The sequence below is a fragment of the Cnephaeus nilssonii genome (assembly GCF_951640355.1).
Source record: "Cnephaeus nilssonii genome assembly, chromosome: X".
NCBI classification, from domain to species: Eukaryota; Metazoa; Chordata; class Mammalia; order Chiroptera; family Vespertilionidae; genus Cnephaeus; species Cnephaeus nilssonii.
In genome coordinates, this window is record NC_137071.1 from 81,934,800 (window position 1) to 82,078,978 (window position 144,179).

At 41.0% G+C, this 144,179-nt stretch overlaps 2 pseudogenes across 2 annotated transcripts; both read right to left on the bottom strand.

Moving 5' to 3' along the window:
- Positions 1-30,250: 30,250 nt before the first annotated feature.
- On the bottom strand, positions 30,251-57,126 carry LOC307096024 (actin-binding protein WASF3-like; annotated as a pseudogene). The gene is made up of 3 exons: positions 56,981-57,126; positions 30,996-31,564; positions 30,251-30,959 (listed from the first exon to the last, which is right to left on the bottom strand). The product of its transcript is annotated as an actin-binding protein WASF3-like (transcript).
- A 2,178-nt stretch (positions 57,127-59,304) lies between these two features.
- Positions 59,305-82,680, bottom strand: LOC307096025 (alpha/beta hydrolase domain-containing protein 17A-like; annotated as a pseudogene). The gene is made up of 3 exons: positions 82,270-82,680; positions 65,935-66,762; positions 59,305-59,343 (listed from the first exon to the last, which is right to left on the bottom strand). The product of its transcript is annotated as an alpha/beta hydrolase domain-containing protein 17A-like (transcript).
- Between the last annotated feature and the right edge of the window lie 61,499 nt (positions 82,681-144,179).

Here is a 144,179-nt window from a genome sequence, read left to right on the forward strand (position 1 = left end):
TTGTTACAGCCACTGTGAAAACAGGATGGTGGTTCCTTAAAAAAAATTAAAAATATAAAACCATCTGACCCAGCAATCCCACTTTTGGTTATTTATCCAACTGAATTGAAATCAGGATCTCAAAGATTATCCCATACTTCCATGTTCATTATTTACCATAGCCAAAATATGGCAACAACCTAAATGTCCATAAACCAATGAATGGATAAAGATAATTGCTAGAATTCTTGGTATAAGAATGGCTTGCAAGTACATTTCTACAGCTTACATACTAACTTTCCTTGCATTGACAGAACATTTTAAGGATAAAGATCATGTTATGATATGAAGGTGTCCTATGGTAAACAGCCCAGAAAATGGGTGTTGTAGAGAATATAGCTTTGAAATATATAGAACCAGAACCTGGTTTTGGAAAATTCTCCCAAATGTTATATATTATATATGAAATTTAATAAAAGTTTTAACAAATTTGCAAATTTACATAGAAATTCTGATAGCAATTTGTGAAACTGAAAAACCTTTTTAGTAATAAAAATTGTAAATTTGATTATTTTTACCCTTTTCTTTATTTGTATCATTAATTTGAGAAATTTAAAAATATCAATACTTAATGTTATAAATTTCATCTAAGCAGTGCTTTAAAAAAAACATCCCTCAAAGCTTAATATGTCATTTGTTCATTTTCAGTCGATTCTTTTTCTTTTATTAAATTTACTAGAGGCCCGGTGCACGAAATCCGTGCACGGAGGGGGTTGTCCCTCAGCCCAGCCTGTACCCTCGCCAATATGGGACCCTTCAAGGGATGTCCGACTGCCCGTTTAGGCCTTTTTTCTTGAATTTATAAGGAGGCTAGGTAAGTATTATGAAGTCAGATAGAAAAAACGGGCAGTCGGACATCCCTCTCACAATCCAGGACTGCTGGCTCCCAACTGCTTGCCTGCCTGCCTTCCTGATTGCCCCTAACTGCTTCTGCCTGCCAGCCTGATCACCCCCTAACCACTCCGCTGCCAGCCTGATTGCCCCTAACTTTCCTCCTCTGCCGGCCTGGTCACCCCTAACTGCCCTCTCCTACAGGGTTGATCACCTCCAACTGCCCTCCCTTGCAGCCTTGGTCCCTCTCAACTGCCCTCCCTTGCAGGCCGGGTGCCTCCCAATTGCCCTCTCATGCTGGCCATCTTCTGGTGGCCATCTTGTGTCCACATGGGGGCAGGATCTTTGACCACATGGGGACAGCGATATTGTGTGTTGCAGTGATGATCAATCTGCAGATTACTCTTTTATTAGATAGGATAGAGGCCTGGTACAGGGGTGGGGGCCAGCTGGTTTGCCCTGAAGGGTGTCCCTGATCAGGGTGGGGTTCCCTTGGGGCGTGGGGCAGCCTGAGCGAGGGGCCTGTGGTGGTTTGCAGGCCGGCCACGCCCCCTGGCAACCCAAGTGGAGCCCCTGGTATCTGGAATTTATTTTCCTTCTACAATTGAAACTTTGTAGCCTGGAGCGGAGCCAAGCCTGGGGCTCCCTCCGAGGCCCCAGCCATTTGTGTTGGGGTTATAATTGAAACTTTGTTGCCTTAAGCGGGTGGGCCCGGCCAGGGTGTGCGGAAAGCTTTGCTTCCCCTGTTGCCGGCAGCAACCCTGGCCTGCTCTCTCAAGCTCCATTCTGACGCTATTTGTTTGAATTTGTTTACCTTCTATAATTGAAACTTTGTAGCTTGAGTGGAGGCTTAGGCCTGGCCAGGGCAAGCGGAAAGCTTGGCTTCCTCTGTTACCTAGGAAACCTTGCTCTCTGTGGCTGTAGCCATCTTGGTATGGGTTAATTTGCATGCTCTCTCTGATTGGATGGTGGGCGTGGCTTGTGGGCATGGCTTGTGGGTGTGTCGGAGGTATGGTCAATTTGCATATTTGTCTATTATTAGATAGGATTGGGGTGGCCTTGGTGAATAACATTATATAGGTTTCACATTACATTTCTACGATTTATTACCTTCATATTGCATTGTGTGACCACCACCTAAAGTCAAATCATCTTCAGTCACAAGCACCCTTCACTCTGATATTGTTGTCTGTGTCTGTGAGTTTGTTTGTATGTTCATTTTTGCTTTCAATTTTATATCCCACATATGAGTTAAATTATATGATTCTTAACTTTTTCTATCTGACTTATTTCACTTAGCATAATAATCTCAAGGTCCTTATGTGCTGTTGCAAAGGGCAGTATTTCATCTTTCTTATGGCTGAATAATATTCCATTGAATATATGTACTGCTACTTTGTCCAATAATCTATCAAAGGATTCTTCAGTTGTTTCCATGTCTTGGCCATCGTGAATAATGCTACAATGAACATAAGGGTGCATATATCTTTGCAGATAAATGTTTCCAAATTTTTCAAGTAGATACCATATGCTGGGTCATATGGTCAATCTATTCTTAATTTTTTAAGGAACCTGCATACAGTTTTCCATGGTGGATGTGCCAATTTACATTCCCACTAGCAGTGAATGAGGGTTCTTTTTTTTACATAACCTCCTCAACACTTATTATTACTTGTATTGTTGATAATTTATGGACCTTGGTCTTAGAGAGGTCTTTATAAATTTTACCACAAATACAAGGGAATTAATGGCAAAAATCAATGAATGGGACCATATCAAACTAAAAAGCTTCTGCACAGAAAAGAAACTGCTAACACAAGAAAAAGGTGACCAACCAAATGGGAGAAGATATTTGCAAACAACAGCTCTGCCAAGGGGTTAATATCCAAAATATATAAAGAACTCATACAATTCAACACCAAACAAAAATACCATTAAAAAATGGGCAGAGGACCTGATCAGACACCTCTCCCAAGAAGACACACAAATGATCAACTTCACTAGTTTTTAAGAAAATGCAAATCAAAACTGTAATTACCCCTTACTGGTCTGACTTGGTGGATAGAGAGCATCTGCCTGTGGACTGAAGAGTCCTGGGTTAGATTCTGGTCAAGGGCACATGCCTGGGTTGTGGGCTCAATCCCAAGTAAGGAGTATGCAGGAGGCATCCAATCAATGATTCTTTCTCATCATGTATATTTCTTATCACTCTCTCCCTTTCCCTTTCTCTCTGAAATCAATAAAAATATATTTTTAAAAAACTGTAATGGGATAACACTTCACATGTTAGAATGGCTATTATCATTTGATTCTTAATTTTCTATCTCTAATTCCCCTTGTGATTTACACTTGACCCATAGATTATTTTCAAGTATATTATGTAATTCTACATATTTAAATTTTTCCTCTTGATATAAGTTCCTTCTTTATTCCTGGTAACATTTTTTCTTGTTTACTATGTATGATCTATATCCTCTCTAATAAAATGGTAATATGCAAATTAACCATCACTCCACTACATAAGCCACGCCCAGAAACCAAGCCACGCCCACCAACCAATCAGGGTGAGTATGCAAATTAACCCAAACCAAGATGGCTACAGCCACAGAGAGCAATGTTTCCCAGGTAACAGAGCAAGCCAAGCTTTCCATAGCCGTTGCAGGCCTAAGCCTCCACTCAAGCTACAAAGTTTCAATTATAGAAGGTAAACAAATTCAAACAAATGGCAGCAGAATGGAGCTTGAGAGAGCAGGCCAGGGTTGCCGGCTGCAACAGGGGAAGCAAAGCTTTCCGCACACCCTGGCTGGGCTCACCCGCTTAAGGCAACAAAGTTTCAATTGTAGAAGGTGAATTAACTGCCACAGAAATGGCTGCCGCCCCGGAGGAAGGAGCAGGCTTGGCTCCACTCCAGGCTACAAAGTTTCAATTGTAGAAGGAAAATAAATCCCAGATACCAGGGCCTCTGCTTGGGTTTCCAGGGGGCGTGGTCAGCCTACAAACCACCACAGACCCCTTGCTCAGGCCGCCCCACGCCCCAAGGGAACCCCACCCTGATCAGGGACACCCTTCAGGGCAAACCAGCTGGCCCCCACCCGTGCACCAGGCCTCTATCTTATCTAATAAAAGAGTAATATACAGATTGATCATCACTGCAACACACAATATAGCTGCCCCCATGTGGTCAAAGATCCTGCCCCCATGTGGACACAAGATGGCCACCACAAGATGACCAGCAGGGGAGGGCAGTTGGGAGGCACCCGGCCTGCAAGGGAGGGCAGTTGAGAGGGACCAGGCTTGCAAGGGAGGGCAGTTGGAGGTGATCAACCCTGCAGGAGAGGGCAGTTAGAGGTGACCAGACCAGCAGAGGAGGGCAGTTGGAGGTGATCAACCCTGCAGGAGAGGGCAGTTAGGGGTGACCAGGCCGGCAGAGGAGGGAAGTTGGGGGCAAACAGGCTGGCAGGGGAGCAGTTAAGCATCAACCAGGCTGGCAGCGGAGTGGTTAGGGGTGATCAGGCTGGCAGGCAGAAGCGGTTAGGGGCAATCAGGAAGGCAGGCAGGCAAGCAGTTGGGAGCCAGCAGTCCTGGATTGTGATAGGGATGTCTGACTGCCCGTTTAGGCCTGATCCCACCAGGATCGGGCCTAAACGGGCCATCGGACATCCCTCCAGGAGTCCCAGATTGGAGAGGGTACAGGCTGGGCTGAGGGATAACCCCCCGCCGTGCACGAATTTCGTGCACCAGGCTTCTAGTTATAATAGAGGAATATGCAAATTATTTGGGATGCCGTCACATCATGACTGTTCACAGGGTAAGTGGGGCTGCGAGGCCATAGGGCTGGACTCTGGGCCTAGCACAATTTTGTCCCTCCCAGGCAGACTCCCCTGCAGCCTCGCAGCCAAATCCTGAGCTGACTTAGGGATTACTAAACTTTACTGGAGCTGCTCCCCACACCCACACCTCCACCCTCTGCCCCAGGACCACACTTCCCATAGCAGGGCACCCTGGCAGCCTCCTGACAGGCAGGTGTTTGGGGAGATCTGAGTGGGGCAGGGGCTGCAGGGAGCCACAGAGGGGTGGGTGGCCAGAGTCAAGTTCCCGGGGGTATAAGGAGAGTGCCTGACAGGAGTCTGGACTGCAAAGAAGGAAGAGGAAGTGGCCATGGGGAGCTCTTCCAATCCCCCTGCACAGACACGCTACCCCAGCCCCCAGACCTCGAGGGGGACTGGGAGGCTGACCGGAAGGGGAGAAGACCCAGCCTTGGAGGTAGCCCCAGCCTGCACCTCCAACTCCTGATCTCTTCCCCCACCACCTCTGCCAGGGAACAACAATAGCACGCCAGCGATGACCCATCAGTGCCCTCAAGGCACCCGGGGCCCATGGCCCACCACTGCCATGCCCCCTCTGCTGGGGCCAGGCACACCTCTCCTCCCTACAACTCCAGACCTGAGTGGCCCCCCAGTGTCAGACCCATCCCCTCCGACAGCAGTGGCACCTTCTCTGAAGCGGAAGTGCACTGAACCTTGCCAGGGGCTGCAGCTAAACCTGCCCTCCTAGCCCTCCTGGCCCTGCCCCCACCCCACTCCAGGAGATTGGAGCCCTGCCCTGAGTATGTACAGCTGCAAAATGGCCACATACAATTTAAAGAATGGCACCAAGCAAGGAGGTTGGACAGTTATTCCCCCTTCGGCCTTGCCACACCCCTAGTGCCTCCTTTGCACCACCCCCCACCAGCACCTCCAGGGACAAACACTGCTACAGGGCTGCTGTCAAGAGCCTGCCCCTCCAAGGCCTGCAGAACCCTCGGCAAAGCTTTGATATCTATAGTTCCAGGAAACAATCATACCCTGCTCCCCTAATCAGCACCTGCTACCTGCGAGGGTACCCGTGGGCTTAAAATAACAATCCCTTCCTGTTTAGACATCACTTACTTGATGAAATATTTCTAGGTTTATTAGCTCAAAACCTCTTTATAACAACCCAGTGAGGTAGGCGGAGAAGAGATTACAATTTCCATGGTATATGCGTATGTATTCAGAAATGAAGCTCAGAGAGGAAAAGTGTCAAGCCCAGTGGTTCCCAAGGTGCAGCACATGCCCCACAGGAAGGCAATTTGATTTTAAGTGGAGACCATTTAAGAATGAGTAAACAGTGAATTTTTTGCATTTCTTATGGTTCTAGGGGGCCTCATCTACAGTGTATCCTATATAATAAAAGGCTAATATGCAAATGACCAAATGGTGAAATGACCGGTCACTATGATGCACACTGACCACCAGGGGGCAGACACTCAATGCAGGAGCTGCCCCCTGGTGGTCAGTGTGCTCTCACAGGGAGAGTGCTGCTTAGCCAGAAGCTGGGCTCACGGCTAATGAGCAGAGTGGCAGTGGTGGGAGCCTCTCCTGCCTCCGTGGCAATGCTAAGGATGTCTGAGTGACGGCTTAGGCCCACTAAGCCATCATTCAGACATCCCCCCCAGGGCTCCCAGACTGCAAGAGGGCACAGGCCAGGCTGAGGGACCTCCCCAAGTGCACGAATTCCGTGCAGCGGGCCTCTAGTATTGATATAAAACTTCAGCTCTTTTGATTAGTATTTGCATGGCATAACTTTTTTCAGTCTTTTACTATTCATATGTCTGTCTTTATATTTAAAGTGAGGTTCTTATAGATAGCATATAGTTGGGTCTTACTTTTAAATCAATTCTGATGATATCTGTCTTTTTATTGATGTGTTTAGATTATTTACATTTTATGCAATGATCAATATGTTTGAATTGAAATCTGTCATATTGATAGTTGTTCTCTATTTGTTCACTTTCTGCCTGCTTTTGAAATGAGTATCATTTATTCCATTTGCTTACACAATTGGCTTATTATTTTTACTTTATTTAAAAAAAATCTTCATTATTGGTGTGCAACCCTCTCGCCAAGCCCACCATTTCAGCCACAGGCCCTGAACTACTTGGTGCCTGAACCCATCAGTGAGAGCAAAAATGGGGAGAGAAAGAAACAACCCCCCAAGGAAAGAAAAGGAGGAATTCCCAGAAAAAGAAGTAATTGAAAGAGAGGCATGCAATATATCAGAAAAAGAATTCCAAGTAAGGGTCATACAGTTCCTAAACCGGCTAGATGAGAAAATCAACAACTTATGTAAGAATCAACAGGAAATGAGGAATGATATAGCTACAATTAAAACAAACAAACAAACAAACAGTGGAGGGTTTCAACAATAGACTAGAAGAAGTGGACGACCAAATTAGTGAGTTTGAAGATAAGGAAGAAAAACACCCCAATCTGAACAGCAATTGAAGAAAAAAATTAGAAAGCAGGAGAGACTAAGGGAGCTTTGGGACAATATTAAATGAAGTAACATATGTATAATAGGGTGCTAGAAGGACAAGAAGAGGAGCAAGGATTAGAAAACTTATTTGAAGAAATAATGACAGAAAACTTTCCTCAATGTCACTAATCATCTGAGAGATGCAAATCAAAACGACAATGAGGTACCATCTCACACCTATCAGAATGGCTATCATCAACAAATCAACAAACAACAAGTGCCGGCAAGGATGTGGAGAAAAAGGAACGCTCCTGCACTGCTGGTGGGCATGCAGACTGGTGCAGCCACTGTGGAAAACAGTATGGTGTTTCCTCAAAAAATTAAACATGGAACTCCCATTTGACCCAGTGATCCCACTTCTAGGAATATATCCCAAGAAATCAGAAACACCAATCAGAATGGATATATGCACCCCTTTGTTCATAGAAGCACAATTTACAATAGCTAAGATTTGGAAACAGCCTAAGTGCCTATCAGCGGATGTGTGGATTAAAAAATAGTGGTACATCTACACAATCAAATACTATGTTGCTATAAAAAAGAAATAACTCTTACCATTCACAACATTCAAACCTCAGAGGGAATGCAGGGATGGGTTGAGGGGGTGGGGTAAGAGATCAACCAAAGGACTTTTATGCATGCATATAAACATAACCAATGGACAACTGACACTGTGGAAGATGGGGACATGTACTGGGGGGTGGGAGTGGCTGGGGAGAGGTGGATGGGGGAAAAAGGATACATGTAATACTTTAAACTTTAAAGAATTTTAAAAAATATTTATTATTGAAATTATTACAGATGGCCCCCTTTTATTTTGATTCCTTCATGGAGTGGTTTTTCTAGCTTTACTTTTTATATTTTTAGTTTATCACAGCCTACCTCCAAATATTTTTTGGAGCTTCAGACTTATTTTAAGCACTATATAAATGTACTAGAGGCCTGGTGCATGAAAATTCATGCACTGGAAGGGGGGTCCCTCAGCCTGGCCTGCCCCCTCTCACAGTCCAGGAGCCCTCAGGGGCGGGAGGTAACCCAGCGATCAGGGGAAGGTGACGCCCCATCAGACCTCTGCTGCTGCCAATGGTGCAGCGCAAGCCTCGGCCGGCCCTAGTTACCTGAGCCTCAGGCGGCCCTGGGTGGCTGGGCAGCTGCCATCCAAGGCTTGCCTGTGCCTCGGGCCGGCCCTGGGTGGCTGGGGGGGCTAAGGGGACTGGGGGCTTTGAAGGCAGGTGAGTGGAGCAGTTGCTGCCCTGGCGGGGCTGAGGGGACTGGGCGCCACCATCTTGTGGCAATGGGCGCTGCCATCTTTGAGGGCAGGGCAGTCAATTAGCATATTCCCTCCTTATTGGCTGTGGGCACTGCCATCTTTGAGGGCAGGGCAGTCAATTAGCATATTCCCTCCTTATTAGCTGTGGGCACCACCATCATTGTGATGGTGTGAGGGTCAATAAGCATATCCCCTCTTCATTAGATAGGATGCTTCAATTCTTCTTTCTCTTTTGTGCTATTGCTGTGTACTTTATTTCAATATATATTAAAAAACACCCAATATATTGTTACTATATTTCTTTTATACAGCCAATTATATTTTAGAGTGACTAAAATAAAAATGTACATTATATTTATCTTCATTTTAATTATATGTACAATTTTTTATTCTTCTTTATATAGGTGTATATATCCAAGCTATTGTCTCATATATTTCTTTTTTTTTTTTATTCAGCTGCCTCTTGCACACCCCCCACTGGGGATGTGCCCGCAACCAAGGCACATGCCCCTGACCGGAATCGAACCTGGGACCCTTCAGTCCGCAGGCCGACGCTCCATCCACTGAGCCAAACCGGTTTCGGCTCATATATTTCTTTTGCCTAGAGGACTTACTTTAACATTTTTTTCTTGTAATGAATTCATCCTTTAACTATTTTTTTGTTGTATACAAAATTCTGTAAGCTTTTATTTCTGGTATGAAAAAGTATTTAGTTTTTCTTTATTTTGGAAAGATAATTTTGGTAGTGATTTTTCTTTCATTATTCTATAGATGCCATCAAATTATCTTCTTAGTTGCATAGTATCTGATGATATATCTAATCTAATTCTTTTCTTTGTTCTTTAGTATAGAATGAATCCTTTTTTTCTGGCTGCCATCAAGATTTTCTCTTAAATCATTAGGCTTAAGCACTTTGAATAAGATGATAAAATGATTCTAAGCTTGTTCTTTTTTATCTTGCTTATGCTTCTCTGAATTTCTTAGACTTAGGGTATGATAACCTTATTTTGGTATACTTTTCTACCATTATATCTTCAAATATTCTTTCCTTCCTATTCTTTCTCTCCTCCTAATATGATTCTGACCACTCAAATGTTAGACTTTGATATTGTTCCAAAGCTCTAAGATGCTTTATTATTTCATTCCTCCTTTCTTTCTCTTAGTATATCAATTTGGGTAATTTTTACTAACTTATATTCTAACTTGTTGACTTATTTTCCTCAGCTAATTTTCGTATATTTAATGAACCATCAAAATCATTCTTCATTTCTATTATCATGTTTTTTAGGTCAATGATTTAAATTTGATATAATTTCTTCCTGCTGAAATTCTGCATGTATTCATATTGTCTGCCTTTTCCACTAGAGCCTTTAATATAATTAATCACACATTTTTGAAATGTCTATTTTATAATGCCATCATCAAGTTCATCCATAAAACTGGATTTGCTTATTGCTTTGAAATTTGTTATTAATCTCCTTTTTATATGGTGTCTTACCATTTTTCACTAAATACTGAATATCATGTGTACAATACAGACTGATGTAGATAGCAGTTATTCCTGGAAATGAATATACTTCTTCCTCTGCTAGTCCTATATTATGTAGTGTTGACTCAATCTTGTCAGGAGTAGAGCTGGGTTTTGTGTTTGTTGTTGCTATGGAGACAGAAGACAAATTGTTGCTAGGTACTGGGAGTGAGAGGAGGTTTTAACTACACAAGGCAGGCTGTGGTCTGAATGTTTGAGTCCCCCAAAATTCAAATATTGAAATCCTGACCCTCAAGGTGATGGTATTAGGAGGGCCTTTGGAAGGTGATTAGGTCATGAGGATGGAACCCTCGTGAGTGGAATTTGTGTCCTCATAAAAAAGTTTCCCAAAGCTTTCTTGCCTCTTCTGCCATGTGAGGTTACAGTAAAAAGACAGCATACTAGATAGCAAGATTTCACCAAACATTGAATTGCCAGCACTTTGATCTTGGACTCCCCAGCCTCCAGAGCTGTGAGAAATGTATTTTTGTGGTTTATAAACCACCTAGTCTGTGATATTGCCTGAACAGATTAAGATAGAACATGAGGGAACTTTTTGAGCTGAGAGAACTGTTCCATATCTTGATTTTGATTAAGTTTACACAACAGTAAGCAGTTGTCCAAATGCTTAGAATTGTATGCTAAAAGAAGTGACTTATACTTCCATAAACATATTTTTAAGGTATGTTTATGGAAAACACTTGAAAAACATTGTTAGGTTGATAGATGTTATAAGAAGCATAAAAGAGTGATTAGGGAGTTTTCAACCAAAAGCATAATAATAAAAATACATAATAATAAATTAAGAATAAAAAAGTCAACAGAAGTTATAAGTAATAAAAATCTGACTATATTAGTCAGGGTTCTCCAGAAAAATAGGACCAATATGATATAGATTGATATATATAAGAGGAGATTTATAATAGAAATTGGCTCACACAACTATGAAAGCCAAAAAGTCCTACAATCTGCCGTGTGTCAAGCAGTTAATTAATATAAATATTTTAATATTTCATTTTTTTGTATTATTTGTCAATGTGATGGTTACTATTATGCTTCATCCTTACTGGGTTAAGTGATGCCCAGGTAGCTGATAATACATTATGTCTGGGTGTGTCTGTGATAGTGTTTCTGAAAAAGATTAGTATGTGATTTGGTAGACTGAGTAAATGTCACCAATATGGGTAGGTATCTTCCAATCTGTTGAAGGACTGAATAGAGCAAAAAGGTGGTTTAAGGGTAAATTCCCTATCTCTAATCCTTATCTCTATTCAGGACATCTATCTTCTTTTGCCTTTAGACATCAGATTTACCAATTATCAGGCCTTCAGATTCTGGAATTTACACCAACACACCCCTTCTCCAGATTATCAAGCCTTCAGCTTTGGACTGAAAATCATAACATCAGCTACTCTGGTTCTCAGACCTTCAGACTTTGACTGAATTATACTACCAACTTTCCTGGTTCTCCATCTTGCACATGGAAAATTATAGGAACTTTTGGCTTCCATAGCTCTGATAGCCAATTTCTGTAACAAATCTCCTGTTATATATATCAATCTATATTATATTTGTCCTATTTTTCTGCCATAGAGCTAGACTATATTTTACAACCTCCCTTGAATTTAGATGGACATGTGCCTGAGTTTTAGCCAACAGAGTATAAGTAAAATTAAGTGTGATACCTTGAAGTCTGGTCTAAAAAATTACTCATTTGTGCTCTCCCAAGTTGCTTTCTCCTTTAGCTACCTGAAGGCAAAGAAAGTAACACTCTATGGGATTACAAATCAACAAGATAAAAAGGTGTCATTGAATAGAAATGAAATATAAACAGCTGCATGGGATTGCTAGGTGAGCAAGAAATAAAATTCTATTAACACATGCAGACGGGTCACGAGAATTCTCGCTTCATATTACACAGTGTTTTACAAAGTATCATACTTTAAAAAGATATTAGCTTGTAAGAACATGTAATAAATAACTTCAAAATGCAATGGGTATTTAATTTTAAAGCGTGCCTTTAATATTTATGTAGAACGTTTTTTGAATTTGTTCAATAGAAACTTATCTGGCCACTGGGTAAAGCTAGCAATAAAACTAATGGTCTGCAGTGTGTTAAGACATCACATATTTGAATCTATTTTATGTCAGCTTATTCTTAACTACCATAGGGAGAGATACAATAAACAAATATATAATGTGGAATATCAACATGTGCTATGAAAAAGACAAGACAAATTAAGGGGAGGTTGGCTATAGAAGACCTCTAATGAGAAGGTGACATTTGATCAGAAACCTCAGTGAAATCAGGGAGCTGATCATACAACTATCCAGAATAAGAGTATTCTAAGAGTGAACTGCAAATATAAATACTCTCAGATGGATCTTGGGATGTAGTTTATAGAACAGCAAGAACCATATGGCCAAAGCAAAGTAAGCAAAGGAAAGAGTGTCAGGAAAGGAAGATGGGAAGACATATAAGCAGGAGATATGTGAAATTTCATAAACCAGTGTAAGATATTTATGTTTTATTGTAAATATTATTACAAAACACAAATCAAGATATTCTCTAATTTACATTCATATATATGTATATTGCTAATACTTTACTGGGGTAAAATTTACAGAGTGGAATACACCAATATTAAGTGTTATCCTCTCTAATAAAAGAGTAATATGCAAATTAACCATCACTCCACTACATAAACCACGCCCACCAGCCAATCAGGGTGGGTATGCAAATTAACCCCAACCAAGATGGCTACCAGAAGGGAGGCTTGGGTTTCCCCGGCAACAGAGGAAGCCAAGCTTTCCACACACCCTGGCTAGCTCAGGCCTCCACTCAAGGATACAAAGTTTCAATTATAGAAGGTAAACAAATCCAAACAGAAATGGCAGCAGCCATGATGGAGCAGGAGGCTTGGCTCCGCTCCAGGCTACAAAGTTTCAATTGTAGAAGGTAAATAAATTCCAGATACCAGGGCCTCTGCTTGGGTCACCAGGGGCGTGGCTGGCCTGCAAACCACCACAGGTCCCTCGCCCAGGCCTCCCCACACCCCAAGGGAACCCCACCCTAATCCAGGACACCCTTCAGGGAAAACCAGCTGGCCCCCACCCATGCACCAGGCTTCTATCCTATCTAATAAAAGAGTAATATGCAGATTGACCACCACTCCAATACACAAGATCAATATAGCTGTCCTTATGTGGTCAAAGATCCTGCCCCCATGTGGACACAATATGGCCACCACAAGATGGCCAGCAAGGGAATGCAGTTGAGAGGGACCTGGCCTGAAAGGGAGGGCAGTTGGAGGCAATCAACCCTGTAGAGGAGGACAGTTAGGGGTGACCTGGCTGGCAGAGGAGGGAAGTTAGGGGCAAACAGGCTGGCATGGGAGCAGTTAGACATCAATCAGGCTGGCATGGGAGTGGTTAGGGGGTGATCAAGCTGGCAGGCAGAAGCGGTTAGGGGCAATCAAAAAGGCAGACAGGCGAGCAGTTGGGAGCCAACAGTCCTGGATTGTCAGAGGGATGTCCGGTGGGATTGGGCCTAAACGGGCAGTTGGACATCCCTCGAGGGGTCCCAGATTGGAGAGGGTGCAAGCTGGGCTGAGGGACACCCCCCCACCCCCATGCACAAATTTCATGCACCAGGCCTCTGTGTGTGTGTGTGTGTGTGTGTGTGTGTGTATCCTATATAATAAAGAGGTAATATGCAAATTGGCCGTTACTCCAACACACAAGATGGTTGCCCCCATGTGGTCAAAGATGGCCGCCACAAGATGGCCAGCAAGAGATAGCAGTTGGGAGGGACCAGGCCTGAAAGGGAGGACAGTTAGGGGTGACCAGACTGGCAGGGGAGGGCAGTTGGGGGGGGACCCAGGCCTGCAGGGGAGGGCAGTTGGGGGTGATCAGGCTGGCAGGAGAGGGAAGTTAGGGATGACTGGGCTGGTAGAGGAGGGCAGTTGGGGGGGACCCAGGCTTGTAGGGAAGGGCAGTTGCGGGGGACCCAGGCCTGCAGGGGAGGGCAGTTAGGGGTGACCGGGCCAGCAGGGGAGGGCAGTTGGGGGCGACCAGGCCTGCAGGGGAGGACAGTTTTGGGCAACCAGGCCTGCAGGGGAGGGCAGTTGGGGGTGACTGGGCCAGCAGGGGAGGGTAGTTGGGGGGAGGGCCAGGCCTGCATGGGAGGGGAGTTGGGAGGGATCAGGCCTGAAAGGGAGGGAGGGCAGTTTGGGGCAATCAGGCTGACAAGGGAGCGCAGTTAGGGGTGACTGGGCCAGCAAGGGAGGGGAATTGGGGTGACCAGGCCTGCAGGGGAGGACAGTTGGGGGTGACCAGGCCAGCAGGGGAGGGCAGTTAGGGGTGACCAAGCTGGCAGGGGAGGGCAGTTTTTGGCAACCAGGCCTGCAGGGAGGGCAGTTGGGTGGAATCAGGCCTGCAGGGGAGGGCAGTTGGGGGTGACCAGGCCAGCAGGGGAGGGAGTTGTGGGGGGACCAGGCCTGCAGGGGAGGGCAGTTGGGATGGATCAGGCCTGAAAGGGAGGGAGGGCAGTTGGGGGCCATCAAGCTGGCAAGGGAGGGCAATTAGGGGCAACCAGGCCTGCAGGGGAGGGCAGTTGGTGGCGACCAGGCCTGCAGGGGAGGGCAGTTAGGGGTGACCAGGCCAGCAGGGGAGCAGTTAGACATCGATCAGGTTGGCAGGGGAGTGGTTAGGGGATGATCAGGCTGGCAGGCAGAAGCAGTTAGGGGCAATCAGGAAGCCTGGCAGGCTAGTGGTTGGGAGCCAGTAGTCCTGGATTGTGCGAGGGATGTCCGACTGCCCGTTTAGACCCGATCCACTGTGATCAGCCCTAAATGGGCAGTCGGACATCCCTCAAGGGGTCCCAGATTGGAAAGGGTGCAGGCTGGGCTGAGGGACACACACCCCCTCAGTGCACAAATTTCGTGCACCGGGCCTCTATATATAACTATATATATAACTATCACCCAGATCAATTTAAAACAATATATATATATATAACTATCACCCAGATCAATTTAAAACAATTAAACAATTTCCATTATCCTAGAAATTTCCCTAATAATTATTTCCAGTCAATTGCCTTGCCTTGCTAACCTCTATCATCATTCATACAAATACTATTCTGATTTCTATTAGTAAAGATTGATTTTTAAAGTCAACATGATCCATTGACAAGTTTCAAGTTATAAGGTAGATGTTTTTTATTGATATTTGGAGTTTTCAAAAGAATGGCACTTTATTTTACTCTATGAAAAAAAATAAAATAAAACAGCCGAAACCGGTTTGGCTCAGTGGATAGAGCGTCGGCCTGCGGACTCAAGGGCCCCAGGTTTGATTCCGGTCAAGGGCATGTACCTTGGTTGCGGGCACATCCCCAGTAGGGGGTGTGCAAGAGGCAGCTGATCGATGTTTCTAACTCTCTATCCCTCTCTCTTCCTCTCTGTAAAAAATCAATAAAATATATTTAAAAAACAAAAACAAAAACCCAATATCAGAAGTAACAATCTTCTATATAATATAAAAGCCTAATATGCAAAGTGTCACCTCGGGAGTTTGACCCACCAGGAGTTCGATTGCTCACTATGTTGTGTGCTGATCACCAGGGTGTGGCACAGAACAAAGGAAGGCTCTGGCTGGCAGCTGACAGCTGGCAGCCCACAGCTGGGGATGGGAGGCCCTGGCCGGCAGCCAGCAGCCACTAGGGACCCTACCCATGCATGATTTTGTGCACTGGACCTCTAGTATTAGAAATATTTTATTAAACCAGGTAGGATTTTGTAAATGTCAAGGCCCATCTTCAGGTTTTGAAAATGATTATTCCACAGAAATAAGAGGAGAAAAATCATGAATTATTTTCTACCTTAACCTTTTGTACTCGGATGTTGAGTGACTCGACACGGTTAGCATTAGAATAAAGGAATCGAGAAAAAAGCAAGTGAGTGCAAAGGGTTAAGATTTGCCTTACTACAGTAATATAAATATGAGAGAAAGGATTAAATACCAGGCATATTAGCAGAATGTAGTGGAATTTAGAGAAGTGCCTTTAGAGGTTATTTTTCTAATATTATATTCCATAGTATCTCTGAATCACCAAAGTTATTTATTCAAGACTGGCTTTTAGGAGATTTTTTCTTGCATAACATTTCTTTTAAACTTGTTTAAAGCTCACTGTGAAAAAATAATAAGTGATTCTTAACAAGGGGTGGTAAATATTAGTGCAAATATTTAGAAATACCTTGAAACACACAGAGAAAACATGAGCATATTAAATAAATACGAATTTTACTTAGCATCTATGTAGCTGGATTCTTAGCAGTTCTGGTTCAGTGACTTTGTGATAATAAGATATTATCCTTCATCATAAAGGGAGTAATCTCAAAAAAATTTCCATTTTATGTCAGAATGAAAAGGAAAAATGACACTGGTTACACTGTGTTCCACACATAGCTAATGTGTGGAACACAGTGTAACCAGTGTCATCTTCCTTTTCAACTAGGAAGCAACAGCTCATGCATAGTAATTGCAAGCATCTCTTGGAGAATAGGCCTAAGAGATTAACATATTAGCTAAAGGAAGGTGAATCAAAGTCAATTTAGAATGAACTCATAAATTATTTTCTTAATTTTGCAGTATTCTTTTTAAATGTGGATTTGACAATAAACAGCATCCACCAAACATTAGGACATTTGAAATGAACACTGTATAATTTCAGGCATTAAATTATATACTGATTTATTTGTATTTTAGTATGAAATACAAGAAATATTGTATTACTGATAACTTATGAAAAAAATTTTGAAAAAGCAACATGTACCAAACAGATGGTATACAAAATACAAAATGTCCCTCTCCTTAATCATATCTTCCTTCCTCCTCCCTCTCAGAGGGAACTGCTGTCCTAAATATTGTTTATCATGCCTTTGCTATTTATTTTAATTTAAACACAGGAGTAAATATCCCCAAACATACTTTCTAATTTTATGTGTATAGAGATTGTAGAAATAGGATCAAACCATAAGTATTTTTCTACAACTTGCCTTTTTCATTTAACTTTGATTCATTCACATTGAAATATATGGCTGTAGGTTTTTAAATTTTACTCCATCCTTTCTTCTTTCCTTCCTTCCTTCCTTCCCTCCTTCCTTCCCTCCTTCCTTTCTTTTTTTACTTAGAAATAGTAAATTCTATATAATAAAACCCTAATATGCAAATTGACCGAACAGTGGAACAACAGGCAGAACCACTGGTCACTATGATGCACACTGATCACCAGGGGGAAGATGCTCTATGCAGGAGCTGCCCCCTAGTAGTCAGTGCGCTCCCACAGGGGGCACACTGCTCAGCCAGAAGCTGTGCTCATGGCTGGCGAGTGCAGTGGTAGTGTTGGGAGCCTATCCTGCCTCCGCGGCAGTGCTAAGGAACAGCAAGCTGAATGGTAAGGAGCAGTGAGCAGGCAGGTGGTAAGGAGCGAGGGGTCCCGGACTGTGAGAGGGATCCCAGACTGCAAGAGGGCACAGGCTGGGCTGAGGGGACCCCCCAGTTCACAAATTTCATGCACCAGGCCTCTAGTTTAATACAAAGGTCATGGAATACTATTCAGCCATAAAAAAAGGAAATCTTAACTTCTGCGACAGCATGGATTGGAAGAATGGCTAATTAAAATGTCCATGTTAACCAAAGAAATATACAGATTTAATGCAACCTCTATCAAAATCCCAATGTCATTTTATGCACCCCTATGTTCATAGCAGCATTATTTATAATAGCTAAGATCTGGAAACAGCCCAAGTGCCCATCAGTATTTTAGTGGATAAAAAAGTTGTTCATTTATATAATGGGATATTATGTGAGCATAAAAAAAAGGAGGAAACCTTACCTTTTGTGACAGCATGGATGGATCTGGAAATTATTATGCTAAGTGAAATGAGCCAGTCAGTAAAAGACAAATACCATATGATCTCACTTATATGTGGAATCTAATGAACAAAATAATCTGATGTACAAAAGAAACAGAGACATGGATACAAGAAATAGACTGACTGCTGTCAGAAGGGAAGTGGGGATGGGGAAACTGGATGAATGAAGGTGAAGGGATTAGCTAAAGAATAATAACAAAAAAGAAAACACATAGTCATAAAGTAGATGAAAGCTGACCATAGGAAGGCAGCCTGCATCACAATGCTACATGTTTTTTTAAAAATAAAATAATATAAAATAGCCAGAAATCAGTAACAAAATAACTATAATACACACATAATTATATACATATTCATATGTTAGACTGACTACAGGTAATACTATATATCAAAACTTGAGATATGCAGCTTAAGTAATTAATAGAGATAAAAAGAAGAGAGGCTAAAATTAATTATCTAAGTATACAACTTAAGAACTTAGAAAAGGATCAACATTATACATCCAAATTAAATAAAATCAGTTAAATAACAGATAAGAACAGAAATTAATGATATGAAATTTTAATAAAGAACAATAAAGCCAAATTTTTAAATATTCTAATAACATTAAGAAACCTCTTCCAAGTTGATGGGGGGAAAAGCAGAGAACACAGGCCCATAGACAGATCCACACACAACTAAATAACTATATAGGGGACTGAAAAATAGGTCTAGAATGCACAATTCCTAGTAGATTACACACAAAGAGAAAGGGAAAAGTTTTTCAAAAGATAAATTTTATAAAATGTTAAAAATATGAGTTTGGATACCAAAATATGCCTTACAGAAGCCACAAAAGTTAAAAATGAAACAGGTTGCAAAATTTAAACTGCATTGAAATTAAGAGCTACTGCTTATCCTTTTACCCATCAATGGACACTTGGGTTGCTTTCATATTTTAGCTGTTGTGAATAATTCTGCTATGAACATGGGTTTGTAAATATCTGTTCAAGTCACTGGGTTCAGTTCTTTTGGATATATACCTGGAAGTAGATTTGCTGGATAATATGATAATTCTATGTTTAAGTTTTTGAGGAACTGCCAAACTGTTTTCTGCAGTGGCTGCACCATTTTACAATGCGCAAATGTCCCAACTTCTCCACATCCTTGATAACAGTTGTTATTTCCTGAGTTTTAAAAAGTAATAACCATCCTAATGGCTGTGAAATCGTATAATTCATTGTGATTTTGATCTGCATTTCCCTAATGATTATACATTATTTTAAATACATCCTATAATCTTCTAAATACCTTATGATATTTTTTTTTAATTGTTGACACTATTACGTATGTTTCCATTCTTCCCCTCGCCCTTCTGCCCACCTCCACCCAGCTCCCGCATCCCCTTCCTTCTGACCATCACTGCACTGTTGTCTGTGTCTTTGGATTATGCATATATATTCTTTAGCTAATCCCTTCACCTTCTTTCATCCAGTACCTGATTGTAATGAGGCCATTTCTTGACACGTGGAATCACTTCAGCTAATTAAAATGTAGCCACAAAATTTAGCCCTTGAAATAAAGGCTACTATAAACATAATTGCCCAATGTAAAATATTTGAACATGACAAAACAAATGCCTTATTTTCCTGCCTTTTGTCTCAATTTCAAATATTATGACCTCCCTACAAAAGATTCAAATTGAGTGTTGTGGAGGACTTGTTGTTTTTCCTCTCCTCTCTTCTCTGCTTTCCTCTCCTCTCACCTTAGCTCTCTTATTATAATTCACAGACTTCAGCATTCATCTATTCATTCTTTAATGTAGAAATATTTATTGAGATTGCTGCTGGGCACTAGGGATACAAAGATTTACAAAATATGTTAATATAACTCAAACTAGTCATAGAGCAAGACATATAAGTAAACATAAGCAGTAGGGCATTAAGTGCTAAAATAAAAATATATATACGGTATTAGCAGACACTAAAGAAGAAGTGACTGCCTCTAATTGGTATAATTAGGAAAGGCTTCACAGAGAAAGCATGCTTACGCTGAATCTACATGGATGAATAGTTTTCCAGGCTGACATAATGAGAAATGTTTTGTTTTTTAAAGCTGGTGCTTTTTATTTTTTTGTTCATCCTCACCTGAGGATATTTTTCCATCGGGTTTTAGAGAGAATGGAAGAGAGAGGGAGAGACAGAGAGAAACATCGATGTGAGAGAGGCACATCTATTGGTTGCCTCCTGCACGTACTCTGACCAGGGACAGGGTATGTGCCCTTGACCGGAATCGAATCTGGGACCCTTCAGTCCACAGGCCAACGCTGTATCCACTGAACCAAACCAGCTAGGGCAATGGGAAATGTGTTACAGATAGCAGAACTATTACTATTAGTGGACGTTATTGAGGGCATGGACTTAGTCTCATCTATCTTTTTATTATATACATAGCACCTACCTCAGTGTCTGGCATATTGTAGGCAATCAATAAATGCTTGTTGTCCCAGGTCCGGGTGAGACCGCGCCCCTGGGTCCGGGAGAGGCCACATGCCCCTGGGTCTGGGTGTAGCTGAATCCCGGGTCCAGGTGAGGCTGTGCGCCCCTGGATCTGGGTAAGGCTGGGTCCCGGGTCCGAGTGAGGCCATGCGCCCCTGGATCCGGGTGAGGCTGGGCCCCTGGACCCGGGTGAAGCTGGGTCCCGGGTCCAGGTGAGGCTGCGCCCCTGGGTCCGGGAGAGGCCACGCGCCCCTGGGTCCGGGTGAGGCTGGATCCCGGAACCGGGTGAGGCCACACACACCTGGGTCCAGGTGAGGCCACGCGCCCCGGGGCCTGGATGATGCTGGGTCCCAGGTCCGGGTGAGGCCGCGCACCCCTGAGTCCGGGTGAGGCCGCGCCCCTGGGTCCGGGTGAGATCAAACCAGAGGGAGTCGGACCTGCATTACCACCATTTGTCCACCATCCAGAGCTGAAAAGTCAGTGCCGACATGTATACATAAGGAACTGGTGGACATTGAAATTGGGTCTCAAAAGAACTGTTGGTCCAGAAAGAAACTTACTACAGACTGATTCATTTGCCTGTCAGCATAACTATTATTGCTCGTCACACATTCGGTTCTTATAAGTATATTTCTAGTGACACGTGATCTCACTCATCTAGGGGAAATGATGAACAACATAGACTGATGAACAAGAACAGACCCAGAAACAAGGAGGCATCGACCGGACTGTCGCGCCTCAGAGGGAAGGTAGGGGAGGGTGGGGGTAGGGGGGAGAGATCAACCAAGGGACTTGTGTGCATGCATACGAGCCTAACCAATGGTTAAGGACAACAGGGGGGTGGGGGCATCCGTGGGGAGGGGTGTGGGATGGGAATTGGGGGATGAGGACAAATATGTGACACCTTAATCAATAAAGAAATTAAAAAAAAATGCTTGTTGTAAAACAATATTGTTTATGGGGAGCTACAAATAACCTTGGTTTGATTAAAGCATAAGCTTCATATGAAGGAATGGTGAGGATGAGGTTAGAAAATTATGTTGATGATAGGTCATAAAAGAGCATTAATACCAAGCAGAGGAGTTTGACCTTTATATAATGATCAGATGAAAGACATGAACAGGTTATAATATAATGTTGGCTGATTTGAGCAGATCAATACTGGGACTGAAAAGACAAATGAGGAGGCTCTACAAGTCATCTTAGTAAGAGACAAGATGGCTTGATGAAGAGAAGAATTTGAGAGTAGCAATGTGAAGGACAATGGATGGGGGCAAAATTGTTGGCAGTAAAACCAGTTAGGTATCTCTTACAATAGTCCATGGAGAAGATAAGCACCTGAATTATGATAGTCAGGACTGAAAGAAGAGAGATTTAAAAAATATTTTAAAGGTATATTCTCCAGATTATGTTGTCTGAAAGATGATTGTGCAACAAAAAAGAAAGAAATCAAGAATGATAGTCACATTCTGGTTTGAGCACATGGTTGGACAATGACTTCGTTTACCTAGTAGGAGATAAAAAACAAGTTTTGAGTGGAGTTCTGAAAATAACAGATTTGTTTGGAAGATAATAGATTTAAAGTAGCATAGAATAAGTAAAACCTACAGTTAAAAGGATTGATTTGGAGCTTCAAAATAAGCATTTTGGTGGGGGGAGAGGTGGACATTTTTCAGTTTTTCTCTCCTCAAATTCCTCCTCTACCCAGCTCTTGCCCAGGGGGCTGAGTTTTATGGACTGTATCATTCGAGTCTCCTGTCCCTATCTTACCCTTGAATTTAGCCTATGAGAGAAATCACCAGGAGTTAGGAAGGCAAAGGAAACGTATGTTTGGGTATTTAATTCCCTGCTCCCTCCCTGTAAGGCCATGATCTGGCTCTTTTCCTTTATTCAAGTACATCCTCCCCTCCCCCCGCCCCAGTGAACTATCCTGGAAAGTTACAGCTCCCTCTGGATTTTGCTAACTCTGTTCTCTCTCCCCTTTTCCTTTCTGTCTATGAGTTTCAAAAGCTTTCTTCTGTTGCTATTGCAGGATATTGCATCATCTCTAGTTGGTTCCCTTTAAATATTGCCCAAGTCCCTGTAAATAATCCCTTTGTTAAATTCTCCTTATTCTCTGCTTAGCTATGGATATTCTCTGTTGGAATCCTAACTAAAACAATTGACAATGCATGTTTTTTGTTATAAACCTTGTACAGAGTAAGTTTGAAAATGAAAATCTATTAGAAAGTCAATATAATAAAGGAATATAGTAGCACACTTGAAATAAGAGTCATTAATGTGATCACAAAATTGTGATCATGAGCCAATTTACTGTCTTAATTCATTTCATCGTATATAACAAAATACCATATATTGGGTGGATTATAAACAACAGAAATGTATTGTTCTTTGTCCTAGAGGCTGGGAAGTCCAAGATCAAGACACTGGCATCTTGGTGTCTGGTGAGAGTCCTGTTCCTAGTTCATAGACAGCCGACTTCTGCTGTGTCTTCACATGGCAGAAGGTGTGACGGAGTTCTCTGGGGCCTTTTATAAGGCTCCACTCTCAGTCATGATGGCTCCACTCTCATGACCTAATCAACTCCCAAACACCTCTAAATCCCATCACTTTGGAGATTAGATTTCAACATATCAAGTTGTAGGGGACACAATCACTCAATCTATAGCAAGGACTTTTAATAAGAATGGGGTATGATTATAGCTCAGATGAAATTCTAAATAAGCAAGTTAAAAAGGAAATAATTTATTTTTTATATTAGAAGAAAATTTGAATGCACAGGATAACATTAGATTTAAATTGAAAAATAAATAGCAGCTCATAATCATAAAAATGAGAATAATTTCAATCTCTGCCACTATAGGTGTTATCCCGCCCAACACCAGTGCATGTCGAAAACTATCTCATTTGTAAATAACTGATCAAACTTTGGTCTCAAATACAGTTTTCCATTATAAGTAATGAAGAATGTTGCTGGTTTTATGTCTTGAATAATGGAAAAATAAGTATGGTTCTGCACATATTTTTTATTCCAAAAAGCGAGAATGATTTAAGTGTCTTAGGTAGGTCTGAAAAGGCAAAAGACCCATATTAATATCCCTTGAATGGGCTACTTGTGATCATTTGAGTATCTAAAAAGAAAGTAAAAATTATTAATAACTGAGTCAAGTATAATCTTGAAAAATATTGAATGTATGAAAGTCCAAATTTTTAATATAATGTATATAAAAAGTCAATATAAACAAAATTAAAGAAGGATTAAATAATGCATAATGTAGACTTATATGGCTGATAAAATTCCATTTTTGTATCTCTCTTCTCATATAGTGAGAATGGTGGTTTCCAACAACTTAAGTATATTTTCTTAGTTGAAAAATTATTCTCTAATACCACTATTAATAACTAGAGGCCCAGTGCATGATTGAATCATGCACGTCAGGGTCCCGATGGACTCACCATCATGTATCCCAGCAGGCCAGGCGGCACCTCCACCTCCTCGCCCCTCAGACTGCGGCCCTTCGAGTCCATCGGGACCCTGACGGATGGCCGGGGTGAAAAAGCGCCCCACAGGGGCGGGCCGGTTAACCTGGACTTCACAGGGCAGGAGGTGCAGCGTGTGCGCAGAGCTACGGGGCGTAGGTGGATGCGGTGCTTCTCCATGTCTTCCTCGTCGCTGCTCTCCATCCTCTGCCGGGTTTCTGTGGCTAGCTGACTGAGGCCAGAGCTCACTCCCCCACTTTTGATGATCCGTGGCCTCTGAGGGGGTCTCCCCTGCTGTTGAGAGTCGCAGGGGGTGGGACCCCCTCAGCGGCCTGGATCTGGCCGTTGAGAGGCACAGGGGACGGGAGTCCCGCCCCCTGTGCCTCTCAACAGCAGCGTAGCCCCACTCAGTGGCAGCGGATCCGTGCCTCTCAATGGCCGGATAGGCCACCCTGAGTCCCGCCCCCCAGCCTCCGCCGCCCAATCGTGGGCGTAGCGGAGTGATGGTAATTTACATGGTACGCTATTATTAGATAGGATAAGGTACTAAAAAGTCCAAGATTTCTTTAGAGTTTTTTGGTGCTTAAAATATATGCTCTTATAAATGCACAGAGTACTGTTTCAAAAGTTAAAAGTTTTATTGTTTTTTTTCTCTGTGGTTATAAATTTTATATACAGGGTTTCCCAAAAATATGTATACACATTTTAACAGCTGGTAGCTCAATTTTGAAAATGATATATATATATATTTTAAATATGTTTTATTTTATATTTTTATTGATTTCAGAGAGGAAGGAAGAGGGAGAGAGAGATAGGAACATCAATGATGAGAGAGAGAGTCATTGATCAGCTGCCTCCTGCATGCCCCACACTGAGGATTGAGCCTGCAACCTAGGCATGTGCCCTGACTTGGAATCGACCCGTGACCTCTTCGTTTTTAGGTCGATGGTCATTCACTGAGCCATGCCAGCAGGGTGAGAATGTTGGTTTTATCTTTTCTTCATGAATTGTATTGAGACTTTCTTTGATATATGGCTAATTTTGAAGATGTAACTATGATATTTGAGAAGATTTACTCTCTATTATTATGGTATAAATTTCAATATACATTTATATGTATTATGTTTTTAAGTCTTTTACATTCTTAGCTATTTGTCTACATTTGACATCTCTTTGAGTTACATGTTAAAGAATTCTATTACTAATAGCACAGTAGGGCCTCACTTAATGTAATCAATAGGTTCCTGGAAAAAACTGTGACTTTAGGCAAAATTACATAAGAAAAACAATCTTACCATAGGCTAATGGATATAAACAAGAGTTAAGTTTCTATCATATATTTCTGCTTGCAAAAGCATTACCAAACTTCTAAATAAAGGCCCAAACATATCTAATATTAAATATTGTCATAAATATGAGCTATTCATATGATTAAGAAAGATTAATAAAAACAAGGAAGATAATTATTTTCCAAACCACTTATTTACGGTGCCTGATGGGACCCCACCCTGAACAGGGTGCCTACCAACACAGAGAACACTCATATCCACACTCACTCAAATTGGGATAATTTAGACACGCCAACTCACTTCACAGGCACAGCTTTGGGATTTGGTAGGAAATCCAAGTACCTAGAGAAAACCCTTGCAGAGATGGGGTGAACATGCAAACTCCACACAGCCAGTGGCACCAGCTGGGAATTGATTTCTTTTCTCATCGACATAAGTAAATGATGTTGAACAAAATAACATTATTTGAGGACTGCTGTACTCTATTTCACCATCTTGTCTTTCAAGAGATTTCTGCTTTATGAATGTGTTTCCTATATCATTTGATACATGTTTATTTTTGTTATATTTTCATCGTGAATTGTGGACTTTATAAGACTTCCATTTCTAATTTAATGTATTTGAGGATGAATTCACTTTTTGTAATAGGATTGTAACACCTAATTACTCTTTACGTTTCCCTTGTATACATTTGTTCATTATTTTATATTTTGCTTTTGTAAGTTACTTTGATTAAGATATGTCTTTTAATAAGCCAAGTGTGGGCTTTGCTTTATGAGCCAATCTGAAATTCTTCTTTTAAATATGGGAGTTAAGTCCATTAACTTATATAAGGGAATTATTTGGGTATCATTAATTCATACTATTTATGCTATATTATATTATTTTTATTTTCTAGATTTCTTCTCTATAGGGTCTGTTTATTTGAATATCAATTATTTCATACTCGTTATGTTGTATTAATATGTGTTTTATATTTTCTAGATCTCTTCTATATGTGGTCTGTTTTCCTTGCTCTTCTTTTATTCTCTTACTATTTAGGAATATATATTTTTTCATGATTACTTTCAATCTAATATTTTATAATGTATACCACTTCACCTTTTAAAATGTGGTTTTGGACATTTTTAAATCATCCTATATAATAAGAGCCCAGCGACCATAACGGCAGAATGACCAGAATGACCGGTCAACCAGTTGCATCACTGACCACCAGGGGCTCAACACAGGAGGAGGGAGAGGAGGGTGCAGTGAGGCCTGGAGGTGCATGCTATGGCCCAGGGATCCCAGGAACCACAAGCCCAGAGCTTGCTTTCCAATGAAAATAATAAATAAATAAATAAATAAACAAACAAACAAACAAACAAATAAATAAATAAAAGCAGCCGATGCCACCACCCTGGAAAGAACAACTCCAGGAGGGAAAGGCCTCCCCAGACTATGCCTGGCCTGACTGGTGCACCAGTGGCTCGCAGGGACTCACCAGTGATGTGCAGGAAGTGCAGCCCCTCTGACTCCAAAGCTGGTCTCACCAACAGCTGCTCCCCATCCAGCTCCATGGGGGATGCAGTGCTTCCAGCCACCTCAGCTCCGACTTCCAACTTCTGGCTTCCTGCCCGCCCCTTCATATACTAAGTGCATTTAGGGGTGTGGCTTTGGCCTCCCCAGCCAATAGCGCCGCAGCACAGCCAGAGAGTGGCAGGACACAGCCACCAGGGCTGGCTGGGCATTGATTTGGCTGCTGACTGATGTCCATGTGCAGTTACTCTGTGTGTTTACATTTGTAGGGAAGCAGGACAGCCCACTCCTGCCACCTACCTCACCTTCTAGGCTAAGAAAGGCCTGCTGATCTCCGTGTTTCTCCTCCCGTCTGGAATCAAAACGTCTTGGGGATGAATGATTCCAGCGATGGCCCTAACACACACTCAGTGTCACTGTCACAGACATTCCCAGTCATTACAGCCCGTTTCTCAGCCTGCAGTGCCCTGTTCCACCCACTGCCACTCCTCACCTGTCACCCCCTGAGGACCACCTTATGTTATCCTATTTGAAATGTGAGCAAGATCTCAAATGCCCCCCTGTCAATAGCTCCCTTGCCCTACCTTTATTCCTCTAAAAACCTTGCATTTTAATATATATTTGATTTCAGAGAGGGAAATAGAGATAGAGACATCAATGATGATAGAGAATAATTGATTGGCTGCCTCCTGCACATTCAAACTGGGGATTGAAACCTCCCTCGGCCCCTCCTCCTTCCCCTCCCCTGGCCAGCAGGCCCCAGGTGGTGGTGCAGCACCGAGGGAAGGAGGAGGTGGGGAGGCAGGGAACTATGGGGTGGTGGTGCACCGAGGGTAACATAGGCGTCTGGCGTCTGTTCCTTCTGCACCTGGCCCGGTGACTGTCACCTCCTCTCCCGACCCTGCAGGGGCCTTCAGGCCCCGATCGTCCTGGCCCTGATCAGCCCTGATAGCCTGCCAGGCTTAGGAACCCCACCCATGCATGAATTTCATGCACCGAGCATCTAGTCTATAATAATAAAAGGGTAATATGCTAATTAGACCAGATGTCATTCCGGACGTCCTTCTGGATGAAGCCAGGGCCAGAGGGAAACCTGGGTCCTGGGTGCCAGAGGGAAGCCAGTACCTGCAGCCAGGGGAAGGAAGGCCTACTCTTGCATGAATTTTGTGCATCGGGCCTCTAGTCTTTAAATAAGATCCTTTGACTCCTGCTTATTACTTATGTAACACTCAATGAGATTTATCCATTTTTATTTCTCCTATTTATTCCCACTTTTAGATGTTATGTCTACTTTGTCAGAACATATAACGTTTATGTGCTTATCTTCCATGTTTGTTTACTTATTAATCTTAGTTCTATAATTGAAAATATAAAATACTCACCATTCGTCCTTTTACCTAAGTATCCTCAGTCATATCTTGATTGGATAAAGCTAATCTAATAGTCTTAATAGATTCATCTGAAAAGTTACATTAAAGCAATATTATCTGAGTACTTCAATGATTGATAAATATTTTTCTATATCCTTTCTTTTATTTATTTTTTAGGGTTAAAGCTAATTTTATTTAGATGTTAGTTGTACGTAATTTATAGTAAGATATACAAACAGATAAAAATTGTTTAACAGGAGTTATTTAATACCACTTTAAATTTAATTTACAATAGTGTTGGTAATACTGCAGGATTACAGATACTCTGAATAGAAAACAAAAAGTAACTGTTACTATGGCTGATAGTCCAACTGGTGTTTAATAGATGAAAATGTATCATGTATTTCAGTTGCAAATTATTACAAAACGTTCACAACCTAGCCACTTGATGCTTAGAAAATATTCTGATATTCTAAAAATTTACTGAAATGAAAATGTTAATTTTCTAACAGTATACTTTTACTAAAGAAAAATGTAAGGACACCAATTCTTATGGTTTGGTTTTGGACTAATAATAGGAAATCAACCATATCATGTTTGTATTGCTAATGAGTCATCTTCTCATCCCCTCTGTCATATGAAAGAAAGCTTGTAGGACAAGGGACAATTTAAAATAACCTTATAATAATATATAAGTACTTTAAAATGTAAAATTCATAGGTATGAAATACGCTTTTAAATGTTCTCCATTTGTTTTGGTAAAATACTCTTTGAAAATGAAAACTGAAAGTTCAAAATATTGCCTTTTCCCTTTTCATGTAATACCATATTAGAAAATGTCTAAGTTAAATGTTAGAATCACATTTGCTGAGAAAAATACTGCAAAATAATCTAAATTGATTTCTATTCCTTTTCCATTCTTTGAAAGGTTACACCTCGGGGCAAAGGCTTTTTCACTAGTCACAAAATCAAGTGGAAAATAACTTGTTGATTAAACTACAGGAAGGCAACTAATAACTAATAGACTTATGAATATTTATGAATAAACTGCCACTGATTTCATGGTAATAAGCTATAAACAGAAGAAATCCTTAAGTAGATAGTAGCTTTATGTGTCCTCTCCATCCTGAAAACAGAAGGGACATGAGAAACAAATCTAACTCCTAATCCAAAGTGCCGCATACAAAAAAAAACAAACCCTACAAAATACTGTAATAAACACAAAACATTGTTATAAAGACAAAATAAGACTAAAAATGATTAAAGCCCCAAGAATAATTTCAAGAGACTAGGGCTCTACATTGAAAAAACAGGAAATTAAAAGTTCATTAACAACTATTATATTGAATAAAATTATAGGGTAGTTAAATGGTGACTAGCTCTGATAAACTCAAGAAGCATGTGCGGAAACAGCTAGTACAGCTGTAAAGACTCGACAACCTGGCAGAAGCATGGTATTGGAAAGAGGATTCAGACATGAGGCTTTTCAGAGTTTCAAAATCTTTGTGACTAAAACCCAAAGCACATGCTTCCTACAATGACTGGGTACAAACCAAGCAGATGTCTACTCAGGGACACACAGACATTCTTTGGGGGGCAGGGGGTGGCTGATTTCCTCCGGTGAACTCATTAACACAACTCTATTTGCTACAGTCGTTACATTTCATACCATCAACCCAAACAGTTCTTTAGCTAAAGATTCCTTTGCCATGTCTGAGCGTCACTAGTACCTGAATGCTGGGTCTTGGTGCGAATTCCTTAGTAAATAAAGTGTCTTATTTTTTGCGTGCAGTCCTATTTATAATCAAAGCCTGCGGTGTTTGCTTATCATAGACAAGCAGTTATGATAGAGTGAATGCTCCTGTGAGGGATCCCTAATCTGGCCACAGCACTCACCTTCGCCACCCCCACCACAGACCACAGAGAAAAGCAAAGAGCTCTCAATACCTATACTTAGGCTTTTAAAGTTCAGACCAAGTGGAGTGAGGTTCCATCAGGAGCACGCAGAAGAGCTCACTTAGGCCCGGGCTCCCCGGGAAGTGAAAGATGCATGTCTCTTCAAACCCACAGCCCACACTCAGCCACTCTGCTCAGTCCTTGTCAGAATCACTGTTGTACTCCATGGCAACGTGTCTGGACAGGATCATGGCCATGTCATCCCCACCCCCACCCCACTCACGCCCTGCCCTCATGCTCACAAGGCTCTTGTACTTTTTTTTCCCAGCTGAATTCCTATTTGAATAGCCTCGAGGAGATCACTGAGAACATCACTTATGGGTGCTTGTGCAGTTTCTTGTCGCTTTGTCTCAGCTACTGGAGGGCCATCCACGGGGGAGGATGAGAGAGAAGAGCCGCGCCAAGAGGGCCGGGTGGGGGAGGTAAGGGGCCCCCCCTAAGAAGTCGGGGCTGTGACTACCAGCCCAGTGGAGGGCTGGTGAGGAGGCGCTGGGTAGGAGGACTCACCTGCTACTGGGAAGGAAGGCTGCATGGGAATCTGGAGAGAGCTGACAGAAAGCAGTTTGTGCTGAAGGGATCATGGCTGGTGTTGGGGCGGAGGCGGTGCCAAGGGGTTGTAATATTCTATGATCTGGGCTGGGAGCATCCCAGCTGGAGCCCTGGGTACTGAGGACTGGGACCCCTCTGTGGCCTGTGGTGGGGGTACCGAAAGTGAGTGCTGAGGTCTGTTCAGGTCCATGTTCCTTGCGGAGGCGGGGGGCAGCGGGGGGGTGGGGGGGTGAGTAGTCTTGCTCAGGGCCAGCGACAGGCTGCGGGTGCAGAGAATGGTTGGGAGTGGCTGGATAAGATTAATCTGTGACATCCAATGCCAGTATCTGGGGACCGGGATTCCTCAGAAGACGCTCCGTGGCACACACTCAGAGACAACCTGTTGTCGGGTCTGAGCTCTTTGTCATACTAGTACGCCATCATATTCCACTCCTGGCGCCTGTTTCTGGCTTTTCCAACCTTTTTCACCCATGTATATGCTTTTGTTTACTTCGGTGCCTTTTCCTTTTTCTTTTGTCTTCTGTGTCCTGTAGCATTTTTTTCTTTCCAGAGGTCAAAGAAATAGGAAGGAACAGTATAAAATTTCACCCTGTCCTTTTAATCATCGCTGTAACGGTCAGAATTTTCAGAGGAGGTGGTTTATCACTCTGGTTGTAGGTGACGGCAAAAGGGTTAGGAATGGTGCTCTTCGAAACCGCCTGTGGGTCTCGAGCTGTGGAACTTTTGAAAGCTTTTTTCATGTTGATATCCTGTAATAATACCTCTTCCACTGTTGAGTCCAGCTGGGTAATTTTGACAGCAAGGCGATCAATTCTGTCTGGAAGAGAATTTGCACTGATGTAAAAGTTGTTAACCTCATTAAAAAACTCACCAAATATGTCCTCAGCGCGTTTGTTTAGGCAGCTTAGCTGGCTTGTGATAGCAGCGAGGGTACTATTGGTTGCACCTTCAAGTTCACTGGTAATCCCTTCGGGCAGAGTGCCCCTCCAGGTGCGATATGCTTACTGTCATTTCCTGTAAGTGTTGATTTAGGGATTGCAAAACTTCCCTCAGGTTGCATCACCACTTTGGCTCAGATAGCAATACTAACAGCAACCAAATTAACACAGTCGGAGGCGCCAGGGCTGGCTGTGCCTGGGGCTGCAGTCAGAGCCCCATGGTTTTCGAGGCTGTGTGGTGCCCCCTTGCTGCACTAAACACCATTTAAATCCTTCATAGATTGGCAATAGATTAGGGAGCTGGGAGACAGCAAAGCAGGGAAACCTCTGGGGTTGGATAAAAAGTAAAATGATAGACACATGCTTCTTTTATATCCATTAGTTAACAGTCAATAATTAACATAACAATAACAATGAGGGAATCTGTGGTCTCAGCTCTGGTGCCCTGTCAAGTTGGTTGTGCCCTGAGGGGTCCAGAAAAAGGAAAATTACAAGTTATCCCCACATTCCAAAAGTATGTTATCTTAGATGCAAAAAGATAATAGTAGTAGGCTCAGTTAAGATCAAAGTTGATCCTTGTCACAGAATATACCAGCCTAGCACATTATTACCCATCACAGACGGCTTTTTAATTAAAAAGTTTACTTTCAGACCATCCTTTGTGGTTGCTTTAGGTCTCTGAGTTTGCAAGGCCATCATGTAGGCCTTCCCTGAGCTTGCCAGGTTATCAAGTGGCCCTTTTCCCCCTACAGGACCCATCTCTACAGACCAGAGGGAGCATTCAGCCATCTTAAAATCCACACCAACATTATCTCATTATGTGTGTGTCTAGGGGAAAAGGGTCACAAAAAATGCTGTGATTTCCATGACAGAAATAAAAATCACTCTGATCCTCAGATATAAATGCAACAAATGTTTATATTTTTGTGTTTTTCCTAATATTTGTCCACAGGCAGACATATTTTTTATATGGTTTTAGTCTTCACCATATAGATGCACTTTTAAACGAATAACCTGTTTTTAAAATAAATAATAATGAAGTATGGTAGCAACCATACTTAGATAAAAACTGAGTAATGAATCTAAGGTTTAGATTCATTCCCAAAAGACCAGTAGGGAATGAAATAAGGCTTTAAGGACATTCATACATTCATCTCAGGTAAAAACTGCTGTTTAAATTTTAACCCTGCTATTCTGGCGGCTGCACGCACTTACTTGCTTAAACAATAGGGTAGTTACCTCAGCTTCCAGACTGAGACCTGGAAACTCACCCCACATCACAAAGGTTATTCTCCTGTGCCTGTGGACCAGAACCACAGGAGATTGATTCCCATTGACTTAGTAGCTCCAGGAGTAGAAACTGTAGATAACCTTTAGAGATTATTAACTTTGCTCAGTTCAGCTTCTTCATTCCAATGTCCAGCAGGATGTGGCTGGGAACCCCCCTGCAGGCTGTTCCCAGAATTTAGAACAAAGGAAAATTCTTGTGGTTTAGACCTTTAAAAGGATTGCCTACACCTGGGACGGGGCGGTCGTGAGGGTGGCCACCTGTGTGTGGTGCCTTCACGGCCGTCCTGGCCAGTTCAATAAATCCTTGCCTGCTTTTTTAATCAATTAGCAGCCTCCGGTGGTCTTATTTTTGACTCCAGGGTTCGACCCCACAACAAATAAAAGTTAAAATTTCTCATTAGGTATGTACTTATTGTAGAACATTTTAAAAATATAGAAAATTATTATATCATTGCTCCTAGACAATGCCTGTTAACATTTTAGTGTTATTTCTTCAAACTTTCACACATGCATTTCTTTTCTTCCTACATAATTTGATTGACTCATATATATAATTTTGCTTTCTGCTTTTTTATTTCATATGATTTTATGCATTTAATTACTGTAAAGGTTTGATAAATATGCTTTATCAGGTTATAATTTGCTTTAGCATTCTTTTTTTTTTAATTTAAATTCTTTATTTTTTAAAGTATTACATAAGTCTCCTTTTTCCCCCATTGTCCTCTATCTGGCCGCCCCCATCCCCCAGCACATGCCCTCACCCTGCCCCACTCCCCAGCCATCTGTGTCCATTGGTTATACTCATATGCATGCATACAAGTCCTTTGGTTGATCTCTTACCCCTTCACCCCCTGCCTTCCCTCATAGGTTCCACACTCTGTTTGATGCTTTTATGACTCTGGTTCTATTTTTGTTCATCAGTTTATGTTGTTCCACATAAATATTTATTATATTCCACAAATGAGTGAGATCATGTTGTTTTGATTTGCATCTCTCGGATGTTTAGTGACTTTGAGCATGTTTTCATATGTCTCTCTGCCTTCTGTGTGTCCTCTTTCACAAAGTGTCTATTTAGGTGCTTTGCCCATTTTTTGATTGGATTGCTTATCTTCCTTTTGTTAAGCTGTATGAGTTCCCTATAAATTTTGGAGATTAAACCCTTATTGGAGATAACATTGGCAAATATGTTCGTTCTCCCATGCAGTGGGTTTTCTTGTTGTTTTGTTGACGGTTTCTTTAGCTGTGCAAAAGCTTTTTATTTTGATGTAGTCCCATTTGTTTATTTTCTCCTTTGTTCCCATTGCCCTAGGAGCTGTATCGGTAAAGATATTGCTATGACAAAAGTGACAAATGTCTGCTATTTTGCTACCTATGTCTTCTTTTAGGATTTTTATGATTTCCTGTCTTACATTTAAGTCCTTTATCCATTTTGAGTTTATTTTTGTGTATGGTGTAAGTTGGTGGTCTAATTTATTTATTTTTGCATGTATCTGTCCAATTTTCCCAATAACATTTATTGAAGAGACTATCTTGACTCCATTGTATGCTCCTGCCTCCTTTGTCAAATATTAATTGAGCATAATGGCTTGGGCCGATCTCTGGGGTCTCTGTTCTGTTCCATTGGTCTATGTGTCTATTCTTGTGCCAGTACCAGGCAGTTTTGAAAACGGTGGCTTTGTAATATAGCTTGATATCTGGTATTGTGATTCCTCCAACTTTGTTCTTCTTTCTCAAGATTGCTGCAGCTATTCAGAGTCTTTTTTTTTTTATTATTTCAGATGAATTTTTGGAGAGTTTGTTCTAGGTCTTTGAAGTATGCCATTGGTATTTTAATGGGGATTGCATTGAATCTATAGATTGATTTGAGTAGTATGGACATTTTAATGATGTTGATTCTACCAATTCATAAACATGATATATTCGTCCATTTGTTCATGTCTTCCTCTATCTCTTTTTTCAATGTCCTGTAATTTTCTGAGTACAGGCATTTACCTCCTTAATTAAGTTTATTTCTAGGTATCTTAATATTTTTTTTTGCAATGGTACATGCAATTTTTTTTAGTTTCTCTTTATGTGAGCTCATTATTGGTGTATAAAAAGCCATATATTTCTGGGTGTTAATTTTGTATCCTGCTATATTGCTGAATTCATTTATTAGTTCTAGTAGTTTTTTTGATAGAGTCTTCAGGGTTTTCTATGTACAGTATCATGTCATCTGTGAATAATGACAGTTTTATGTCTTCTTTTCCAATTTTGATACCTTTAATTTCTTCTTCTTGTCTAATTGCTATGGCTAGCACTTCCAGTACTATGTTAGACAGGAGTAGTGAAAGTGCACATCCCTGTCTTGTTCCTGTTCTTAGGGGAAATGGTTTTAGTTTTTGCCCATTGAGTACGATGTTGGCTATAGGTTTGTCAGATAAGGCTATTTTATTATGTTGAGGTATGATCGTTCTATTCCCACGTTGCTGAGAGTTTTTATCAGGAAAGGGTGTTGGATTTTTGTCAAATGCCTTTTTTGCATCAATTGATATGATTATGTGATTTTTGTCTCTTAATTTGTTTATGTGATATATCATGTTTATTGATTTGCAGATATTGTACCAGCCTTGCATCCCTGGAATAAATCCCACTTGGTCATGGTGTATGATCATTCTAATGTAATGCTGCATCCGATTGCTTTGGCATTTTCTTTTTAGAATATAATGCTCCCTATTTCTTGGTATTATAATGCTGCATATGGGTATGAAAATTGTAAATTCAGATTTTTTTCTGTGTTCAGCATAATTGGCTTACTATAGATTTCTAAAGATAAAATTGTGTGATCAAAGGAAATGAAAGAATTTAAAGCTCTTGATAATATCAAATGGCTTTCCAAAGTATTATATTAATTTATAGTCTTGGATAGCCCTCTAAATGTTTATTATTTTGATGGAAAATGGCCAATAGGGAAAAAAAAGGGAACACATAATACTTTAAAAAATAAAGATACATTTTTTAAAAAAATGCATATATTTTTTAAAATCTTTATTGTTGAAAGTATTACATATATCCCCTTTCACCCCACACACCACCCCAGGCCTTCACCACCCTATTGTCTGTGTCTATAGGATATGCATATATGCATATGAGTCATTGGTTGATCTCTTCCCCCTCACCCCCCATCCCCTACTCTCCCTCTGAGATTTCAGTCTGTTCTATGTCTCTGTATCTATTCTTTCTTTTTTACAACTGTGTAGTATTCCATTGTATAGATATACCACAAAAAGAGGGTTCTCTGGGTCATGTGGTAACTCTATTCTTATTTTTTGAGGAACCTCTATACTATTTTCCATAGTGGCTTTACCAGTTTACATTCCCAAAACAGCAAATGATCATTTTTTTTTTCTCCAGGACCTCTCCAGCACTTATTACTTGTCTTGTTGATGATAGCTATTCTAACAGGTATAAGGTGATATCTAATTGTAGTTTTGATTTGCAGTTCCCTAATAGCTGGTGAAGTTGAGCATCTTTTCATATATCTGTTGGCCATTTGTATGTCTTTTTGGGAGAAGTGTCATCAAATTATTTCCCTTAAGTGAGGCTGGTTAAATCACTTAACAAGTTATCTCTTCTGTACAAACAGGCCTATTTTGACACAGTGGATAACTGTATATGTAAAAGTACATGAATGCCATTTTAAAATACTAGATTTTCTACTCATACACACTGAGTTGAGTTCATTGACATGTGATATTCTTCTGAGAGCAGTATTACCCCATAAAAGTAGGGACAGATCCCTAGGAATGTATGTCCTGAAATGGAAAGGCACTTTGGGGCAGAATTTACATGAGTGTTATTTGAATACAGTTTTGCCTGAGAAGATGAACCATAATAGGAAAGCTTGTAGTTTACTTTCCTTGTAGAAAGTGAGTTCTTTTACCTGAGTAGGGAGAAGTGTACAGCACATATTAACAATGAATGCTCTTTTTTAAAAATATATTTTTATTGATTTCAGATAGAAAGGGAGATGAAGAGAGACATAGAAACATCAATGAGAGAGAATCATTGATTGGCTGCCTCCTCCTGCATGCCCCCTACTGGGGATCGAGCCCACAAACCGGGCATGTGCTCTTGACCGGAATCGAACCCAGGACCCTTCAGTCTGCAGGCTGATGCTCTATCCATTGAGCCAAACCAGCTAGGGCAAGAATGCTATTTTAAAAAGTATTTTAATTGATTTTAGTGAGTGAGGAAGGGAGAGGCAGAGAGAGAGAAAGAAATATCTATGAGAGAGAAACATCAATCAGCTGCCTCCTTCATGCACTCTACCAGGGATCTAGCCCACAACTTGAGCCTGTTCTCTGACTGGGAATCAAACCTGTGACCTCTTGGTGCACAGAACAATGTTCAACCACTGAGTTACAGTGACCGGGCCTGCTGCAACATTTTAAATTTTAAAAAATTCATGTCTATATCCAGCGAGGTTTTAAAAAAGATTTAAATATATTCCTACTGCAATAAATTATGCTATTTAAGTAATTCAAGGCCCCACACATCTAGTCTCATGCTTTAGAAATGTAAAGCTTTCAGTCCTGTTTCTTTTAAAATCATATAGTACTTTCATTTAAATATATGTTGATTTAGTTCAAAGAATAAAAATTTTAAATCATGTCACAACTATTTTGACTGATATACAAACCATGATAAAATGATTTTGGACATGTATTCAGAATTCTATAAGCAGAGGGAAAAACAAGAAATATAAATGTCTCTTAATTAACAATGGTTGCTATTTACAAGAGATTCGTTTGTAAGCAGTTATTTTATAAGATCTTTATATATCATATACTAAAATAAGCATAATATAAATATGTTGAACTTCCTATTAAGTTTAGTTATATCCAAATTTTGTATAAAAAGATGCTACCCTTGATTTACATAGTAATAAAAGGCAATGAGATTGTTAAATTAGAAGACTGGGTTCTGAATCATAAAATTCAGTTAGTGAGTTCCTAAAACTGTATATTCTAAAGGATTACAAGTATTTGAAATGAAAGTAAATAATTCCCTTGATCTTGATAAGTTTTAGGTGCTGTAACCACACTGAAAGCTTTTTACACAGTAGTCAACTTGATCGACAGGCTTGTAAACCAAAGTTATTTTTCTTGTAACCTTACATTATTTATCTTTCAAGGTTATCTCAACCCTGTAGGCTCACTGACACTTGGGGAAATAGTAGTTATAATTATTGAATTTTGAACAGTTTGGCTTTTTGACCATTGCCACTTGATAAGACCTCAAGGTAAATTTGACCTTACACTGCAGTACAATACGCAGTTGGGATATAAAGATTAGACTCTCCTAATCTCTGTGTGTTCTCCTTCTCTCTTTGAGACACCTTACAGTGAAATTCCCACCAATAAGGAATTCTCCTTTATGAGCAGTTGATTTAAAAAATACTCTGGGAGAGAAAATGGATTAATCTGACACTATATTGACAATTTACCAGTTCCCTTTCCTTCAAGACTGGGAAAATCCAGGCCATGAGGAAGGCACTGGACACCTGGGGCTGAGGCATTACACAGGGGCCAAATATCACTCAAAATTATGGTAGAACAACTCTAATAATTAACATTGCATTGCCTCCTTCACAGTTTGACTAAGGGCTGACCCCTGAACAGAATAATCTCTTTAATAAACAGCTGTGTCCATAGGGTATACCTCTGTAGGATTGCTTTGGGTAGTATGGACAATTTAATGATATTGATTCTACCAATCCATGAACATGATATATTCATCCACTTGTTTATGTCTTCCTCTATCTCTTTTTTCAATGTCCTGTAGTTTTCAGAGTTATAGACCTTTTACCTCCTTAATTAACTTTATTCCTAGGTATCTTAATTTTTTTGTTGCAATAGTAAATGGGATTTTTTTTTAGTTTCTCTTTATGTGAGTTTATTATTGGTGAATAAAAAAGCCATAGATTTCTGGGTGTTAATTTTGTATTCTGCTACATTGCCGAATTCATTTTTTAAGTCTAGTAGTTTTTTGATGGAGTCTTTAGGGTTTTCTATGTACAGTATCATGTCATCTGTGAATAAGGACAGTTTTACTTCTTCTTTTCCCATTTGGATGCCTTTTATTTCTTCTTCTTTTCTGATCACTGTGGATAGCACTTCCAGTACTATGTCAAACAGGAGTGATGAAAGTGGGCATCCCTGTCTTGTTCCTGTTGTTGGGGAAAATTGTTTTAGTTTTTGCCCATTGAGTATGATGTTGGCTGTAGGTTTGTCATATAAGGCTCTTTTATTGTGTTGAGGTATGGTCCCTCTATTCCCACTTTGCTGAGAGTTTTTATCAGGAAAGTTTATTTGATTTTGTCAAATGCCTTTTCTGCATCAATTGATATGATTATGTGATTTTTGTCTCTCAATTTGTTTAAGTGATGTATTATGTTTATTGATTTGCAGATATTGTACCAGCCTTCCATCTCTGGAATAAATCCCACTTGGTCATGGTGTATGTATGATCTTTCTCATGTAATAATAAAACAGATTTGCTAGATTTTGTTGAGGATTTTAGCATATATTTTTATCAGGGCTACTCTCTTTCTTTGTAGAGTCTTTATCTGGTTTTGGGATTAGGGTAATGCTGGCTTCATAGAAACAGTTTGAAAGTGTTCCTTTGTTTTGAATTTTTTTTTTTAATTGTCTGAGGAGGATCAGGTTGGTTCTTTGAATGTTTGGTAAAACCTCCCTGTGAAGCCATCCAGAACAGGACATTTGGTTGCTGGAAGGTTTTTTTTTATTATTATTACTACTTCAATTTCATTGGTAGCTATCGGCCTAATCAGTTTTTCTTATTCTTCCTGATTGAGTTTTGGAAGATTGGATTTTTCTAGAAATACGTCCATTTAGTTTAGGTTATTCAGTTTGTTGGAATAGAGTTGTTCTTAGTACTTTTTTAAAAAATAATCCTTTGCATGTCTGTCGGGTCAGTTGTTACTTCACATCTTTCATTTCTGATTTTGTTTATTTCGGCCCTCTCTCTTTGCTTCTTGGTGAGGCTAACTAAAAATTTAACAATCTTGTTTATCCTTTCAAAGAACCAGCTCTTTTTCTACTGTTCTTTTGTATTTTATTTTTGGTCTCTATGTCATTTATTACCCCTCTGACCTTTCTAATTTCCTTCCTTCTACTTACTCTGGGCTTTTCTTGTTGTTCTTTCTAGTTCTTTTAGTTGTAGGTTAGATAACTTATTACTATTTTTTGTTGTTTTTTTAGGTAGTACTATGAACTTTCCTCTCAGGACTGCTTTCACTGTGTCACATCAATTTTGGATTGTTGTGTTTTCATTTTCATTTGTTTCCAGAATGTTTTTATTTATTCTTAGATCTCTTTGGTAACCTATTGATTTTGAATAGCATTCTATTTAGCCTCCATTTATTTGATTGATTTTTATTGTTTTTTATTGTATTTGATTGCTCATTAAATGTCATTGTGATCTGGGAAGATACTTGATATAATTTCAATCTTCTTGAATTTAGGGAGACTTTGCTTGTGACCCAGTATGTGATCTATTTTTTAAAATGTCCCATGTGCACTTGAGAAGAATGTATATTCTGTAGCTTTGGGGTGAAATGTTCTGTATATGTCAATTAAGTCCATCTGATCTGGTGAGTCATTTAGGATTGCTGTTTCATTGCTGATTTTTTTTCTAGAATATTTATCCAGTGATGTCAATGGGGTATTAAAGTCCCCTACTATGACTGTGTAACTGTCGATCTCTCCCTTGCTATATTCCAGATGCTTTTTTATGTATTTTGGTGTTCCTGCATTGGGTGCATATATGTTTGCCAGAGTTATATCTTCTTGTTGATTCAATAACTTTAGTATTAAGAAGTGGCCTTCCCTATCTCTTATTATGGCCTCCACTTGGAGGTTTATTTTGTCAGATATAAGTATTGCTACCTCAGCTTTTTAAAAAAATTTCCATTTGCCTGAAGAATTTTTTTCCACACCCTCACTTTCTGTCTGGGTGAGTCCCTTGTTATGAGGTGGGTCTCTTGTAGACAGCATATACACTGAGTGGCCAGATTATTATGATCTCTGAATGCATAATAATCTGGCCACTCAGTGTATATCCTATATAATAAAAGGCTAATATGCAAATTGTCCACTTGACCAGGAGTTCTATCAGCAGGCAGGCCAGCCAACTGCCCATGTCCCCTCCCCCTGGCCAGGCTGGCCAGACCCTACCCATGCACGAATTCATGCAATGGGCCTCTAATATAAATATACACACTGAGTGGCCAGATTATTATGTGTTCAGAGATGATAATAATCTGGCCACTCAGTGTGTATGGGTCATGTTTTCTTATCCATTCAGCCACTCTGTGTCTTTTGATCGGAGCATTTAGTCCATTTACCTGTAAGGTTATTATTGATAGGCACTTATTTGTTGCAATTTTTATTCTTTATGCCTGTGCTCCTTTGTCTCTTTCCATTTCTTCTTTTTAAAGCAGTCCCTTTAGCATTTCTTACATTGCTGGCTTCATGATAATAAACTCCCTTAGCTTTTTTTTTGTCTGTGAAGCTCCTGAATCCACCTTCAATTTTGAATGTTAGCCTTGTTGGATAGATTATTCTTGGATTCATTCCCTTGCTTTGCATCACTTTGTATAATTAATTCCATTCCCTTCTGGCATGATGTGTTTCTGTTGATAAATCAGTTGATAGTCTAATGGGAGATCCCTTATAGGTAACTTTCTGTCTCTCTCTGGCAGCCTTTGAGATTCTTACTTTATTGTTGACATTTGCCTATTTAATTGCAATGTGTCTTGGTGTCTGTTTTTTTGAGTTTATCTTGTTTGGGACTCTGTGTGCTTCCTGGACTTGTGTGACTTTTTTCTTCCCAAAGTCAAGGAAGTTTTCTGTCATTATTTCTTCATACAAGTTTTCCATTCCTTGTTCAGCTCCCTCTCATTCTGGTACTTCTATTATGCAGATGTTGTTTTGTTTTGTGTTATCCCAAAGCTCCCTTAGACTCTCCTCCTGCTTTTTAATTCTTTTCCAGTTTCTGCTCTGCTTGGGTTTTTTTGCTACCTTGTCTTCTAATTCATTGTTTCAGTCCTCAGCTTCTTCTGGTCTACTTTTGAAATCTTCCACTATGTTTTATATTGCATCTATGTCATTGTTCATTTCCTATTGATTCATATTCATGTTGGTGAAATTCTCATTCAGCTCCTTGTTATTCTCATTGAGTTGCGTGTATTTGTCATCCTGAGGTTTGAGCATCCTTATAACCATTACTCTGATTTTTTTTCCTCTGATATATATTACTTGCCTCCATTTCATTTAGTTTCTGTCAATTCCTCTTTCTTTCCTTTGGAAATTGTTTCTTTGACTCCCCAGTTTTGCTGTCCCTTTGTATTTGTTTCTATTTTTTAGATCAAACTGCGATGCTGCCCCTATATTTTGAGGCTGGTCTTAATAAGTAGGTGATTTGTTGGACCCAGTGGTGCAGTGTCTCAGATCTCCTGAGCTGAGTGGTTTCTAGGAAAGCCCCTTACTTGAGTTATTTGGGTTCTCCTGATGTAGTTGGGTCTTGAATGTTAGTGCACTGCTTATGGATGGTGTTTCCTTTCAGGTTGTCTGATTATGTGACTCACCCCCAAATTCATTGTGCAAGCTGTTGTAGGTGTGCTCAGGGTCCTGGCTCCTGTGGAAAGGGTCGCCTGAGGTCTCACTGGAGTGTTACTTACTGCAGGGTCCCAGAGCCCAGGGCAGGGTGGTATGAACTCTCCAGCTCACTGCGAGCATCCCAGAGTCAACATCCTGTGTTACGGGGATCCTGGAGGGCGTGGCTGTGTTAGCAAGATTCTGGCCAGTGTGGCGCAACTCTGGCTGATGTGCATCATTCTGTGAATCACTGTGGGGATTCCGGAACCCCCAGCCAGGGAGGTGAGGTTCCTGGAGTCTGTGGCTGAGTTTGTGTAATACTGGCCAGGGTGGCATCACCTTACAAATCACTGAGCCATGGTTTTGAGATTTGCAAGAGATAAGCAATCTTCCTTTGGGTTCCTCTTTGGAAAAGGGATGGTTCCTCAGACTACTAGCCAGCTGTCTCTCTTGGCTGCTTTCTTCTCCAATCTTTATTGAGGTACTAGAGGTCCCGTGCACAAATTTGTGCACTGGTGGGGTCCAGCAGCCTGTCTTGCTCCCACTCTCAACCTGGGACCCTGAGGGATGTAGTAGTGGGGCTGCACTGCTCCTGCTTATTCAGGCCCTGATGTGCCTACTGCTGCCACCGCTCTGTAGTGCACTGCCGTGGAGGCTGGAGAGGCTAGCACCACCACAGCTGCGCTCCCCAGCTCTGAACCCGGCATCTGGCGCCTGTCAGTCAGCTGTGCAGCACTCCCACTGTGGGAGTGCACTGACCACCAGGGGGCAGCTCCTGTGTTGAGTGTCTGCCCCCTGGTGGTCAGTGCACGTCATAGCGACCGGTTGACCAGTCGTTCGGTTGTTCGGTTGCTCAGGCTTTTATATATATACTAGAGGACTGGTGCACAAAATGCGTGCACTGGGGGGGGGGTGTCTCTCAGCATGGCCTGTGCCCTCTCACTTTCTGGGGCCGTTTGGTTGATTTGCATATTAGCCTTTTATTATATAGGATAGATAATTTACATGAAACAAAGCATAAAATATGTTATACTATTTTTAGGTATACAGTTCTATATAATTATATGATGACCGGTGACCATAATGAAAATGTAAAATATTGCTATCATACCATAAAATTACATCATTTATATTTGTATTAAATCCCCAAATCACAGTCCCAAGCGTCAAATAATATGCTTTCTAACACTATATTTTTACCTTCTGTAGAATTCCTTGCAAATGGATATATATTTTTTCCTCAGAATTTTTTAAGATTCACCTCATATTGTTCTGTGTGTCAAATGTTTGGATATTATGAATAATGCAGTCTTAATTTACAAAAAGTTTATAGACAAATGCATTCATTTTTCTTAGGGTAAATTCCTAGGAGTCGTATTGCTCAGTTATATAGTAAATATACATTTAACTTCATAAAGGACTACCAAACTGTTTTCTAATGATGTTTTACATTTGCAGTCCCAGCATCAGTTCCTTTATGTCTTTATCAACACTAAGTTTTGTCAACTTTTAAATTTTAACATTTCTAGTACTTTAACATTATGCTGTTTATTTCTATTTCCCTGATGCTTGGTGGTGGCATCTGTGCTCATTAACCCATTCATATATCTTCCTGGATGAAGTGTCTCTTAAAATATTTTCTAATTTCAATTGGTTTATTTCTCTTCTTAACATTTTCTCTATATTCTATTTACAAACCTTTGTCAGAGATATGTTTGCAATTATTTTCTCCCAACATGTGGCTAACCTTTTCATTTTCTTCAAAGAACAAAAATATTTAAATTCAATGGAGGCTATACTTGCCTTGTATCCTGTGACTTTGCTAATTTAAATTATTACTTCTAGTAGCTCTATTGTAATTTCTTTAAGAATTTTCAGTTCATATGACCATTTCTTGTATATTCTTCAGATATTTCTCTGTAAAAAATTGTCTTTTATGAATAGAAATAATTTTATTCCTCTTTACCAATGTCTTTTACTTCTTTTTCTGATATTACAGTATTTCAGTTACTGGAACACTTAAGGTAAGAGCCAGCAGTTTTTTGTTTTTTTTTATCATTGAGTATGATAGCTATAGGTGATTTTTCTGTGACCTTTATCAATTTGAGGATGTGCATTTCTTTTTCTAATTTCCTAAGAGATTTTTACCATTAGTGGCTGTTGGATTTTGTATAATGTTTGCCTGCATCTACTGAAAATATCATCTGTTTTCTTGTCTTTTATTTATTAATATGGTGACTTGCATTGACTTATTTTTTTAATGAAAATTAAGTTTGAAGTCCTAGGGCCAAACCTCTTGTGTTTGCAAGATTTGGTTTGGCAATATTTTCTGAAAAAAATTGTGTTTGCATTTATTGGAAAACTGATTTGTAATTTTCTTGTTTTTGTGGTGTCTGCATGTGGTTATGGTATTAATGGAGTAATGATCTTTTTCTTTTACATTCTGAAATTATTTGTGTAAGATTGCTATTATTTTTCTTTAAATGTTTGATGACATGCACCAATGAAACCACCTGGGCCTGAAATTTCTTTTAGGGAATGGTTTTAATTGTGAATTCAATTCCTTTAATTAACATATGGCAATGCATTATTTTATTTTTGTGTCAGTTTTGGTAATTTGTGTTTTTCAAGGAGTTGAAAGATACATAAAATGTCAAATTTCTGGGCATGACATTTTTTGTAATATCCCCTTTTTATTCTTTCAGTGTCTTTAGTACTTTAATTATTTCCCCTTTTTTATTTCTGATACTAGTAATTAGTGTGTCTTGTCTTTTTATCTTGAAGAAATATGATTTGTTTTCTGAGCATCATCTTTCAGTGTCATTAATTTTCTCTAATTTTTGTTTATTTTTCTGTTCAGTTGATATCTGCCCTTATCATTATTATTTCTTTCCTTATATTTATTCTGGTTTAATTTTGTTCTTCTTTGTCTAGATTCTTTAAGTAAATCCTTAAATTATTGGTTTTGGATCTTTTTTACTTCTAATATATTCATTTAAAGCTATAAGGTTTCCAGTAAGGACTTCTTTAGATGCATTTCACAGGTTTCCATATGCTATATGTTTATGTACAGCTTAAAATGTTTTCTAATTATTTTTATTTCTTCTTTGCCCCAGTTTTATTTAGAACTGTGTTTTTTAATTTATAAAAATTTGGAGTTTCTGTATAAAGATATCATTTATATTAATTCCTAATTTAATTTTACTCTGATCAGAAAGCATAATGGTTTTATGTCCTTATACTTCATTTAGATGGATAATTACATTGTGTGCACAACAAAGGAATATATATCTTGCAGTTGTTGGTTATCATTAGTTGATAGTGTTTTCCAGATTTTCTTTGAGTTGCTTATTTTATCTAGTTCTAGAAATTGCTGAGAGAGTCGGTTTGGCATTTGTTGGGGAAGCAACTATTCTGTGACCTGAAGTAGCTATGGCCACATGAGTGCCCAATCTGCCAGCAGTAGAGAGCAACACAGAATCCCCAATATTGCACAATTTATCGGCGTGATCAGCCAGCTACCTGATTGAAGGTTGATTACAGTGGACTGGTTCTATCATAAAAGGGGCAGCTTTTTGTTCTTATTAGAATAGATACTTTGTGTTGAAGCAACCACCGCTTGACCTGCCACCCTTCTCTGGGATTGTCCAATCAGTGCCCTGGACCAGAAACATCCCCTGTATGGAAAATCCTCTGTCCTAGGTATATGGTGAACTTCCTTATATTGCTTTAGCATATGTGTCATATGGTACCTGACCAGCCCCACTCTCATTGGAAGAGGATGAGGTGTTTGCCTGCAACATGAAGAGGGGTGGTGTGTGCTGTCTTATCTCCTAGTAGTGTATTTGGAAGGACAAGCTTGCCATGGCAGTCCAGCACATACTATAGATATTGATTTTGCTGTGACCCTTCTCCTTTCTGTGAATAACTGTTGTTCCAACCAGTGTCTTATGTGTTGAATCTTCTTTGGAAAATCTGAACTTACAGAAGATTAAATGAGCTGAGGTCTTTCAGCTCCTACTGGGTACTGGGATTATTATGATCTCTGATGTCCTCCATGTGGTAGGAAACCTCACTTGAGATTAGCAGCTGCATCTTCCTACTCTTGACAACATCTCCTATTATGAATGTGGAATTATCTATTTCTCTCTTTAGTTCTATCAATTTTTGCTTTATTTATTCCATAGCACTGTTAATAAGCACATGCATATTTTTAATAGTTAAGTCCTAGTGATGATCCCCTTAATCATTAGGAAATGTCCCATTTTATTTTTTAATACTCATTGTCATGAATATATTTATATTAAGTAGTTGCTTCAGCCTTTTTATGCTTACTGCTTTCATAGTATACATTTAAAATCTATTTACTTTCATCTTATCTGTGTTTTTATATGTAAGATGTGACTTTTGTACACTGAATATAGTTTAGTCTTGATTTTTAATGCATTTTATAATATCTGTCTTTTTATTGTATGTGTAGTTTAATATAATTATTGATATTGTTTCATGTTTACTATTTTTGTCTTTCTAATATTTGCATTTAATTTATCAATTCTGAATTTTATCCTTCTGTTTCTTTTCCCTGCCTTTTTTGTATTATTTGACTAAATTTATTATTCCATTTTTTAAAACGTTTTCTATACTTCTTTGCTTCCTTTATTCCAGTGACTTACCTAGAGAATGATTTTAAGCATATTACCTTGGATCTGGTATGTGAAGGCCAGATACAGATCAAGAAAAAGAAAGCAGAAGGAGTTTTACATTTTAGTATACTTACAGTTCCCTGGGGAAACAGTACACTACCCAGAACAACTCAGGGGAAGCACTAGAGGCAGAAGGAGAGAGAGAAACTATAGGCAAACACCTTTATTATGGTTTCCCTGGGAAGGAAACGTATAAGCCAGACAAGCAGGTTTAGGATTGGCTAGTTTGAATAATTTCAGTGGGCTCTGGGGCATAGAGGCTGTCCCAAGTTGTCTGATATCTGGCTTTGGGACAATTAGGACAAACATAATGTGGTAAGGTGTGTGAGAGCCCAATAAGGGAGGGAGTTGGTTGGGAATGTGGACTTCATTGACTGCCCAGAAAGGGGAACTGAACTGCCTCTAACCAGTGCCACAAAACTAGGCCAAGAATTTTAAAAACTGTATTACATGGTTAGATATATCCTTAACATTTCACAATCTACTTAGATTTTATGTTGCATGACTTTAAATAAAATGTAGAAACCTTGGAACCATAAAGGTCCTTTTATCCCCTTCCCATCTTTTATGCTATAGTTATTATATGTATTGTTTCACCATAGATGACATACCCATAAAGTTTGCTTTAAACTTTCTTATGTATTTTAAAGGAGTTTAAAGGAAAAAATTGTCTTTTTGTATTTTCCATTTCCAGTGCTCTTTATTCTATTTTGAGGATCCAACTTTCCATCTTGTGTCAAATTTCTTCTAACTGAATAACTTCCTTGACTACTCCCTGTAATATAGGACTGATGGTAACACATTCCTTTATTTTTCTTTTATTATTTGAAAATGTCTTTATTTTTACTTCATCAGTGAAGGATATTTTCTTTGGAAAAAGAAAATATGGTTGGCAGGATTGTTTGTTTGTTTTATTCTGCATTTTAAAGATGTTTCATTCTCTTCTGACATCCTTACTCCTTCATGAGTAGCCAGCTATTAATTGTACGGGTTCTCGTGTACATTATATACCATTTTCCATTGGCAAGGTCTAAGTCATAGAGATGGTCCCTAGTTTCCTGGAACCTGACCCTGGGATGATTAAGGCAGAGCAATATTGCCTCCTGAAGTGTACAGTCCAGATAAAAGAGGTATGCCTCTGGGTTGGTTAGTCTTCATTACAAAGTCATGCTCCTGATTGAGCCTTTCACTATCTCTAAGAATTGACCAGCCCAGGGAGTGGTGTCTCTCCACAGGGAGAAAGTTTATTAAGATTTCAAAACATCGAGACACGCAGAAATTTTTGAAAAGAAGTAGTACACTAACTACCAACATCCCAAATCAGAGTGATACATTTGATACAATCAATGACCCTACATTGACAAATAATTATCATCCAAAGTTCTTTGATTACCTCAGGGTTCATTCTTGGTATTGTACATTACATGGATTTAGACACATGTATAACCATATGTATCTACCAATACGGTATCATACAGAATACTTTTATTGCCATAAAAGTCCTCTGTGCCTTGCCTACCCTCCAAAGCCCTGACAACTACTGATCTTTTTACTTTCTCTGTGATTTTACCTCTTCCAGAATGCCACGTATTTGGAATCATATAGTATGTAGCCTTTCAGATTGGCTTTTTTCACTTGATAATGTGCATCTAAGGTTCCTTCATATTATTTTCATGGATTGGTAGCTCATTTATTTTTTGCACTGACTAATTTTCCATTGTCTGGATGGAGTACAGTTTATTTATTAATTAATCTACTGAAAGACATCTTGAATGCTCCTAAATTTGGGCAATTATGAATAAAGCTGCTATAAACATCCATGTACAGATTTTTGTGTGGACATAAATTTTAGACTCCTTTGTGTAAACACCAAGGAGTGTAATTGCTGGATTTTAAGGTAAGGGCATATTTTGTTTTTTAATAAACTGCCAACCTGTCTTCCAAGTGTCTGTACCATTTTGCATTCCCTTCAGCTGTGAATGAGAGTTCCTGTTGCTCCATATCTTCATCAGCATTTGGTATTGTAAGTATTTTGGATTTTTGGCATTTTAATAGAAGTGTAGTAGTAGCTCATTATTCTGTAATTTGCGTTTCCCTGATGACATATTATGTGGACCATTTTTTCATATGCCCATTTGCAATGTGTATAACTTATTTGGTGAGGTGTTGGTTATGGTCTTTGGCCCATTTTTTATTTGGGTTGTTTCTTTTTTATTGTTGAGTTTTAAGAGTTCTTGGTATAGTTTGAATAACAATTCTTTATCAGATGTATTTTAATTAATATTTCCTCCCAGTCTGTATTTATCTTCTCATTTCTTGTGTTAATTAAAAAAAAATCTCTTCCCCCATTCTTCAGAATATGTCATTTCTATTGATATATGTTCAAGATCACAGATTCTTTCTTTTGTCTCTTCCATTCTCCTGGTATGTACAGTGAATATGCTTGCTAATCTCTAATATTGGCATTTTATCTATTTTTAATAGAAGAAAGGATTTTTTTAAAAAATATATTTTTATTGATATCAGAGAGGAAGAGAGAGGGAGAGAGAGAGAGAGAAACATCAATGATGAGAGAGAATCATTGATCGGCTGCCTCCTGCACACCCCACACTGGGGATCGAGCCCACAACCCGGGCATGTGCCCTTGACCAGAATCCAACCCAGGAACCTTTAGTCCACAGGCCAACATCTATCCACTGAGCCAAACCAGCTAGGGCTCTAATCCTGGCATTTTTTTTCACATCTAAAATTTCTATGCTTTTCTATTTGTCTATTGAGATTTACTAACTTTTCATTATTTATGAGTATGAAGTTTTACATTATTATTTTTTAAATGTTTCTTAATCACTCAGGCTTCTATTTTTTTAAAATATACTTTATTGATTTTTTACAGAGAGGAAGGGAGATGGATAAAGAGTTAGAAACATCGATGACAGAGAAACATCAACCAGCTGCCTCCTGCACACCTCCTACTGGGGATATGCCCACAACTAAGGTACATGCCCTTGACCGGAATCAAACCTGGGACCTTTCAGTCCACAGGCCAAAGCTCTATCCACTGAGCCAAACCAGTTAGGGCACTGAGTATAATTATTGCTAGCTGGTTCAAAATCTTTGTGTACTAATTCCATCATCGGGTTTGTGCGACTTATTGTCTCTTTTGCTTGAGAAAGAATTACATTTTCCTAGTCTCCTTATCTGATATTATGTTGAATTTTATCCAAGGTATTATGAATGCTATATTGTAGAGACTTTGAATGCCTTCCCCCGCCCCAATGAGTGTTTTGTTTTGCGGAATTAAGTTTGTTAAGTTCAAACTGAAAACTCTGTTTCTTACATAACACATTAATTCATATATTTGTTCTTGGCTGAGCTGCTTTGAGTGTGCTCTACACATGTGTGGTTGCAACATCAGCTAGAGATAATAGGAAATATAATTTATGGAACTGTTCTCTGGCTTTTTGCCTTCTTGTTTCCCTTCTCTCTCTTTCCAATGCTTATGGTTGCTCCAGACAAAATCTTTTTCCCCAGGCCATAAAATCTGTAGTTTTTCTTATGGAAGCACCAGTTATGCAAACTTGCATGCTAAAAATAGTGGTGGGCAGAAGGATTTCAAAATGGCCGTGGTGTAAGTGGAAGCTACACTGACACTCTCCCAGGACCAAACTGGAAATACAACTAAAATACAGTAAAACCACCTTGAAAAATCAATTGAAGACTAGCAGCAGAGAACCCTGATAACCAAAGACAGAAAGTGGAGTCCACAGAGAGATTGGTAGGAAGTGCAGAGGCAGGAAAGGGCTGGCCAGGCTCCCACAGACAGTAGCTGAAGATCTGGAGGGCTATCTCAGCTGTGTGGGTTCCCACTGACAATTCTGGTGACTAAACCCTGATCTGGGCTCCCCAGTCCAGAGAGCCATTACTGAGAAAGGTGCCCACATAACATCTGGCTGTGAAAAGCAGAAGGGTTGATATCTGCCAATGAGAGACAACTGAAAATGCAGGCACCCTCAAAGGGCCAACACACAAATTTTGTGTGCAGCCACTCACCACGGGCTCCTGCAGAGGGAGGGAAGATTGGACTGGAGCTGTATGAGCAGAAGCCAGGGTTGGGGGCTATGGGGTTAAAGCTCAGAATGCAGATACCCTGGTTTCCTGTGCTGAGTCATTACCTCATGCTGCAGGAGGACATCTTTATCAGGCAGACCTTTGCTATACAGGAGTTTTTTGCCTGGGGAAAACAATTGACCCACACTATTGAAAAACCCCTTGCCACCCTGTGGAGTTTTTCAGGCCCATTAAGAGACTAAAAATGACAATTAGCCTCCAGGCAGAAGCAATTGCCCCACCCTGTTGGAAAACTCACACCTCATTTGTGGATAATTGCCTAAAGGCTACTCAAGACTGAATCCAATCAGTCTGCTGGCAGAGGTGGGTCTCTGGAGGCTTTGAGGCTTTGCCTGATCTAATTAGTCAGAAACAACCTTTGACATTGTCCTACAGTAGAGATTGGGAGGCATAACAGACCTACCTAATGCACAGTCACAAACACAAATAGGTAGCCAAAATGGGGAGACAAAAAACAAACCCCAAATAAAAGAACAAGAGAATTCTCCAGAAGAAGAGATAAATGAAATGGAGATAAGAAATTTATCAGACATAGAAATCAGAATAATGATGGCAAAAATGCTCAACAGCATGAGAAAATATATAGTAACTATGAAGAATGGCACAGCACTTAACAAAGAACGCATTAAAAGAAATACACAGCAGATTATGGGAAGCCAAGGATCACATCAGTGAATTATAAGATAGGGCAGAAAAAATCAGAGAACAAAAAAGAAAAAAAAAATTAACACATTAAGCCCCATGTCAGTCACTGCTGACTGACATTATACTTTCCATCTGGAAGACAAAACAGGCTGGGCACTTAACGTGTTAAAAAACAGGAGGACAACTTAAAGAAGCTGTGAGACAACATGAAATGTTACAAGTTTGCATAATAGGAGTGCAAAAAGGGGAAGAAAATGAGCAAGGAATAGAGAACACTTTTGAAGAAATAATGGCAGAAAACTTCCCTAATATGGTGAAGGAAAAAGTCACACAAGTTCAGGAGACTCAAAAAGTCCCAAGCAAGAAGAACCCAAATAGGCTCATGCCCAGATACATCATATGAAAATGCCAAAAATTAAAGACAAATAGAGAGCCCGGCTGGTGTGGATGAAATGGACAAATTCCTAAAAAAAATACAAGCTTCCAAAACTTAATAATGAATAATCAGAAAACCTAAATAGGGCAATGACAACTGATGAAATAGAAGCAGTAATAATAATAATGATGATAATAATCTTACCTTATAATAGAGAAACATGCAAATTGACCGCACCTCCGCTATGCCCCCGATTGGGCCAGCGGAGGCTGAGGGCGGGACTCCGGGTGGCCTGTCAACCGTTGATAAAATTAAGATGGCGGCGCCCATGCCGCTGCTCCCCGGGGTGCCTGGGGCGATCGGCACCCCGGGGGGCGTGGCCGGGCCCATGCCCCCGCTCCCCGGGGTGCCTGGGGCGATCGGCACCCCGGGGGGGCATGGCCGGGCCCATGCCGCCGCTCCCCGGGGTGCCTGGGGTGATCGCCACCCTGGGGGGGGGCGTGGCCGGGCCCATGGCGCCGCTCCCCGGGATGCCTGGGGCGATCGCCACCCCGGGGGGGCGTGGCCGGGCCCATGGCTCCGCTCCCCGGGGTGCCTGGGGCGATCGCCACCCCGGGGGGGCGTGGCCGGGCCCATGCCGCCGCTCCCCGGGGTGCCTGGGGCGATCGGCACCCAGGGGGGGGGGCGTGACCGGGCTGGGAGGTGCTGGGGACCCCATGCTACCATCCCCTCCCAGAAGCAGCCCCCGGTGTCAGGCTGGGAGGTGTCTGTCCCCCACACCGCCATCCCCTCCCAGAGGCAGCCCGGGGTGTCCAGCTGGGAGGCGCCCGTGAACCCACACCGCCAACCCCTCCCAGAAGCAGCCCGGGGTGTCCGGCTGGGAGGCATCCGCGGGGTGTCCGGCTGTATGGCAGGCGCCCGAGCTCCCACGCCGCCAACCCCTCCCAGAGGCAGCCCGGGGTGTCTGGATAGGAGGCGCCCAGGACCCCACGCCGCCATCCCCTCCCAGAGGCAGCCCGGGTGTCTGGATAGGAGGCGCCCAGGACCCCACGCCGCCATCCCCTCCCAGAGGCAGCCCGGGGTGTCTGGCTGGGAGGCCCCCGTGACCCCACGCCGCCAACCCCTCCCAGAGGCAGCCCGGGGTGTCCAGCTGGGAGGCGCCCGTGAACCCACACCGCCAACCCCTCCCAGAGGCAGCCCGGGGTGTCAGGCTGGGAGGCATCCGCGACCCCACACTGCCAACCGCTCCCAGAGGCCGCACGGGGTGTCTGTATGGCAGGCGCCCGAGCTCCCACGCCGCCAACCCCTCCCAGAGGCAGCCCGGGGTGTCTGGATGGGAGGCATCCGCGCCCCCACGCCGCCATCCCCTCCCAGAGGCAGCCCGGGGTGTCTGGATAGGAGGCGCCCAGGACCCCACGCCGCCAACCCCTCCCAGAGGCAGCCCGGGGTGTCTGGATAGGAGGCGCCCAGGACCCCACACTGCCATCCCCTCCCAGAGGCAGCCCGGGGTGTCTGGATGGGAGGCCCCCGTGACCCCACGCCGCCAACCCCTCCCAGAGGCAGCCCGGGGTGTCCAGCTGGGAGGCGCCCGTGAACCCACACCGCCAACCCCTCCCAGAGGCAGCCCGGGGTGTCAGGCTGGGAGGCATCCGCGACCCCACGCTGCCAACCGCTCCCAGAGGCCGCACGGGGTGTCTGGATGGGAGGCACCCTCAACCCCACGCTGCCATCCCCTCTGAGAGGCGGCCGGGGGTGTCTGGATGGGAGGCATCTGCGCCCCCACGCCGCCATCCCCTCCCAGAGGCAGCCTGGGGTGTCTGGATAGGAGGCGCCCGCGCCCCCAGGGAGCGAGTCAAGTACTGATGATTCTACCAAAGGTAAAGTTTAGAGAAAGAGAGGATAGAAAAGGAATAGAAGGAGAAAAGTAAGAAAGGACAAAAGATGAAACATCAAGAAAAAGAAAGAGAAGAAAAAAAGGAAGAAACAACCACAGGATATCACCTTTCCAAGTCTCATGAAATTCCTGTTTAAGGAGTTTATTTTATGACTCTTTTAGTTTGGGTTTACATTTTTACTGTTTTGTCAAGACCACAGCAGGTACACTGTCCAATATGTTTTTTTTAAATAAATTTTATTGATTTTTTTACAGAGAGGAAGGGGAAAGGATAGAGGCTAGAAACATCTATGAGAGAGAAACATCGATCAGCTGCCTCCTGCAGTATGTGCCCCCAACCAAGGTACATGCCCTTGACTGGAATCGAACCCGGGACCCTGAGTCTGCAGGCCAACACTCCATCCACTGAGCCAAACCAGTTAGAGCTGTCCAATATGTTAAAGAAAAAACCCTATCTAATAAAGAGAGAATATGCAGGGGAGGGCATTTGGGGGTGACCGGGCTGTCAGGGGAGACCAGTTGGAGATGATCTGGCTGGCAGGGGAGCAGTTAGGCGTCGATCAGGCTGGCAGGGGAGTGGTTAGGGCAGTGATGGCGAACCTATGACACGCGTGTCAGCACTGACACGCGTAGCCATTTCTGATGACACGCGGCAGCATGCCGAGGATGAAACATTTGCTGCTCCTGAGGATGAAACATTTGCGACTAGAGTCTTGGAGTTAGTTTTTTCCTCAAAGTGACACACTACCCGAGTTATGCTCAGCTTTTTGGCGAAGTTTGACACACCAAGCTCAAAAGGTTGCCCATCACTGGGTTAGGGGGTGATCAGGCTGGCAGGCAGAAGTGGTTAAGGGCAATCAGGCAGGCAGGCGAGCAGTTGGGAGCCAGCAGTCCCAGATTGTGAAAGGGATGTCTGACTGCCTCTTTAGGCCCGACAGGGATCGGGCCTAAAGAGGCAGTCAGACATCCCCCGAGGGGTCCCAGATTGGAGACTGTGCAGGTTGGGCTGAGGGACACCCTCCCCCAGTGCACGAATTTCGTGCACCGGGCCTCTAGTAATAATAATAATAAACTACCAGCAAACAAAAGCCCTGATCTGGACAGCTTCACAAGGGAGTTTTACAAATATTTCAGAGTCCAGAGTGCTAACCATTACACTATGGAACCTCTCCTCGGTTTTACAAATATTTCAAAGAACACCTAACACCTATCCTCCTCAAAATATTCAAAAAAATCCAAGAGGAAGGAACACTTCCAAGGTCTTTTTATGAGGCCAACAGCATGCTAATTCTAAAACCAGGTAAAGACACTACAAAGAAAGAGAATTACAGACCAATGTTCCTGATGAACAGATATGCTAAAATCTATTAGCAAATTGGATCCAGCAATTTATTAAAAAGATCATAACCCATGACCAAGTGGGATTTATTACAAGGATTCAAGGCTAATACAGTATTTCCAAATCAATAAATGTGATACATCACAGAAACAAATTGAAAGATAAAAATCGTATGATCATATCTATCAATGCAGAAAAAGCGTTTGACAAAATCCAACACCCATCTTTGATAAAAATTCTCATCAAAGTGGGAATAAAGGGATCACATTTCAACATAATAAAGGCCATATATAACAAACCTACAGCCAACATCATACTCAATGAGCAAAAATTAAAACCATTTCCCCTAAGAATGGGAAGAAGACAGGGATGTCTGCTTTCAACACTCTTATTCCAGGAATATATCCTAAGAATCTTGAAACACTGATCAGAAAGAATACATGAGCCCATATGTTCATAGCAGTGTTATTTACAATAGATAAGGTCTGGAAACAACCCAATTACCCATTAGTAGATGAGTGGAGAAAAATGTTGGGATACATTTATGCCATGGGATACTATGCAGCAGTAAAAAAGAAGGATCTTTTTTTTTAAAGAAATATATATTTGTATTGATTTCAGAGAGGAAGAAGAGGGAGAGAAGGACAGAAACATCAGTGATGAGAGAGAATCATTGATTGGCTGCCTCCTGCACACCCCACACTGAGGATCAAGCCCTGGAATGGAACCATGACTTCCTGGTTCATAGGTCTACGTTTAATCACTGAGCCACGCTGTCAGGTCCTATAAAAAGGACCTCTTACCTTAGAGACACCATGTAGGGACCTGGTGGGTATTATGGTACGCATAATAAGTCAGTGAGAGAAAAATAGTATCACATGATCTCACTCATATGTGGAATCAAATGAATAAAATAAACCAATGAATAAAATAGATCCAGAGACATAGAAGCATGGAACAAAGTGCGGAATCTCAGAGCCAAGGCAGGGGAGTGTGGGTGGGTAAGAAAAGATCAACCAAAGAACTTGTATGCATATATGCATAACCCAAGGACACAGACAATGTGGTGGTGAAGGCCTGGAGTAGAGGGGTGGAGGCAGGCTAGAGGAAGTCAAGGGATCAAAAAAGGGGACATATGTGATTCTCCAACAATAATGATTTAGCAAAATTAAAATAGTGGTAGGCGTGGCGGGGTTTTTCAAGATGGGGCCTGCATTGTCTGCCCCGCGGGGGTGGAGCGCTTCTGCTGCAACACCTCTTCACTGTATGTCTGCGCCTGCACAAGGGCAATCAGCCCAACCTGCGCAGCATGCAGCCAGAGCCCGCAGTTGGCATGTGAACTTGCTCAAGCACCAGCGGTTACTCTCGGCCTAGAATCTTTACCTCTGCCTTCCATTTGGCCAGGACATCAGCCTCAGCTCCCACCTGCTTTGCCACCAGCACGCCCACAAGGCAGCCAGCTGCTTGGAGTTCGCGGGATGCTCCGACCTGGCAAACCACCAGCGCATCACACTTGCCAGAAGCCTCCTGGCTGCCACGGCAAATGCTTCTGTGGCATTGCCTGTGCACATGGACGAAAAGCAATGTGCAGCCCTGGCCGGTTTGGCTCAGTGGATAGAGCGTTGGCCTTCGGAATCAAGGATCCCAGGTTCCATTCCAATCAAGGGCGTGTACCTTGGTTGCGGACACATACCCAATAGGGAGTGTGCAGGAGGCAGCTGATCGATGTTTCTAACTCTCTATCTCTCTTCCTTCCTCTCTGTAAAAAATCAATAAAATATATTTTTAAAAAAGAAAAGCAATATGCACATCTTTAAATAAAACTAGCCTGGTAAGTCTTAGAAGGGACCATGTTGGAATGATCTGATTCCAATACTCCAGGGAAATCCAAAGCTTATCAGATACGGAAGGAAAGATTTTAAGAAATCAGTTAAAGAGGCATTTTCTTTCTTTCTTTCTTTCTTTCTTTCTTTCTTTCTTTCTTTCTTTCTTTCTTTCTTCCTTCCTTTCTTTCTTTCTTTCTTTTTTTATGAGGAAATATCTTTAAATTTTTCAGTAAGGTTTCAGCAGACCCTGGAGTGTCTAAAGTCAGGGATCAACTGACAGTAGAATTGACAATAGAATTTAAGAGGCTAAATATTTCCAAATCACCATCATAGAATGCAGCAAGGGCCTTCCATCAATAGAAAAAGCTGTTATTTTCAGAGCTTCCACTTCCTGCAAGAAAGCAATGATTTTTTTTCAAAGTAACAGTCTTTTCAGCATCTAGGAATAGTAGTTTTATAACTGCTTTATAACTCTGTATTTGGAGGGGTAACAAAATAAGGTATACAAGACAGTGTTTTTATAAATGAACTTCAATTTATAAAAATAACTAACTGATCATGGATTGTGATGGTTCTGTTTACGAATAATACACCATAATTTATCCAACCAAATTCACTTTTCAGCCTATAAAGGCCTGTGAAACTATTCTAAAAGGTAGTGCATTTAACCCACTTACAGTGGAGAGCCATCAAAGGATTTTGAAAAATAAAATCTCAAGATTACCTTGGAAGCTCTGTGTTAATGGGATTAGAATATTAATGCAAAAGTCACAGCAAGTGATGATAGCTGGGTAGCATCAATTAATAAATAAATTCAAAAGTGAATTTTGTGGTAAAATTGGCAGGTGTTAGTAACTGATTAAGTGTAAGAGGCTGATCATCACATGAAAACACTTTTTCTATTAAGCAGAGAACTTTGGAGCAAGGGTCAAAAGATCATCAGGCCACTAGAGGAAACATTTAGAGCTAGAATCTGTGGACCAGAGTCTTAATTTTACAAATTTCCTAATCATTCATGGTTAGAAAGATCAGACAAACTAAGGAACTGAAAAGACATTCGTCACATGGCCTGAAAGTCATAGTTCTTTCCAAAAGAGGGAATTAGCATTTAATGAGTCTCCTCAGAATCTCTGACCCAGCAGTTCAGTTTGGTTAAACAAATTAATGTGTTGAGCACCAGTCATGTATTAGGTGACAAAGACATAACAATAACTAAGACCAGTTATCTTGTCCTCACAGAGTTAACAGTTCAAAAGCATCATGATTATGGGTCCAGTTGGTCTTTGTTGCTGTCTTCAGTCTGGACACCCCTGACATGCTGCAGGCCAGGATAGATGGTTTTCTCTGTATTCTCAAAGCCATTCGACATATATCTTGGACTCCATATGACCCCTCAAAAAAGCTTAGCATACACACATTTGCCTCCAGCTCAAAACATCAATGATGAGAGAGAACCACCGATTGGCTGCCCGCTGCATGATCCGGGATCAAGCTCACAATCGATCTGGAATCAAACCGCATCACCTCCACCCTCCCACCCTGTTCATAGGTCTATGTTCAACCACTGAGCCACCACAGCTGGGCCTCAGTTGTATTTCAGCTCCAGGTCCAGAAAAGCAGCAAAATCAGACAAGTGTCCCCATGGCTAACCTCAGGACCAGCTGCCAATTAATCAGTGGAGACAACAACGCTGAATCAGAAGAGGCATTTTCTAATTAAAATATGTATATTAGGAGGTCCCCAGTATGGAACACTCAAAAAGAGCCCCATACGCAGAGGACTGACGCTTTTTATGGACCTTATGTTTACCATTTTTCTGGACCTTATGTTTCTTCCTCAATAAACATTTGTAGGGAACAGAAATCTTGGATAGTGAGCAAGGAGAAGGTGGATTAGAAAATAGAGAAATGTTCTGTGCCCATCCTACCCAACACCAGACTTCTTCTGTGGATCAGGCTTCACCTGGGAGAAAAGCAAAACGCTAAATTAAATTAGAATTTAATTATTACACTGGACTGAATTGAAATAATGTGGCTGCTGTATTGAATTAGACCCGTAGTGTTAAAACAAAGGGAATATTTGCTTATGATCTAAGAGTAACAACAACAAAAACTATCTAATGTGTGAGTTTCCAGCCAGGAGAGAAAAAAATGAAATATTCCCAGAGACGGTTTTAAAGTCCAATAAAAACATTTTAAAAAGTTAGTTTCTTCTTATAGTGTTATATTAAGTCCTGGTCATTCCGTATACCAGTTAAGAAAAAAATCAGAATAAATGATCTGACAAATGGTTGTTAGGTATTTCTTAGGTATTTGCTTTTTGACTTATAAATTAAGATGTATGAAAACTCTACCCTAAAACCTATTTAATTTCTGTATTTTTCTTTTGAAAAAAAATTTTAATGCATTTTAATGTTCACAGTAATATATTTTCATCAAAAGTAATTTGAGGTGGAGAGATCAACCAAAGGACTTGTATGCATGCATATAAGCATAACCAATGGACACAGACACCAGGGGGGTGAGGCCATGAGTGGAGGTGGGATGCAAGGGGGGATAAGGACACATATGTAATAGCTTAATCAATAAAGAAAATTAAAATATTTTTTAAAAGTAATTTGAATTCATAGAAAGGGAGAAAAGAAAAAGACACCCATGGTTCAATCTCTTGTTAATATTTTGACGTATTTCCTTTCAGTTATTTTATGTACATTTTTTTACTTGTTTCTAACATATTTGTGAACACACTTTTTCAACATTTTTATTACTTTTTATTATGATGATTTATGCATAGATCCTAATTACACAGTTCATTGAGTTTTAATAATATTAACTCATATAACTATCACCCAAAAAATAAGATAATGAACATTTCCATTACCTTGAAAATTCCCTTGTGTTTTTAAAAATTTTATTTTTATTGAAAATATTACAGATGTCCCTTTTTTCCCCTTGACCCCTTCTAGCCTGTACCCACCCTTGCCCCAGGACTTCACCACACAATTGTTTGTGTCCATGGGTTATGCATGTATGCATATAAATTCTTTGGTTAATTACTTTCCACCCACCTACCTACCCCCGCCTTCCCTCTGAAGTTCCACAGTCTAGTCCATGCTTCTATGCCTCTGGATCTATTTTGTTCATCAGTTCATTTTGTTCTTTAGATTCCACATATGAATGAGATCATGTGATCCCTTGTGTCTTTATAAATTAAAAACTCTGACCCATAGTCAACCACTATTCAGAAATTTTTCTACCATAGATTAAGTTTAGTTTGCCTTCAGTTTTATATAAATGTAATTATGCCTTTTATGCTCCACTAGAGGCCCGGTGCATGAAATTTGTGCACGGGGGAGGGGTTGGTCTCCTCAGCCCAGCCTGCACCCTCTCCAATCCGGGACCCCTTGGGGATGTCCGACTGCCAGTTTAGGCCTGATCCTCTCACAATCCAGGACCACTGGCTCCTAACTGCTCACCTGCCTGCCTGCCTGATCGCACCTAACTGCCCCCCCTGCTGGCCTGGTCACCCCCAACTCCCCCCCCCTGCAGGCATAGTCGCCCCCAACTGCCTCCCCAGCCTAGTTTCTCCCAACTGCTGGCCTGGTTGCCCCTTAGTGCCCCCCTGCCAGCCTGGTCGCCCCTCACTGCTCCCCTCTGCTGGCCTGGTCACCCCTCACTCCCCCCCTGCCAGTCTGGTCACCCCCAACTGCCCCCCTGTGGGCCTGGTAGCCCCATGCAGCCTTCTGCTCGGTCGTTTGGTCACCCCTCACAAACGCCCCCTGCTGGCCTGGTTGCCCCATGCAGCCTGCTGCTCAGTCTTTGGTCGTCCCTCACTAACCCCCCTGCCAGCCTGTTCACCCCACACACTCCACCCCACACAGGTCATCCGTTCGGTTGTTTCAGGTGTGATGGTCGCTTAGCTATATATATATATATATATATATATATATATATATATATATATATATATATTGTGCCTGGCTTTTTTTTTAATGTATTTTTATTTATTTCAGAGAGGAAGGGAGAGGTAGAGAGAGAGAGATAGAAAAATCAATGATGAGAGAGAATCATTGATCGGCTTCCTTCTGCATGCCCCCTACTGGGGATCGAGTCTGCAACCCAGGCATGTGCCCTTAACCGGACTCGAACTCGGGACCCATCAGTCTGCTGCCTGATGCTCTATCCACTGAACCAAACCGCCTAAGGCTGTGTCTGGCCTTTTGTGGTCAACATATTATGGAGATTAATCGATGTGTGTATCAGTAGTTTATTTCTTTTAATTCTGGAATAGTAATTACTATTTGGTTATGTATTCTTCTGTTGATGTACAGTTGGGTTGTTTCTAATTTTGGGTTGTCTATTAAGAATAAGGCTGCTTTGAACGTCATTGTAAACATCCATTTTTGTATATATGTTTTTATTTCTCTTTGAGTAGAATTACTATGTTCAAGGTAGTTGCTTATTTAACTTTTTTAGAAACTGCCAATTTTATTCAAGTATGTTTTTCTTTTTTGTATCCTTACCAGCATTTGGTATTATATTATTTTTTGTTTGATTTGGCTTTACTTTAGCCGTTGTAATAGGTAATGCTGAACATTTTTCATATGCTTATTTGCCATTCATATATTTTCTCTGGTGAAATGTCTTTTCACATATTTTGTACATTTTATTATTGCAACTTTTTGGTTGTTTTATTTTTGAGCTTTGAGAATTCTTTATGTATTCTAGATCTAGTTACAAATCTTTTGTTGGATATGTAGTTTGCAGGTATTTTCCCTGAATGTGTAGCTTGTCTATTTTATCCTCTCATAACAATCATTTTCAGATAAAAAGTTTTTAATTTTGATACAGTTCAACTTATCATTTTCCATTTTCATATCATGTTTTTGGTATCAGATCTAAGAACTCATCAACTAACCTTAGATTCAAAGGATTTTCTTTTATGAATTATTCTTAATGTTTTATAGTTTTTCTACTCTACATTTAAATCCATAATCAATTTAAAATAATTTATTTTTAATGAGAGTTTTATTTTAAGTTTCATTTTTTTGTCTCTGGATATGTAATTGCTCCAGCAGCATTTGTTGAAAAGACTATGTTTCCTCCTTTGGATTGCTTTTGAAACTTAGTCAAAAATCAGCTGGGAGTATTTTATAGGTCTATTTGATTTGTATGTCTGTCCTTCATCCTATTAATAACACTTCTCTTCTGTAGCTATAGACTAAGTTTTAACATCAGATAGAGTGATTCATCCCAATGTATTTTCTTTTTCAAATTTGCTTTAGCTCTACTAATTTTTCTCCCTTTCAATATAAATTTTAGATTAAACTTGTCAATATCTGCCCCAAATATTGCTGGAATTTTGATAGGCATTATATTAAACCCATGTATCAATTTGGGGAAAACTGGAATCTTAAATATGTTGAGTCTTCCAATCCAGGGAAATGGTATGTATCTCCATTTATTTAAATCTTCTTTGATTTCTTTCATCAGCATTTTGTTACTTATAGCATACAGCTTTCATAATGTTGTTAGATATATACCAAAGTACTTAATTTTTAGATAAATTATAAATGTTATTGTGCTTCTAATTTTAGTTTACATGTTTATTGCAAGAGTATAAGAATGAGATAACTTTTTGACAATTGATCTTGTTATCTTGAGACTTTACCAAACACATTTATTAGTTCTAAAAGTTTTCTGTCATTTCCATGGGTTTTTTTCAGACACTTGTGTTATCTGTATATAAGAACATCTTTATTTTGCCCTTCCCAATGCGTATGTTTTTTCTTACATTATTGCTATGGCAAGGATTTTCAGTACTATACTATATAATAAAAGCCTAATATGCTAAGTGTCCGGTAGACCAGTTGACCGATCAACCTATAAAAGAATAATCTACACTAATGAAAGAGTAAGATGCAAATTGACTGTACCTTCACAACACCCACCAGCCAATCAGGAGTGGGTATGCAAATTAACCCAACAAAAATGGTGGGTTAATTTGCATACATAGGTGTTGAGTGGCCGGGGGGTGGGGTGGGATGCTTGCATCATTGCCATGTCCTCTGGGCAGCATGGGAAGGTGGAAAGGCGGCTCTGGGCTGGAGCAAAAAGGTGGCTCCGGCTGGAGCGAAGGCAGTGCTGGCAGCCAGGGGAAGGAAGGCCCATTCTTGCATGAATCTTCATGCATTGGGCCTCTAGTATGCTAATAATATGCTAAGGCCGCTCAACTGCTCGCTGTGATGTGCACTGACCACCAGGGGGCAGACAGTTGACCGGTCAACCAGTTACTATGACTTGCACTGATCACCAGAGGACAGACACTCCGACTGGTAGGTTAGCTTGCTGCTGAGGTCCGGCCGATCGGGACTGAGAGAGATGGGCTGGACACACCCTGGAGTCCTCCTGTGGTACCTCCCTGGCTGGCCAACCTCCTGCGTCTCTCCTCGGCCCCGATCATACACTGGTGGGGTCCCTTGGCCTGGCCTGCACCCTCTCACAATCCAGGACCCCTTGGGGGATGTCGGAGAGCTGGTTTCAGCCCGACCCTGCAGGCCAGGCCAAGGGACCTCACTGGTGCACAAATTTGTGCACCGGGCCTCTAGTATTGAATAAAAGTAGTGAGCGTGAACATGCTTACCTTGCTCAGTCTTTTTAACTTTTAAAATTTTAGTATGAGTTGTGGCATCTCATTTTATTTTAATTTGCATTTCCTTGATGGATAATGATGCTGACTACCTAAGGTACTTTCTGGCGTATAAGACGACTTTTTAACCCAGGAAAATCTTCTCAAAAGTCGGGGGTCTTATACACCAGAAAATACGGTAGGTTAGAAAAATCTCTGACAATGTATATCAGATTGCTTAAAACCCAAATACCGTATTTTCTGGCATATAATACCCCCGACTTTTGAGATTTTCCTGGGTTAAAAAGTCATCTTATACGCCGGAAAATATGGTACTTAATCTACATTCTTATGTTTTCTGTTATACAGCTTTTTTCCTACGATCTATTCTACAAGCATTTAAGTATTAAATTTTTACATTAAAGTGTATAGTACTAGGCCTCAAAATAATTTTGGTATATAGTACAAGATAACATCCCTTTTTCTTCTATGTGGATGTCCTCTTACAGCATAACTTGTTGCAAAACATTTTATTTCCCAATTGAATTCAATTGGCAAGGTTATTGAAAATCAGGTAATATATACAAATTTATTTCTGACCTTCTATTTTATTCCTTTGCTCCAAGAGTCTACAATTATGCAAATTCCACAAAGCTGTAATTATTGTAGCTTTATAGGTATCTTGAAATCAAATAGTGCTAAGTCATCAAACTCTGCACTTCTTCTACAATATTTTTCTAGTCGTTTACATTTCTGTATAACCCTTATGGTCACTTTGTCAATTTTGTACAAAAACAATCCTGCATAAATTTTTTTTGGGGGGGTCGGATATTGTGAATCTACAGCTATATGTAGGAAGAATATCTTAAAAATGTTAATTTTCCTATCCATGAAAATATATATCTTCATTTATTTGTCTCCTTAAATTTAATTTTAATTATTCCACTGATTTTCAGTGATAACTATTTTTATGGTTGCTTTAATGATTATAATATTCGTCATCAACTCACTTCAGTATATATTAAATCCTTATTCTATTTCATTTAGAATATTTAAACTTATAAGAGTATAGCACCATTTATTCCTCTCTAAATAATTGTGCTAGTGTTGTGTAATATCTCAATTTTACTTGTTATTAATTTGAAAATATAGACTATTTTTAGTTGATTATTGCTTATTTACACTTGGTTTTCCTATTATGTACATCAAAGCAAAATTTCTTTGTCTAGTATTAAATCATTCTTGAGTAAATAGCTAGGAGAAAATGGCTAAGATTTATGGTAAGTGTATATTCAAATATTTAAAGAACTACCAAATTATTATGCAAAGTTTGACATTTTACATCCCCACCAGCATTTTAAAAGTGTTCTAGTTGCTCTATATCTTCGCTTACCCATGCTATAGTCAAGCTTTTAAATATAAGCTACTCATATTTTGGCATAATGTTCCCTCTTTGTGGTTTTAATTTGTGTTTCCTAAATGACAAATGACATTAAATATCTTTTTATGAGCTTATTTGCCACTTGTATATTTTCTCTGATTAAGTGCCTGTTAAAATAGCCTATTTTTAATTAGGTTGTTTGTCTTCTGAGTTGGAGTTCTTCATATATTCCAGATACTTGTCCTTTGTCAGATATAGTAAGCTTTGCAAATATTTATCCTACTTCGAAATTTTTTTCTAACAGTTTCTTACATTTTCTAATTTTGAAAATGTTCAAATTGTTGATCTCTTCTTTTATAGTTTGTGGTGTTGTTTTTTTTTTTTGTTATTGTTGTGTATATATTTTTTAAAATTGTTGTTTTAGAGAGAAACGAAGGGAAAGGGGGAGAGAGATAGAAACATTGATGAGAGAGAAACAAAGATCAGCTGCCTCCTGCTTGCCCCCTACTGGGGATTGAACCTGCAACCAGCACAAGTGCCCTCACTGGGAGTCCAACCATGACCTCCTGGTGCCTGTCGCCATCCACCCACAGTGGCTCCATGGCCTTGGGGCAGCGCTCACAGAGCGAAAGCCCATGCAAGAGGTTGATCACCTCCTAGTCTTTCGTGCCCTGGATAAGCCCCAGTGATGTGATCTTGGACAACTTCTCGATGTTGGGGAAAGCATCGAAGCAATAGGTCTTCCTGGTGTCTGGGAAGGCAATGCGCATGCCCGATGTGAGTAGGGCCTGCGGAGCCACCGTGGCGCCACTCTGCACACTTGTAGCAGGACGCCAGGTCCAGGGTGGGCGCTGTGCTCATGCTCTGCCCCTCCAGGAGGATGCTATCTAGACTGATGGCATGCCGGGTGCGCAAGGCCTGCCAGGCAGCGTGGATGTCCACAAAGAGGTCCTTCTCAGAAAGTCCAGCCGAGCTAACGCCATAGCCCGAGTAGTCATAGGGGAAGACACTACAGTTGATGCATGTGCCCAGGACAATGTAGAAGCTGCCCAGGTCCACTGCGTTGCCATGTGAGAAAAGGACTGTGTACCTGGCTCCTGGTATACGCAGCACACATACATGCAGGCAATGCGGTTGCTAGGAGCTCTTGGTCAGGAAGACCTCAATAGTGTCCAGCTCGCGCTGGCTGGACTGGAAATCAGAGCGTTCCATCAGGTGGAGCTTCTAGTGGAGGCCCGCAGGGTCCCCAAGGAGGCGGCCCCGGCCCCACCAAGCCTGGGCTCAGGCTCAAGCACCAGCGAGTAGGTGGGCTCCGGCAGCAAGAAGGCGAGCTTGGCAGCAATGTGGCCAGGGCAGGGCGGGCAACAGAAGAGGCATCAGAGCTCAGTCACTGACAGGCGTTCATGGTGGGCACTGGGCCCCAGGGCGGGCCTCGCTCAGTAGCCTAGGGGTAGAAGTGCTCTGAGATGCGGGCGGGGCGGGGAGGACAACCCCCCAGACAATGCCCCAGTCAAGAGCCCTGTTAGTAGGCAGCAGACCAGCCCCTTCTCGGTCTGAGCCAAGCCCTGGGGAGCCTTGCAGCCTCAGGTCTCCATGTCCTGCACAGGAAAGCCCTCCATGGACCGTGCACCCCAGTCCTAGGGCCACACTACATGGCTTCTGGCCACCGCCTGTGCACCTGTCGGTCCCTTGGTGACGCTGCCCTGCCTCCTATTCCTGCACCGCTGCTGCCGCCAGGTATTTCTTCCTTAATCTGCTTTTTTTTATATATATATATATTTGTGGTGTGATCCAAAACTGTGCTGCACTGCACAAACTTTCCCAGAATTCTCTGTATAGATTTTTTTAAAAAAATTTACTTTAAAAAGTCATGCATTTGAAATGTTTAAATGCATTAAGATATATTGTAGCCTTATAATCATTTAAATAATGCCTTTTTTGTATGTCTTTACATATACTGATAATGGGGAAGCTATTAATCTAATTTATGTGTATTTTACTCTGAATCTGACAAGTATTCCCATTCTGCTCACAAGTCAATCTGCACATAGTCCAAAAATGGTGCTAATGCCAGCATGATGCATGAGTTGTTGTAATAACCAACTATTTTATACTTATGCAGTGATGATTGAAATAGAGGTCTGATATAGAATAAGTTTTTGAGTCTGATATCTTGTAGGTTGGACTATACAATATTTATAAACTTGTAGAGTTTGAGGTTCCCCTTTTATACTACAAAAAGAAAAAAAGAGCCAGTTACTTGCCTGAGTTCTAGTGTAACTAGAAATAAGATCAAGATTATTTTTTAAAAATATATTTTATTGATTTTTTTACAGAGAGGAAGGGAGAGGGATAGAGAGTTAGAAACATCGATCAGCTGCCTCCTGCACACCTCCTACTGGGGATGTGCCCACAACCAAGGTACATGCCGTTGACCGGAATCAAACCTGGGACCTTTCAGTCCACAGGCCGATGACGCTCTATCCACTGAGCCAAACCGGTTAGGGCTAAGATCAAGATTCTTGTTTCCAAATTTGAAATAGTTTCCATCATATTGGGAGAAAAAAAAGAAACATAACTGTATCTCTATCTGTCCTTATCCCCAGAGAGTATATTTCACATTAAAAAATTATATGTGCTTTTCTCTTTTGGGATCTGTAATTTTATCTTATAAATTCTGGTTTCTGTTGAGATCTCTATATATTGTTAATTTTTCCTAGGAAACATTTTTCTGGCTAATGCAGTAACTCAGTCAGTTTACAGAGCCTTAAAATATTACATATGTGATTTTTCTATTCCTCACCATTTGAAAATACGGGCTATCACACACAAAAAACAAATTCTAGCAATAGAAATATAGAATATAATTGCCGAAGTTATATTACATATCACCTAATCAAAGTTTCTCAAGTAACCAATGAATAAAGCCAAGTCAAAGGTGTGGTAACTGTAATATGGACTAAAAGTCAGTCTTTCTTAAGCTCAGCCAGTGATTATTTCAGCTACTTTAGGCCCCTTCTCCCTTCACATACTAACATCCCATTGAGATGTCTCAACTTGTGCTTTACCTCTCAAAACTTTGCTTCAAATACATCTGTTGGAATTTTTTGGACCACACCGGTAACTCCCTTTATAATGTATGTATTTTAGATAGCTATTGAACATAATCAAACAAGCAAGAAGCCTATCCAAAATGCAATAGAAATTTAATCTCCTTACAGCCTGCTTACCATTGATTTCACCTTTAAACGCTTCTTATGTGATTGCTCTAACAGGTTTGCATCTATCAGGATGCAAAGTAAATGGTATATTAAATTTTATGTCTAGAGAGTCAATTATTACTGTAGTATAATATAAAACCAAAAGAAATTTACCTTCTGATAAGAATGTAGACTTAATCTTACTTCTCCGATGTGTTTATGCTCACAAGAATAAGTATTGATATTTTCTTAAATATCAAAAAGCAAATGATTATTCATTTGCAACAGCAAGGAAATTACTGTCATTTTTCAAACTCAATATTCCACCATGAAAAATCTGCAATAAATTTTAAAAACCAGCCAATATAAATACAAGTACATTTTCTGATAGGTGCTATCAACCAGTGAACCAACTTATGTCAAATTATAATTATCCCCAATAACAGGTTATTCCCCCATCTGTTGATAGGTAGCTACTCAATCATAATTTGGACCATTAGTCTACCAGGCAGTGTATAATATTGATGCAAGATAATTTTTCAAAGGACACATTAAAACTAGAATTTCCAAAGGGACCATTTGTTTTTCTTCCATGCTTTGGCATTCGATATAGTTACGTTTTGTGCAAAACAGATTGTAGCTATTTTGTTTCTGTCCTTGCCTGACACATGTCAATATTAGTATATGAGCAAATAACTATTTGGAATATGTTCCTTGATGATGGTGATAAATTATATTGGAAATTTCCAAAGGATAATTAAACATTATAATATCATTGTGTTGAAAAGATTTTGAAAGATCATTTATATTTATATTTATTCACCAGCCGTTGAACTCAAACCCAACCACGTTAATCTGTCTCTAAATTTAAATTGCTGCTTAAGTTTTTACTTCTATTATTACTAGTAGTGAAATTTTAGGTAATGCTAGCTAAAGAACCAAGGGATATACACATGAATTTAAAGAATGCATATTTGGGGGTTATAATGTTTAAGAAATCCTGAATATTAGAATTATCTCAAGAGGAAAACAAAAATTTCCTCTTCTAGACTAAAAACATTAAATTTAGGAATCTCTAGCAATATAAATATTATCCTCAGTTTCTGGAAGAGACAGAAGGTTAGAGTGATATGTGTCTCACTCAAACTCATGGTAAAAAAGCAATAGAAATATAGCTCTTGCGAACTAGTTTTGATGCTTAGAGATACTACATACATAAAGCATCTAGCATTTGAACTGAATCTCACATACCATTCCTCTTTTCATTAAACTATGCTGCTTCTCTGGAATGCTTCTCCAAAGAGACTGATTAAGTCCTGTGACTATGTCTGTGTGGGGCTACAGGTCTGATTGTTACGTTGACTGAAGTATCTCGTCAATTCCTTCAAATAAATGGATTTTCCTCATCAAATTTAACATTATTCAGATCTCGGTTTAGACCCTTATTCATTGAAAGGCATGTTTTATACTCCAATAGTGGTCATTTTCCTCATTACCAGTCACACTTTATATACTCTTAACTTAACTTTATTATTTTCCAACAGTTGTAATTGCTCTGTTGTTTGTTATTAGCTCAACTACATTGTGTGCAACCTAAAGGTAGGCAGGCATCTTTTGTTTCACTTGATCATCCCATAGATCTAATACCTAATTTTATTCTTGGTACATAGTAGATGCTATATTAAAAAAAAAAACCCTATGCTTAATGAATGAATGAAATTAATTAACTTTTGGCAATGTTTTTGTGTAGGAATGGTTCTAAAGTGTTGGTGTGGCTAATCTGTATCAAGAGTTATGGAACTGAATTAATACAGATTTCCTAATAAATGAATAAACTGTTCTGCTCCTACTGCTATGTCCTGCCCATAGTTGGAAGCATAGATACAGTGGGTGAATAACATTGTCCTGTCAGTTGCACATATGTTCACTCAGTATTAAGGAATTCCAAATGTAAGATCTGATCAATTGTGAAATCTAAGTAAACAATTCTATTGTAGTCTGATTATGTTTTCTGGTAATTAATTTTTTTAAATCTGCCATAACAGAAGGCTAGCTACACTTTCTTGTAGGGTCACTAATTCCACTGTAACCATAGCTAGCTGTCTGGAATAATTTGGACAAAGTCTGTGGCAGATTCTGAATAAAAATTAATCCTAATCATTTAATATATAGCTCAAAGCACCTGCTAATGTTGAGTGGCTAATTAATTATTATAGACTAGAAGCCCAGTGCACGAAATCGCGTGAGACCGAGACCTGGCGCAACTGCAGGACCGAGAGTCAAGTCCCTCCTTGTGACCTGTCTTTGGTTGTTAAGGCATTACAACCACTGGGTTTTTATTATATAAATGGGGGCTACAGACTCTAATTAGGGTGTATCTCTGAAATTATAAGAGTTAAAAAAGAATCTTCCTTCAAACCTTACACTGAGTAGGGTCAACATGAAACAGATTAGATTGGTCATACACAGAAGCCTTCTATCATGTGAGATGAACTGTAAATATAATTTTGATTGTTTTTTCCCCCAAAACTTGATTTTAGCCAATGTCATTCTACCTCATAAAGGGGACTAAAACATAAATATCCATCAAGTTATGACACACACTGTTGCAAAACTTTGGTGGTAGAGATTTTTACAGAGTTTAGGAAAAAAGCATCCAAAGAATAAGACTGAATTACTGTATATCCAGCCCTGTCCAGGAGAGTAAGTGGCTCTATTCAGCAGATGTGATTTTTCTGTCCACACATCCACAGAAAGTGTTCTTTAAAGTGGAAATAGGGAGAAAATGTGGGTTTTCCACCAGCAGTAGTAACTATTCATAGAAGATCCTTCAATCTCTTGGTTCATTAAAAGGCCTCCTGTTGACTTATGTATTTGACACCAAAAGAAAGGTATAGCATGGACCAAGAAATTAATGTCTGCCTATTGTCTTTTTTTTTCTTTTAAAAACTTTTACTTTCCAATTACAGTTTACATTCAATATTACTTTGTATTAGTTTTGGGTGTACAGCATCATGGTCATACAATCATACACTTCACAAAGTGCTCCCCCCACTATTTCCAGCCCACCGTCATTTTTTTAAACATACTTTTTGAGTGTATCAATCCATTTTAAGGAGTATATAAGATCAAAGGAGAGATTTTAAAAAGTCTTTCTATCAGCCAACATATTTGTGGAACAGTTTAGATAATAATGTACTTGGATAGTTTGGTCTCAGGTGGCTATAACTTTTTTATTTTCCTTCGCACTTCCCAAATAATACTTTGAAAAGAACTTGAAAAAATATTTGCTATTGATTAAAAATCTTTTATAGAAATGTCACTTTTTGGGTGTTCATTTATTCTTTTCCTTGCTCAAATCCCATTTTTCCTCATAGAAAAAATTATTAACTGCTACCAGTTCTGCTTAATAATGTATGTTATGGCTAACTTTCTTCCCTCTCCCTTGGTCTCTGCATCCAGAGAGCTCAACAAAATCCAAGTAGGGTAAATGTAAAGAGGTCCACAAACAGATACATTATATAAAATTGCTGAAAGTTAAAGAAAAACATCTTGAGGGCGGCGGAGTTGAACGGCTGATCGGTTGCCTCTCATGGCAGTTTCAGAAATACAACTAAAAGATGGACTGGTGAGCGCGGCAACTCCTGCTTGCGTCTCCCCAGGCCGGGCGGCTGCTCCTCTCAGTCAGCATCTCAGCCGGGGCCATGGGCTCGTAGGCAGCCACGGCAGCTGCTGTGGCGGTGGCCGCGGACTCGGCGCAGTGGCTCTCGGTGAAGGAAGAGACCATCTTTCTGCAGGAGGGGCTCATCCGCGTCACTGACCTGGCCGAGCTGCCCATTGAGATCCTCGGGGCCCCGGAGGCTGCCGACACCGACTTGGAGGATTTTTATGATTTCCCATCTTACATTCAAGTCCTTTAGCCATTTTGAGAGAGGAGAACCAAGAAGGCGGCAAAGTTAAACAAATGAACTGCGCCGCGCACAGCAATTTCAAAAATACAACTGGAAGACAGAGCGTCTGCCACCTAGATCCACAGGAGAGCTGGCTGAATGGTGGATTTACAACTAAGAGGGAAGAGGAAAGAGCGAACTCAGAAGGGATGAGGTGCGGAGGCGCGTGGGTCGGGCTGGTGGCGGGGGAAGAGACGTGCAGCTTTTTTTCCAAACCTAGGGGAGATTAGCTCCCCATCACCCTGAAATCCAGCTTCTGGGGACGCGCGGGAGACCCAGACGCCTGCGGGGAGAGGCTGGACTCTCGGCCTTCGTGTCGGAGAGTGGGAGTAACTTCCTTGCGGAGGTGCGCCCAGCAATCAGTGTTTGCTGTGCTGTGGAAAGCAGAAAAAGCAGACTTGCAGCCATTGCGGTTCGCCACACCATGGCCTGGTGGCGCCCTGAGACCCCGCCCCGCCCTGAGACCCGCCCCGTCCTGGGACCCGCCCCGCACGTTTTGCAGGCCCACCCAGGCTCCAAGCAGCGGCTTTTGCATGTGGGTGGCCTGCCCTGTGGCAGCTTGACCAGATGAACTGTGGTTCCAGTCGGACTGATCCAGGGCCGCTCAGGCAGGAGGAGGAAACTGCAGTTTTTGCTGTAACTCCTGCTGAGTGGTCTCAGACAGTAGCTGACCTACACTCCATAGGAAACCCAGAAACGAGGGCATCTAGTGGTCGGTGTGAGTTGACACCAGATTTCAACCACTCGCATAAGGGATACATTCAAGAGGCAGACTCAGTGAGCACCAAAGCCTTGCTGCAACAAGACCCGGCCCATAAACGTGTCTCCTGCACAGCAACTCTTCCTTTATAGACACAGAGGGTCCTCACAGCCAATTGGCCTGGAGGACAATTCCTCCCAGTGACACCAACAACAATCAAGACTTAACTACACAAAGGAGGACCAAGATGGAGGCATAGGGCGGACGCCTGATTGTTGCCTACCACAACAATTTTGAAACTACAACGGGAAAACAGAGCAGACACCATCCAGAACCACCGGAGGGCTGGCTGAGCAGATGCTCTACAACTAGAATAAAAGAGAGGGGTACGCAGGATGATGCTGATGCCGGTGAGCCAAAGATCACACTTTAAGAACTACGGCTCAGGTGACACAATGGCGGCCTGGAACGTGCTCGGCGTGGTTCCCCCAGCGGTCTCCGGCTAAGGGGAAGGCTCCACTCGCTGCTGAGCACGGACAGACGAGCCCCTGGGAGACATGGGGTGGGAGACTACGCGCTTGCTGACCTCCGAGTCCTTCAAGAATCTCAACGCCCCGGAAGCGGCCAAGTGTGCACGCTTGGCGACTGGCCACCGCTGCAGACCCAAGTGCCGACACAGCGACCCCGGACCAGCCCGCCGCCGCGCACCGGGCACACCAGAGCTTCGCAGAGCCCGCTGCCCAACGAGTCCTGCGGCAGCTGCCCCGGAGCTCTGAGAAAATGGCCGAAGGAATTGCTGAGAGGGAATTGACCAACAGGAATTGGGATCAAGAAGACGAAGCCCCGCTGGGTCCCGGGTCCGGGTGAGGCCGCGCGCCCCTGGATCCGGGTGAGGCTGGGACCTGGGTCAGGGTGAGGCTGGGTCCCGGGTCCGGGCGAGGCCACATGCCCCTGGATCTTGGTAAGGCCACACGCCCCTGGGTACGGGTGAGGCTGGGTCCCGGGTCTGGGCGAGGCTGCACTCCCCTGGGCTCGGTTGTGGTCACACGCCCCTGGGTCTAGGTGATGCCTCACACCCCTGGGTCTGGGTGAGGCTGGGTCCCAGGTCTGGGTGAGGCCACGCCCCTGGGGCCGGGTGAGGCTGGATCCCGGGTCCAGGTGAGGCCATGCGCCCCTGGGTCCGGGTGAAGCTGGATCCTGGGTCCAGGCGAGGCTGCGCACCCCTGGGCTCAGGTGTGGACACACGCCCCTGGATCCGGGTGAGGCCACACGCCCCTGGGTCTGGGTGAGGCCATGCGCCCCTGGGTCCGGGTGAAGCTGGATCCCAGGTCCGGGTGAGGCCGTGCGCCCCTGGGTCCAGGTGAGGCCACGCCCCTGGGTCCGGAAGAGGCCATGCGCCCCTGGGTCCGGGTGAAGCCGGATCCTGGGTCCGGGTGAGGCCGTGTGCCTCTGGATCCGGGTGAGGCCGGGTCCCGGGCCCAGGTGAGGCCATGCGCCCCTGGGTCTGGGAGAGGCCACGCGCCCCTGGGTCCGGGTGAGGCCACGCGCCCCTGGGTCCAGGTGAAGCTGGATCCCGGGTCCGGGTGAGGCCGTGTGCCCCTGGATCCGGGTGAGGCCACGCGCCCCTGGGTATGGGTGAAGCTAGATCCCAGGTCCGGGTGAGGCCATGCGCCCCTGGGTCCGGGTGAAGCTGGATCCTGGGTCCAGGCGAGGCTGCGCACCCCTGGGCTCGGGTGTGGACACACGCCCCTGGATCCAGGTGAGGCCACACGCCCCTGGGTCTGGGTGAGGCCACGCGCCCCTGGGTCCGGGTGAAGCCGGATCCTGGGTCCGGGTGAGGTCGTGTGCCTCTGGATCCGGGTGAGGCCGGGTCCCGGGCCCAGGTGAGGCCATGCGCCCCTGGGTCTGGGAGAGGCCACGCGCCCCTGGGTCCGGGTGAGGCCACGCGCCCCTGGGTCCGGGTGAAGCTGGATCCCGGGTCCGGGTGAGGCCGTGTGCCCCTGGATCCGGGTGAGGCCACGCGCCCCTGGGTATGGGTGAAGCTAGATCCCAGGTCCGGGTGAGGCTGTGTGCCCCTGGATCCAGGTGAGGCCGGGTCCCGGGCCCGGGTGAGGCCAAGCGCCCCTGGGTCTGGGAGAGGCCACGCGCCCCTGGGTATGGGTGAGGCCACGTGCCCCTGGGTCCGGGTGAAGCTGGATCCCGGGTCCGGGTGAGGCCGTGTGACCCTGGATCCGGGTGAGGCTGGGTCCCGGGCCCAGGTGAGGCCACACGCCCCTGGGTCTGGGAGAGGCCACGCACTCCTGGGTCTGGGTGAGGCCACGCGCCCCTGGATCTGGGTGAAGCTGAATCCTGAGTCCAAGTGAGGCCGTGCGCACCTGGGTCCGGGTGAGGCCACACGCCCCTGCGTCCGGGTGAGGCCACGTGCCCCTGAGTCTGGGTGAAGCCATGCCTCTGGGTCCGGCCGAGACCAAACCAGAGAGAGTCGGACCTGCATTACCACCATTTGTCCACCATCCAGAGCTGAAAGTCAGTGCCGACATGTACACATAAGGAACTGGTGGACATTGAAATTGGGTCTCAAAAGAACTGTTGGTCCAGAAAGAAACTCACTACAGACTGATTCACTTGCCTGACAGCATAACTATTATTGCTCGTCTTACATTCAGTTCTTATAAGTATATTTCTAGTGACACATGATCTCGCTCATCTAGGGGAAATGATGAACAACATAAACTGATGAACAAGAACAGAACCAGAAACAAGGAGGCATCGATCGGACTATCGGGCCTCAGAGGGAGGGTAGGGGAGGGTGGGGAGAGGGGGGAGAGATCAACCAAAGGACTTGTGTGCATGCATACGAGCCTAACCAATGGTTAAGATCAACAGGGGGTTGGGGCATCCGTGGGGAGGGGTGTGGGATGGGAATGGGGGGATGAGGACAAATATGTGACACCTTAATCAGTAAAGAAATTTAAAAAATAAATAAAATAAAATGGTCAGAAAAAAAATAATGTATGTTATGTATATCTAATGAGCCTCTATGTGTAATACAAACATTAAAATATAAATTAGACAAAAATCATAAAATAAGCTGTTTCCTTCCTGTCTGAGCTTTATTCCTATAGTCCATATGTATAGATTTTCATGTCTCTTTGTTTCCTAATGATGTAGGGATTTTTAATATCAAAATTGAAAAGCTACTCCAAATATTTTATCCTCCAAAGGCACATGCATAACATTTAAATAAGAGGTAATTGTGCAGTGTTTTCTATAGAAAAAATTACCCCCAATTTGCACATTGTATATTTTGTGGTGCTTGACTTGTATGAAGCTGGCTTCACAGATGGACAAAAGCTACCAGGTGGTCAAATTTGAGGATCTCAGGTTCTTGAGAATATGTACACAAACACATACACACACACACACACACACACACACACACACACACACACACTTGTTATGTTTATTTAACATTATACATTAGCTATCTATTCCTTTGGATTTTAAAAATATTTCTGTCTTCTAGGTTCTCCTATTTAAATAAATAATATATTTGGGTAGAGGAACTTAAAACCCAAATATTTCCCATTTCTATTTTTTGTGAAACTTAATGTAACCTTATATGTGAACATTTGTTCATTGAAATTTTGGTAGTATACCTTTAGACATTTAGTAGAATATTGGAGCGAGAAGAAGATTTAGAGATCCCTAATTCAAATCCTTCATATTATAAAGGATGAAGTCACAATAAGGAGTAACTTGAGTCCTAGGTCAGTATTTCTTCCTCTAATTCAAACTGAACTTATCATTGTGTTATAAAGTGTTGGTACAAACTTACTGATAAAAATTTTATTAATAATAAAATCTGACAGAAAGTATAGATCACTTCCTCTTAATAACATAAGCCATATGCTATGACATGGTCTTCTAGGCTTCTAAAACATAGAGTAGGCAGAAGTGCCTAGACAAGATATACAGTTTACCACATAAGTTCAGAAAACTTCAATGCCTTACTTGTTAACACACATTGAAAACTCATTTACACTAAAAATTGTGTTCAAGGTAAAAGGTTAGGCATTATGCACAGATGGTAAATGTTTCTACAATATCTCATTCACCAATCCCATTTTTCCTGAGTTTTATTGAGGTGTAATTGAAAGATACAATTTTATATATTTAAAGTATACAATGTGATGATCTGATGTGTATACTAGTACATTGTGAAATTAGTACCACAATCAAGTGAATTAACACAACCATCACCTCACATCCATCACCCTACATCTTTTTGTGAGTGTGGTAAGAATGCTTAAGATCTCTCAGCCAATTTCATCTATATAATACAGTATTATTAACTACTAGAGGCCTGGTACATGAAATTTGTGCACTCGGGGGGTTGGGGGGTGGGTCCCTCAGCCCAGTCTGCACCCTCTCGCAGTCCGGGAGCCCTCGGTGGATATCGGCTGATGCGGGGAGTGGGCCTAAGCCATCAGCCAGATATCCTTAGCGCTGCCATGGAGGTGGCAGAGGCTCCTGCCACTGCCTCTGTGCTCGCCACCCATGAGCCTGGCTTCTGGCTGAGTGGCGCTCCCCCTGTGGGAGTGCACTGACCACCAGGGGGCAGCTCCTGCGTTGAGTGGGATCAGGCCAAAACCGGCTCTCCAACATCCCACGAGAGGTCCTGGATTGTGAGAGGGCGCAGGCCAAGCTGAGGGACTCCACCGGTGCACGATCGGGATTGGGGAGGGGCGTGGAAGGTTGACCAGCTAGGGAGGGTCTGCAGGAGGGCTCCAGGGCATGTCCAGACTGTCTCGCTCAGTCCTGATTGGCTGGACCCCAGCAACAAGCCAACCTACCGGTTGGAGAGTCTGCCCCCTGGTGGTCAGTGCAAGTCATAGTGAGCGGTTGAGCAGCCTTAGCATATCATTAGCATATTACGCTTTGATTGGTTGAACAGGTGACCGGACGACCGGACACTTAACATATTAGGCTTTTATTATGTAGGGTAGTAACCATGATGTACATTACTAGTAGATACCCAGAACTTATTATTCATCTTACAGGTGAAAGTTTGTGCCCTAAGACAAACATCTGCTATTTTCCTCAACCCCCAGCCACTAGCAACCACTATTCTACTCTATTTCGATGAGTTTGACCTAATTTTTTTAATTTTTCTATTCCACATATAAGTGAGACCATACAGTAGTTGTATTTCTCTGGCTTATTTAATTTAGCATAATGGTTCATCTGTAAGCTTCCCTTCTCTTTATGGCTAAATAATATTCCATTGTATATTCTTTTTCATCCACCTTGGGGGAGAAGTGACATGAGCAAATTAAAACTGTTCCTTTTACCCTCTTCAATGTGTCCAATCTCAGATTTTTTTCTCTAACAGTGTGCTGGAACCTGTGCTTTCACTAAGACATTCTCATTCATGGGTGATGGTCAAAATTGATGTGTGGGAGAATAACAGTAGAAAAACCATTTTATTATCTTGCTGGTTTTACTCTGCCTCAATCTTTCCCATTATATTGAAATTCCACTATCAGGAAAAACATTTCTTTGTGTTTCTATAAGTTCTCAGTTTAAAAAGTATTTACTTGTAAAAAAAAAATGGAGGGGTGTTAATTTGTCAGATTGCTTCCTAGGGGTCCAGCTAGGTGATGGCAGGTCCCATGGGAATGGATAACCAAAGAGGTAAAGTTTGATGGATAAAGAAATCACTGTGCCGAGCATGAGGCACTGTTTATGAGGGAAATACCAAACATTGCATTAGAGCACTCCAGGTAGCATTTAGGCAGCTGTAAGGTTGCATAATTATGGATGTGCATGTGATATGTGGTGGTGATGAAGATGTACTGAAAACTCATCACATTTTGCTATGAGCCAGCTATGGTTTTTCAAAAGTTCTTGCAGGAAAGACAGAATTGATTCAAACAGATGATGACTGGCACTTATCGGGTGTTTTCTATGTGGAGGGCTTTGTGCTAGGCTCCATGTTGTGCCAGCTCTCTCATAGTATTTGGTACTTGCAGGTAAACAATGCATGCTTCTTGAATTTTAAGGACAAATAGCTTTAAAACTTGTTACTTAAAGTGATTTTCTTCATACAATAGCTCTGATTTTTGAAGGTAGCATCTCTCTCTGTTCAGATATGCATTGTAGTTCCTGTTTATAAAAGTTCCAAAGTCGGTTCAAACTTAGAAATAAAGTGAAAGATTTCTTAACTAGTACCAGTTCTCTTGGTTTATTGTTTCACAGGCAAGTGGTTGCAAATCATTAAGAAACTAATGGTGTAAAATGGGGAAATGTTTCAACTCACTGAATGTCTGTTATATAATTGTCGGTGTAATACAGTACCCTGAGGATTTCAAGTCTAGTCTTGATACAAATTATGCTAATTTCAGTTATGTGCTGGACAACTCCTTGGACTGGCAGCTTCAAAAATTAAATTGGCCTAAAGTGATCCCTAGCCAGTTTGGCTCAGTGGATAGTGTCAGCCTTCGGACCAAAGGGTCCCAGGTTCAATTTTGGCCAAGGGCACTTACCTCATTTGCAGTTTCCTCCCTCTCTCTTCCACTCTTTCTAAAAATCAATAGAAAAAATATCCTTGGGTGAGGATTAAAAACAAAACAAAAAACAAATAATTAATTGACCTAAAGTCAATAATACCTTATACTTTTTTCCTTTCTTCTTTATAAATGTTTTATCTTTTCTTTCACCTGCCATATCTTCAGCTCAGATTTTGACTCTAAACCAGAACTTGATATTCTGTCATGCTACATTGATGGACAAAGGATAGACTTATTCTCATGAATGTTTCCTGTATTGAAGTATTTCAACTGCCCATTGAGAGCCTAGAATGTAAAACCAATGCCTCCTTTCTCTTACACTATCCTTTGGCTCCATGATATGGATGAAACCAAACCATCCCACGTGTTCAATAGCATTTATTGAGAACTACAGAAATCTCGTATCTTAGTATGAGTGATCTATACATACCAGTGTGGATCTCTTTGTTTTGGAAATCCTTATGTATTGAACTTGAGAGGAGTTCAGGGTCCCTCACTCAGGTAAGAACTATTATAAAATCAACACTTAGGGAGTATAGTGTGATATTTAAGTGCCCAGGCTGTGGAGTCAGACTTCCTGGGTTCAAATATTTCCTCCACTTCTTGCAGTTTGACCACAGGGTATATGTAATTTAATATCGCCATGTCTCAGTTTCCTTATTAGGAAGATTGAGATCGTAATAGTACCTACTGCATGTGGTTTTCATGAGGGTTTAGTAACACATGCAACATGCTTAGAACACATAAACATTACCAATGTTATTTATTATTACTGTGATTGTTAGTTTTATTAGATGTGAGGCCCTTTACTAGGAGATGAAAGTACAGAGATGAAAATATTTTTAAGTAGGGGAAATAAAGAGTTAATCATATCATGTGATCACTGAGGTAACTAGCCAGCTCTCAGAGGAATCAGTGGAGGTTTCTTTGGAAATATTAATCTAAACGTAGACATGGAAGATTGGGAAACTAACTAGTCATGTTGCTGGTTATAAGAAATTTTTCATTGGGCCCTACTTCACCCTCTATAGAATAAAATAATTAACAGTTATTTTTCATTTTGGATATAAATACACAGCTGTGGCTTCATACCAAGAGGAGGTTTATAATGAAGATGACAAATAAAGCCTTAAGGCAGATGACTTAGCCATAGTGAAATGAGGTCCATCCCAAGTGACCCAGATAGATCAACTTTATAATTCAAGAAAATGATTCTTGAGTACTCTGGATTACAAAGATAACTCCAAGCCCTATAACATTATAAAATCCACATTTAGAGAGTATAGTGCAGTAGCAAGTTCCAAGGATGTGGAATTAAATATAAATATATATAGTTAGGTAAAAACACCTGTGATTAAATTCTGATTCTGGTTTATTAATTTATTTATTAATAGTTCTTGTGGACCTGCTAAGTTATGACTATATATTGATGAATAAGACAAATATTGTACTGAGTTTATGGAGTTTACATTCTGGTAGGAGAGAGAGAAAATAAATAATCAAATAATTGTACAATTAAAAGCAATAAGTTCTGTGAAAAAATTTAATACATATAAGCAATGGAGTATAGTGAAGTCCCTGTGATAGGTATGACATATCAGGGAAGGTTTGTCTGAGGAGTTAGGATTTAAGGTGAGTTCTAAAGAATGATAATGACCCACTCATGTAAGAGAGAGAAGAATATTCTAGATGGAAGAATGAGCATCTATGAAAGTACTGAATTGAGGAAGAGCCTATTATGTTCAATGAACTGAAAGAAAACCCATATGACTGGAGAGAAGTGAGCAATGGGGAGAGTGGTTAAAATTGAGTTAGAGCAGTGGTCGGCAAACTCATTAGTCAACAGAGCCAAATATCAACAGTACAACGATTGAAATTTCTTTTGAGAGCCAAATTTTTTAAACTTAAACTTCTTCTAACACCACTTCTTCAAAATAGACTTGCCCAGGCCGTGGTATTTTGTGGAAGAGCCACACTCAAGGGGCCAAAGAGCCGCATGTGGCTCAAGAGCCGCTGTTTGCCGACCACGGAGTTAGAGAGATAGTTAGGGGACATACTATTTAAAGCCTTTAGGCCAGTGGTTCTCAACCTTCCTAATGCAACGACCCTTTAATACAGTTCCTCATGTTGTGGTGAACCCCAACCATAAAATTGTTTTCGTTGCTACTTCATAACTGTAATTTTGCTACTGTTATGAATCATAATGTAAATATCTGATATGCAGGATGTATTTTCATTGTTACAAATGAACATAATTAAAGCATAGTGATTAATCACAAAAACAATATGTAATTATATATTGTGAAATATTTATTTCTAATTACAAATAAATGAAATTTTGTCTTGAAGCATGGTATAGCATGGGTAACAGTCTTAATATAACAACAGTATACTACATTGCTACATTTTGCGACAGTATGCGTAAAAAGTGCGAAGGTTGAGATTACTTCTTTCTCACCAGATCAGAAATTCTCGGGGCAGTCTTTGCAAGAGCACAACAAAGATCATCTTCCACAACAAGTCTACTTCTGTATTTAGACTTGATAACCAACAAGCTGGAAAACCCTGTTTCACAAAGATATGTTGTTGGAAATGGAAGAAGAAGGAGCAACACAGTCTCAGACAGAACAGGATATGACTGCAAACACTTGATCCAGAATTTTGTAACTGGCATTGTAGAGAAATCAGTTCTCGCTGCATCACTGTTAATAAGTTCAATGAACTCCTCTTGTGCTGTCTCAGGAACATCTTCAACTTTGACTGTGAATGGGCTTCTGGCAAGTGCAAATGGGGTGTCAGGTAGATTTGGAAAGTACGATGAAATTTCGTCTGCAAGCATGTGCAAGTGTTCTTTCACAGAAATTATCATCGTAATCCTTTTGTCTGGTTCAATGTCACGTTCCTCAAAGAAAGCAGATAAGGTAGGCAACATGTAAATTTTATTTTCATCCATTTTTTTTTTGCCAAAGCTGAAGTTTCATTTGCAATAATCGTATCTTTTCAGACAAATTGAGGCATGTTGCATTTGGTCCTTGCAGTGATAAATTTAACTCATTCAAGATGGCAAAGATGTCAACCAAGTAAGCTATTTTCTGCAGTTCACTTTTATCCCTGAAAAGTGCTTCAAACTGCGGTCTTGCTTTCTGATTAAAAAACGTCTTGAGTTCATCATGAAGCTCAAAAACATGTTTTAAAATTTTTCCTCTCGACAACCATCTCACTTCAGTGTGAAATAGCAGAGCATTGTTCGGTGCATCCAACTCGTTGCACAGTTGCGAAAACAGTCGACTGTTTAAAGTGCTCGCCTTTACAAAATTGACAGAACTTATGACGCTTTTCATTACTTCTTGTAACTCTTGTGGCAGCGTCTTCATTGCTAAAATTTGCCAATGAATCATACAGTGAGTTCCAATGACTTTTGGTGACTCATTCAGTACCAAACATTGAAATCCAGATCGACATCCTAGCATAGCTGGAGCACCATCTGTGCAAACACCACAAACCTTTTCCCAAGAGATCTTATGCTCTTTCAGAAATGAACCAACTGTGTCAAATACATCACGTGCAGTAGTTGTCATTTCAAGAGGTTTGCAAAAAAGAAACTCATCTTTAAAGTCGCCATCATTAATATACCTCATGCAAACCAGTAACTGTGAACAGTTTGCAACGTCTGTAGATTCATCAAGCTGGATACTAAATATTGGAAGTGGAGCAAATTTAATTTCCTGGATTACCTGATCAAGAATATCAGCAGACATGTCATCTATTCTGTGGACAATGTCATTAGATAAGGAAATTGCACTCAATTTTGTAACAAATTCGTCTCCATCATAACTCGAACAATGTCTTTGGCTGCTGGCAACAGTAAATCCTCAGCAATGGTGTGAGGTTTCATAGCTCTGGCGATTCTGAGTGCCACCAAATATGAAGCTTCAATGGCTGCTACGTTTTGTTTGTGGTACTTGCCACCAGTGTCAAGTCTGGCTTTCTTGAGTCCATCAGCTTTGCTTCTAAAATAGTTGGTATCCTTGCCGGCAAAGCTTGGATGCTTGCTATCAAAATGGCGTTTTAATTTGTTCGGCTTCATAAATTCAGCTGATAGAACTTCACAACAAATAACACATTGCGGTTTCTCAATTCCTGCTGTAATTATTGAGGTAAAACCATACTTTAAAAAATCCTCACTATATTTTCTTTTCTTAACATTCTTCTCTACACGATCCATTGTCATGGGATGATTTGCTAATGAAAATAATATATAACAATAGCTTTAATAATACAAAAGATGATACATGGTATAGTTCAGTCAACACAGTTCATTAAAGTTTTCTATGATTTACCATTCTCTGTGTTGTTGTTTTTTACATACCTGTTACTATCACAAGAGGGCAGTATTCACATCAACCACAGTTGAATATAAAAAGACCAATCAGCATCCAGATTAAGTTCCCATGGTACAGATTTTTTTTTTTTTGCAGTAGTTGATGATTTTACAGTACATGATTTTACATTTACCCAGTAATTATAATTCATAAAGTGCCGTTTTACCTCCAATACTGCTGCTTTCAACACAGTAGCTGCTTTTAACAGAGTAGCTGCTTTCAAACAGCTGCTGCTTTCTACACAGTAGCTGCTCTCTACACATGTGTGATGGTCCGCATAAGTACTTTATGGCGCCAACCCTGTCACATACACCTGTATTTGTACGGGGTGTATGTGATGGGGCTGGTGCGATGATGTCATCACATCGGGTACTCGTATGTGGGCGTATCTGCATGTGGGCGGACCCGCCTGGAGATGGATAGAGGAGCGATGTCTCAGTTCCTAAGACCATCGGAAATATGTGTTTTCTGATGGTCTTAGGCGACCCCTGTGAAAGGGTCGTTCGACCCCCAAAGAGGTTGCGACCCACAGGTTGAGAAACGCTGCTTTAGGCCATGAGTTTAATTTGCATTTTATTCTAACTGTGAAGAAAAGCCAGGAAAGGGTTTTAATAGAGTCTTATCTAATTATTATAGTTAATATATATATATACATAATTAGATAAAACTTTATATATTATATATAAAACTATATTATATATGTATGTATATAATCAATATGTATTAATTATATATATGTAATTTTTTAATCCTCACCCAAGGATATTTTTCCATTGGCTTTTAGAGAGAGAGGAAGAGAAAGGGAAAGGCAAAGAGAAATATCGATGTGAATGAGCCTCGACCAGGCCTGGTATGTGCCATTGACCGTAATTGAACCCAAGACCCCTTGGTCTGCAGGCTTATGCTATATCCACTGAGCCAAACTGGATATGGCTAATTTTATATGAAAGGAGGCAAAAGAAGTACCAAGGCGATTTATGAGGCTCTTGCAGTGCCCTCTGAGACACATGATGGTATTCTAAACTATGTTGGTGATAATAGAAATGAAGAAAAATGAACACGTTTGATACATATTTTGAAATTATAAATAGTGCATACTGATGGATTATGCATGTGAATTAGTGGAGAAGAAAATATTAAGGACAAAACTAAAGGTTCTGGCTTGAAAAACTAGGTAGATTTTACTGCCATTTACTGAGATATGAAAGACTGAAACAGAAAAGGAGGGTCAAGATGCCCATGAGACATCCAAGTAGAGATGTCAGATAAGCAGAAGAAATGTAAATATTGAAATTCCAGGGATATATGAGAAATGAATATATTAATTTGGGAAATTTGGGCTACAGATAGCATTTGTGCCCATAAGACCGAGAGCTCCCAGGGAAAGAGTATAGATAGAAGAGAGATGGCAGAACTGAGCACTGTGATGTTCCAGCATTCAGTGGTCAGGAAGGAGAGGAGGAACCAACAAAGGGGATTGAAAGCAGCCTGTCTCCAGAATCTCCATAACCTGTTTTTGTTTGTTTTGTTTTGTTGTTGTTGTTTTTTGTTTTTGACTACTGCCATCATCTTAGTTCTGGCCACCATTACAGCTCTATTATATTAAAAGGATGAGATTTTATAAAATGTGACAATTATCTTGGATTTTTCTTTTCTTGCATCTGTAGTTTATATACCCTCTGAAACCATCTGTGAGAAAGAAACTAAAAAATATTGAAATATTCTGCCTTATCTAAACCACTCTGTACTTCTGTTACTATATGAAGGAGTGTCTTCATAAAGGTCCTGACATTTTTAAGGGAAATAGTGTCTATTCGTTGCCTCAAGGTATAATTCTGCATGCAGGATACAAGATTAAACAACCCCATTATTATATTAAAAGGATGAGATTTTATAAAATGTGACAATTATCTTGGATTTTTCTTTTCTTACATTTTACTTCTGTAGAGAATTCCCCCATTTGGACACATTTTCCAGGCTGATAAAAGTACAAATTGAAGTGACATGGAATAAAGTGCTAAACTATTCCATTATTTTTATTGTTAGGCCTCTGGAAATTTTCTAGAAGTAAAAATATCGGAAGTGTAGGGGTGAGTGCTTTTTGTTGAGTTCAGTGTTCATAAAATGGATTAAGGTGACAGGAGATTAACATTCCAATCCAGTCATCCAATCACCAGTAGTATATGAGTTTCTATTCACTTAAATACCTAAGAATTTTAACACAGGTTTGTTTTACAGGTTGGGGATTATCTCTAGAATTAGCCCTTCACTTGAGATATGCTATTAAAAGTTATCCTTATTTTTTAGCATGGGATTTCAAAGTAGGTTTGAAATAGGTGCTCTTTTAACTTCTGCTATACTATTTAATTTGTGTTGGAAGATTTTTTTTATAACATACTTTGTTCAGAGGTACATTGCAATACATTGCAAAGGGACATTTTACTAATTACAAAAATAAATACTTGGCACTAGCCAAGCAAGTAATGGGATACCTCTCCTCCCCAGAACTCACAAACTCAGTTATCTGCTTTAGAGAACAATTGCATTACCAGTAAACAAGGTGGGAAGATATACAAACTTGAAAAGCTGAGGCTCAGTTATGTCTACTATTTGCATGCCTTGAACCAAAATTCCCTAAATTTTCTGTTGTCGTGTGCACAAATGTTTGGGACAGATTTTCTAAAACACCTAAAAAAAAAATCTCTGCCAAATTTCAGTGGTGTCTATTACTCCTTGAAAATACAAATAAAAATAATTAGAAAAAAGTATGTATATATTTGTTTATACCTCCTATGTCTTAACTACATATCATACTTCAGTTAATGATTACAATGAGAAGAGGTGATGTCAAGATTTGGTTTCCTTTTAGAGGAGGCATAAAACTCATGTTAGCCCAGCTAGGGTGGTTTAATGATTAAGTATCGACCTATGAACCAGGAGGTCACAGTTCAATTCCTGATCAGGGCACATACCCAGGTTGCAGGCTCCATCTCCAGTGAGGCAGCTGATCAATGATTCTTTCTCATCATACACACACACACACACACACACACACTCACACACACACACACACACACACATGCACACACACAGACATATATATACTAGTAGCCCTGAACACAAATCCATGCACCAGTAGCTCTCTGAAGGGCCTGGCTGCTCTGTGCCCACTTCCCAGAGGCTCTCCATGGCCCAGAGGCCCATCTGTGGCCAGGCGCGAAGCACTTGCCTCGTCGCCGCAGCGATGAAGCAAGCATTCAGCCAGGCCGCTCACGCTGCCCGCTCTCAGCGGCTGCCCCCCCCCCCCCCCCAGGACTCAGGGACTCCAGCAGGGCTGAGAGGACTGGGCACTGCCATCTTGTGGCTATGGGCACTGCCATCTTTGTGACGGAGTGACAGTTAATTTGCATATTGCCCTTATCTTATATAGGATATATATACACTGAGTGGCCAGATTACTATGATCTCTGAACAGATAATAAACTGGCCACTCAGTGTATATCCTATATAATAAAAAGCTAATATGCAAATTGTCCCCTCGACTAGGAGTTCGACCAGCAGGCAGGCCGGCCAACTGCCCATGTCCCCTCCTCCTGGCCAGGCTGGCCGGACCCCACCCATGCACGAATTCATGCACCAGGCCTCTAATATATATATATATATATATATATATATATATATATATATATATATATATATACTGAGTGGCCAAATTATTATGCATTTAGAGATCATAATAATATGGCCACTCAGTTATATATATATATATAATAAATTAGATATCATTATAGCCTAATTTATGAGGCACTGGGCAATAAAAGGTCCCATTAGGTATCCTTAATGTACTAGTTGACTGCCCTTTGAAATAGAAAATGTAGCTCATTTCTTTCACTGTTTACTTGTGTCTCATTGATAATGTTTTTGTCATTTCCACAATACCTAATGGTTTTAGATGAAATTATTTTGGTGCGCCTTTATATTTTGTGTCATATATACCCTCTGTTCATAGAGTAGACTGTTATACAGTCAGTATAAAGTTCATAAAACACAAACTCCAATGTGCAAAATTGTTTTTTCCTGAAACAGAATTTAATTAGTTTCTTGAGGCCCCATTCTCTCTGTGGTTGAATACTTCACATCATAGATGATTCAAAGTAAACTCAATGAATACAAACTTTACTCAGCCAAATTATGTTTCTTCCTTATACCTTGCATTCTTCACAGGGTAACATCAAAGCTCCAAGTGTTCATGTAATGCCATGGCATTGTTGGGAAAGAAGTGTCTGTTTATCGATCCTTGGCAAATATTCCTTTTGGCATCTGCTGCAATCCATATAATATCCAGTTAGTGGTCCATGCCAGATGCTATATCCTCCTAATCCTGTCACCTTTAGGTCTGTCAACCCTTTTTCTACTACTGTGTTCTCTATTCATGGGAAATAGGAAATGTTTGAGTTTTCTCTCATCCCTCTCTTGAGCCACAGGAAATTATTAGGATAGTTTCAGCACCTCTGTTTTATACCTAGCATATCGCCATTTCTCTGGTCCTGCTGCTGAACCATGGTGACACCAGAGAAATTTTCAAGGTCTTTGACCTACTTGGGCTTCATCTGAAGTATAAAGCATCAGTCCTGTCTTCTCTAAGACCACTGCACCTATAAGCAGTTTCTATTCTCTCCAGCCCATTCCAGAGACACACAGCTTGGGAAAAGGAATGCTTAAAATCACATTTCATAGGTACTAAATAGGCCTTCATTATCTTGCTTCTCCATCATATATTTTCTGTCCTCTAATTCAGAAGGTCTTTTATTTCCTTTGGTTGGGAGAATTTATTTGTTTATCATTATATGTTACTAGAGGCCCGGTGCATGAAATTCATGCACGGGGGGTCCCTCAGCCAGACCTGTACCCTCTCCAATCCGAGAGCCCTCAGGGCATGTCCTGCTGATGGCTTATTCCCGCTCCCTGTGGTTCTCTGCTCTCTGCGGGGCTTGCCTGCTCCACACCATAGCGATGGGCAAGCAAGCCCTGCTGGGTGCTGCCTGCAGCTGCGCTTGTCTGCTCCAGGGTCGCCACGGCAACAGCCAAGCAGGCCCTGCTGGGTGCTGCCTGAAGGCCCACTTGCCTGTTGTGGGTCGCTGGCAGCTACCACCAAACAGGCCCTGCTGTCTGCTGTCAAGCTGCACCACTGGACCCACCCCCAGGCTCACCCTGAGGTTGCCTGTCCAGCCCTGCCTGGCTCCTCGGCCCCGCAGCAGCTGCGGCTGCTGAGGTCTGGCCCTGCTTCCCTCTTTGGCCCTTGAAGCAGCCTCGGCAGCTGCTGACCAGGCCCTCCCCCAGTGCAGGTGCATGGAGGCGGGTCCGGGCGCCTCCGCCGCCTCCGCCCCAGACCCGCAAACGCTGATGGGGGCAGGTCCGGGTGCCACCGCCGCTGCCACCCCAGGAGAGACCCCGCCCCCGCCGCCGCCACCGCCCCTGGAGAGACCCCGCCCCCATCCGCTGCCACCGCTCAGACCCGCGAACGCTGAGGGGTCTCCCCTCAGCGGCAATGGATCCGGCCATTGAGAGGCCCGCCCCCCAGCCTCCCGCTGCCCAATCGTGGGCGTAGCGGAGTGATGTTTATTTGCATAGTACTCTATTATTAGATAGGATTCTGAAATTTTTATGGATTTCGCTTCTAATTCTCAGTGCCTGGGCTTTTGGAAGTAAAATATAGCTTTCTCTTTAAACAGTTAATCCTTCACTAGTTCCAAAATAGACTTTAAGTCGCTTTTTTTGCTCTGCTTTTCTTCCATAACTTTTATGTACTGAGGCAAGGAATGTCAAGGTCTCATTGAAATGGAGGGAGCTTCAAGGTAAAAGGACATTCTAACAAATTAGAAAACATATTGGTTAATACTTCTAAATGTAACAATAAAAATTCCAAAAAATGCTGCAGTCAGCATTTGGAAATATGTCCTTGGATTAGCAGTTGGAGAACAGAGGAACCGAAACAAATATTTTCTTTTAGTCTCAACAAGTTACAACTATGCATATTCTCTTAAATCAGTTACTTGTCAACAACATAACTCTTCTTTGTGCATTTAAATGGAAAAGACCCACTCTAGAGAGAGTGGGGCCAAATGTGGTGAAAATCTGCCCCTCTGTGCAAGTCAATATGTTGTTTCTAGCTTAGGAGTGAGAAGAAAAATAGAATGGGTGGTTTCCACTCTAATCTTAGAAACTTAAACCCTTGAGCAGGGATAGTCTTTTTCAAATAACCAGTAAGAACAACTGAATTTCTTTTCTGGTTCCAATTTGTTTACTGAGATACACAGGATATAGAAATTTCACCCAGATGTATAGGATTTTTCTAAAGTTTAGGGTTTGCTGCCTTCCCTTATTTCTTCTCTTGATCTTAAAACTTTTTTGTTACTTGAAATTGCCTCCACCTGTCATGTATGCTAAGTTAAATAAGCCTTGGCATGATAGTATACTAGGATGTCACCAACACCAATGGAATTATTTATGGTAACAAGTACCACAACACTCCCCCCGCACACACTTAATTGAATGCTGCCTCTCTATAGTGGCCATGTTGTTTTATTATGGTGTATCTCAGCTCCCAGAAATCCCTGTACTCTTATTCCAGGTCTCTCTGACTACTATTATTGCTTCTCTTTATGCTTATAGAAAAAAAATCCATCATTACCTACTTCTAAATACGTATGCTATTTTGTTTACTTTTATCTCTGCATCCACCACCTTCATAAAATCTCTTATACCATACAGAGGAGTTTCTCAGAACCTCATTTCCCAGAATTCCCATTCCACTTGTTTCATGGCTGAAATTTGTCAGTGAAAGATACACAAGGCTTGGAAAGCAGAAGAGAAGGAGAAGTCGTTACTCTGAAAGCAGCTGCTGGCAGGTACGTGGACAGACATGAGATCTGAGGAAACTTGCAAGAGAACTAATTAAGAATTACCTAAATCCATGCTATATATATATATATAAAAATTTGTGAGAATCCTGCAGACATTCCAGGCATTCACGGAAGTTGCAATGAGCATTCTTGAGAACCACTCATTTCACTGCTACAGATTAACATACATGGGAATCTTATAAAAGTTCTGAGGACTTCCTGTAGTTTGGGCATGAACTTAGCAGAACCACCTGCTTCAGTACTGAAGGCTGGGTAATCTGTCCTAACTTACCTTGTTCTATCGTAAATCAGCGAGATAGAGAGGAGATGCCTTAATGAGCCAATTAATTAGGAGTCTTTATTTGTTCGGGCCCAGAAGGAGGTATTTCCCAAATCTCTGAGCAAACACATACAGGAAGTTTCCCGTATTTATACTTTTTGAGCTTCTTTGTCTGCAGATTTCACAAAAAGCTCTGTGTAGGTTATTGTTACAGACAGTTTGTAACCTTAAATACATAATGAACCAATACTCGGTATAAGAATATGGGAATTATTATTGACTAGAGGCCCGGTGCATGAAATTCATGCACGGGGGGTCCCTCAGCCCGACCTGTACCCTCTCCAATCCGAGAGCCCTCAGGGCATGTCCTGCTGACGGCTTAGGCCTGCTCCCTATGGTTCTCTGCTCTCTGAGGGGCTTGCCTGGTCCACACCGTAGTGATGGGCAAGCAAGCCCTGCTGGGTGCTGCCTGCAGCTGGGCTTGTCTGCTCTCAGGTTGCCGTGGCAACAGCCAAGCAGGCCCTGCTGTCTGCTGTCAAGCTGTGCTGCTAGACCCACTCCCAAGCCCACCCTGAGGTTGCCTGTCGAGCCCTGCCTGGCTCCCCAGGCCCCACAGCAGCTATGGCCGCTGGGGTCTGGCCCTGCCTCCCTCTTTGGCCCTTGAAGCAGCCTCGGCGGCTGCTGACCAGGAACTCCCCCAGTGCAGGTGCATGGAGGTGGGTCCTGCGAATGCTGATGGGGGCGAGTCCAGGCACCGCCGCCATCGCCGCCGCCACCCCTGGGCCACCCCGACCCACGAACTCTGATGGGTCTCCCCTCAGGGGCGACCCATCTGGCCATTGAGAGGCGCAAGGGGCGGGACTCAATGGCTGGATAGGCCCCCCCATTCCCACCCCCTAGCCTCCCACCGCCCAATCGTGGGCGTAGCGGAGTGATGGTTATTTGCATGTTACTCTATTATTAGATAGGATATCAGTATTAGCCTGTTACGTCAGATGGCTAGCTTGCAAGCTGAGACAGCTAACTTTTTTTTTTAATAAATCTTTATTGTTTAGATTATTACAATTGTTTCTCCTTTTTTCCCCCCATATCTCCCCATCACCCGGTTCCCTCCCCCCGGTTGTCCTTATCCATAGGTGTATGATTTTTGTCCAGTCTCTTCCCATACCCCCCACACAGACACCCCTTTCCCCCTGAGAATTATCAATCCACTCCCATTCTATGCCTCTGATACTATTATGTTCACCAGTTTATTCTGTTCCTCAGATTTTTAATGCACTTGATTTTTAGGATCACTTGTTGATAGATATGTATTTGTTGTTCATAATTTTTATCTTTACTTTTTTTCTTCTTTTTCCTCTTTTTAAAGAATACCTTTCAGCATTTCATATAATACTGGTTTGGTGGTGATGAACTCCTTTAGCTTTTTCTTATCTGTGAAGCTCTTTATCTGCCCTTAAATTCTGAATGATAACTTTGCTGGGTAGAGTAGTCTTGGTTGTAGGTTCTTGCTATTCATCACTTTGAATATTTCTTGCCATTCCCATCTGGCCTGCATAGTTTCTGTTGAGAAATAAGCTGACAGTCGTATGGGTACTCCCTTGTAGGTAACTAACTGTTTTTCTCTTGCTTCTTGTAAGATTCTCTCTTTGTCTTTTGCCCTTGGCATTTTAATTATGATGTGTCTTGGTGTGGTCCTCTTTGGATTCCTCTTGTTTCGGGTTCTGTGCGCTTCCTGAACTTGTAAGTCTATTTCTTTCACCAGGTGGGGGAAGTTTTCTGTCATTATTTCTTCAAATAGGTTTTTAGTATCTTGCTCTCTCTCTTCTGGCACCCCAAAAATTCGGATATTGGTACGCTTAAAGCCATCCCAGAGGCTCCTTACTCTATCCTCACACTTTTGGATTCTTCTTTCTTTCCACCTCTCTGGTTGGGTGTTTTTTTCTTCCTCATATTCCAGATCTTTAGTTTGACTCTTCGGGGTCTGTGGTCTACTCTGTATATTCTTTATTTCAGACAGTGTATGCATAATTTCTGACTGGTCCTTTTCCATTTTTTTGGTATTCTCATTTAGGTCCTTGAAGGTCTCTTCAAGTTTCTCAGCGGTTTTTAGAAGATTCTTGAGTAACCTTATAAATATGGTTCAGAACACTGTGTCGTCCATTAGTTTGCTTTCATCTATCTCTCCTACCTGTGACATACTTCAATGTCTCCACATTTTGGCTGCCTCCCTGTGTTGATGAATTGGCTTTGTGTGGTCGGTGACCTATAGGGGCTGGTAGCTCAGCTTCCCCAATCACCGTAGGTGGTCGCTCTTGGTACTCCCCTTTGTGGGCTGAGTGGAAAGTCTTGGTGTAGTTAAAAGCCCTGATTGCTGTTGGTACACTGGGAGGAATTGACCTCCGGTCCAATTGGATGTGAGGACCTGCTGTGTCTATAACGGAAAAATTGCTGTGCTGGAAACTTTGGTGCTCACTGAGTCTGCCTCTTGAATGTGTCCCTTATAAGAGTGGTTGAAATCTGGTGTCGTCCACACCGACAGAAAAGTCACTCTCACTCTCCGACCGATGGCCGAGAGTCCCGTAGGCATCTGGGTCACCCGGGTGTCCCCAGAAACTGGAGTTCAGAGTGGTTGGGATTGTTGGTATCAATGGCGGGAGTTGATCTCCAAGCCAGTTGGCTGTGAGGATCAGCAGTGAATCCGCTGGGAGAGCTTCTGTGCTCAGCTTGGATGGGTCGGAGTCTCAGGGTGGCACAGACAAACTTGGTTTCCGTCCGCGCCGCCCTAAGAGGGCTGGTTTCTCCGTGCCCTAATCAATGGCTGCGCGCCTCTGAGAGAAGGCAGCTTTCGAGCCTCTCCCGCTGCCTAACAGAGCAGTTTCTCCCCAGCTGGGGCTGGATTTCAGTGCAGACCGGAGGTTTTGTTTTTCTCCCGAACGAGAAATCCAGTCACTGGGAGGGCTGTGCTCAGCTTGGATGGGGCGGGGTCTCAGAATGGCGCAGACAAACTTGGTTTCCGTCCACGCCACCCTAAGAGGGCTGGTTTCTCCGTGCCCTAATCAATGGCTGCACGCCTCTGAGAGAAGGCAGCTTTTGAGCCTTGCCTGCTGCCAAACAGACCAGTTTCTCCCTGACCGCAGCTGGATTTCAGTGCAGTCAGGAGGTTTTGTTTTTCTCCCAAATGAGAAAGCTAACCACGCAGCGTCTGCTGCCCTCCCTCTCCATGAGCTGCGAGCAAGACAGCCGTGTATTCAGCCACCCGCCCTTTCCGCACTCACGGATCTCCGCACCTCCACAGCTCCTGAGGCTCAGCTTCCCCCTCTCTTTTTTTCTCTAGTTGTAGGTTTTCCACTCTGCCAGCTTTCTGGTGGTTCTGGATGGTGTGCGCTCTGTTTTACAGTTGTAGTTTCAAAATTGTTGTGGTAGGCAACCATTAGGTGTTTACCTTATGCCGCCATCTTGGTTTCTCTCGACAGCTAAGTTTTTATCTTTTTTCTACTGGAGGCCCGGTGCATGAAATTCCTGCACAGGGGTGTGTCCCTCAGCCCAGCCTGCACCCTCTCCAATCTGGGATTCCTCTCACAATCCAGGACTACTGGCTCCCAACCACTCGCCTGCCTGACTGCCTGATTGCCCCTAACTGCTTCTGCCTGCCAGCCTGATCAACCCATAAAGAATCTGCTGCCAGCCTGATTGATGCCTAACTGCTCTCCTGCCAGCCTGATTGCCCCTAACTGCTCTCCCTTGCAGGCCTGGTCACCCCTAACTGCCCTCCTTTGCCAGCCTGGTCACCCCCAACTGCCCTCACTTGCAGGCCTGGTCCTTTCCAACTGCCCTCCCCTCCTGGCCTGATCACCCACAACTGCCATCTTGTGGTGGCCATCTTGTGTCCACATGGGGGCGGCCATCTTCTGTGTTGGAGTGATGGTCAATTTGCATATTACCTCTTTATTAGATAGGATTATTCAAACTAAAACTATTTTATAGAATAAGAGTCTATCTAAAAATAACAGAGTTGACCTGTAGAACAAGAGACTGAGTAAGAATAACAGAGTAGTTCAAACTATAGTTTCAAACAGCAGTTTTCCAAAGGAGGAATTACTATGCTTCACCCTGACCTTTGCTCCCTCTTCTCTTCCTTCCAAAGTTGAATAACTTCTAATTCCCCCAAATAAAACTTTCATACTTTAAATTTTTAGAGTGACTCTGAATTCCTGATTTTATCCCTAATTGATACACTAGGCTTCACCTCTCTCTTCTTTGTGAGTTAAGTGAAACCCTTAACAAGATTTCTAATTTCCAAACTCTTTATTTTCGGGACAAAGAGAACTCTCCACCCAAAGTGTTTACTCTGGCTTGAAATAATCTCAGTGTAGGATGTATCTGTTCTTTTGTAGTAACTCCATCATTTCACAAGATAAGAAGAGAACAAAGTATCACAGCATTCACTTTCTCTACACTCAGGTGGTTTAGCATGCACAGGACCATGTTGTTGGGGGGAAGACACCTACTAAGAAGAGCTCCTGGTGGCTAACTGTGCTCAAATTAAAAAAACAAAACAAAACAAAACAAAAACAGAGCCTAGCAGCCATTTTTGCACAAGGGCTTTTCATGAAAACTGCACTTTATGGAAAAGACTGAAATGGAATTCCTGCCTCTCTACTGAACTGCCTGCCTGCACTGTGTTTCTACAATCTGAGCTGCCCTTATAAAGGAGTTCCTGGAATCTTATTTCAACCAATAGGACTGTGCCTTTCCCCAATCCAATGTTAGTTGTGCAGCTTTGACCAACTATAGCAACTCTATTCTGACCAATTAGGGTAGTGCCTTTTGGACCAATGAAACTGTGAGGATTTGGAATCCTCATTTGCATGAGGACAAATCAATAAGGGACCAGTGCAGAGACATCCATTCATACAAGCCAGCTCTGCTCTGGCTCTGGGAGCACACTTTCCCTTTGCACTGAAGACTGAGTCTCCCTGGCTGAGCTGAAACACTGCAAATGTCTCACCAGAGCAGAGTGGAGCAGACCATTGCAGAGCAAAGCATACCAGCACAGAGAAGATATTAGCAGACCACGGAGGAGCCGATTAGAGCTGTATAGCTGGAGAGGGGTCTGGATGCAGGGCCAGCTGTCCCCAGGGCTGCGTCACAGTCATGCTGTTTTCACAGGCATGCTTTATCACAATTGAGCTGTTTTTCACTGAAAAAAGTTCCTTTTTCTTTACAGCACCCCACATTGGGGATTCCTTTTGGCATTAAATTGGCTCCAACAACTATTAGTTGACAATGTCATATTTCCCAATTCCTAGAACATTTATTACTAACCCCCTCCCCCGTGTCATTTTTATGGGTACTCAGTTGAAGAGTAGGTTTAATGGTCTCCAGGTTATTGATTTGCCCTTACTATTTTCAGAAATTATGAATTGTAGAGAGGAAGTTGTGAGTTACTGATTTACTAGCAAAAATGAATTGCTGTCAATATACCTACATGTCTAGATAATTTTTTATTCATAAAAGGGTAATTCTGTTTTTCTGTTCACCCATTCCCATCTCAGAGAGTGTATACTTTGTTTATTTGAAAGGACTATTTTGAAGACTTAATAAGTCCTAAAATCTTTTAAGGTCCTCAATATGTAATTGATCAATCATAATTTCACGGAAATGTTTTCTTGCATTCTAATACTCTTAGATACTTATACTTCAAAAGATAGGATCTTCATTTACTTATTTATTTTTTAATCCTCACCTGAAGATATTTTTTCCACTGCTTTTTAGAGAGAGTGGAAAGGCAGGACTAAGGGAGGAATGTAGTGAAGGGGGGAGAGAGAGAAAGACAAAGAGAGAGAGAGAAACATCAATATGAGAGAGACAAGTCAGTTGGTTGCTTTCTGCATGAGCCCAAACAGGGCTGGGGATGAACCTGAAACCCAGGTATGTGCCTTTGACCAGGAATCGAACCCATGACCCTTCAGTGTCTGGGTCAACACTCTAACCACTGAGCTCCACTGGCCAGGGCTCTTTATAATTTGTAATTGACTTTATTGTGATGACATTGGTTAATAAAATGATATAGGTTTCAGTTATAGAATTCTCTTCTATAGTACACCATCTATATATTGCATTGTGTGTTTATCACTCAAGTCAAGTCCCTTTCCATCACCATTTATCCTCCCTTTACCTTCTTCTAACTCTGCCAACTCCTCCTTCCCTCTGACAATCACCATACTGTTGTCTATGTCCATCAGTCTTTCTTTTTTTTCTTTGCTTAATCCCTTTTCATCCAGCCCCCAACTCTCTCCCCTCTGACAGCTGTCAATCTGTTCTCTGTGTCCATGAGTCGGTCTCCAGTTCGTTTTTTAGTTGAAGAGATAGGATCAATCAAAATTATACCTGAGATTTGGCTGAAATATTGGCCTGAAATAGAGATTCTCACTTACAGAAGTTCACTTATAAAGATACTAGAGGCCTGGTGCTTGAAAATTCATGCATTGGAGGGGGTTTCCCTCAGCCCAGCCTGCCCTCTTTCACAGGCCGGGAGCCCTCAGGGACAGGAGGCGACCAGGAGTTCAGGGGAAGGCAATGCCCCCATCACACCTTTGCTGCTGCCACTGCCAGCAGTGCAAGCCTCAGCTGGCCCTGGTTACCTGAGCCTCGGGCAGCCCTGGGCAGCTGGGCAGCCACCATCAGTGGCTTGCCTTCATCTCGGGCTAGCCCTGGGCAGCTAGGGGGCTGAGGGGACTGGGGAATTCTAGAGGCAGGTGCACAGAGCAGCCGGACCCACCTTGGGGTGGGCCCGGCTGTGTTGCACCACCCCGGCGGAGCTGAGCAGACTTGGTGCCACCATCTTTTAGGGCATGGCAGTCAATTAGCATATTCCCTCCTTAACGGCTGTGGGTGCCATCATCTTTGTAAGGGTGTAACAGTCAATTAGCATATTCCCTATTTATCAGATAGGATTACCAGTCTTAAAATGCTGTCTTTAATATTTGGGAGGATACATTTTATAAACAGTGTGGTATTCTGGTGGACTACAGATGCAAATGGAAAGCTAATGGTGTCCCTACCCTGTAATGTGAAATAATGTTGCTAAGCCATCATGTCTCAGTTCTCTTGGATAAAAAGGGGTAAAACTCTGCCTTGTTGCAATAGTAAATGATTTATATTTTAAAATATAAAAATAGAAATTAGTATTTTGGCTTCATTTGCTACACCAGCTAGACTCCAGCTGTTAGGACCAATAAAACACCTGCTGAGTAATTTCAAAAAGGCACATTATATATTTGTTTTGACCATTGGGGCATCAGTGGCACAGAAGGCGATCAGCAACTTCACTAAAAGCATCAGCAAGTGACTAACCTCTATGAATATAATGGTAGAACAAAAATGAACAAATGAATAACATGCAATTTTCTCAAGGCATGCAGGAATTTTATACTTCCAAATTGGTTCTCATTTGACCTATAATTACCTTAGAAATAGTCATACAACTCTGAACTAATACTAGAGCATGAGCATCTGATGGAAATTTGAAGGTTAAAGAATGTGTGTCAGGCAAATATGTAAAATAGGTGTTTTCCCTTAGATGCCCTCTTTCCACCTCCTTTTAAAAGTATCCTTCCCATCCCTAGGCATTCAGTATCGCATGTTCTCTCACCTACACCTATGATAATAGTCTGAGAAACTCATTGATTCTATATAATCATTGACTTGCTATTCAAAGATAACTTTGGGAAAAAAAAGCAAAGATAACTTTGAGCTAAAGAGAATTACTAGACAATAATGGTTACACCTAATAAAATAAATATTACTGGAGCAATTAAAGGTGTTCCAGAAATATATATTGTGTCAGGACACATTCCTGACATCCTTCACATCACAACATATTTTACTTCCAATCTAATTTAATTGGCTTATTTTTGGTTTTGTCTATTGATTTTTTTGTACTAGCAACTAATATAGGCTTTCCTTAACAAAATAAGTGAACACCGGTGACTGTCCAAAAGTCTACCATTTACATATCAGGTTCCCATATTGCTGATTCTAAACTGATTTTCATTTTTCTGTTACAAACCCTATTTCATATTAGCCACTCAGTGAACAGCATGTTTCTATCACAAACCCAATATAAATAGGAAAGCAATCACCCCAATGCCAACTTCAACATAATTATTGAATGAGGGACAAAATATTAAAGGAATTCATTGCATCATAGTGAAGTTGTGTGATAAGAATACCACTGCCCTGGCCCTTGTGGCTCAGTTGGTTGAACATCATCCCTTGCACTGAAAGGTCACTGGTTAGATTTCCAGTCAGGTCACATACACAGGTTGCCAGTTTAATTCCTGGTCTGGGTGCGTAGGAGAGGCAACCAATTGATGCTTCTCTCTTACATTTTCTCTCTCTCTCTCTGTCTCTCTTTGTATTTCTCTCTCCCTTTCCCTCTCTCTTCCTCTCTCTCTAAAAATCAGTATATTTAAATAATAATTATATATATATATATATATATAATATATATATATATATATATATATATATGGAAGACTAATAGGAAAAGTGTCCCCTCAGGAGTTCGACCAGGAGAACGGGAGTTTAATTGCTCGCTATGATGTGCGCTGATCACCAGGGGGCAGTGTGGAACATGACTGGTGACCAGCTGGGGTGGTGGGGAGCTGAGGAAGCAAGGCAAGGAGGAGGTGGAGAGGCATGGAGGTGGGGAACCTGATTGTCCCTGATCGCCAGCCAGGCCTAGAGACCCTACCATATACTTGTTCTTATGAAGAAAATAGTGATACATGTTTATAAGATACAATATCACAAAGTATGGTCAGAAAGCAGAAAGTTGTGTTTATGCTGTTATTCCCTTTTTAACTTTTTAATGATTTCACTGCATCAACCAGCCCTCAAGGAATACCAACTGTGTTTCAGGACCCATAAAGAACCTGATTAGAGATTCAGGATATGTAAATGCTAATTATAGATGAAGGCAATTCAAACTACAAAATAGCTACGTGAAATAAATTATTTGGCCAATGAATTTGACAAAGTGGAAGAGTGACACAGCTATCTTTTACTAGGCCTGTCCTCATGTAAGAAGAAATTAAATTTAGACTCTGCCCCTCAAATGAAGATTTTTACAGAAACATTTAAAAATACATTTTCTATATTGCATACAGAGATTTTAATTTCTCAAGCAGAAACTTGGTCATTCAACTTTCTTATCTTTCATTCACAAAGTTATATGAAGGTAGGTAAAACTGTGCAACTATACACCAGCCTAACCATTTCTACAGTGTTCTAAAAAAGGTAAAGAGTACACTTGCTGTAAATCAGAGTTGCCAACTTTATACTACATAAAATATTTGAAGGCAAACATAATAATTCAGTGATTACACTAAGGCAAATGTTGCTATTGCCATGGAAACTACTGAAGGGAATCCAAAGTATCTTGTAAATACCATCTCTTTGTTGTGCTTTGTATGTGTTTGTTTGTCACAAAGCTCTTTAATATGTTCAATAATTTTAATTGAGAAAAACAAATGTTTTAATGTTATGTGTCTAAAACTATTTTGTAACCAATATTCTGTGAAAAAAATAATATGCAAAATTGGCAGTAGAATGGTAGCAAATTCAAAAGTTCAAAATGTTTCTAATGGACTTTTTTTTTTCAGCCTGAGAGTTCTTGACATATTCCAGGTTGGCAATATGAGTGTATCTCTCATGAAAATTGAGATAATTGCTGTGATTTGCATATATTCATATAATATTTCTTAAAGTCATTTAATTGCATTTTTAGTGTTTGACATCATTGGCAATTTCTGTTTCCAAACAGAATGTACAGTCCTGAAACTAGAAAATTGAGTTAGATACCTTCTGTTTCAGAAGCTATTTTTGCTCAATAGCAATTTATTTTTACTTTTCTGTATCTTTATATTTTACTTATACTGAGTTATAATTATGCTGAGCATCTAATGTATGTAATATACTGAGTTATATTTATGCTGAACATCTAATGTATGTAAATGCCTGATAAACTACTTTTATTTTTTGTGATACAATTTATTTATTTTTCTTTTAAAGAATTCTTTATTGTTGAAAGTATTACATATGTCCACTTTTCCCCCATTGAACTCTCCCAGCCTGCTCTCGCCCCTAGCTCAGGCCTTCACCCCTCTATTTCTGTGTCCATTGGTTATGCTTATATGCATCCAAGTTCTTTGGTTAATTTCTTATCCCCCCCGCATCGTCCCTCTGAGGTTTGATGGTTTATTCAACGCTTCCATGTCTTTGGATCTATTTTTGTTCATCAGTTTATGTTGTTCATTATATTCTACAAATGAGTGAGATCATGTGATATTTATCTTTCTCCAACTGACTTATTTTTATTAGCATAATGCTCTCCAGGTCCATCCATGCTGTTGCAAATGGTAAGAGTTCTTTTTTTATAGCTGCGTAGTATTCCATTGTGTAGATGTACCACCGCTTTTTAATCCACTCATCTGCTTCTAACATGCTAATTCGGTCCTCTGCTTCTTCTAGTCTACTGTTGAAGCCTTCCATTGTGTTCTTTATTGCAGCTATGTCATTCTTCATTTCTTCTTGATTCTAAAACTTTTTGGTGAATTTTCTATCCAGATGTTTGAGCATCCTTATAACCATTACTCTGACTTCTTTCTCTGACAAATTGCTTGCCTCCATTTCATTTAGTTCCTTTTCTGGTGATTCCTCCTTTCTTTTCTTTTAGGGATTGTTTCTTTGTCTCCCCATTTTTGCTTTCCCTTGTATTTGTTTCTATTTAATGTGAGTTGCTGTCTTTTTCTGGTCCTGGGCAACCTGCTTGAGATCTGAGAATTTGAAGCCCCTCGCTGTCCTATGCAGATGCTCAGGGTTGGCAGGGGTGCCTGCACATTTCCTCTAGTGTGTGACTCCCTGTGAGGTCCCACAGTCCTCTGGCATGCAATTCACTATGTGGCCCTGGAGCTGCGGCAGGGTGGCACCCTAGGCCCCTCTGGTGTGCACTCACAGTGTGGTCCTGGGGCCTGGTGGGATGCCATGCAAAGTACCTCTGGTGCACACTCACAGGGAAGTCCTGGGGCCAGGGCGTGGTGTCATGCCAGGTGCCGCCAAGGCACACTCGCAGCTCAGTTCTCACACCTCTGGCTCATACTGGGGCCTGGGCAGTGAGGGACGTGGGGTTCTTCTGATGTGCACTCACAACACGGGGTCCTAGAGCATGGAGTCCTGGAGCATGGGGTCCTGGAGCCTGGGCAGGGAGGTGTGGGAGGTCTCTCTGGCATGCACTCACTGTGGATGTCTGGGAACCCATAGCGAGGTAGCCCACCACTCACTGCAGAGGTGTGGCAATGGTCCCTTATGAGTTATGGCTGGCCAGTGCCTCACTGTGCAGGGTTGGGTTGGTGTCTGAGGCCAGTCTGGGTGTTGGTATGGCTGTGCTCCTGGCCTCTGCTGCTCCCCCCTTCAAGATGGTGTGGTCTCTGTGCCAGAGCCACATCCAGCCTTGGAGTGCCTGTGGCAGTAACAGGGCCCCCCTGTCCAGGAGAGCCTGACCCATCAGTCCCTGAGACTTCTGCAAGATCTAACTGTCCCTCACTCACCCACATACCTGCCACACACATCCACACACTCCCCTCTAACTCCTTTACTCACTCACACTCTCTTTCTCACTGCTGTCCTGCTGGCCGCCATGTTGTGATCAGGCAATTTAAATTAGGTTGACCTTTACTGAATAGTCCCAAAAACTTGGTGCTAGGTGCTGAAATAGCGATGGTCCTGTAAAAAAAATTATTTCATTAAACAAGGCAAAGTTTAAAAGATGACACACAAGAAATACTCCATAAATATTTTGAAAGAATTACTTTGTCATTTAAGACTTCCACAATTAAAACATCTTTTCATAAATTTCAAAACTGTCCCTTTAGATCCATGTCTTTAGCAAGCTCTTTTTTCTTTTGGTATATTTCTTTACTTAGATTCATATGTATCTCTACTTAGATACATATGAAAACCCAAAACCAATTCTTCTCTTTTTTTAGGAAGGCATGCACCAGAAATGTCAAGAATTTTATTTCATTTATACGTTATGCCAAAATAATACCAATAACCAAGACTCAGAATTTCTTCCTAAAACTTTAGTTGCACATAATATCTCTTCCCATCTTAAAGAAGAAAGATCGATATTGGTATTGATTCACTAAACACTAGGACCTGAAAACCTAACATAATTGGGAAATAGTCTCTCCATCATTTCAATAAATTGTAGAAAATAGCTTCAAAAACACAATTCATGACCATGATTAGAAACTCTATTTTTAAAAATACAAACACCTGTAAAGGTATTTTTTGAAACTATAGTTTTGTGACTGTGGAAAAAAATAGCTAAACTACATTTCAAACATATGCACTTTTAAAATTATAACATTTCCCACCTGTGTGCTATTCTGTCTGGTTATAAAATGTGGATGCTGGCATATTTTATAATAGAACCAAAACATAATGAGGACAATGGATTATACTTCTATGATTCCTCTTTCTTAAGGATTTCAACCAAGGATTTTCATTGGTTTACTCCATTAATACTAGCACTATCCATCCAAGTTTGGCAGGAGGTAAGAATGTCATCCTTTTTCTATACATAGGGAAATTGATCTGCCAAAAGATTAAGTGATTTGCTTGCAATCAGACAATGAGTCTGAAATGCCATTAGTCAAAGAAACTTGGTGTGCCAAAAAAAAAAAACCCACAAAAATATGGATAGGAAACAAAAAGGAAGATAGAGGACCTGGTGTGTTAATCCACCCATTGTACTCAATTGATGTTCTAAATGTCTATCCAAAGCACAGAAAAAGTAATTCTTAACAGAGAAGCAGAATAAGGAGCGTGATTTCAAGATTATGCATTCCCAAAACTAAGGTCAGTAATTTCAACTCACAATAAACATAATGACAAGATACACTACCTGGACAACAACAGCAAATACAGATTTCTAATAATGTCTTTTGAAAAATTACTAAATAATCTGGAGGGATTTACAATATGTTATTATGTAAACGACATATTCTCATACATGGACCAAGGCATTTCAGATGCAATAGGCCCCCAAAGTGCATGTTCCTTTTTGTCATATCGTGTATTCCCTACCCTCCTTTATGGCTTCACCATTGTCCTAGTCACCTTTGGTAGACACCACAGGTCTCAAAGAACTTTGGAGTAAGAAAGAATTGCTTTAAAAATCACTAAATCTGCTGGTTTTTAAAAATAATTTATTTTTACAGCAGTTTTAGATGCATAGAAAAATTGAGGGCAAGGTACAGAGCCTCCCTCATTATCAACATACTCCCTCCTGCCCCCCCCCCCTTCCCCCGCAATTGTGATACCTCTGTTACAATTGATGAATCTACATTGACACATCATAATCACACCAAAACCATAGTTTACATTGAGGCTCACTCTTGGTGTTGTATATTTAATGGGTTTGTGCAGATGCATAATGACATGTATCCATAACTATGTTACTGGAGTATTTTCACTGCCCTAAAAATTCTCTATACCCCGCTTATTCACCTGTCCTCCCCACCTCAATCCCGGGAAGCCACTCACTGACTTTTTAACTGTTTCCAGAGATTTTCCTTATCCAGAACGTTATATAGTTGGAATCATACATTATGTGGCCTTTTCAAATTGGCTTTTATCACATAGTAAAGTGCATTTAAATTTTCTCCATGTCTTTTAATAGCTTCATAGCTTGTTTCTTTTAGACTGAATAATATTCCATTGTCTGGGTGTTCTGCATTCATTTACCTACTGAATGATATCTTGGTTGTTTCCAAATGTTGGCAAGTATGTATATAGCTACCATAAATCTGTGTGCAGGCTTTTGTGTAGACATAAGTTTTCAAATCCTTTGAGTAAATACTAAGGAGTGTAATTGCTGGATGATGTGGTAAGAATATATTTGGTAAGAAACTGTGCACCTGTCTTCCAAAGTGGCTGTGCCATTTTGTATTCCCACCAGCAATGAATGAGAATTCCTTTTGTTTCACATCCTCACCAGAATCTGGTGTCAGTGTTTTGGATTCTGGTCATTTTAATAGTCTGTAATGGTATCTCATTATTTTAATTTCAATTTCTCTGATGTCATATGATATGGTGCATCTTTTCCAATGCTTATTTACCATCTGTATATATTCTTTGGTCTGTTGTATGTTAATCTCTTTGGCCCATTTTTAATTTTATTTTTGTTTTCTTATTGAGTTTTATGGGTTCTTTGTATATTTTGGATAACAACCTTTTATCAGATGTGTATTTTACAAATATTTTCTCTCAGTCTATAGCCTCTGGTCTATATTGTCTCCTCGTTTTCTTGACATTGTATTTTGCTGAACAAAAGCTTTTATTTTACTGCAGTTTAGTTTTTTCTTTCATGGATTGTATCTTTGGTGTTGCATCTAAAATGTTATCGCCTTACCCAAGGTCATCTAGGCTTTCTCCTATGTTGTCTTCTAGTTTTATAATTTTGTGTTTTACATTTAGGTCTGTGGTCTATTTTTAGTTAATTTTTGTGATGAGCATAGTGTCTGTGTCTAGATTTATATGAATGTCCAGCTGTTCCAGCACAATTTGTTGACAAGTCTCTTTGGTCCATTGCATTATCTTTATTTCTTTGTCAAAGATTAGTTCACTATATTTATGTGGATTGATTTGGGGCCTCACTATTCTGTTCCATTGTTTTATTTATCTGTTCTTTCACCAATTCCACACTGTCTTGATTACCTTAGCTTTATAGTAAATCTTGAAGTTGGGTTGTGTCAATACCCAAACTTTGTTCTTCTCCTTCAATAGTATACTTACTTTCCTAGGTATGTTGTATCACCATATAAACTTTGAAATCAGTTGTCAATATCCACAAAATAACTTGCTGGTATTTTTATTGGGATTGCATTGAATCTATAGATCAAGTTGGGCAGAAGTGACATTTTGATAACATTGAGTCTTCCTACGAATGAACATAAAATATCTTCATTTTTAAATTTACTTCACTAGATTTTTGTATTTTTCTTCATATAAACATTGTACATATCTTGTTACATTTATATGTAAGTTTAATTTTTTAGAATGCTAATGTAAATGGTATTGTGTTTTAGTCTGGTATTTCTTAAAGTGTGTTCTGCAAAACATAAAGTCAGTAAAACAGTCCAAAAAACGTGTTTAATGGTCAAATAATTTTGGTAGGCACTACGTTTTTTAATTCTATTTTTATAGGTTCATAGTACCCATAGACACATTAAGTGCTCTGAGATGTTATCCTGTAATCAAATAGTTTTATTTGTTAAAGTGATATTTTTCAAACATGTTTTGGCCATCAAACCATTTTGTGCTTATATGTCACACTTATATAACACCTATGAAAAATAATTAAGAGCCCATATCAGGTTTAACTCATTTATTTGTATTTTTTTTTAATTCAGAGGGTGGTAAAATAATGTACCCAAGGTCACATGAAAATAGGAAGAGAGACAAGATATTAAGAAAGTTCTCCAGAATCCTAGTGCAGTTTTCATTTCTGTTGGAGACCAGGTATAAGCACCCCTACCCACACAGAATGATCTAACTTGTTTTGATGGCACATTCCTATTGTCAGCAGATGAGCAGAATAAGAGAGACCTTTCATAGCTTATCAGAAGTCTGTAAATATTTACTGAGAATTTGGCTTCCTGCTTTATCTTAGAGATTAAGAGGAACAGAGAGTACATTCCTCTTTGTTGACCTCCCATTCAGTATTTGTGTATAAAAGGCATTACGCAGTCAATAAAGTTGCTGCAGTCTCTCAATGGCTTGCAGTCCTCCCGACCCTGCTGTCCTGTCTTTCTTTCTTTTCTTAATTCCCACCTCCCTACCTCAGCCCGGTTCAACCTTCAGGCTGGTCCCTGACAAATTGGTGCCGGAACAGGGACCTGAGGACTTGGGAAGCACAGTGAGGAACTCCTCAAGGTAAAGAGTGCACTCAATAAGAAGTGAGGAAAAATGTTTTGATAGTCGGGAGTAAAGCATGGGACAAGTAGAGTCTAGAGAAAGTGCCCTTTAGAGGCAAATGTTGAAGTCTATGTGATCACAAAATAATATTGTTTCTTGATCAAATTAGAATCTTAGTTTGTATTTGGAATTTAAAATCTGTAATAAGTGAAACTCCACTGCTGAAACTGTCTCTGGTGCAGAGAAATTCAAATGTGGCAGGAGAGGGCAGGGCTATCTGCTCTCCCGCAATAAGATTACTTGGAATAAGATTACTTAAGGTTACATTTAAAAATTATAAGAGAACTCACAGAGAAATTCAAATCTTGGCCAAATTATGTGCTAGTTATTACCTTAGAAAGTGAAAAAGAAAGAAAAAATTAGAGATCTGTCTTTATCTATTAAGCATGAAAAAAAAATGTGTGGCCAGATCTGTTGCTGAAACTTCCCCCGAAGTAAGCAGGATATACGGGAAGGGAGACATGTAGAGCTCCAATATAGAAGCCCACTCTCCCAGTATGCTAAGGAATGTGGTAATTTACATTCAAACAAACCAAACCTAGTTTTCCAGAGCCACTGGCAAATAAAAATTAAAGTTTAAATTTGCCTCATGAGAAAAAGCTAGAGGACAGAATTGAAGTTATCAATTGATTATGTCATAAAGTATAAGAACTTATTTTTGAGAAAATAAAATGTTGTGTTTCATATCTTAAGATAATTATAAAAGGTATTATTATCTTTAAATCATATATAGATATGTATTTGATGGTTTTTTTCCATGTTAGAATTTCAAAGCTTTAACAGAGATGATTCTTGAAAAGCTTCAAGGGCCTGGAGTAATACAAGAAATTTATTCTCTCTTCTTAAAGGAAATATTTTTAAAAACAGATCTAATATAATTGAAATTGCATAGAAAGCCTTATCAAATAAAAATTAATAAATATACTTTAAATATTATAAAAGTTTTGACCTCTTAAGAAGGGCAAAGTGAAGTAACTAAATATTTCTTCCAGTTTGGAATTAAATTGCCATGGCCTAGAGCAAAGAATATTTAATATTTTACAACAGCATATTGTACATTTATCCCAAACAAACTTACAGACTAATTCTTTGAATGTTTGGCAGCAATTTTAAAAAGGAGTTGAGGCCACTTGGAAAGGCACTTGAGCATTCTATATTGGCCTCTCTTGCGCTTTTTGACAAGAGGGACCTTCCCACAGCTGTTGCCTGAGCTTTCTGTTCATGATGAAGTTTTGTTTTTTTAAATTTCTTTATTGATTAAGGAATCACATATTTGTCCTCATCACCCCATTCCCATCCCACACCCCTCCCCACACATGCCCCACCCCCCTGTTGTCCTTAACCACTGGTTAGGCTCATATGCTTACACACAAGTCCTTTGCTTGATCTCTCCCCTTTACCCACACCCTCCACTACCCTCCCTCTGAGGCCCGACAGTCTGATCCATGCCTCCTTGTTTCTGTATCTGTTCTTGTTCATCCATCTATATTGTTCATTATTTCCCCTAGATGAGTGAGATCATGTGCTATTAGAAATACACTTATAAGAACCGAAAATGAGACAAGCAATAATGGTTATGGTGACAGGCAAATGAATCAGTCTGTAGTGAGTTTCTTTCTGGGCCAACAGTTCTTTTGAGACCCAATTTCAATGTCCAACAGTTCCTTATGTGTACATGTCAGCACTGACATTACAGTTCTGGATGGTGGACAAATGGTGGTAATGCAGGTCTGACTCTCTCTGGTTTGGTCCTGGGCAACCTGCAGTGATGCACAGCTGCTAACTGCTAGTATGGGAAGGCCACATCAGCGTCTTCCATCTCTGGACTGCTTCTCTTCTGTCTTCATGGCTGGAGTAGTCCTGTCGATTCCTCTCTGTTGCTGGAATCCACATGGTCTCAGAGTTGTTTTCTGAAAATATACAAACATATTCTTGACCAAAAGTTAATAAAGGAATATTTTCTATAAATTTGACTTGGGATCCTATTTCATTTTTTGCCCAAATGATTTTCCTCTGGCTTGTTTCGATACCTTGTGTGATTTTCATGGGTGTCTTGCTTTTAGCCTTACAATTAATTTTCTAAAGTATTAATTTTCTAGATGTAATTTACTTACAGGATATTTTTCCTTACATGATATTCTTCTACTATCCCCTCCTTTTTTGATTTAAATGTTAGGAGGCTTTTGAAAATTTTATAATGTAGTCTTGATGGCTTTTACATTTTAATTTTTTGCACTCTAATATTACTGTTTTAGGTTCATTACATGGTGCACAATTTTATCATGAGATGAACTAACAATAAAAATTTTAGTTAACACTTTAGGAACACCTTTTTGTCCAGTACAATTAATTTTTCTAGAATATTCGCTTGTTTCAACTAGCCAATTTAAATTTTCCTGAAAACTTGACTACTATTTTACTGTCAAATTTATTACTCTAACAACAATCTTATTTTACCCTGTAAATATTAGTGGAAGGGATTATTTGCCTTCTTGAGTAGGTCCTGAGCATTCCTGGTGGTAGGCTGGATTTAGATATCGTAAACCCACTTCCCCACACCATGGGTACAAGACAACTCAAACAATTCTTGTTGGAGTGAGAGGGCAGCTGCTGTTGGCCAAGTTTCTGTCGGTCACTTGGGTCCTGATCTGAACTGGGCATGGGAAGCATGAAGCAGCCATGGGGGCAGGAGACCTCCCTCAGAAGGGGCTTGGGTTCAGGCCACTGCAATGTTGTGGGGGGTTAGGGTCTGTGCCCCACCTCTGTTGATCCCCAAATTCTCTCCTGATGGCCCCTCTGCGACTGTGCCTGTCTCAGGTTGTTCCTTCCTTGAGGAATCTTACCCATCTCTGGCTAACCAGCCATCCTCCGGGGCCAAGCAGGGTGACGTGAGGTTCAGTTTTGTCTCCTTGGTAACCTTTGCCCCCGTGGCCTCCATGCCCAGCACCTTCCTTGGGATCCCCTTGCCTGCTGTCGGGGCCCCAGCATGGATCACATATCTTGTGGAACCCAGGTTTCTTCTCCAGGGAGGGCTCAGTTCACCCCACTTGGTGAGAGACAGATCCATGGCACCAGTCATCATGAGACTTCAACCTCGACATAAACAGAGAGCTCATGCAACAGCTGTGAGCAATTGAGTTGTGAGAAGAGGGTATCTCTTGGCCTAAAGGGTAAGAGGCATGCTGAAGTTGAAGCCTCATAGTGGCTGGTACCATGGATCTGTCTCTTGCCCAATGGCATGAGCTGGGCCCTCCCTGGAGAAGAAACCTGGGTTCCCCAAGATATGTGATCAATGCCAGGACCCTGCCAGCAGGCGAGGGGATCCCAAGGCAGGTGCTGGGCGTGGAGGCCACAAGGGCATAGGCTACCAAGGAGACAGAACTGAACCTCACATCACCCAGCTTGGCCCCAGAAGATGGCTGGTTAGCCAGAGTCGGGTAAGATTCCTCAGGGAAGGAATAACCTAAGACAGGCACAGTCACAGAGGGGCCATCAGGAGAGAACTTGAGGGTCAACAGAGGTGGGGCACAGATCCTCACCCTCCCAACATTGCAGGGGCTTGAACACTTGCCCCTTCTGAGCAAGGTCTCCTGCCCCATGGCTGCTTCGCGCTTCCCAGGCCCAGCTCAGATCAGGACCCAGGCAACAGAGACTTGGCTGGCAGCAGCTGCCCTATATCTAAATCCAGCTTAACACCAGGAATGCTTAGAGCTTTCTCAAGAGTGCAAATTATCCTTTCCATTAATATTTACAGGGTAAAATAGTAGTCAAGTTTTCGGATTAATTTAAACTAGCTAATTGAAATAAGTGAATATTCAAGAAAATTTACTTGTACTGGACAAAAAGCTGTTCCTAAAATATTAACTAAAATTCCTATTGGTAGTTCATCTCATGGTAAAATTGCTTAACATACAGTAAACCTAAAGCAGTCATATTTTTGTACAAAAAATTAAAATTTAAAATTAAGACTGCATTATAAAAATTTTCCAAAAGCCTCCTAATAATTAAATCAAAAAGGGGGGATAGTAGAAAAATATTATGTAAGGAAAAATATCCTAAAAGTAAATTACATCTAGAAAAAATTTTTTACTTTGAATATTAATTTTCATTTGTAATGCTCACAGCAAGACACCCATAAAAAACACACATGGTGGCAAAACAAGCCAAAGGAAAATCATTTAGACAAAAATCAAAAGGATCCCAAGTCTAATTTATAGAAAATATTTCTTTATTAACCTTTGGTCGAGAATATGTTTGTATATTTCAAGAAAAGCCCATATAGATTCCTACAACAAAGGATCCCAGAGAGGACCTGATAGAACTGTTCCAGCCACAGAATAGGCAGTGGCCCACAGAACAGAGGAGAAATAGTCCAGAAATAAAAATAGTGAAGACCCCTTGCCATGCTAGCAGTCAGCAGCTATACATTACTACAGGTTGCCCAGGACCTAGGGCAAGGAAGGTCGGTGTGCATACTTCCAGATCATGTGTTTACACCCTTCTTCATAGAAGTCAAAATATTTAATGTTTTGTATTCTACCAAGACCCCTAGCTTAGGAGCTTACTTTATTTCTAACACAGGGAATAGTATTAACTACCACATTTAAAAAAATATTATACCTCAGGTATAAACCATTTTTACAAATAGATCCAGTTCTAGAAAGGCTGGATCTACTACAGCAGGGGAACAAAGGTCCTTCAAACCCCTTATATTTCAGTAGAAATACAAGCTCTTATTTATACCTTAACAGATTTTACTACGGAGCCCATCAACCTATAGTAATAGTACTTATGTGGTAAGTATAGCAAAAATTATTAAAACAGCTACTATAGGGCACACTAATTCAGAGGAACTTTTCATTTAATTTTCAGTCTTTAAAATGTTATTCCAGAACCACAATTTCCATGTTTTATTAGAAGCAATGTCCTCAGTGTGTTATCCACCTTCCTGTACCAACTTTAGGGGTAAATCTCTGAGGACTTAAACCTAATCGAATCTGGCAAAATAAATGTCACTCAATTGTAGAAAGAGCCAATCGTACTCTTAAAATCATTTACTAAAACAAAAAGGGGGAGACAGCCAAAACCGGTTTGGCTCAGTGGATAGAGCGTCGGCCTGCAGACTGAAGGGTCCCAGGTTCGATTCCAGTCAAGGGCATGTACCTTGGTTGCAGGCACATCCCCAGTGGGGGGTGTGCAGGAGGCAGCTGATCGATGTTTCTCTATCATCGATGTTTCTAACTCTCTATCCCTCTCTCTTCCTCTCTGTAAAAAATCAATAAAACATTTAAAAAAAAAAAAAAAGGGGGGGGGAGACAGTTGTTATGTGTCACCTCAAGAGAAGCTCAGTCATGCTTTTTATACTTTAAATTTTTTAAAAATATATTTTATTGATTTTTTTACAGAGAGGAAGAGAGAGGGATAGAGAGTTAGAAACATCGATGAGAGAGAAACATCGATCAGCTGCCTCTTGCGCACCCCCCACTGGGGATGTGCCCGCAACCAAGGTACATGCCCTTGACCAGAATCGAACCTGGGACCTTTCAGTCCGCAGGCCGACGCTCTATCCACTGAACCAAACCGGTTTCGGCTATTCTTTAAAATTTTTTAAATTGTGATGCAGAGGATCGTACAGCAGGTGAAAGGCATCAGGCCTCCTATACAATAGCCTCCACCGAGTCAGCTAGGTGGAAGGAAGCATAAACCAGAAGAGTTTTATCAGATTCAGAAATAATGTAGGGAAGAAGATGTATTTTATCTCTTTCCAGAAGGAGCAATGCAGCCAATTCAGGTGCTAGAGTGTTACGTGTGTCACCACAATGGACTCAGACAAGCTCCTGTGTCCCTTCACACAAAAGGACTAAGTACTGCCCTAATAACAGCAAAGTGGAGGAAGAAGAAAACTGAAAGTTATGCAAGGGACTAAGGTGCCAACATAGAGTCATCTGAAGAAGTTAACGACTGAAGTACAGCAGATTGTGGAAAAGCAAGAAGTTGAAGCTACTTCTTAACCATATTCCTACTCATGCTAGCATCTATTGGCTGCCAGTCTTCTGAAAAGTCTTGTGCAGCTAAGTCCAAGGACTCTAAGTAAATATACACCAGCAGCACAAGAGACTTTCTTTCATTTAGTAGCTAAAAATGTTAACATGTCCATAGTTTTGATTGCTCTCTTATTGTTTTGTTATTATTTAATAGGCAGAGTTTTGCCCTTGACATTCAAGTTTTGAAAATGATAACATGTATGTAGTTTAGTTTTGCATTGGCATTGTTTGCAATTGTTTTAATATTAGGGCTTTATTATTAATGTTTAAATTTTACTTTTAATATTAGTAGCTTAAAATTAAATAGAGAAGGGGGAACTGTTGGAGACCAGGTGTAAGCACCCCTACCCACACAGAATGATCTAACTTGTTTTGATGGCACATTCCTATTGTCAGCAGATGAGCAGAATAAGAGAGACCTTTCATAGCTTATCAGAAGTCTGTAAATATTTACTGAGAATTTGGCTTCCTGCTTTATCTTAGAGATTAAGAGGAACAGAGAGTACATTCCTCTTTGTTGACCTCCCATTCAGTATTTGTGTATAAAAGGCATTACGCAGTCAATAAAGTTGCTGCAGTCTCTCAATGGCTCACAGTCCTCCCGACCCCGCTGTCCTGTCTTTCTTTCTTTTCTTAATTCCCACCTCCCTACCTCAGCCCGGTTCAACCATCAGGCTGGTCCCTGACACTTTTCTTTTTAAAATATTTTTATTGACTTCAGACAAGAAGTGAGAAGGAGAGATAGAAAGACAATGATGAGAAGGAATCATTGTTTGGCTGCCTCCTGCATGCTCCCACTGGGGATTGAGCCTGGTTCATAGGTAGCAGCTCAACCACTGAGTCATGCCAGCCAGGCTTAGTTCATTTTTCTATCCATTGTATTGTTTTGTCTCTAATTTTTGTCTTACTTTCAATATAAAAACCTGGCATATCCCAGCTGGTGTTTCTCAGTGGGTAAGCATCGCCCTATGAACCAAGAGGACACAGTTCGATTCCAAGTCAAGGCACATGCCCAGTTTGTGGGCTGGATCTCCAGTGTGGGGCAACTCAACATGCCTTGATATCTACGTAAGTTCTTCTCTCTCCATCCCTTTTTATATAACATTTGGATTTTTTTACTCAGTTATGAATATGATATCTGATCTCTCTGTTCAAAACCATCAGATAAATGATATACTCATTAACAAGATATTCAAGTCTTCTCTGAAGACAGATTTCAATCTCACAAATAGACATCATGCATTCTAATTCTAACAAGTTCTGTGCTCTTCCTGTAAATGCCTTGCTTGATCATGTATCCTTTTTTACTTTCTAAACATTTACTGTTTACTATATGATTATGTTCACTTCCTGCTACTTGAAAGTCTTTTCACTATCATAATACTACTAGAGGCCTGGTGCATGAATTCATGCACATTGAAAGGAAGTTCATTAGAAGAAATATTTTAATATCACTATTCTCCCTTTCTCTATAATAGAAGTATCAACCAAATTCACAATCGACAATGACAGATTGAAACACACGTGTGTGAGAGCTTTATATGTATCATGCATGTGCGAGTCAACTTAGCCTTTTATATATATAGAATAAACTTGCTTAATTAGACCTGTTTTCTGATTTAGCTAAACTTTTTCCAGCTCAATGAAGCAGCCCAACTTCTCTTTCAGGTAATTGTCAGAAACAGAGCAGTAAATATCAACATGAAGCAGATTATTATTGTAGATCATTCAGGGAGGACAAAGGGTAAAATATTTAACTCTAGCAGTGTTTGACTATATTCTATGCAGTGAGAAAACCTGAAGTCATTTTCAAGGTCCACCATTTCTTACTTCTTTTCAGTTAGGTCAAGTTTCTAAGCTTTCTAAATCTCCATTTTCTGGCTAATGAAAAAAAAAAATAGGATTCTACTGAGTCTCCTATCTACCTACTCCAGTACTTCTGTGAGGATCAAATATGAGGCACAGGAAAATGCTTCACAGATATTTGGTTAAAATGTAAAATATTTCTACCTGGCTTAAAGCAAGCTGTGTTCCTGGGCTGAAGAAACTCCAAGGAGGCTAGTCGCTAAGGAGAAGAAACCAGGCGTTGCTACTTGACGTCATTACCTGGTGCCCACAGCCACCATTTCCGGGCTGGGCTGTGAGCTGCATTTTGCACCATGGGGTCTCGGCAGTGTCAGCTGCGATTTAGTGGGGTGTCGCTCTGGGGTGGTGGCAGGGCCTGTGTCCCACTTGGGGGAAGCCGAGTGTTGATTTGTGGGCACCAGGTCTGCAGTGCTTTTTCTCTGTAAATGGCCAATGCACGTCACGGCAGCTCCTTCATTGAACGTTTGCACCCTGATGGTCAGTGTGCATCATAGCAACTGGTCAGAGGGACACTTAGCATATTAGCCTTTTATATATATAGATATCTTCTGATGATCCTTTTAACAATATGACTGATGTGCTTCTAAAGATATTACTACAGGACCTTCCTCCAGTTTGCTAGAGTTCATAGACAATGAATATCATAAAAACCTAACTTAACAATGGCATGACTCCCATCATGTTTTCAAATATATATCTTTAAAACTGACTTTCTCAATCATACAGAGCTTTCAGCCAAATTGTGAGGTAGCCAAGTTAGTATCTGCAGAATCAACTTTCACTTGCCCTACTTTCTTTTTTTTTGCTACCACTCTTTTCACTACAAGTTCCACTCCTTTTGATTGACATGATAAGCACATTCATACAAAAGTGTCATCTTTCACAGGAGGGTTTGCATTGCGCCTGGCACATATATGCTTAACAAATGCACAAATAGAAAATGCCAGAAGATAACTATGCTATGCCTACTGAACTTAAATAGAATTTATGCTTCAATGAGTGGCAATGTTGGTATAGGTGGTATTCTTAGCACAATAAATTCATAATAAGAGGGCAGGCACCATGTTCATTTATGCATATTAATCTTAACTCTCATATCTTCCTCTATCAAACTGAAATACATATTTTCAAATTAGCTGCTTTAGATTCAATTAAAAAGTTTATATAGCAAAATAGAGCATTCCAGAATTTTGAAGTTTGCCTTTGCCAATATTAGGAGGAGAAAAAGGCTGGAAAACTTCTAAATTAATTTTTTACTGTAAGTTTTGGCTTTATCTTTTGACATATTATGACTTTTAAATAATTTTTTCTTGATAATACCAAGACCTTTATTAATTGAAATGCAGTTTATCTCTATATAGCTAGAATATTTGAAACAAATAGAATTGGATCACTTTTACCTTTTTATATAAAAGTAGGGGAATTAGTAAACTAGATGCAGCAAAATTGGGAAGCTAATTTACCCAGTTTGCTCACTTTGCTCTATTTCTCCATCTAGAAATAAACCTTCCATTCATTGATCAGAAATGAGTTATTCTTATAGAATATATACCACATTTATACTAAAACTTTAAAATGTATCACTGACTACTCCACAAAAGCAGTGGTCTAGATCTTCAGCTTGGTAATAGTGACTATGGCTGTGAGCAGAGCTTTGCTTATAATTGGAGGATTTTCATAGATAATGATTTTTAGTGAGTTTCATGCAGTTCAGCAAATATTTGTTGTGTGAATCTATGTTAAAGAAGCCAAAATAGTGTAAAGAATACAAAGATGAATAACACTTAGCTCTTGGACTTGAGGATGAGGTGCGGGAGAGAGTTCAATAAATAAGTTCACCATATAAAAGATCTGCTATGATATAATTACAAAAAGACACTTAGCCCAAGGTGGGAATTTGGAGGTAAGCTGAATCATGAAGGGTGAACGAGAGATGATCAAATGAAGAAAGATGGTAATAAGATTCGATGTCTGTTTCATGCTTCTGTGTCTCTGGATCTACTTTTTTCAACAATTAATTTTTTTCATTAAATTCTACATACGTTCTCTGACTGGCTTGTTTCACTTAGCATAATATTCTTCGGGGTAGGTGGGTTGGTGTGTGGGAAGAGATCAACCAAAGAACTTGTATGCATATATGCATAACCCATGGACATAGACAATAGGGTGGTGAAGGCCTGGGGCAGGGGGGTGGCTAGAAGGAGTCAATGGGAAAAAAGGGGACAATAGAGATTTTAAAAAGAAAGAAAGATGGTTGTGGAATTCCAGGCAGAAACTGGAAACAACATGAGCAACAGTTTAGTAGTTTGTTGAGGTATAAAAGAGTTTACAGAGAGCCTAAAGAAGAGTCTCACTCTTATTGACATTGAGGTGTGAGAAAAAGATGAATGAAGCAGGAGTCTATATCAAGGAGTTAAATCCTATATAATGGAATAGAGCCCTCATGTCAAAAACTCAACCTTATTTAATCTTATCTTCTGCCTTCCCTTGATCTAGCACCTTCACGTTTTAGCATCATATATATTCTCCTAGCTTCTGCTAATATATGCTGGCTAGGTTCTGCAGCTCCTTTTGGGGGTATAGTACCTTTTCTTCCTTAACAGGCTCCAAAGTTCCCCAGTGAAGTGTGTTTTTGTTTGTTTGTTTGTTTGTTTTTTGTTTTTTTGTAAACAGACCCTAGCTTTTGGCCTAGTGGCCAAGGGGGAAGGTAGCAATAGATCCTGATATAGGTGCAGGTTGACTTGCAAGGCAGAGGCCTATGCATAGTCTTTAAGAAAAGGAGAGTTATAGCCTCTAACAAGGAGGAATGTGCCACTTCAAGGGAATCTAGAATTTTAAGGATTTGCTGGATCAGTACAGTCCTCCAGTATCAGGGTTCCGTCCTTCCTAAACTAAGTACCGACCTTGGCAAGTAGACATTCCAGGGATGAGCTTTCCATCTTCCTAGGACCTCTGTTACTCTTATAATTAAGTCCTGGATGTAATCTATAGCTTTTGTATGGACTCTATCCTCGGGAGATAACATTCTGTTTACATGCTCCCAAACAGTTCCTATGACTTTCACACTTCACCTTCTATTGGTGATGAATTACCCTTAGCCTTTCCTTGTTTTTCTCCAATGAATCAATGTCACTCAGAAAAAAACTATTTGATTACATTGTCCTTATTACTTACTAGGGGCCCAGTGCATGAATTCATGCACCTTGAAAGGAACTGTGGGCCGTGAGACTGCGGTAGGCAGAGGGGTTGGTCTTGGCCCATCCTCTGCCCTCCACCCAGCCCCTCCCACCGAGGCCCCTGTCCCCTGTTTGCCTGCAGCCCCGCTCCTGCCGCCACCACTCCCAAAGCTAATGGCCCCAGTCCTGCTCACACCCTCTGATGGTGCAGAGCGATTGGGGCTGGTGCCAGCAGTGGGTACAAGCGGGACCAATGCCGTCAGTGGGTGCGAGTGGCAGCTGCTTCCCCGATCGCCCCTCAGGAGCAGGGGGGGGGGGTGGAGAAGCCCTCAGGGGTGATCAGGCATGGCAGCCACGGCTCGCACCAGCTGATGGTGCGGAGTGTTCTAGACTGGTGCCAGGCACTGGCACAGGTGCAACTGGGGCTATCAGCAGGTGTGAGCACCGGGCAGGACTGTGGCATGCAGGAGCAAAAAATTTTCAGTAACCACCAGAGGCTTGCCCCAATGACAGTGACTGGCACCCCGCCTTGGTCTAGTGCCCCCGCTCACCTGCTCCGCCATCCTGCTGCAGCCAATGCCCACCATGTTCCACACACGCCCCCTGGTGGTCAGTGCATGTTATGGCAACTGGTTGTTCGGTTCCAGTTGTTCCACCATTCAGTTTATTTGCAGATTAGCCTTTTATTATATAGGATAATCTACTGAAACCTTTAAAAAAAACTGACATATTGCACCTTCTACTATTTTCTGTCAGCATTCCATCTTGCTTTAATAATTACACACATGTGAGGGCTTATCAGTGCTTCACTTACACCTGGAAATGAGGGGCCCAAATGCTAGCTGGTCAGCAGTATATCTAGCTGCAAAATATTATGTTAGAGTAGGCTTCCTTTGACTATTTGTGGAACCATTCCTCTGATAGCATTACATAGGAAACAGACCCTGGGGTGGAGATTTGCATTCAGGAAGTTAACTGGGGACTGATCTTGGGACTATAAAGAAGGAGGGTTTTACTGAGAGAGGGGTGATTTATGAGCTGGTCTCCACAAAATCTTTTTTAAAATATTCTATTATTGATTTCAGAGAGGGAGAGAGAGAGACAGAAACATCAATGATGAGAGAGAATCATTGATTGGCTGCCTTCTGCATGCCCCACACTGGGGATCTAGCCCGAAACCCAGGCATGTGCCCTGACTGGGAATCAAATCATGACCTCCTGGTTCATAGGTCAATACTCAACCACTGAGCCATGCCAGCTGGACACTACCAAATCTTTTGCTGATCTTACTAAGAAAGATGGACCTTAGTAGGAGATAAATCTCCATTAAAGAGAATAAACTTCCAAAGTAATTCATTTTGGGAGAAAAGCAAATCCTCAGATATGAAAGTAAAATTTATAAAGTTAGTCTTAATCAACAGCAACAGGGACAATATAGTCCTCTTAGGCCCCACCTTTTTTTTTTCCTTACACTTAGAGGAATACTTACATATTGAGGCTACATACTAGTACAGGCATGCTGAGATCTTGGTCTGAGTATACACTCTGGGAGATGACAAGCTGAAAATGAGTATCTTGGATTTTAGAAACAAGAGCATCCTATATAATAAAGAGGTAATATGCAAATTAACCATCACTCCAACACACAAGATGGCCGCCCCCATGTGTCAAAGATGGCTGCCCCCATGTGGACACAAGATGGCCAGCAGGGGAGGGCAGTTGTGGGTGAACACGACAGCAGGGTAGGGCAGTTGGGAGGGACCAGGCCTGCAAGGGAGGGCAGTTGGGGGTGATCAGGCCTGCAGGGGAGGGTAGTTAGGGGTGACCAGGCTGGCAGAGGATGGCAGTTGGGAGCAACCAGGCCTGCAGGGGAGGGCAGTTAGGGGTGACCAGGCCTGCTGGGGAGGACAGTTAGGGGCAACCAGGCCTGCAGGGGAGGGCAGTTGAGGGCAACCGGTCTGGCAGGGAAGGGCAGTTAGGGTTGACCAGGCTGGCAGGGGAGGGCAGTTAGGGGTGACTAGATTGGCAGGGCAGGGCAGTTAGGGGCAATCGGGCCAGTAGGGGAGCAGTTAGGTGTCGATCATGCTGGCAGGGGAGTGGTTAGGGGGTAATCAGGCTGGCAGGCAGAAGCGGTTAGGGGCAATCAGGCAGGCAGGCCGGCAGGTGAGTGGTTGGGAGCCAGCAGTCCTGGATTGTGAGAGGGGTCCCAGATTGGAGAGGGTGCAGGCTGGGCTGAGGGACACCCCCCCCCCCAAGCATCTGGCTCAGATTCTATTGTCAAATTTTTGTATTTCTGCACTTGATTTATCTACAAGTTTTGAAATGCTCTATAATTTGCAAGATTCTTGAGGGCAAGTACTATCTCCATCATATTTTTGTGTGCACAATACATGTTTGTGTATAGTCTAATTATATGTAACTTTTTTAGTTCTTTTTCCTCCTACTGTCCCCAGGTGTTTACTTCTCTTATATAAAAATAAAAGTCTTATTTCAGCTGTGCAACAGAAAATGAAGATGACTAATTTGTTATGTATAATTTGTCCATGGACATAAAGGGGGAACAATCTCTTCTCCACTATCCATCACAACCTTGGGGACTATATGGAGATTGCAAGAAGGATTAGTAACACCTCCAAGGCAAAAATAAGTTTGAGAACAAAAACCAGGTCGGCTGGTTTTGCCACCTTTTCTATGCACAGACTCTCCTTTCATTATCATTTTGGAAGACCTCCATTTTATTTTATTAAAGACATTGGCTGACTTCCTATTCCTTCCTTAGAAGCTGATTTCTTATCATGACCACTGATAAAGGCATTGCTGTCTTGTGCTTCACCATCCTCAGAAGTTCTTACAGGGCTTGAAGGAGTCATGTAATGAATACTAATCATAACTTTTTGCATTGTTACTTTTCCATGTGCTTCCAGAATCTTACTAGAAAATAGTGTCAATAGTACTGGAATATAAACCTGAAATATAGGTTTGGCTTTCCTACTGTGTAATTAATTACAGTGATGCTCTAAAATACAGGGCTGCTTTAGATGATTTCTAACCTCTCAACAGTGACACCATTTTATGTTCTTCATTAATTTAATAGCTGCTTCAAACCAGTAAATTAGGTAAAGCAGGCCTAATTAACCTCGTTTGGCAGTTGAGGATACAAAAGCCTAGGTAGGCTAAGTGATTTTTCCAAGGTTGCGAAACTAACTTGGAATAGGCTTGGGACTGGAAATTGGGTTCTTTCTATTTTAAGGTATCCTCAAAGACTGACAAAGACGAAGTTGCCCAATAGAGTGAATGGGGGATATAAAATTTTGCTTGGGAACCAAGAGTTATTAAGCCTATTCTAAAGGATCCTGACACTCTTGCAGGATAGTAGAAATTGATAAGAAACAGCTAGGCCACAATATCTAACTGCTTAAAGCCAGGAAACTAGGGAAATTTTATATAAACAAACAAATAAATAGATATGTTTGTATGTATACTTATTTGGCATTTAATGAAAAATATCAACAAATATGTATTGTGCACACAAAAATATGATGGACATAGTCCTTGCCCTCAAGAATCTTGCAAATTATAGAGCATTTCAAAACTTGTAGAGAAATCAAGTGCAGAAATACGAAAATTTGACAATAGAATCTGAGCCAGATGCTTGGCCTACAAGATGATACAGGGACAACATCCTGCTCCAATCCTCCACCCCATCTCAAGAGAAAAGTGATACAATCCAAATTGTTATTATTTTAGACCAGTGTGTGTGTATGCCTTCACCTTCATTCCTAAAGCATTTTTGGTTACATCCTTTAGCAATAACATAAATACAGCCTACTCTCGGGGAAGAAAGACAGTTGTTTCCTTAGAGCCCAAAATAAGCTTCTCCAAAATGTGATCTTACAGGAACTCATTCCTATGAGTTTTGAGAGTTATATGAGATTAAAAATATGGGAGGACACTTTGCAAAGTATGAATTGTTATGCAAATACAAAGGATTACAAAAATAATAATTATTATTTAAACAAGGTTTGTTGATCTGAGTATAATACATTCTGCACTATGAAAATGCCTGCACAAGGTCTTTCTCTGGTCCTGTAACAACTGCTTTTAGTAATGGATGAACTAGACTATATTGTGCACTGAAAGGAAACTGAGTTACTCTAAATTATTAACAATTCATTTGTTATACATTCAAGAAGCAATTACTCTTTTTTTAAAGAAGCAATTACTCTTGAATTATGTGAGCCAGCCTCCTTTTCCCTCCCTGACATTCCAAAGAAAAAAAAATCCTAACCAAAATCTCTGAGTTTAAATCACCAGTGCATAATAACCAAAAACAAAAGGATTTCAAAACTTTAAATAGCGTATATAAAATATGAAATGAGGGTATTTCGTATAAGTAGACATAATATATAAATTTTGTATTTATATAGAATATAAATTTTTTGTGTGTATGTGTGTGCGATTTCACATCATAACTTCTTTAATGTCACCCTACCAATATTCTCTTGTGGTTCTACAAACCTTGTTTTCTGACAAGAGACTGGATCAGTTGCTTCACATATAGTAGGAGCTCAAAAATATTTTTTTTCTGGATAAATTAAGCAATCTGTGTTAATTAATCATTCAGAAAAATCTGAGCAAAGTCAGTTGACTGAATTAGTAAATTGGTTGCTAAGGCAACCTTTTTTTCCTGATTGAAAAGAAATCATAGGAGGGTTAAGAGCAGATTTTACACAAATGAAATGGAGAGGGGGAGAGAAGCAGCATGATCTTTTCTTTGTTGTTTTTTTTTTGTGTGTGTGTGTGTTATTTTTTCTGTTTCTGAAATGAATAGGTAGATAGAAAAGGCAATTTGTGGTTTTCAATGAGATTAGCAAGGGAGTTATTTTTTAAGAGAGGGATAGCTGTTTTAATAAGATGAGCTCTGCCCTTAATAATCGCAGGTGGAAGGAGAACAAGCTACAGTGATGTTTAGTATTGACTTCAGGGGTTGCTAAGGCTGTGGAAGGCAAAGAGCACAAAATTTTTATTGCTTGGAAACACTCTTGTTGAGAAAAAGTAATGTTATTTTTATAAGTTTGTTTTACTTTTTTTTTCTTGGTTTAATAGTGATTGACTAACAGTTGAGTTAATGACAGATTTTCAAATGAATACCAATTTGTGGTTATTTATGCATGATTTTTATTATTTCTGGAATCATATATTATCAAAGAACTATTAAGGCAAAGCTAATTAATAGGCAGGTAAATTCTATGATGCTGTTTTCATAAAGAAACTATTCACTAGAGTGGAAAGAGCATTAGACTAAAAGAAGACCAGAGTTATGGTTCCAACTTCATCACTTAGCACTTGGGTGGTCACACAAGTTCTTTGAACATCAGATTCTATAAATGTCACAGGAGAAACTTAAGACCAATATAGCTGCTTTGCCTGCCTCACAAGTGATTATGAAAATCCAATGAGTTAATTTATGTAAATAGTGTATAAATATAAGCAGGACCACCTTTATGGGCATCAGTCTGTGCAGCTGTACAAGGTCGAGCACCACACTTGGTTTAATGGTATGTTGTCACTGTGTTTAAATTTGTCATTTTGAACAAGAGGCCCTGGATTTTTATTTTACATATTGATCATCAGGTATGTGAAATCAACTGTCTGGAATTATTTTACTCTTTTAATGCATAATGGTAGCCTCACTTTAAATCATGTGGGGAGGATGCATTTACTATCCATTTAGATTTTGTGGGTGATATGTATGGCAAATAAGTGATAGGTGAAAATAAATATAATGTAGAATATCTAAATGTTATATGTAATATACTCTTTATGCTTGAGACCATTTTTTCTTGTCTGAGTAATGAACAATTTTAAATATAAATGAATTCATTTTATATACAACACAGTACACACCATCCATACAAAATTAGCCTCTCAAACAAAAAGTTGAGTCAAAAATTAAAAGTAAGTATTGAAATAAGTGTGCCCTGTATAAATCTAAGAATAATCATTATTAACATTGTTAATAACTAGAGGCCCAGTGCACGAATTTGTGCACCAATGGGGTCCCTCGGCCTGGCCTGTGGGATCAGGTCAAAACTGGATCTCTGGCATCCCCTGAGGGATCCCGGATTGCAAGAGGGTGCAGGCCAGGCTGAGGGACCCCACCAGTGCACAATCAAGGCTGGGAAGGGATGTGGGAGGTTGGCCAGCTGGGAAGGGACGACGGGAGGACTCCAGGGCGTGTCTGGCCCATCTCGCTCAGCTAGACCCTAGCAGCAAGCTAACCTACTGGTCGGAGCGTCTGTTCCCTGGTGGTCAGTGCACATCATAGCAACTGGTCAACCGGTTGACTGTCTGCCTCCTGGTGGCCAGTGCATGTCATAGCGAGCAGTTGAGCAGCCTTAGTATATCATTAGCATATTACGCTTTGATTGGTTGAACGGATGATCAGACAACTGGACACTTAACATATTAGGCTTTTATTATACAGGATACTGTGTTTTATATTTAAAAGTTGCTAGGACAGATGAAAAAAATTTTCAATCACTGTTTACATTACAAAAATATTATTTTTCATTAGTGTCAAGTGTACAGCACAGTTGTTAGACAGTCATATACTTTACAGAGTGTTCCACCTGATATTTCTAGTATCCAACTGGCACCATACATAGTTATTGCAATATTATTGACTATATTCCCTGTGCTGTACTTTACATCCCCATGCCTATTCTGAACAACCAATCTGTACTGCTATCTCAAAAGTTCTAATCACACATGCAAAATTTTAACTGTGTGGTGATGGATACTAACTAGAATTACTGTGGTGATCATTTTGCAATAAAAATACTGAATCATTCTGAAGTATTCCTGAAACTAATGTAAAGTTATTAGTCAATTATATCGCAATAAAATAACAAAAATAATATTCTTCAGGGTATCCTATATAATAAAACCCTAATATGCAAATTGACCAAATGGTGGAAAGACTGGTTGCTATGATGCGCACTGACCACCAGGGGGCAGACTCTCAATGCAGGAGCTGCCTCCTGGTGGTCAGTGCACTCCCACAGGGAGAGCGCTGCTCAGCCAGAAGCCGGCTCACAGCCTGCAAGCACAGTGGTGGCAGGAGCCTCTCCTGCCTCCACTGCAGGTGGGCAGTAAGGAGTGAGGTGGTCCCAGACTGTGAGATGGATGTCTGACTGCCAGCTTAGGCCTACTCCCAGTGGCAGTCAGACATCCCTCGAGGGGTCCAGGACTGTGAGAGGGTGCAGGCCGGGCTGAGGGTCCCTCCCCCCCCCCAGTGCACGAAATTTCGTTCACTGGGCCTCTAGTCCAGTGATGGCGAACCAATGACACGCGTGTCAGCACTGACACACGTAGCCATTTCTGATGACACGCGGCCACTAAGGCAGCCGCATGCCGAGGATGAAACATTTGCTGCTCCTGAGGATGAAACATTTGTGAAATAATGTTTTTTCCTCAAAGTGACACACTACCCGAGTTATGCTCAGTTTTTTGGCGAAGTTTGACACACCAAGTTCAAAAGGTTGCCCATCACTGCTCTAGTCTATACATATAAAAGGCTAAACTACCATCCGACTGCTAGCTATGATGTACAATGACCACCAGGGGGCGACGCTCAACACAGGAGCTGACGACCTGTGGTGATATGGCAGCGGTGGTTGACACACTCCGGAACCAGAGAAGAGGGAGCCTGATTCAGGTATGCATCACCCAAGAACCACTCTCTCGCAATCTAGGACCCCTTGGAAGATGTTGGAGAGCCAGTTTCGGCCTAATCCCTGCAGGCCAGGCTGAGGGATCCCGCTCACTCCGCAAGATACCCTTCGAGCCTTAGATGCCCTTTGAGCCATGGCACTGCCCCAGGTGTGGCCGGCTGGGGAGGGACTTCGGGAGGTTGGCTCCAGGGCGTGTCCAGCCTGTCTCGCCTAGTCCTGCCCTATTGGCTGCTTTCTAATTAATTTCCTTTCAATGTGCACGAATCTGTGCACTAGATCACTAGTGTTTAAATAAGCTATAATAGCCCTAGCTGGTTTGGCTTACTGGATGGAGCACTGGCCTTCAGAATGAAGGGTCCCGGGTTCAGTTCTGGTCAGGGGCACATGCCAGGTTGTGGGCTTGGTCCCCAGTAGGGGTCATGCAGGAGGCAGCAATTGATGATTCTCTCTCATCATTGATATTTCTCTCTCTCTCCCTCTCCCTTTCTCTCTGAATTCTATAAAAATATTTTTAAAATAAGCTATAACAGTAGTGATATAATTCAGTTATGAACAAGGGTCAGACCTCTCATCAGACAAATATCAGAAGAATACAAGTTGATCCTTGATGGCCCCTAGTTCTGTCTTGGTTCTTCTTCTGCCTTTTGACCTTTTAGCCCTGGATTCAGATGCAAATACTCCATCTAGGGTTGATCACCCTAAGCAGCAATGCCATTTTTATTTTGTTTTCTTTCTTCTCATCACTTTTTGGATTTGGATTGATTATCTAATACCTGTGGCAGAATCATGCCATTTTTAGGATCTAAATAAACAGCTAAATCAAATTTGCCCACTGTTGTTTTCTAGGATCATTAAGTTAATGTGCTACTCCTCTAAGAATACCTCATGGTCATTAAAATTTGAAATCATTTCTTTCAGAAAAAACATCTATTACTGATTGGGGAACATTGTATCCCTTAAGCTGATTATGTTTTAACTCATAAACAAGTAATAATTGAATCTTCCCCAAATACTCCTTATATACCAGCATGTAAGGATTTCTTTCTGTTTTTATTTAGTTTCTACCTAAACTCCATTTTAAGGAGTTTTTGAAACATAGCAAGATTATAACCCAAAGGTGTTAGGAAAATTTCAAATTTCATAACAGCTGTTCAAGAGTTTAAAACAGAAGTTGCAAAACTGGATAACTAGTATTTTTGCTTCCCATGAATTACTTTGGAATAGTTCCAATTGGTATTTATGACTACATCAAAATTTGTACCTAATTTTTTTCATCTTAGACTTGCAGAATACTAAAAATCCTGAGAGAATCTTTCTTCTGAGATTCATTTTATTTCTCAGTTACTAATCTTCCATGTCATGCTATCCCATTTTAAAGGATGTCCTTTTGACCAGACTGTGAGACAAATAATGTACTTCTAACATCCTATCTAGGATCCAGTTCCACAGTGGCATTCTCCTTAGGACGGCCTCCTCCCATCAGACAAATTTAAGGCTCTAGTGTAAAACTTTGCTTTCCCTTTGTGTTGCCAAAAAGTGTAACTTCTGGTTGGCTTTTTAATTTACAGTAGTGCTGCTCAAAATATAGTCTGTAGACTGCTACCTGATGACTAGATGAAATAAGTGCAGAGATTGAGAGTAAGCATTTAGAAATTTTTATAACAATGTGTGGGGTCAGGAGAAACTACCTTTATCACAACTAGCTTAAATTATATTGTTTAGAACCCTACTCTGACAAACTGGATTTTTATAATATGTGCTGGGGTGATTATGTTACTCCTTTGAGGCAGAACATAGGAATGTTCTGGAGGCCCTAAGGAATAATGGTAAAAATAGGAGTGTTGATACTGTCCTATTGATCATACCAGTAAGAAAGATTGTAATTCAGAATATGGTATATAAGGGAGAGTTGATTTTTTAAAGTAAAGGTGAAATATAGCATATTTCATTAGTAACTCAGTTGAAGAACTTCTAGAATAAATGATACATTAGGAAGTCTTAGATGGCCTTTTTATACTATTACTAGCGTTCCCGTTGCAGGAAAAATCCTGCAATAGGATTTCCTACTGCACTCGACCCCACCTCCGCTCCTCTCTTGTCGCCCGCCCCGCCTTCTTGGCCAGCCCGCCTGCTTTTCCCTTCGCCCCTGGCCCCGCCTCCGCTCCTCCCTTCACACACACCCCTCCCGCTTGCTTGCTTCTCCGAAGCTTTACTCCCTTCTGCAGCTCTTGGGTTCTTTGACGCTGTCTTGATATGCAAATTAGCCGCCATCTATGTTGGGGTAATTTGCATACTAGTCCTGATTGGTTGGTGGGCGTGGCTTGGGCGTAGCGAAAGTGCAGTCAATTTGCATATTTGTCTATTATTAGATTAGATAAACTTTATTTTTTTTATTTTTTATTTTTTATTTTTTTCCAATTTTTTTATTAAGGTATTATATGTGTACATATCTTACCATTGCCCTCCCCACACCCCACTCCCATATATGCCCCCACCCCCCAGAGTTTTGAATCCATTGGTTATGCTTATATGCATGCATACAAGTCCTTTGATTGATCTCTTATCTCCCCCACCTCTCCCTAACCTTCCCCTTGTAATTTGACAGTCTGTTTGATGCTTTACTGTCTCTGTATCTATCTTTTTGTTCAAGTTTATAATGTTCTTTATTATCCATAAATGAGTGAGATCATGTGGTATTTTTCTTTCATTGACTGACTTATTTCACTTAACATAATGTTCTCCAATTCCTCCCAGGTTGCTGCAAATGATGAGAATTCCTTCTTTTTTATGGCAGCATAGTATTCCATTGTGTAGATGTACCACAGTTTTCTGATCCAGTCATCTGCTGACGGGCACCTAGGCTGTTTCCAAATCTTAGCTATGGTGAATTGTGCTGCTATGAACATAGGGGTGCATATATCCTTTCTAATTGGTGTTTCTAGTTTCTTCGGATATATTCCCAGGAGTGGGATTACTGGGTCAAATGGGAGTTCCATTTTCAGTTTTTTGAGGAAACTCCATACTGTTCTCCACAGTGGCTGCACCAGTCTGCATTCCCACCAGCAGTGCACGAGGGTTCCTTTTTCTCCGCATCCTCGCCAACACTTGTCGTTTGTTGATTTGTTGATGATAGCCATTCTGACAGGTGTGAGATGGTACCGCATTGTTGTTTTGATTTGCATCTCTCGGATAATTAGTGACGTTGAGCATGTTTTCATGTGTCTCTTGGCCTTCCTTCTGTCTTCTTTTGAAAAGATTCTATTTAGGTCTGTTGCCCATTTTTTTATTGGATCATGTATCTTCCTTTTATTAAGTTGTATAAGCTGCCTGTAGATGTTGGAGATTAAACCTTTATCAGTGATGCCATTTGCAAATATGTTCTCCCATGTAGTGGGCCTTCTTGTTGTTTTGTTGATGGTTTCTTTTGCTGTGAAAAAGCTTTTTATTTTTATGTAGTCCCATTTGTTAATTTTCTCTTTAGCTTCCACTGCCCTAGGAGCAGTGTCAGTGAAGAATTTCTTTTGGCATATGTCTAAGATTTTGCTGCCTGTGGATTGCTCTAGTATTTTTATGGTTTCCCGTCTTATGTTTAAGTCCTGTATCCATTTTGAGTTTATTTTTGTGTATGGCGTAAGTTGGTGATCAAGCTTCATTTTTTTGCATCTATCTGTCCAATTTTCCCAACACCATTTATTGAAGAGACTGTCTTTATTCCATTGTATGTTCATGCCTCCTTTGTCAAATATTAATTGAGCATAGTGGTTTGGGTCAATATCTGGATTCTCTATTCTGTTCCATTGATCTATGTGTCTGTTCTTGTGCCAGTACCAGGCTGTTTTGAGAACAGTGGCTTTGTAATACAGCTTGAAATCTGGTATTGAGATCCCTCCTACTTTATTCTTCTTTCTCAGGATTGCTGTGGCTATTCGGGGTCTTTTTTTATTCCAGATGAATTTTTGGAGAGTTCTTTCAAGGTCTGTGAAATATGCCGTTGGTATTTTAATGGGGAGTGCATTGAATCTATAGATTGCTTTGGGTAGTATGGACATTTTAATGATGTTGATTCTACCAATCCATGAACATGGTATGTTCTTCCATCTGTTTACGTCTTCCTCTATCTCTTTTTTCAGTGTCCTGTAGTTTTCCGTGTATAGGTCTTTTACCTCCTTAGTTAAGTTTATTCCTAGGTATCTTAATTTTTTTGGCGCGATGGTAAATGGGATTGCCTTTTTAGTCTCTCTGTCTGTAAGTTCACTATTGGTGTATAGAAAGGCCATAGATTTCTTGGCGTTAATTTTGTATCCTGCTACATTGCCGAATTCCTTTATTAAGTCTATTAGTTTTTTGACGGAGTCTTTTGGATTTTTTATGTACAATATCATGTCGTCTGCAAATAAAGACAGCTTTACTTGTTCTTTTCCAATTTGGATGCCTTTTATTTCTTCTTCTTGTCTAATTGCAATGGCTAATACTTCCAGTACTATGTCAAACAGGAGTGGTTGGAGTGGGCATCCCTGTCTTGTTCCTGCTCTTAGGGGAAATGTTTTTAGTTTTTGTCCATTGAGTATGATGTTTGCTGTGGGTTTATCATATATAGCTTTTATTATGTTGAGGTATGAGCCATCTATTCCCACCTTGTTGAGAGTTTTTATCAAGAAAGGGTGTTGGGTTTTGTCAAATGCTTTTTCTGCATCAATGGATATGACTATGTGATTTTTATCTTTCAATTTGTTTATGTGATGTATCACGTTTATTGATTTGCGGATATTGTACCATCCTTGCATTCCTGGGATAAATCCTACTTGGTCATGGTGTATGATCTTTCTGATGTACTGCTGGAGCCGATTTGCTAGAATTTTGTTGAGGATTTTGGCATCTATGTTCATGAGGGATATTGCTCTGTAATTCTCTTTCATTGTGTTGTCTTTATCTGGTTTTGGTATTAGGGTGATGCTGGCTTCATAGAAGGAGCTTGGAAGTGTTCCTTCCACTTGAATTTTTTGGAATAGTCTGAGGAGGATAGGTTTTAGTTCTTCCTTGAATGTTTGGTAAAACTCTCCTGTGAAGCCATCAGGCCCCAGGCTTTTGTTTGCCGGAAGCTTTTTGATGACTGCATCAATTTCGTCCATAATTATTGGCCTATTGAGCTGTTTAGATTCTTCTTGATTGATTTTTGGAAGGTTATATTTTTCTAGGAATATGTCCATTTCCTCCAGGTTGTCCAGTTTGTTGGAATAGAGTTGTTCGTAGTATTTTGTAACAATCCTTTGTATCTCAGCGGGGTCTGTTGTTATTTCACCTCTTTCATTTCTGATTTTGTTTATTTGGGTCCTCTCTCTTTGCTTCTTGGTGAGCCTGGCTAGAGGTCCATCAATCTTGTTTATCCTTTCAAAGAACCAGCTCTTGGTTTTGTTGATCTTATGTATTGTTTCTTTGGTCTCTATGTCATTTATCTCCACTCTGATCTTTGTTATTTCCTTCCTTCTGATTACACTGAGCTTTTCTTGCTACTCTTTTTCTAGCTCTTTGAGTTGTAGGGTTAAGTAATTTATTACCATTGTTTCTTGTTTTTTGCAATAGGCCTGTAGAGCTATGAACTTCCCTCTCAAGACTGCTTTCGCTGTGTCCCATAGATTTTGGATTGTTGTGTTTTCATTGTCATTTGTTGCCATGATGTTTTTTATTTCTTCCTTGATCTCTCTGGTGACCCAATCCTTGTTTAATAGCATGCTGTTTAGTCTCCATGTGTTTGATTTCTTTGGATTATATTTATTGTAGTTGATTTCCAGTTTTATGCCACTGTGATCTGAGAAGATGCTTGATATAATTTCTATCTTCTTGAATTTGAAGAGACTTTGCCTGTGACCCAGCATATGGTCTATCTTTGAAAATGACCCATGTGCACTTGAGAAGAATGTATATTCTGTGGCTTTGGGGTGAAATGTTCTGAAGATGTCAATTAATTCCATCTGGTCTAGTGAGTCATTTAGGATTGCTGTTTCTTGGCTGATTTTTTGTTTAGAGGATTTGTCCAATGGTGATAGTGGGGTATTAAAGTCTCCTACTATGATTGTGTTGCTATTAGTCTCTCCCTTGATATCGTCCAGGAGTTTTTTTATGTATTTGGGTGTTCCTATATTGGGAGCGTATATGTTTACCAGAATTATTTCTTCTTGTTGGATTTCTCCCTTTAGTATTATGAAGTGGCCTTTCTTATCTCTTATTATGGCATTTACTTTGAGGTCTATTTTGTCAGATATAAGTATTGCTACCCCAGCTTTTTTTTTCATTTCCATTTGCCTGAAAGATATTTTTCCATCCCTTCACTTTCAATCTGTGTGAGTCTCTTGTTCTGAGGTGGGTCTCTTGTAGACAGCATATATATGGGTCGTGTTTTTTTATCCATTCAGCTACTCAATGTCTTTTGATTGGAGCATTTAGTCCGTTTACATTTAAAGTTATTACTGAAAGGTATTTGTTTGTAGTCATATCTATTTTTGTGTCTGTATTCCTTCTTACCTGTTTATTTCTTCTTTTTACAGTATTCCCTTTAGCAATTCTTGCATTGCTGGTTTGGTGGTGATAAACTCCCTGAGGCTTTTTTTGTCTGCAAAGCTCCTGATTTCCCCTTCAATTTTGATTGATAGTCTTGCTGGATATAGTATTCTTGGATTCAGTCCTTTGCTTTGCAACACTTTGTATACCTCCTTCCATTCACTTCTAGCTTGTTGTGTTTCTGATGAGTAATCATTTGACAATCTGATGGGTGTTCCTTTTAGGTAACTCTCTGTCTCTCTCTTGCTGCCTTTAGGATTCTCTCTTTATCATTTATATTTGCCATTGAAATTATGACATGTCTTGGCGTGGGTCTTTTGGGGTTGATCCTGCTTGGGACTCTCTGTACTTGCGTAACATTTATCTTTCCCATATCCGGGAAGTTTTCTGTCATTATTTCTTCGAATAGATTTTCTAATCCCTGCTGCTCTTCTTGTCCTTCTGGCAGCCCTATTATATGCATGTTACTTCGTTTCAGGTTGTCCCGAAGCTCTCTTAGGCTTTCCTCCTGCTTTTTAATTTTTTTCTCCAATTGCTGTTCATATTTAGCTTGTTTCTGTACCTGATCTTCTAACTCACTAATTCGGTCTTCTGCTTCTTGTAGTCTACTGTTGAAACTTTCCATGGTGTTTTTGATTGTAGCTATATCACTTTTCATTTCTTCCTGATTCTTGCATAAGTTGTTGATTTTCTCATCCATCCGATGTATAAATTCCATGACCATTACTCTGAACTCCTTTTCGGTCATGTTGCAAGCTTCAGTTTCACTAATTTCCTTTCTTGGCGACTCCACATTTTCTTTCCTCTGTGAGTTATTTCGTTTCCCCATTCTGGCTATTACCAGAAAGCTCAAGCTTCCGTTTGTGTGGACCTGAGCCGTGTGCTGTGGGGACTTCGCTCCACCCTAGTTTCACTGAAGTGCTCTGACACTAGGACGTGTGGCTGTCTTTGGTTGGTGGGAACCAGACTTGCCCAGGATCAGTGTCCCCAGTGTTCCGTGTGGTCTCGTGTGCACGTTTAGAATCAGGGACCCTGTCTGCACCACACTGTTGGTATGTGCCGAGAATGAGATCCTTAGCATGTGCCAGGAGTCAGAGTTTCCCTGTGTCTGCACCAATACTCGAGTGTCAAAGTCTCTGTTGCCTTGTGCGGTTTCTCGTTGAGAATCAGGGTCCCTGTGTGTGCACGCACCAACAATTGGGGTCGCTGGCTCTTAGTGTGAATGCGCTGTGAGTCAGGGATCCCAGGCAGCTGTGTCCGGCGTGCCAAATTCCCTGAAGTGGAGCTGCGTCCTGTGTGTGCTCTCTCTACTGCGCCAAACCGGCTAGAGCACACATTCTTAAAATCCTGAAGGTGAGCCGGCTCAGTGCACTCTCCCAAAGTCCCGGAAGGGGGGCGGAGTCCGTCCTGCAGGCCAAATTCCCCAAAGGGAAGCCCCTCTGTGCACGCTCTTAAGAATCCCCTAAGGGGGAGCTGTGACCCGCGAGCCAAATTCCCCCAAATTCCCCGAAGGGGAGCCCTCTTTGCGCACTGACAGATTTCCCCGACCGGGAGCTGCTTCTGTCCCGCGAGCTGCTTCTGTCCCGCGCGCGAGCGCCAAATTCCCTAAGAGGGAGCGTGTCCCTGCGCAAAGCTTGGCAGCTTGGGCCAGGGGCGGGTCTATCAGTTACTATGGCGCTGTTTGTGCCTGTGAGCAGCTTGGGCGAGGGGCGGGTCTATCAGTTACTATGGCGCTTTCCGCGCGCCGTGGGCGCTCAGCAGCTTGGGGGAGGGGCGGGTCTATCAGTTACTATGGCGCTATCAGCGCGCCTGCGAGGAGGGGGATAGGCTCTTTGACTCACGGAAATCTGCCGGGAAGTCTGGATTCTTGTTGTCTGTTGGTCTGAAGCTGTGATAGCAGTTCTCTGTCCCCAGTGGCTGCAGGGTCCTGGTTTGTGTCAGAACCCAGGATCCGAGTCTCAGGCAGCTCTGTTTCTCAAGATGGCGTGGTCTCCGCGTCCGCACCAGCCGCCGAGAAGTGTCCGCTTTGTGCGCGGGGCTCCGCCGTCTAGGGCTGCCCTGTTCGGGAGCCCCTTGGAAGACCTGCAGAATCTAACTGACCCTATCTCATACACACACACACACCACACACATCTACACTCTCCTCTATGGGTTCCTCACTCACACTCTCTCTCTCCCTACCTTCCTGCCGGTCGCCATCTTTTTCTCGGTCTCTCTAGATAAACTTTATAGTATATATTATAATATATATGATATACACTGAGTGGCCAGATTATTATGATCTCTGAAGCATAATAATCTGACCACTCAGTGTGTGTGTGTGTGTGTGTGTGTGTGTGTGTGTGTGAATGTGTATATATTAGAGGCCCGGTGCATGAATTCATGCATGGGTGGGGTCCGGCCAGCCTGGGGCCAGCGGGAGGGGACATGGGTGGTTGAACGGCCTGCCTGCTGTTCGAACTCCTGGTTGAGGGGACAATTTGCATATTAGCCTTTTATTATATAGGATATACACTGAGTGGCCAGATTATTATGCGTTCAGAGATCATAATAATCTGGCCACTTAGTGTATATGCATATATATATGTGTGTGTGTATATATATATATATATATATATATATATATATACACATATATATGTATATATATGTATATATATATATATATATATATATATACACACACACATATATTGTCTATCCAATTTTTGAAAAATTCAATTATACCTATATTCTTTCCAAGTTAAAAATTATGAGCCCAGTTTTATTTTGCAATGGAAAACTGAAACATGCTCTCTTATCAGAGCCAAGAGCTCATCTGACTGAAGTAAATTGGTTTCCTGGAAAAAGGAATACCATCTCAGAAGTAATTATATTTTATTTTCTTTACCTTAAGGTGGGATTAGTCCCACCATTTTCTCATGCTGGTGCTGAGAATAGATTTCTCCTTAACTAGATCTACCTCCTTCTTCTCAGCAAAACCACATAGAATGCATATCCAGTAACACTTCTTTTTAGTCTCAAGCAGAAGACAAGGACTTGAACATTTCTCACTCTGTCTCTGTGTAATTGAAGTTACTCTCTTGATTAAATAGGGCCCTCATCCTGAGGTGAAGTGGAGAGACTAGGTAGCTAGAGCTAAAAGTTTGTTTAAATTAATGAAACTTTATTTTGGCTCTGTTTTTGCTAAAATAGTAGCGAAGTGAATGAAAGAGTACCTTCTTACACTTTTAACTTACACTGGAATTATTTTAACTGGGTTTCTTTCAATTTGGGGAGCACAAACTAAATATTTCTTCTAGTGTTTTAAGCTACTAGAAGGTAGGGGTAGAATAGTATTCTTTTTTATACCATCATCTTTGAATTCTTTTTTTAAAATATATTTTATTGGTTTTGTTATCGAAAAAAAACCATTGAAACCTGTAAAGAATTTTGTGAGTTTATTTGAGCCAAACTGTCGACATATGCCGGGAAGCAGAACCTCAATGAATTGAGATAATGCTCCGTAGACTGCAGGGTTACATCTATATTTATACATTGAAATCAAAGGAAAGGGACGTAGGTGAGTTACATGAAATCCATTGGTGACAGATTAGGGAGGTGGGACAAAGCAAAGCGGGGAAACCTCTGGGATAGGGTAAAAAGTGAAATGATGGACATGTGCTTCTCTTACAGAGATGGATACAGGATACTTTAACGTAATTAACAGTTGACAATTAACTTGATAACAATGAGGGAATGTCCCGGTGCCATTGTTGTGCCCTGAGGGGTCCGGGGTAAAGGAAGTTACAAGTTACCCAGACATCTCACAGACATCTCACAGATATGTTATCTTAGAGGCAAAAAAGGCAAATGGGCTCAGTAAAGAAGATCTAAGTTGATCTTTGTCAGAGAAGATATCGGACTAGGACATGACTACCCACTATAACCTGTTTGTAGTTAAATATTTAATTTTCAAACCATCCTTTGTGGTTATTCCAGGTCTCTGAGTTTGCAAGACTGCCACGCAGGCCTCCCCTGAGCTTGTCAGGTTAGCATGTGACTCCTTTCGTCCACACATTCCCCTTTTGGTCATAAATCAATCCAAAGGATGCATTGATGACCAACCTTTTGGTTGGATAATGGAATCCCACGTTGCTAGGAAGGCTCATTCCTAGGATGTCTCAGTGTCAGCATGTCTTGCTGAACAGGTGGACCACTGGGGATGGGGGCGAGACCATAACCTTAGATGGCATTTAAGGTCGAATTATATATTTTAAAAAGGCAGGTAAATGGGAGGCAGTCAGATCCTATATGTCCTTGTTAAAAGTATTCTGGATCATTTCTAATTTTTGAGCCACCACGATCCGAGTCTTTTTACTGTTTGTCTTACGTTTTGCTTTTCTGCATCTAATATAACATTTACATATTATGGACAAAAGTAACAATAGTAAACCAATAACAGTGATTAGGAACAGAAAATGTCTAATATTAGACAAGGAAAAGTCTAAGGGGAACAAGCATCCCAGCCAATCGAAAAACCTTTTACATGTATTATCATAATTTTTTATTAAGCTAATTATATGTTTTCCTCCTTCATCCACCGTCATTTGTACTTTATGATATGTTTGGCCGGATGAATTAATACTCTCTATTATTTCATCATCTAGAAGTTCTAATTTCTCTTCTGGCCAATTAGTTTCCATAGAAATGACTTCATGGGGAGGATTAAGTTCAATTTCCCAATACATTGGTTTTTCAGTATCAATATTATCATAGGTTTTATGAACCTCAGGCAAAGTTATTTTGCCTATAATTTCAGTATTACACCATACTCCAGTATTATTTAAAGTAAACTTGGTGTTATTACAGTAAAAATCACTTATTATAACCGAAGAGTTTTTTAACCCTTCCCAGCAAAAAACGCCCCTTTCCCATATACCATATATTGTTATTCATGGGGGTAGATACAATAGGCCAGGACTGGGTGAATTCAGTATTCCATATGGATTGGGGGCATAACCATTCACCTTTCCGACTTTCACAATCAGACAGTGATATGGGTTCCCATTGTTTATTATTTTTAAATATGGCCCATCTACTTCCCATTGGAAGTATTCTAGTATTATTGAGGATGGTCCCTATGCCGGCCAGTTGAACTACTGGGAATTTAAGCCTAGGATTTAACCGAGGCACCTGGGCTTTTAAGACACAACGTCGTAGATCGCATTTCCCATCCAAAATTTTCCAAATTCCTAGGGAACCATATGAGTCCCATAAGTGTCTGGCCTGGGCTTCTGCAGCCATTATAGTTGGCCATTGTTTCATAGCCACTTCAGATTCCATTTGCATTAACATAGACAATAGGCCCTGTTGAGTTAGGGCACAGGCACGTTCCCATTGTTGGGTTTGTGCATGAGTTTTTAGAGTCTGTTGAGTCTGTTCTATCCATGAAACTAAGGCTTTATTGTCTTTCCATGCTGCTTCCCACCCTTTACCTTTTTCCTGAAACAGCATTCTCTCTATATGACCTATTTGAGATAAAGAATCTTTTTCTAATGAATGACGTTCTTCATTAGCTGCAAGTTCAGCTTGTCCCAGAATACCAAGGCCAGCCCCTACTCCTCCAAGTATTCCCCTTTTTCTTCTTTTAGGGGGCCAATGTTGTTGGATCCACCAGGAATGTTGTTGCCATTGAGTAGCTATGGCTTGGGAGCAGTTAGGATATACTGAGTGGATCCAAAAATGTTGAGTTTCCCATGCCATAGTTAAATGGGTAGAGGTGACCCCCAAATGAGCTAGAGTTTGAGTATTCCATAGGGCTTCCCATAAGCGTCCAGGACACAAGGATGGTGGGGTAGTTACAGACATATCTACCCACCAAGTAATGCCAATAATTTCTGAAATAGGGACCCATTGATTTCTTTCTTGCTTCACAGACATCCAGCCACAAGAACATGGCTGGTGAGTCTGAGGACAAGATATGCTATGACAGATAGGACAGGCTGCTGCAAGCCTTTTGCCATCATATCCAGGTGTTTTTCTTAGCTTTTCATCATCCATCTCTATAGCTATACAATGTTCATCCAGGTTAGATCCATATATAATTCTACCAGTGGAATTATCAGGGAGGTGTTCTTGGAGATATTTGCTTAAGGTGGGTCCTTTATAGTAGATATAGCCAGAAAAATATGTACCAAAGCTTATATTGATAGTAGGAGAAGACCAATGTGTGGCCAATAAAGCATTAATTTCACGATCATGCCTGATAATCAGAACATCATTGTGTAGTAGGTGGGAAAGATTAGCAGGTATCCAAGTTAAATTTTTCATATCTAATAAGGGAGGAGGTCTGGGGAGGCAGATATTGTTTCCACTAGGGAACCATAAGGAGGATAATAATAATATGAAAATCATTTTATATACATTCAATCAATAACAATCAGATGGTATAAAACAAGGTTCAAGCAGTATCAGTTTGTGAGCATACAGGCCTTGTTGATGTCGTCTTGGGATAGCTGTCTGCCTCTGTGGTCGGCGACTTCTCGTCCTCGAAAGGTCTCAGCTGTTCCTTGTCCTTGAAAAGTTTGATCTCCGCTGCAGACGGAGATGGGTGTCGGAGATGGGAGTAGACGTCCATTCACAGTTAGGTGCCTTTTTTAAATGAGAAATGTGAATCCATGAGCTAACTCCTTTAAGTTTAGCTGCACATGGGTTAGTTAGTAATACCTGGTAAGGTCCCTTCCAACGAGGTTGGAGAGAATCTTTTATTTGGTGTCTTTTCCAATACACCAAATCTCCTGGTTGTAAGCCGTGATCTTTGAAATCTTCGTCTCCCGGGAGCGCACTGTGAAATGAATCTGTTACCAATTTATCAATTTCTTTAAGTTGGTTAATAAGCCCTTGACAATAATGTAAAATGTCTCCTTTTAGTAAAGTTGGTTCATATGCCCCTTCGTCCAGATGCATAGGGCGACCAGTGACTATTTCATAAGGAGAAAGCTTATGTTTACCAAAAGGAGTAGATCTCAGGTTGAGGAGTACTATGGGGAGAGCTTTTGTCCAGGGGAGATTAAAGGCTTCTGAAATTTTGGCTAGTTGAGTTTTGATTATACCGTTGGTACGTTCCACCAGTCCAGAAGACTGGGGGTGATAGGCACAATGGAAATGCTGTAGTATAGGCCAAATGTTACAGATGGATTTTATTATTTGCCCAGTGAAATGAGTCCCTCGGTCACTATGCAACTCAGAGGGAATTCCCCAATTAGGAATTATTTTTTCTAGTAACAATTTACCAACTGTTAAGGCTGTTGCTCTCCTGCAAGGAAATGCCTCAACCCAGTGAGAAAACATACAAATCATGACCAATATATATTTGTAACCTTGAAATGATGGCATTTGGATAAAATCCAATTGCCATATCTCAAATGGGCCCAAAGGAAGTGGGAAATGTCCTTGGGATCCATGGAGTGGTTTTCCTGGGTTATATTTTGGACAGATAGAGCATTTGCTGTACACTTTATGAGCTACTGTAGGAGAAGGTTTCCAGTAATATTGTTTACTCCATGAAATCATCTTTTCAGGACCCCAATGCGTTAGCTCATGTACATGATGAAGTACAGGTAGTTGGGCCCCTATAGGTAAAATAGGTTTCTGATTGGGTCCAAGCCATATCTGTCTGTCTAGGTCAAAAGTTCCCCCTTTTTGTTGCCATATTCTCTTTTCGTCTTCTGTGGCTGTGTGTTGAAACTGTAAAAGATAATCTTTTATTGATTTAATAGGAAGTAAAGAACATTCCCGGGTCTGGATAACTTGACTGTTCAATGCTGCCTGCTTAGCTGCAGCATCAGCAAAATGATTACCTTTTGCTTCCATGGTGGTGGCTTTAGAATGCCCTGGAATTTTTATAATTGCCAATTGTTTTGGTTGCTGTATGGCATCTAAAAGTTCTGCAACCAGTTTTCCATTTTTTATGGGCTACCCAGAGGAAGTTAAGAAGCCTCGCTGCTTCCATAACATTCCAAAGTCATGAGCTACACCAAATGCATAGCGACTATCAGTGTAGAGATTGGCTACCTGACCTTTGGCCAATTGACAAGCCCGAGTCAAAGCAATGAGTTCAGCTTGCTGGGCAGATCTGATTCCAGGCAGATAAGAACTTTCAATTATATCCACCATGGAAGTTATAGCATATCCAGCTCGGAAATGTCCTTGTTCATTCTTTAGATAGGATCCATCTGTGAACCAAATTAAGTCAGCATTATCAATAGGAGTTTCCTGTAAATCATTCCTAGGAGCAAGAAGGTGGTCAGTAAGTAAAACACAATTGTGGGTGTCTCCATCCTGTAAAGAGGGTAACAACGTGGCAGGGTTAAGGCGATTACACCGAGTTAAAGTAATATTAGGTGCAGAGAGCAGGAGTACTTCATAAGAAGCCAGTCGACTAACAGAGAAGTGTTGAGTGTGATGAGAGTTCAGCAAGGATTCAACAGAATGAGGAACATATATAGTTAAAGGGGAGCCCATGACTATCTCTTCTGTCTGTTTACATAACAAGGCTGTAGCTGAGATGGCCCTCATGCAAGGAGGGAGCCCTTTTGCCACTGAATCTAGTTGCTGACTATAATACCCTATAGGTCTATGGTGGTCTCCGTGTTTCTGAGTTAAAACTCCTAAAGCATTGCCCTTACTTTCATATGTGAAAAGGAAGAAGGGAAGTTTATAGTTTGGATGCCCCAGAGCAGGAGCTTTAGACAGTACTTCCTTTAGAGTCTCAACAGCTTGTTTCCCTTCAGGGTTCCACTGAATTGGATCAGGTGTATCGGACTTTAACAGGGCATAAAGAGGCTGGGCTATTAATGAAAAGCTTGGAACCCAATTTCTACAATATCCGGTCAAGCCCAGGAATCCTCTAAGCTGCTTTTTTGTTTTTGGAAGAGGAAAAGATAGGATTCCTCTAAGTCTTTCCGGGTTAAGCAGTAGCCCATCCTTTGATATGAGATGGCCAAGATATTTTACTTGAGGTAAGCAAAATTGAAGCTTATTCTTTGAGACTTTATGTCCCTTTATAGCTAGCTGTTGCAGTAAGTAAATTGTGTCCTTTTGAGAGTCTAGTAATGTCCTAGAGCATACAAGTAAATCATCCACATACTGAATTAGAGTGGAATCTCTAGGAAATTTCACATCATTTAGATCAGCTTTTAATATCTGGGAGAAATAGGTGGGACTTTCTGTATATCCTTGGGGCATCACAGTCCAAGTAAATTGTCGATCTTCCCAAGTGAAAGCAAAGAGATATTGACTGTCCTTTTCTACGGGAATGCTGAAAAAAGCACTACATAAATCTATTACTGAAAAATATTGGCAGTCCTCAGGAATAGCTGATAATAAAGTATGTGGATTTGGAACCACAGGATGTCGGGGAATAACTATCCTATTTATAGCTCTGAGATCCTGCACAAATCTCCACCCTTTCCCATTTGGTTTCTTTACTGGAAAGATAGGAGAATTACAGGGACTTGTACATGGAATTATAAGTCCTCTTCTTAAGTAATCTTGTATAATGGGCTTAATTCCAGCTAGTGCATCAGGTCTTAGAGGATATTGGCGAATATTAGGCAAAGGCAAAGTACTATCAATAGTTATTTTAATAGGAGTGGCTGACTCAATTTTGCCAATATCTGTACTGGAAAGGGCCCAAAGTTGCATTGGAACTTTTTGCAACAAACGTTCAGTTTCAAGATTGTTTTCCTCTGGTGAAAGTTCCTTTAAAATCATTATTTTCCCAATTGGTTCAGTATCTGATTCATTTAGTTCTAAATACATTTCACCTTTTTGTGAGAAAGATATATGAGCATCATGGGTTTCAAGAAAATCTCTCCCTATCAGGTGAATTGGGGCCGATTTGACCAGTAAGAATATATGTTGCCCCGTAACATCCCCAAGTTGAAAGGGGACAGGTTCTGACTTAAAAACAGTCATTGGTTGGTTAGATACCCCTACCATTTGTACTGAAGCTTTGCTCCGAGGGAGAGGGAAACTTAGATGGGTAGGGTTAAGAACAGATAAAGTGGCCCCAGTGTCCACAAGGGCTTTAGTAACTTCTCCTTTTATGATAATTTCAATTTCTCCTAAAGTATTAGTAAGGAGAAGGGGAAGTACCCTCTCATAGTCCTCGGAGCAGCCCTATGCTTGCTTCTGTCTGTTTTCTCTTTTCAAATCCCATTTCAGTTTTCTACAGTCTTTCTTATGGTGGCCTGGCTTTTTGCAGTAAAAACAGACTCCTTTCTCTCCTTTTCTAAGAGACTTTGGAGTAGAACTGGCTTGGTTGCTTAATTGTTGAAGCTGTAAGTTCATAATTTGGGTAACTTTATCTTTTTCTTTCTTTTGGATAGTTTTAGATAGCTGATCAGCCAAAATAGCCAGTTCATCAGCATGGGTAGTCTGCCAGGTCAATTTATGTTGTTTGATCAGAGTTACAAGTTCTTCATCTAGTCCTTCCAAAAATGCCGAATTTAGTAAGGGATCATTTCGATGATCCTTGAAACTGTCCGGCGACAGACCTGAATATTGTTTGAAAGTCTTTTCAAAACGTTCAAAGAAATCAAGCACTGGTTCATCAGGCTTTCTTTTACATTGCTGGATCTTGGTCCAGTCCATTCTCCGAGGAAAAATTTCAGGTATGGCTTGATAAAGCCGGTGGGCCAATTCCCTGCATTTTTCTCTGTCTGTCTCTTTCTGTTTTAAAAAATCATCTACAGGAGTATTCCAGTGAACCTTATTCAGCCATTCTGTTGCCTTGCTCTCAGAAACCAGTAGGTGTATTAATTGGGACAGGTAAGAATAGCCAGGATCATACGTTCTAACAGTTAAATCAAATTCCTTTGCAAACCCATCAGGGTCCTGCAGAGGGTCAGGAAAATCTTTAGCTAGGTTTCTTAATTCTGTTCTAGTCCAAGGAACATATACAATTGCTGGATCCCCTCTACCTGAGACAGGCTTTTCCCGGAAAGGAGCTGTTAGAATTCTTGAATCATCTTTCTCTGAGTTTGTATTCTCATCTTTCCCTAGGTCAGCAGGGAATGGTAGTTGAGGAGATATAGAAGGAGGAGGAAGAGAGGTGGAGGGCAAGTCTACACAAGGAAGCTCAGACAGCAAAGGGTATAGCGGAGGGGCAGTGAGAGGGGGAGGAATGGGATCTTGGCACTTACTTGCTTCAGTAGCCTTCTTTAGTTCAGAGACAGTCTCCAAAATTTTCTTATTAACTTCTTGTAGAGAAGATATTTTATCCGATCCTCTCCTGGAAGCCTCTAATTTCCAATCAAGATAAGCTTCCCATTCATTTAATTTAATTTTAGAGCCGGCTTTTTCTAATTGAGCGTGCAGAAAAATCAATTTG